Genomic DNA, 121,896 nt, shown 5'->3' on the forward strand with positions numbered 1-121,896 from the left:
AATATCTGCGCCAAACCCACTGACAGCTCCTCTCAGTGGTTGAGTGAATGAGGAGGTGAGGATGGCCTGATAAACTCTGGCAGACACCTCAGTGCATCAGCATGTTCTACAAACATACAATCCACATACTTAAAAACATCAACAAACTCACAGCCAGTCTAGCATTTTTTTCACTTCTTCCCTGACCCCAATATGCCTCACTTTGAACTTGCTACCAGGATAACGCTCAGTCTGCTGGTCAGTTCATCTGTCATTTTATGTAAACGTATTTTAGTCATTTTTCTCTGAATTAAAGTCCCGGATGGACAAATCCTATCATTTTAACCAGAAGGCTCACATTTGTAGCTTTGAGTGAATTGTGCCAATAATAATAAATTGTTTTATAATAGTACATCAAGAAGGCGTTTATGTCGTTTACTGATTATTGTATCTTTCTAACATCAAATAAAACTGCTATATTGGTTTATGCGTGGGAAAATTATTACTTTGGGGCCACAAGTTGGAAGAAATGAAATTGTGACCAAATCTTAACAGGGTACAAGATATTGAATTTGACTTTGGTGAGTATTGGGAACTTACAATAATCTCAAAGCAGCCCTGAGCCTATGCTGCCACATAGGCTCCCTGTAGGATCGATATTTTCAGTGCTGTTTTTCCACAACCAATTCAATCTATGCTGGAAATTGAAAGTATAGTTTTACTAGTGGTGAGTAGTTTAGACCATAACATAATATTGAATTAATATGTGACATGAAAAGCTTACAGGCTATCCACGGGATAGCCCCTGTGTTGTTCTCCAGGACTATTTTGATGGCCAACACACAGATTCACAATATGCCAAACCTTTAATGAGGTTTTAATGAAACCACAAGATTACTTTAAAGAAAAATAATGTCCTCTCCCTGAACTCTGTATGCCTTGCAAATATGTGAAGAAAGTCAGAAAGAACATCTTGATCTATACAGCCTACACCATCATCCTATACTGCTCTGGGAGGATTTAAGTCATAACAGTTCCCGCCCACTCTGTGGGATGTATTGTTGTGCTTTACGCATTCCAGATGAGACCATAGCTTATCCCCCCCCCCACCCCACCCCACACCCATTTGAGAGTTTCAAAACATCTGTTCTTTCGAGTTCCTCTAAGAAATGAATTTTACCCTTTAAAGACTAAAAGTAGGGTGTGGTCAAGAAAAATGATGCAGAGCTGTGAAGAAAAGTGATTCAGCTTTCCATTTTTAAAAAAACATTTATTTTATTCAATAAAAAATGGAAATGCATGACTGAAAATGCAAACTCAGGCAGTTTCCATGACCCCAAAACTGTGGTTCCGAATGTGCAGCCGGAAAAATTACATTAAATCCCATACTTGGTTATACGGAGCAGGCAAATGGTAAACGGCAGAGAAGAAAATATACATGGCAGCTTGGACGGAACTCCTCACTTTTTCGGGGTTGTGGGGGATGGGGTGGAAAGGCTTAATTGAAGCCAGGGCTTGTTTTTATATTTTTCCATTATAAAGTTACCCTTTCAAAACAATTACCTGGGCTCCCATTACACTGAGCCCACAATGCAGCTTCAGCCTTGTTAAATAAGCTCTGCTCCTGCAAGACAGTCTTTTTAATAACTTGTGTGCTGTACAAATACCACAAGTACAAACATATGTTCACTATATAAACAACAGCAGAGAGATGCAGGCTCGTGGAAAATAGTTCTGTATTTGAAGTTGCAAACAAAATCTCTTTTTTCTCTCGCTCTTTTTGCTCTTTCTTACACTCACACATGGAAAAACTACACATACAATGCAGCTGACAAGCCCGAAATGCCACTTTGGGGATACGGGGGTTTTCCACTGAGAATATTTAATTCTCTGAGGTCATGGTTAGGTTTGTAGATCTCAAGTCTGTAAAAACTACACACATGGTTGTGGGAGGAGGGAGTAGGCAGTGCTAGCCAACCTCTGAGGATCACCGTTGTGCAATGCATAACTTGAAACTTCATGGAAAACTGGAAAACTGTTCCGCTCGCACGATCACTTCCAGTAATTACAGTTAAATATCCTTCATTTTCATTAATGAATACAACTTCAGTGAAGTTCAATGTGAGAAGATCAGTGAAAGTTTAAAAATGACCCATGGATCGTTTTCAAGCAAAATTTCTGGTGACCAGGAAATTCCAAACAATGTGTACAGCTCTTTCCATTGACTAATTCATCCTCTGTGTGCGTGTGTGTGTCTGCTTGAGTCACTGTCTGGCTGGCTCTGCTCCTTAAGTGAGAACCGATGGGACAAGCTGGAGACGACAGGCAGCTGGAGCAACGTTACTACACATACACAAACACATACACGCAAACACACATGGCCACTCTGGTCACACCCAAGGCATTCCAAGCATGCAGGGCCAGGCGCTCACATAGCGGTCTCTAAATACGCCTGGGCCTCTGTGGGTGACTCACTTTCACTACGCACATGTGTGTGTACATGGCTCCACATGTGAAAGAGAGGGTCAGTGTTTGATAGTGTTCAAAATGGCAGCTCTGTGTGGAGTACTGTGTGAAAGAGTCTGAGTATTTCTGATGAACGGTTCAATTAACAGTGCGATCGAAAACAGTTGCAACACTGAGCCAAGTGTCTCCTCTTTCCCCACAGACATCCGTCCAGCCTAGGTCCAACAACAGTGTGACCTCACCCTGCCTCCACCCTGTATCCTGCTCCAACACTTCCTTGCTGGCCTAAAGCTGCAACACAGCTGGATCATGCACCAAGAGAATACATAAATATATATTTATATATATATATATATATTTTTTTTTTTAAAGGAGTGGGGGAGAGATTAATGATCCATTCCCTCCCTATCTGATCCACCCTGCTCTGATTCGCTTTATGACTCTCATCCATATAGCTCACCAAGTCGGTCAAACACCCACATAAGCATTCTTCCATTCCTAAATACACAGAGATATACAAGTCCCACTCACATAAAGATTGATGCGTTTGCTGTCAACACGAGATTTTTCCTGGGATGGCGGTGTGCGAAAGCCAGTGTTTCGCTTGAGATGAATCCTGAACAACTTCCTTTGAGCACTGCAGAGCGGTGCCAATCAAAGTAAACAGCTACAGATGGAGAGGGCGGAGGGAGCTTAAACCAGGCTTTACCATGCTAGCTACTCTGCCAGAAGGCAGTTGTTTGATACAGGAATTTTAGGAGATGGCCTCATGCTCAGCTGGATCTTTTGAGCTGAGAGCCAGACACGCCTCTACATCACATGCAAAGCGTCACGCTGAGGTGTTTATGTTTAAAATAAACACTGCCGATTTAAATTTCAAGGCTAAATCTTCCCAGAAAAATAAAGAAAAAAAGTCTCATGACAGATGTGAGAATGTTAAGGTTGTTTAAAAGATCAAATAATTGCACAGTGGTTTTTATCCAGCATTTACATTTATAGCATGAATGCCCGTAGGATCGTAGCGGATGTTTGCCACTGCTGCTTAAGGTTTTTGTGTGACTTCTGTAATTCAGCATAAGGCAGAAATTGTATATGTGTGAATTGAATGCGTGCAAGAGATGATGCACATTATTCCGGGATGCTGAACTCAGATAACATCCTCTTCCTGAGTCAGTATGATGCCTGTTTTGAATTCAAAGTCACATCTTTAATTGCTTTACCAAAGTAAAAAGTAACCCAAGCCTAATTCAATGATCAAATCATAAAAAAAAATAAAATAAACTCAAGTCAACCCAACCCAACAGAGAACACACTAGTACACACAATACATCTGTTTATGGGCTGTCAGCTCTGATTGGCCATGTGAACTTGGAGGAGGAGAGTTAAATCCTGGCCAGTAAGACGATAAAAAGATCCAGCATCTGTTGAAGTTTTCCCCCTCTCCTCTCCAGCTCAATCCTGAGGGGACCATGGCCAAAGGGAGTAGTGCATAAACTGGATGACGAAGTTGTTAAATGGAGGACCAACACCCAGTACAGTGTGTTTTAAAAATCATCTCTACACATGGAGCTCTGGGATTCTTCACCCTAGTGTTGTTTTCTATCTCCAGGCACGCCTTGATTTATAATGCTGCTGAGATTTGAGGAAAGCGAATGAGGCTTTAGGTTGCGGCAGTATTTCCACAAGCAAAAGTAGAGCTTGCGTATAAAGTCGCATGAAAACAGGAAGGTGATTGCTGTGACTGTAATGGAAAGTCTGTCTGGTTGCCCCTGCCAGTGCTGATATTAGTAAGAGCAGTATGAAATGAACAGTGGGCTCTGTGTTTTCTAACTACAGAAGCCTGAACACATCCCCATCCATCCGACCGAGTGATGTGAATGAGAATTAGTTTAAATATCTTTCATCTTAGCTGGGAAATCAAACATTTTTTGAAGCAATACCACAGCTATTGAGCTGCATATTTTTTTTCCACTTCATTGGCCGAAAAGGGAGAAAAAAAAAACATTAAACATCAAAATCTGCTCATGCAGACTTTAATTTTGAAGTACAGAGATTGATGTGACGGACTGGAATTACTTAGATGCTTATAAATGTGCTTTATGCGGGCTAATAAATATTCAAAATAACTTTAGATTGTTGAATAGAAGAGATGTTTAATGAATGAAATGTGGTGCATGAAAGGATCCATTTATTTCCAGATTAGCGTCAGGCATCAATCTCTGTCGGCCCTTCAGCTCTCTCTGCCCTCGCTGTGAAAGCTGGACAATTATTACTCATATTGTCAGGAGAAAAAAGAAGGGCCGGAAGGTCAAAGTTTAAAGTTGGACAACAGGAAGTGACCCTTTGTGTTCAATTTCCAGGTCAGTTTTTGCCCCACTGTGGACATGCTGTCGCTACCAAACAAGGGGTGCATTGTGTAGACACAGTGCCTCAGTAGAAATGGCGCCAAGTCTCACTGTGTGATCAACACCTGAAGGCTTGTTTTATCAGTCGTAGGTTCCCAGTATATATACATGTATATATTTAAATCTATTAACTTTACATTTAAAGAAGCTGATGAATTGCAAATGTGTGTTGTTTTGCCAATAACTGTCCAAAACTTTATGTGCAAAAGCTTTACATTTGACAGAGACCGAATGTGTGGGTGTCCGGAGGAGTGCAGGAGCCGAGGTATACAGAGTGCTCGCCTTCCTCCAGTTTCAACCAGCTGTAGATGACTGGCATTGGAAGGAAAGCGGCCTCTGGCAGAAATAAGTGTAGAGATCAGCAGAGCCTCCAGCTCTATCTATTGTGGTCATGGGTGCATGAGTGCAGACTAGGCCAGACCTCCTGGGGACACACTCGGCTGCAGGACCTGTGCTCTGCAGCAGAATGAGATGGGGTGAAGGCAGTACCACACAGACAGAAGCAAAGCATGGAAAATGAAGGGTTGAATCATATTTTTTTTTCATCCTGATGGCAAAAATTAGTCCTCCATGTTGAAGTTTAAGTACTACATGTTGGATGCAGAATAAAAATTTAACCACGTATCCTTGTGTTAAATTGTTCCAGTTATTTGATTGTCAACTGATTGCTATAACAGTTATAAAACATAGTGAACAAGTGAGCTACGTCTACAGTGATTTCAGCAAACGTGGTTCGGCTAAAGGGGAAAAACCACATTTTTACCATGAAGATTTGAGCCCAGTCCAAGGAGGCTGTGACAAAGTCTCCACATTTATAACGGAAACTGCTCATTGCACAACAACAGGAGGAGAACGAAAGAGACAGAAGCGGCTTCCTTTCAAATAACCTTTCCATATGGGGAAGCCATACCTACATTCTGAAAAACCTGCAAAAATCCATGAGTGGGAAAGCCACACAGATGTCTGGAGTATGGTTTAATTTTTCACAGTCCTCAGTTAAGGCATGTGAAGCTCTTTACAGCAAGAACACCAGAGACTTTTTGCATCCTCTGTACTCCTCCCCCCAGCACGTGTGTGTGGTCTCCTGCTGCTGGTCGTGGAGAGCCAGGTTTTAGAGGTCAAGAGGTCAGTACTGGGTACTGGAGTGTTTATGTTAGCAGCTCCTGTTAATGCCAATATCCCTAGTGCTCCATCTCGCTCTCCTGAAGGGACAACTCAGCTTAAAAAAAAAAAAAAAGTATTTATGATAATAAATAAGATTGCGATTCTATACATTTTTTTAAAAGCAGATCTTCTCAGCAGAGTTTAGCACACCCTTCTGTACATTGTGTATATATTTGCTCACAGATGTTCGTATCAAAGCATGGGAAAGGATGTCTGGATAGCATCCAGTTTTTTTTTTTTTCATTCTCGCTACCATCCACAAACACACAGTTGGGGCTTTTCAGCCCTGGCACTAGCCTTCCACTTGTGTTCCAGCAAACATCTCCACACACACTCTCTCTCACACACACACACACACACACACACCACAGTACAGCTATACTGGAGAAACGGCTGTTTGTTTATGACCCATTTAAAAAAAAAAAAAAGGAATTGCGAAATACTGCTGCAGATATGAAAAAAAATGTTGCATATGTAGCTTCTTGGGGAGTGGTCTGGATTTTTTGGGGGGAGGGGAATGTAGCAGAGACAGGCAAAGGACGGTATATGAGCAATTTTTTATTCTGTTCCTATTTTCCCCCACCTCCCCATTTTTTTTTGATTCCCCTCTCTCTTACTCCTTTAGCCACCCCCCACCTTCCCTTCCTCAATCCCCTTCACCAGCAGGTTGTTTAATACTTTCCAGATTTCAGCATGCCTTCAGCCTCCTGGAAGAGTTGCAAGTCTGCTGATGGAATTTGGCGGAAAAGGGCTGTGGGTCCAGGCCGAGGCTCCTAACCTAATAAACCTAAAGGCAATGAGCGCCTCCCATTGGTGGCCCAAGTAAGAAAATACAGCTTTCAAAGAAAGTTGAAAGCGAAGGGGAAATGACATTTGACAGCCTCCGAAGCAGATGAAAAGCTGCATAATGGGCGCTTGAGAGAGGATAACAGCTGCAAGGCAAGACTCAAATTACAATGATTTTCTATGGGGGAGGGAGGTGGCTTGAGCCCCCTGAACAAATCAGCAGTCTCCAGTGTGGGACAAACAATTGTGCTCACGTCCAAAAGATTACCCACAAGAAAACTCATTTGAATGTTTTCCTTTTGGACTTTGGTTTCTGAATGCATTTTTAAAAACAAGAGCAACATCAGCTAATACGTTCTTGGGTTTACAGTGCCACACAGGTATTTACAACCCTCAAAGTCAAACCAGCCCTTGTCCTGACACACCCATTTTTGCATGAGTTTCGAACAACCATTAGATGGCAGTAACTAACAGCTTTTCGGCTTACAGCAGGCAGCTGTATCGTAATAATAAAACAGATGGGAAACAAATTAAAGGAAAAAAACCTGAGCCCTTGACCCATACAGCAAGGGAAACTGGGGCTCCATTATACTGTGCGGACCTAAACCTGTCATCATTTAGGTGCATCTGTCCACTGTGAGAGAATGGTCTCTTCAAAAAGATCCACCTTTAACCTATGATGGAACATTTATATCCCAATGTGATTTGTCTATTTTAAGCTTAAAAAAAAAGGCTCTGATCCACGAGCCATAAAAGAGTTACTTACTGGCTCAATGAGTATCAAAATTATGCTAAACATATGTGATGGTGTGTACTGCAACTCCTTTTTTGGAAATGACTCTAGATAGAGTCACTATCATCATCATGAAAACGTCAAATGAGCGATTATCCGTCAACGTCCAGTAGAGCTCCAGGGTCTTGGGGAATCAGTGGCAAGGTACACTGAGGTAGTTCTTGGTGACCCCTAAACTTCATTCCAATGCGATTTTCCCTTTACTGTCACCCATTTATATAACCCAGTTATATGAAGTAATTCAAATTGAGATTTTCAGAATCAAATGCCAAAGTGGTGCACAGGGAAGATTTAGTCTCTCTCAAAGAAAAATCCTAACAATCTGAGAGAAGAATAATGACTTTATAAAGGCAGAGAAAAGAAGGATCAATACTGGTTTGTATTGACCACAACAATCAATATAAATGGGCTGCTTTACCACAAGTGTAAGAATAATGACTTTTTCTAGCCCTCTGGCAGATTGGACACTGGCATAATGTGACTATGAAAAACTCTAAGTGGAAAGAGATTAAACATTCCCTGAAGTGGAGATGAAAGAGTAGAATCGAAATGAGACACCAAAGAGAAGCAGAGCGCTGCTTTCTGAATGCAGTTTTAATGCAGAGGGATGCAGGATAACCTTGAACAGTCTGCAGCGAGCGTTAACAAAACAGCGCGCCGGACTTTGCCCGTGCTGCGAGGGGGCTCACCAGGGCAGGAAAAGCCAAAGCACTGCCTTTAAAATCAAAAGTGACAGAGCAGCTTTGAGTCAGCGATGATGAGCAGGATCCCGGTCTCAGGTGAGTAAAAAGCTCATCCATCCTCCAATCACCAAGGTAAGAGAAATTGCCCGTCTTCGCTATTTGTCAATGCAGCACTCCTCGGTGATAAACTTTCCCCCCTGAATCCATCTTTCACCCCTCTCACACCTGCACGATCTTTAAAAAAAACTAACCAAAACATTTTTTTAAACTAAGCCTTTAAGTTAAGATGCTTTTCTCCTCCACATGCACTGCTTTACTCAAAACTCTTTTTTTATTGTATATTTAAGAAAAGTGTACAACTAAGGCCAATAAGGTCTGAATTGCTTCCTTCCTTCCTCTGCTTGGAGAGATGGTGAATGGCAGGAAACATGAGGCACTCAAGGAATTCCTTTGTTAATGCTGCTGAGTGGATAGCACTTAACACACGCTGCTTTTTGATGTACTCACATAAAAACAAACAATCAAATATGAAACAGTGAAAGTATTCAAGCTTTTATTGAAAAATATAGGTTATTTTGAGCAGTACAGAAAAGAGGCTGTAAATATACAGTGGGGACAAAAATATGGTGTAATATCACACAGAAAACACAAACAACTTCTCATTCGCACCCAATTAACAGTTGGATATACTTGCGTGTATTTTGTAGTGCATGAGTGATATACATCCAGTTATGCAACCTCTTCAGTTTCAGGACATCACACCTTATAGCACTTATCTTAATTTGCATGCTGAAACTTACACAGTGAATACTGGTAGAGAGAAGGAAGTGAAATGTAAGTGGCAGACTCTCCCAAAAGCAAAGAGAGAGAAAAGAAGAAGGAAAAAAAAAAAATCATAATTTGGCACATCTGTCAGTTTCAGTTAAGGCAGTGAAGTCAATCAGCCCAACTAAGCCTCAATACTTTCTGGCCATGGCTTTTAATGATGCAAGAAAGGCAGTCGAGCTGCAACGACTATGCAACTTGCACAAAAATAGCAAGCTTTTCTTAATGCTCTTGCATCCATTGCTGGCTGTCTCTTTTCTTCCCCCCCCCCCCCCCCCAACGTTTATTTTTATTTTTAATTTTTTTTTAAATCCACTCTCCAGACATAACAAACACAGTAAAGATTTCTTTCTAACAAACGTAGAGAAAACAGCAGGTATTTAACACCAAATACTAGTAGTGTCTGATTTACTTGTGCCTCCTGGTACACGTAATTCATCCGTCACATATACACTAAAGCCCTACTCGTACGTAGTGGTGAAAATAGTTTACACATATAGGTAGTCCCCTTGAGTAATGAAAATCTTCTACACAGATCACTTGCACCGCTGCAGTTGCTCGGATGTAACGAAAAAAAGGAAGGAAGTGGTTATTCGGTTTCAACTCGAACTTGACACGACTAAAGGAAAGTCACTTTGTGTTAATTAATGGAGATTATCAGGAAAACTGCATCAGAAAAGATATAAAAGACAACTAAGAGTGGGCTACACTACTCCTCACACCTCCAGTTTGCTGTAGTAACACCTTGCTTTCTATTTAGTTCAGCCCAATGCATCTCCGTTAGCTCTACTTCCTTTTCTACAATTCACAGAGTCTATGTGAAGGAGACAATTTGGTGTTGGCTTTGAGGTCCAGCTTTACAGCAGGAAATTGTACCCTTTAAACAGTGTCACAAAGACCCTGAGATACATAAGTTATACTAAGGGAGAAAGAAATCTGATAGATCTATGGTACTGCTATAATATCTTCAGATGAAAGAGGCTCAGTGCAGGGCCTCACACACCAGTGACAACCACAGCTCCCTTTATTGTGACAAGACACCCACCAGTGATCCTGTTGTGACAGAGGCCTTCTGTTTAGCTCAGGCCTCATGACGTCCCACAGCCAGAGTGAAGAAAAGAGGCGAACCGAATGAAAAAAGCACATGTGACACATCAAGCGAGAGGGGAGAGAGAGGGAAAGAGAAAGGCTGAACTGAGTTTTACTTGTGGAAAGTGTTTTTCCTACAAAAGTTCCTTTCTAACCACTACTCCCTGCTTACTTCTGGAATGTTCCATATTCAGAAAGTGTGTTCCCTTCCATGTCAGTTCCCTCGGTGTTCAAAAGGGAGTCACAGATTGACAGAAAGGGAGTGGAGGGTAAGGCTCTCTGACAGACAGAGTTTGGGCACATCCTAAAGGAGCAGTCACTCTTTCTTTGTAGCCCTTTAAAGGAGGAACCCTCCATCTTCTTCAAAGGGCCATTCGCACAGTTCCTGACTACAGTATCGTCTTCCCATTTAACTGCAAATCCACACTGTCAAAGGACTTGCCAGTTGCGCATAAACCACTTCCACAGCTTATTCTTATTTTTTTTTCTTCCACCAGACTCTCATACATGAATCTCATCATCTTCATCCTCCAAGAAAGAGGAAAAGTTGCTCTCCTCCTCTGGTGGGGCACTGAAGGTGGCGCTATCTGTATCTCCTGCAAAGATCAGGCTGCTGGGTTTCTCATCCAGAGCAGCAGACCCAGAACTGGACATGGAGCAGCTGTCTAGGTGCTGCAAGTGTTTGGGGCGTATCTCAGGAGTGTACTCTGGAGTGTAAGGCCCTCCGTCCTCCTGCCTCAGATCAACAGAGCTGGCTAGATGCATAGATGCCTGGTGCTGCAGCTCTTCTGCTTCTTCATTTGCCTCCACATGCTCCTCATCTTTTTCACCCTCTACATAAACCTCTTCCTCACCATGGGCGCCAAGCAGTGGCGAGGTGCAGCCCTCGCTGCTCTTGCCCTCCTCGTAGCCAAGATCATCATCCTCCTTCTCCATCACACCCAGGATTTCACCCAGCATGGACGGACCCAGGTCAACGTGGAAAGACATAACCGACACTGCATGCTTCATTCCACCTCCGTACTGAATTGAGCTCTCTGGGAGCTCAGTCAGCTCACCAAAACTTTGCTCTTCCAGCTCTAAAGCGCGAGTAGCTGCAACTGCACCTCTCCCATCCAAGTCGCTGTGGAGCTTCAGCGGACTTGAAGACAAACTCTTTGCCACCATGCTGTCGCCTCCGTCTTCATCATTGAGAAAGGGAAGGGACATGGCATTTTTTACATAGGTGGGTGATCCTCCGGGGACCACCAGGGCGCTATCTTTCTGTTGGTCCACTCGGTTCACCGACTGAGAGCGCTTGCTGCTCCTAAAGGTGCGTGACAGGAGTCCAGGCCGAGGAGAGCGAGGAAAGGATGTGGACTCGGGAGGGGGTTCCCCTGAGCGTGTGCTGAGAAAGGAGGTGTCACCAAAAGCATCACCGCTGCGGCCTACATGCATGGTGTGGCGAAAGTCACCCAGGGGAGCACTGATCATCTCCCTGGTCAGGTCCATACGGGAGCGACGCTTTGTCTGGGAGGAGGACGACACTAGCTGTTTTAAGATCGGCATGGTGGCTGATCAGGGGTATTGTTGTGCACTAAGAGGTAGCTGGGTGGCAAAAAGATCACCTGAATCTTTGGGAAAGTCCTTCTTTGAAATCTTGGAATGAATATTGATGGTCCTTAAATCCAATCAGCCAGGGAACCTGGAAAAAAACACAATAAGTTAGAAACAGACATAATCGAATCAAAATTGTTTGTTTAGTCAAAAAAACAAAACAAAAAAAACCTTCAAAGTGTGTCCACTCACACAAATTGATTTCAAACAATAAATTGTAACTTGACTCAAAACCAGCAGAAAGCAAAAAGAAAGAATCTATATGGTCCAGCTAAAGTATAGATTTTAAATTATGTTGCCAAGAAAGTCAACATTCAGCCCTTTAATTCTAAGAAAAAAAAAAAAACAAAAAAAAAAAACAAAAAAAAAACATATGAAGGAATTCCAAATGTTGCCACTAATTGCAAGAGCTGAAGCTATCAATTATTGAGTCTATAATGACGAGCAAACTCTGTGAGATGAACTCTAAAATACGCTGCAGAAAAAAACCAAAAAAAAAAAAGTAGACCACCACAGGATTTTACTTAAACAGCGCTATAACTTGGAGGAAAACACCAACCACAGACCAACATGAATCAAGGCAAGATAACTGAGAGCTGCCACAGATTTCTTTTTTTTTTGCAAAGTATACTTCACTGCAAGACCGAAAACTATCTTCTACTGACAAAAGGACAATTATACATGCATCAAAAACAATGATACCCCTGTCATCTAACTATAGAGCTGGATTATTGCAACAAAGAAATCACAATGTATTCCCCATCTTAGGCAGTGGTGTTTAAGTCCCCGGAGGTTTATGACAGCTGACAAAATTGTGTTTCTACGTTACTGAGAGCTCAGACAGAGGAAACCCCGCCACAGGCAGCCAGCCAGACACCGCTGTTTCCTCAGGTGATGCACTGGAGGGCAGGAGCAGGGTGTCTCATTAACCATCAGTCCAATTATATAAAATACACATGAAAAGAGCACTCTCATGGTGGCCCACAAAGTGAAGTGCAAGCGGTTTCCACACAAAGACATCAAAAACACATGCACAGCTGACTTGTGGATGGAAAATCTCTGTGGTTGTGCATAAGCATGTCTTTTTTTTTTTTTTTTTTTTTTTTTTTTTTTAAATGACATCAGAAACAGCAGTATGCGACATTACGTGATGGCAGAGCTTCAGTTCATCCTTTGTCATTTTTTTTTTTTTTTTTTTTTTTAATAAATAGGACAGGGGGAATGAATGAGAGAGAGAGGGGGAGAGAAAGAAAGAAAACCCAAGGGGAGAAGAGACGGTGAGAAGGGGGGGGAAGAGAGACAAAAAAAAAAAAAAAAAACTCCTGGGTCACCTGTATGGAGAAAAAACAAACAAACAAACAAACAGAGGAGACAGCAAACAACAAAGAGCAACATAATAATAGAGAAAACAAAGCACCATCACAATAAACTAGCTAGTCATAGATATCAGTATTTACTAAGTAATAAACGATATTGTGCAGCACGCAAGATAGACAGCGCACAGTGTGCTTTGAGGCAGCAGCCAAGAAAGCTTTAGTCCGCGTCTGTGAATACCCATGTGTGCATACCTGTGTGGATCAGCATGCTTGCATTCCAAAGGTTTCTCCATGTAATGATCTGCTAGGGAGTGTGGGGGGGCCACAGCCCCGTCCTCCAGGGTGTGAAGCGGGTATGGAGGAGATCAAAACTCCAGACATCCAGAGGCCCCCAGAACACAAGAGACCATGGAAGACCAACAGAGGGGCAGCCGCGCCACTGTTCCAGTAAGAGCTGAGGAGAGTCCCAGATGAGGGCTCACTCAGCAGCCGCGGAGCAGAAGCCAGGGGGGGTTGCAGTGACGCGCCCGTGAGCTCCGCCGGCCCCCAGCTGCGCCTGAGTGACCGAGCCCTAGGCCGAGAGGCCGGGGGCACCCCACCTCCAAAGGGGCCCGAGCGAGCCCCAGGCCCCAGGCCCCGACAAGCGGCCGCCAAGGAGTGAGCCGGTGTGTACCCGGATGCCCACCCCCAGACACAAAGAACCACCAACACACCGACACCTGAGGGAGTCCGCCACCGGCAGGGGAAGTGGTGGTGGGTGGAGATAGGCCTCCAAACCTTGGAGGGCCTGAGGTGTCCCCAGAGAGGTGGCGTCTGATACCCAACCTGACATATAGACACAGACATACAGGCACACACAGACACAAACATCCATTCCCACCCTCATGCTCTCATATGCACTCACTCCACACTCAACCAACGTGGAGACAGACATAAAGAGACGCTGTACACTCAATCACACTCCCCAAGCGTACTCTACAAACCGGGTCTAGGTACCCTTGCCCCTGGAGGGGGGAATTGCACCCAGACCCAGGTGGTGTTACCCTTTTCCCTGCGGTGGGGAGAGGCAGACCACCCCGACTCCGCAGCAGCAGGGAGGCCCCACACCCCAGACCGCAGTCGGACGGCCAACTCCTCCTACTAGCCCCCCCGCTCCAGCAGGCCGCAGAGAATGGGGGTGGGAGAAGACTCCAAACCTCCCTCCACCCGCTCATTGTAGTGTTGATGCATATGTGTTCTAAGGTGCAATTAAAACCCAGGAGGGCATGGAGCTACCTGCCAAGGAGCAGCAGGTAAGCACATGGTCCCTCCTGCTAGCCCTCAATGACTAAGTGTATTTAAAATTGAGAGGTGGGCAACGACGTCAGGGGTGAGGTATACACCCTGATGGTGATTTGGACTCCGTGATTGTGCCCACCCCCAAGATCCTATATGTATGTGTAATGAGAGTGTGAATAATGTGAATGTCTAAGTTGTGGGATAAAATTGAGGCAGAGGCAGCCAGAAGGGGACAGGGGGGGGGGTAGCCTCCTCTGCACCCTGGTGACATACCCCCACTCCAAGGCCCTGCATGTGTGGGTGGTTGTGGAGGAGCGGGAAGAGGGAGGCAGCTGGAGATGGGGAGGGAAGGAAGGGAGGGGCAGGTAACCCCTCCCTGGGGCCAGCTCCCCCGCTGACCCCAGTAGGCACTCCCACCCTCCGCGACCCGCCAGGGAAGGGGGGCCCAGGCCCATCAGACCGGGGCCCAGTGCAGTAGCGCCCCCCGGCTCCACAGAGCCCTGGACAGTCCACCCAACCCCACCACAGAGAAAACTGCACCCACCCCACCAACCACACATCTTCCAGACTACATAAGACGGTAAACGCCCAGGCTGAGATCTTCCTCCACCTCTCCTGTATCTCCCCCTCCTGCAGAGAGTTCCTGAGAGAAGAAAGCTCCTGCCAGATGTGACCATCCCCCCCACCAGTTGAAGAGCCCCCCAGGCGGCTCGATGCACCGGCGGCACCCTGCTCCAGGGCCGGGCCCCCATGCACCCACCCGCCCACAACCCCGGCAACACACCAACCAGGACCCGAGCCCCCGAGGCCCGGCCCGGGCCCCCGCCCAGAGACGGAGCACCCCCAGAACCTCACGCCCATCCCGGACCCACCCAGGGGCAGCCAGGTTGCCAGGTCAGTAACCCACGTCCGTCAGCACAGACCCTCCCCTAGCCCCGCTGCACGCAGCCGCGAGGAAACAGTCACCTGAGAGCCAACAGAGCCCTCAACCGGACGTGACCGCTACCCCGGGTTGAGCCCCCCAAGGAAGATGCCTCCGGGGAACCCCCCGACGCCCTAAGCCTGTCCCTACCCCCTCACCAATCACAACAGTGAAGGCGGGACCAAACTATGACCCCCCCACCCCCACTAGGTGATGGAGCTGATAAAAGGGGCCCAGAGCAATTGATCTGATGTGGTGGCAGAGGCTGTGTCAAGACTAATGTAATCTAATAGATAATTTCTATATTGGTTAGAATTAAGATTATTTTTATTTTTCCAGTTCATGAGGACTGTTTTCTTGGCTATGCATAGGGCAGTGAAGATCATATGGGCTATATTCTTTTCTGAAGTGACATTATCTAAGCTGCCCAACAAACACACTAAGGGGGAAGTTGGAATGTTACATTTCAGACATTTTGATAAGTCTTCACATATCTCGCGCCAAAACTTTTGCACTGGTGGACAGAACCAAAGAGCGTGGATGTAATTGTCTGGTGTATTGCCTTGACAGTGTGAGCAGTTGTTGGAAGATGTAAAGCCCATCTTAAACATCCGATGACCTGTATAGTGCACTCTATGAAGTATTTTGTATTGTATTAATTGCAGACTGGGATTTTTAATTAATTTAAAAGTTTTTAAGCAAATCTGAGACCAGAAGTTTTGGTCTAGGTTGACTGATAAATCTGCTTCCCACTTTGCAGTAGGAAGGGATATTGATTCATCTAATTTAGAAAGTGTTCTGTATATTTTAGATAATAATTTGGGGGATTTAAGAGTAAGAAAATGTGCCGCACTTAGTGGTGTTTGTAATTCAACTTGACTGAGGTTAAATTTCTTTTTTACTATGGATTTAATTTGTTGATATTCTAAAAACCTTGTCTTGTTGATCCCATATTGTTCAACTAGTCTGTCAAATGGAATAAATTCTGTTCCCTCTAATATATGTTCTAAGTATTTAATTCCTTTACAACTCCATTCTGGGAAATTAATCATATTATTGTTTTGTAATATGTCAGGGTTATTCCAGATAGGTGTACGTTTGCATGGGATTAATGAAGACTCCGTTATTTTTAGAAACTCCCACCATGCTGTTAGAGAAAAACTGATGTTGATACTTTTAAAGCATTCATGTCTTTTGATGTTTGAGCTAATAAATGGTAGGTCTGAAATCTCTAGATCCTTGCATAGTGCCTGTTCAACATCTAGCCAGGGCTCAACTAAGAAGGTATGTTTTAACCATTCTGAGATGAACTGAAGCCTGTTGGCTAAGAAGTATTGGTGAAAATTAGGCAGATCTAATCCTCCTCTATCCTTGGTTCTTTGTAGCGTTTTTAAGCTAATACGCGGGGGTTTATCTTTCCAAAGGAATTTGGAAATATATGAATCCAGAGATCTGAACCAATCTTGTGATGGTTTGTTAGGGATCATCAAAAATAAGTAATTTATTTTTGGCAAGATCATCATTTTTATAGTGGCGACCCTTCCCATGAGTGATATGGGTAAAGATTTCCATCTAGTCAGATCGCCTTCTACTTTCTTTAGAAGTGGGATGTGGTTTAGTTTAGTTAAGTCTGAAAGCTTAGGAGAGACATTAATACCTAAATATTTAATATTTCCGGATTGCAGTGGGGCAGAGGAAGAATTATGGAAGGAGCAGTTAATGGGGAGAACTGTAGATTTTGGCCAGTTAATTGAATAATCTGAAACTCTTGAAAACCAGTTTATTAAAGTAATTACCTCAGAGAGGTTGGTTTGTGTGTTTTGCAGAAAAAGCAACACATCATCCGCATAGAGACTGATTTTATGTTCTATGTTCTTACATTTTATGCCCTTAATTGTTGTAGCCTGTCTAAATGCTGCTGCTAGAGGTTCGATAAAAATTGCAAAAAGTGAGGGGGAGAGTGGGCATCCCTGTCTGGTGCCCCTCAGGAGACAGAAGCTGGAGGATGTCTGGTCATTTGTTCTGATACGAGCCGTTGGGGAATTGTATAATATTCTTATCCAGTTTATGAAAGAGTTTCCAAAACCAAATTTGTGTAAAGTTGCGAATAAAAATTTCCAATTAACTCTGTCAAATGCTTTTTCTGCATCTAGAGATAATATTATGGCTTCGATGTTTTTATCGTATGAGTAGTCTATTAAATTAAGTAATCTACGAGTGTTTGTTGAGGAGTGCCGACCTTTTATGAAACCAGTTTGGTCAGGATGAATTAAGAGGGGGGTCATTTTCTCTAATCTCTTTGAGAGAGCTTTGCAGATTATTTTAAGGTCTACATTTAAAAGAGAAATTGGACGATAGCTTGAGGGAAATAAAGGGTCTTTGCCTGGTTTTAGCAGGAGACTAATGTTGGCAGAATTCATATTTGGTGGTAGTCTGCCCTTTTCCTCGATTTCCTGCAACATGCTGTGGAATACTGGTGCCAAAATTGTCCAGAATTCTTTGTAGAATTCTGCAGGGAAGCCGTCTGGACCTGGAGCCTTATTATTGGGCATACTTATCAGGGCTTCCTGGAGTTCACTTGGCGTCAGTGGCGAATCCAATTCCATTGCTTGACTGTCTAGTAATTTTGGAAGAGTTACGTTGTCAAGAAACAGATCAATTTCATTTTTAGATGGGTTTATTTGTGGTGAGTATAAAGTTTCATAGAAATCCCTAAAAATGTTGTTTATTCTTCCAGGATCATATATTGTGTTCCCCGATAAATCTTTAGCAGCACATATAGTTGTTTTTTCTTTATTTATTTTTAGCTGGTTAGCTAGAAATCGACCTGATTTGTTACTGTGTTCAAAATTCTGCAAGCGAAGTCTTTGTATAAGGAATTGTGTTTTTTTATTAATAATTTCATTTAATTCTAGTTTTGTTTTGCATATTTTGTTCAATGTTTCCTGATCTTGGTCGCACGCGTAGGCTTCTTCTAGTGATTTGATGTTTTTTTCTAATTCCTGAATATTTTTGTTTTCTTCTTTCTTTTTGTGTGATGAGAAAGAAATTATTTTACCTCTCATCACAGCTTTCCCTGCTTCCCATAGAACAGAAGCAGATATTCCGGGAGTGTCATTAAAGTCTAAATATGAAGTCCATTCCTTTTTAAAGTATTTAATAAAGTCTTCATCTTTAAGTAGTGATATATTAAATCTCCAGTTTTTACTTGGCGTAGTATTATTCTTGTGCATTAGTGTTAAAGATACAGGAGCATGATCGCTGACAGCTATAGGATGAATCTCAGTGTCTGAAATGTCACACAGCAGTGAGCTGCTGACCAAAAAATAATCCAGACGAGAGTAAGAGTGATGAACATGCGAGAAAAAAGTATATTCCTTACTGGTGGGGTGAAGAGAGCGCCATGCATCGCAAAGACCAAAGTCGTTCATATACTGTTTGATTATATTTGTGGACTGCCAATTACGCTGAGTTCCTGTTGTGTTGAGCCTATCCATTTCTTCATTTAGTCCAAGGTTGAGGTCACCGCCAAGAATGAGTGTGCAATCAAGGTGTTCAGAGAGTGCACTAAAAAAACCGTGGAAGAATGAGGGTTCATCAACATTTGGACCATATATACTAACAATACATAGTTTTTTGTTCAATATTGATAGTTTAATAATTAGAAATCTACCCTCTGGATCTATAACTGTATCGAGTACTGTAAAATTAACATTTTTATGTATTAAAATTGCTACTCCCCGTTGTCTAGAATTATAACCGGCTGCAAACACGTTAGGAAACTCAGGTGTTTTAAGTTCGTTTAAACCTGTGACAGGTTTGTGAGTTTCTTGCATAAGCATGTCTGAAGAAAAGGTTTACCTCGCCGGCTTGAGCGTGCGTCTCTCTAGCTTGCTCATAGTGCCGTTTTCTTTGTTTACTTAACCTAAGACAGGAAGAGGAACACTTAACCTTGACTTTAGCTTTCTTGTAAGAAAGCCCTTTAAAACATATTTAAGTCACTTCTGTTTATGCTGGAAGAGATTTTAGCTGTTTAAAGTGGCAGGCTTTTGCATGCATTGACCTCATTCTTCGGTCTCCACCCCCTGTCTTTGCCAGCTGAGTCTCTTCTCCGCTTCCTGTTAATGCCTTCACCTGCTTCGGTTTCCATAGAAACACCCTCCCTCGTGCAAGCGACAGCGTTTCCTGTCAGAGGCTACGGGCGGCTCCAGGCTTCAAATGCAACGTATGGCCTTCTGTCAGCCATAGCCTGTGCTCACTCACCTTGTGTTATTACTTTCTATTGGCCAAAATGGAAATCGATTAAAACTCAGAAATATTCCGGTGCTGTAGAAAAAAAACAACAACAAAAAAATAAATAAATAAATAAAGCAGGCAAGCTCGATAAACCAGAGGCCGAGTTGTGATGACAAAACGTTCCATGAACTCCAAATGATTTCAACAAGATACATAAACAAAGTCACTTTTTGCTGAAATGTGTTTATTTTTGTAGCTGCCTGTTCTGATTTGTTTCAGGGAAGGCCAAATATTCACACCCAGCCAAAATAACAGCCTTTTCTTTCCTGAATAGTTGCTCCTGGGTGGCACAAACACAGGAAAGAAAAAAACAAAACAAAACAACTACTGGATCAAAAAAGCGGAGATGGTGAAAACCTCCCTCCCACTCCTCTATATCACCCTCTAGGCCAGGATCAAGCTGAAAAGCTCTATGGTGCCCATCGCAGGGATATGGATACAGAAACTTGCTATAGACCACCAGACAGACTTCTCATTGTCAGCTCCAAACCACATCGTACCAGAAAAAACAAAAAACAAAAACCGCTGCAGTTCCACATTTACATCCAACCCAAGACCTTCTATATTTATGGCTTTGTCATATTTGCGGAAGTGCATGCACGCACGAGTAGGGGGTGGGGGAGTGGCAGATATAGATGGAGAGTGGAAAAGGGCCTGAGAAGGCAGCAGTTAGCGTGGGAACCGCTGGATCGCAGCACCAGGGGTGAAGGGGGGAGGATTGACTTTATAAACAAACTTTCACAACACTCATGATCTAACTGCAACAGGGCCCACTAAAATGCGGGACAGGAACGGGGATGAACAGCAAATGAAGCACATCTGCATTTTTTCAGTTTGACAGTACAGCTTCTTGAAAGCTAGAGCTGTCTAAACTGATGTGTATAGATTATGAGGTTGACTGACCTGCCTTGATGTGGTGTTTGTGAGCTGCTCGGTAAAAGCAGCAGTACATGCACGCACACATACTGCAGTAACCACGAGTACATTGGAATGTTTCCAAACAGTTGTGAGTGCTACTCCACTTCTTCAGTCATCTCATGTTGTTCTTTTTTATAAGCGGTATTATAACCCATTTTGCCAGATGTATTTAGGCTATGGAGTAGTTCTAAACCTGGAGGGGAAAAAAAAAAAAAAAAAAAAAAAAAAAAAGGAAATCTCTCAGTCAGGAAAAAAAGAGCAAAAGAAAAGAAAAAAAATCTGCTGTTTTACTTCTACTAAAGAGGTCAAAAAGGAGCGCGCTAAATGAAACAGTAACCTCACTAAACCTGCAGTCATTTCTTACAGCTATAAACAAATGCCACACTGGAGGAAGTGGGGAAAGAAAAATAGCTACGAGTTTAACCTACGAGTCAAAATTCACTGAGATAATTAACCCGCATTCAGTAAGTTTTTTACAGCAAACCTTAGACGAGCATAACTTCTCACTTCTTGTCAATATTCTCGCACCAAGCCAATCAATACCGAAACACAAGAGATCACTTGCAGACACATAAACCGAGTCTCAACCATGACTTATGGGCCATTTCCGGAACTAAGTATTGATGCGCCTTCTTTGTGCTCTGTGCATTCTGCTGTCTGGAAGACGGGAGGGGTTCAGACTCGCTGTGCACATCATTTGAAGTCACTGACCTGGACGGACAATCGAATGACCAGAGGGTGAACTGACATTAGGGGGAGGAAAAGCCACATGATGCACCCTAAATCTGTGTGGAAATTTAAAAAAAAAAAAAAAAAAAAAAAAAAGGGGGGGTGAAAACTGCTCTGCTTGAAAAATACTCCAATTATCAAGCAATCTGTAAACATTCTGATTGCTTGTGAAAACCCTAATTTATTCCCAAATGTTTAAGTGCGACACCACCAAGAGGTACACAGTTGCTCAGTAACAGGCTAGCACAGACTCTCACACACATACTCTACTAATTACGCAGACAAATGGCCTCCAGTAGATAGGTATCTGCCATGCAGCTCAGTTAGTGGGCCTGAATATCTCATTTAGGAAGGAGCAGCCAAAGGACAAACAGTGGAAATCACATTATCTCTCAATCAAACAAACGGGGGACAACAGACATCAAGCTGATGATGCCCTCTGAGATAAATACAGCAATGAGAAAACACACTGCTCTAATGAGAAATTACAAATAAAGCCCTTTTTCTTACGCTAAAGCCAAATTTAGCCGTTGCTTAAATCGCCCATTTGGGGCAATCAACTAGACGTGCCATTCGCTTGTGGTGTTGCAGCTTCAGACGTGTTGACCGAGAGGGTATCTTTGGTACGTTTACACCCTGCCACCCATTTCACCATGCAGATCCTATATAGCACGGAAGCTAAAACATTTCAGAACAGACACGATCACACTAAATAAGCCCTGATATGTTTTGTTTGTTTGTTTATATATTTAAAGAAAAACACCAATGGCTGAACAAAACAGGACAATTGGGCACATCACCAAGCACTCCGGGAAACTTCAGTGCACGACAGCCCCAAATGGACATGCAGTCAAATCAGGAAATCGCACACCCCAAGACAACCCATTTTCCAGAAAATGATGAATGTAGAGACATCAATAATCACAGAGAGTTTAACAAAACATCTCAACCATTCAATTCGTCTGAAAAATAACACAGGGACCAGAAGAAAAAATTGTTTCTGGGGGGTTTTTTGTTCTTTTTTCTGTGACCACAAATACCTCACAAGCTGCTGTTAGGAGATATGCTGTGTTAGTGTCACACCTCACGCAGTGGGGCACACCGTTCTGTAGGGATCAAAGAACAAGAGGTTTTTAGAGCCTTCCTGCTAATAAAAGTGCCTGTAGGTTTTGGAATTGGTATTCATGTTGCTGAGTACCAAATCCGTTTCTATCCTTAGATAGACAGTGAGGGGAATATTTGAGAGAAGCAGCAAGAACAAACTGACAAGAACTTTTAAGAGTGTTAAAAATATAACATTGCATTGATAAACCATCGTGTAAACCGAACAAAGCTCACGGGCCAGAATCCGCCCAACAATCCGCCCACTGGAAGGCTTTGCAAACTGAATAAATGCATAGATTTTGGACTTAATTGTATTTTCACAAGTTTTACAGCTTTTGTTTTGTATTGATAAAGACCTTCGTCATGACATCATTCAGTACATGTAAAAAATAAAATAAAAGTGTCATATAGTGCAATATCATATGTTTACGTTTCCTAATGTGCACAACAAGGAGAAGCACGTTTGGGAACAAGAGCTACAAATCGATGACATTTTGTTACCTAAAAAGAGAACGACCTCAAAAACCTCCAGCAAAGTGCAGCACTTTGCAAAATATGTGAGAAAACTCTTCCTGCTAAAGGTGGAAACAACAAACGAGTTACAGACTAGGACGGCACAGGAGGAGGAGATACTAGTAGCTGGCGATGTGCAAAAATAAACAAACTAATCAATCAAGCATCGCTAGCACTCGCTGGTTGCGCGCCGTACGACAGGAAGAGCAAATGATGAATGGAAATTACTTGGATGGATTAAATTATGCGGTAACATGATGGAAAAGCAGGGCTTTTAGCAAGAGGTAGAAAATATCTATTCATTTTTTTTTTTTTCATGTGACAATATTATGCAGGCTCTGGGTCAATGGACTTTAGGTTTTGTTATACTAAAGTTTTAAGCAGCTATTTTATACTTTTACTTAGAAGTTTAGCTTATATTTAATTTATGCTGTGTCATGACTGTTGCATGCTAATGATGCTGTCATTGCTGGCACCTTGTTTCGATTGAAAATTAGGAAGTGTGACAGTAGTGCCATTGAAAAATATTGGATGGAAAACATCTTTTATTTATATGTATACTTTTTTTCTTTATCATCATAAATATCCTCACAAATTTTCTTGAAATATCAGGATATATAGTGAGGTGACAGATCAATATACAATCCATGATCACTAAAACTAGCCTGAAGTGGGTTACGCTCTACCACAAATATTCATATTTGACATGTGGGGAATGTGCTAGCTAGGTTGCAGACTTGTGGCTTAGGTCTGTTTGCATGACAGACACCAGTGTGTGCCGGTTTCCTGCACAACTGTTTTGTTTTTGCTTATTTACACACATTTGTTCATTTTACGACAAAGCTAGTAGGCGTTTTCTCAACATAAGAGGTGAAAGCGGCTAGCGTGGAACTCTACCAACATTCACGAAGCAACACTTTAAAATTGAAAATGCCACTGTATTCACCATGCAGACTATTCAAGTTGGAGCTATTTACAAGTAAAGCAAATCATCCAGCTGGAAGGAAGAAAAGTGATGAAGACCAGGACAGAAGGTGACACCTCGGCAGTCACTGAAAGGGTTTGTGGCAGAAAACAGGCGTGCTCGACGTGCACCAGCTGAACTCAGATACCCAAGAGGGGATGACTTGTCTCTTTTACATTTACAGCCAACACAGCCTCCAGACATGACACAGCATCTCTTTCTCTCCGTCCTCTGCTGTGATCAAACTGACAGCTTCTATTACAGGCACAATCAGTGGATGGCAAACAATAATGCTGCATTGCGCTTCAAGAATGAAAAGTATTCTTTGGGTTAAACAAGGCTGATAAACATTATTTTCATGGATCTACAATGCCTTTTTATAGACAAACAATGTTATCCATCCCAGCTCTGCTATCATCTCTGATCAGAATAAAAAGTTACTATTACGCTACTGAAAATGGAGCCAATATGGCTGGACACCAACGTCATTTGTGTACTGGGCATGCTATCTAAATACAAACAGAGGGTGGGAGGCACAACATGCATTTAGAGGCATTTAGAGTGTCTCGGAATAATTACAGGGAATTGACGGAAAGCAGGTTCACGCTGGCAATATCAACGAGTGAGCATGCCAGAGGCAACCACTTAACATTAAGCCAAGAACATCCCAAAAGGACAGGCTGAGAACCTTCACAGACACTTAACATTAAGCTAATACCTTTCCAACTTTTTCCATCCTGTTCCAGCTGGATCTGCAAGATCAACGACCAGTCTTAAGTCATTAACAACTGTCCCCTTCTGTATGCACGAAGACATTTGAGCATTCTTAAAATGTGGATGCACACAGTTGCAAAAGCATAACTTAATTACCACTGAGACACATCGCTGAAAACCAGTCTCTTCAAAACAAGCAATTAGCCAAGAACTTCCCAAAAGGACAGGCTGGACATACATAGCTGCACATGATGGAGCCGTTTAATGAAGACACGTGTTGGAGGGTACATCCACAGGAAGGGCAGGGAGAAAATTAGGCAGTAAACCCTCCCATCCCTCCGGAAATCTTCTCAGCCTGCCCTTCCTGATCACTCATAACGTAAACAAGGCTTTTCTCCATAATACTGTGTTACAGACAAGCTAGTCAAACAAACAGCTCATATCTCCATCGACACCCTGTTTTAATAAGCCTGTAGGACATTGTGTGTGTAAAAGCAGACTCCAAATGCAATATGTATCAGTACATGGAGAGCGTCAGGTCCAGGTGACTTTAATCGTTTTCGAAAACGATCACAACCGGATCTTTACAACACCAGGTAGCTGAGTCACAACAGCTGTTGACAGCTCTGGCCTCAGGCCCAGCTGTCTGTGTGGTTGGTGTTTTAAGAGCTGCAGAAGATGAATGAGGTTCTATTTTGAACCATTTGGGAAGAAATCTGTTCTCCTTGATGGAAAGAAAACCAGAAAACATTTTAGAAATCAGAAAAGCAATAGGATTTGGAGACTCCTGTTTGAAAGTGCTGCAGTGCCATAACTATGAGGTCAGACAAGCAAAGGAAAGCACAGGCTGGTGGGACATGGACGAACTCGGTTTATTTTTTTTTATTTCTTATTTTAAATAAAATAAATATGCTTGTGTATCTATGGCATAATTGTAATGGACAATGAATGTCACACAAATGCTAAACAACAAATCAAATAGAGTGAAAGAGGACATCTCTGAAAGCATTTGGAGTTTAAACAGAAGTCCCTGTCATTGTCTTTTGGTACAATGACATCAACTCCATGCAATACGTGCATCCAGTAACAAGGAAACAGAACAAACATTTACCTCTTGCTAACAGGCCCCAGCATACAGTGCAACAAAGCAGCATGCAGGATAGGCCAAGAACACAATGCAGCCAAACAAAAGGCAAAAAAACCCAAACAGACACAGCATTCACACACTGTCATATGATAAACTCTCAGTATTTGATATTTGGACAAGGTAATAAAAAGGTAAGTGGCAGAAAACTAATGACAGTTGCCATATGTCAGAAGCCAAACTGGCTAAAATACATCTTTACTGTGTAAGTGTTGAAAGACAAGTTCAAATCCAAGGCTCTTCTCCAAAGTAACCCAGATATTCCCTACTACCATCCTCAGAGGAATTCTGGGAAAAGAAAAGAAAACACAAAAAAAAAAACAGTTTATACTGGTATTTCCTGGAATGTGAAGGGGCTGGACAGGACACACACAGCCTCAAATGAGCACACAAACTGCAAACATGGGTGCAAGACTATTTAGCCAGTAGCCACAAATAACTGAGTTTCCCTTCAGCATTACCGCAGATGTATTTTGGAATATCCACATTAAAAGTGAGCAACTTTGCTTGCTCTTGTAAACAAACTTATTAGCAGGTTGCTCTTCCCAGGATACGAGCCAACAAATCCTGTCTACACTGTGCCTTGCATAATAACAGGGTGCTTGGCACAGTGTCCAACAACACAAGAGGGAAGGATAACTTTCACCTTCGGGCACTAACCACCTCCTGCAGGCAATTAGACACCAACTTTGTAATTTAAAAGAAGAAGAAGAAGAAACTTGTGCTTGTGGTGCTTGTGCGGGCTGGTTTAAAATCCTGTCACTTTGTATAAAATACAAAGTAAATAGGCTAAAGAAAGCCTAAAACATGTAAATCTGGTCAACTATGCTTGCATGCTTGTAGTGTCATCAACCTGAATCCATCACACCACTTCAAGACAACCTCACATCTCATAAAAGGCCCTTGCACATTTTGAAAAAGGCAGGTCAAATTTCCTAAAAGCCACCGTAACGTCCTCACAAGCACAGACCTCTGATAACATCACCTCTTCAGACAATTGCTGTAAGTTCTTATCAGTGCAGGGTGATGGAGAGATAGCCCGCTGACCTGAGGCCCATTACCTCACACTACCAGTCAGTGACCTCATCAAGTGCCAGCCTTACCAGGAAAACTGTACAAAGACCTGGACAAAGTGAATGTGCACTCCAAGGAGGCAGAAACTGTATAACGTATCTTTCTTTCCCAGCCTTATCTGATCAAGTCAAAGCCACCTCCAACTTCGAGGAAATGTGCCAAATCACGCCCTTCTATCACCTTCCACTCACTCTAGAATTAGTTCCCAGAAGCAAGTCAAAGTGTTTTAAGAAAATATGAAGGACCCCCAATACGCACAGCCATCAAACACGTTACTGGCCTAATTATGAGAATTTTTGAAGTTTATCATGTGTTCTAAAAGTCAGGCCTATGGGAGTTGTCGTTTGTAGTAAAGTCAGGGGTTAAAACAAAAGGAAACATGGTGTATCCGCTTAAACCTGAAAACATCCCCAAATAAACTAACAAACAAAAAACACAAACTCAATTTGTTTCTGAGAGGACAAAATGGCTCGTTTCTTTCGACAACAGACACACAAAGAAATAAGCGCTAATTCCGCAGCATTTGATTCACTCTTGCGCTCACTGCCGATCAGCGAGATTGGATCATATACAATAAAGCGCTGATTCTGGGTGGGTCAATAGCAGGAGAACAATAATAGGCCAGCGGACTAGAAGCATGAGCAGCCCCGTGCGCGCAGGTGAACGGGCCGATAAAATGTCGGTTTAAAACGCGTCCTTGAAGTGCACACACAACCCAGAAGATCAGTTTTATGTTAAGTGCAAGTACAAATATTAAAGTACACACGCTTACCGAGCATCCCCATTCATAAAAGCCGGGTGCTGCTCCACTTTTAGGCCCCCAGCAGACCAACAATGGGGGTGCATTCATCAAACGAAACAAGCTGTGAGGCGCTCGGATTAGTTCTTTCTGCTCCAAACAACGCGGATCATGGACCCGTGAGTGTGGCGGTTTTTTTTAGAGAAATATTACAGCTGCTGTCACAACATCCTTACAAACGCTGCTGCTACTCTGAAGCGCATGAACTCACTACAACGCCTGCTGCGGTAGTGCGCTTGAACACGCCCTCTTTACATGGGTCCTTAAAGACACAGGGTGCCAGCATGGGGCCACTCAGACTGCCTTGACGCACTGACACAAAGGAAACCTCGAGGATAATTTATTAAATCTTTAATAATAAATATATAAATAGGTTAGCCAGTTTAAATACTTAATAATTAATGTACCAAGAAAATGTACTTGAAAGACCCAGGAACATATTAAGCCTTTTATTGATGCTATTATATACCAAGGTGTAATAAGCATTTATCAATAAGCAGTGTTGTGCATTCTTTAAAATGATTCTTCATATCCTTTCTAGTATTATACAATACTCATTTGCGTTTGCCTTATTAGATATTTTCGGAGAGCAAGAGTAGAGAATATCTTTGTTCATTTGTCAAAGGGGAAATGATGTCATCGTTTTAGTGCCTAGCATTGCATGTTTTAAGATTTAAGTATTAAATAAATCAGTAAAAATTGGCAAAGATAAATTTATACGGGACTGGTGTTTTCAGAGGGATTTGAAGGCGTGACATTGCCAAACTGCTTAAAGGTGAGCTTTGCCCTTCGTTTCTTTTACAGTTCCAATAAGGATGTTAGTCAGAATTATTACACGTCCACACATTTTTCTCTGACAACAGCAAAGACTGTATTGAGTTAACAAACCCTTTGATCTTGTGCATTGATCTTGTGGTTGATGAGCTGACATCGGTCAGTGTCCACTCATTAGTACCTTCTGTAATGCAAATAAGCAGAAATATGCACCCCAGGTTTTACCTCAGGAGAAAGGTATGCATAAATGGCTGATAATTACTAAAGGACACAAGTCATTCTACCCAATGACATGACTATTCGCTTTCGTACTTCACAAGGTATGTAGTGACGCAAGTCTGTCTCTCCACGCTGTTCTCTGAAACCACAATGTTCCATATTTAACTGCATGTCCTGGCGTCCTTTACAAATATTTGAAAGTTATTTCTGCCTTTGCTTTTTTCCGACGATCTGTCCCACCAGCTGATGAGAGAATATGGCTTTTTATGATGAGAGTAAACTTAAACTCCCTTGGTATTTAAGCCTTGTGGGAGTGTTGCTGACCCACTATTGATCATGTGCCTCATCACATGAGCCACATACCTGTGACCCAAACTGAAGAAGCTTCTCAGATAAGAGGTGAAACATCTTCAAGTAACTTAAAGAAGTCTAGTTGTTTTTCTTTCCAAGCTCCTTACATTACTGTGACCTGGATGGCTGAGAACATGGACAGACACTCTATAGTATCCCATCTTCTTGTAACAGCAGCCCGTGGTTTGAATTGAGTGCCACTAACAAGCCATATGTTCATTCTTGTCTTTTGTCCAGAGGTTACAGTGTCCATGTTTTTCAAAAAATAATTTCAAATTTCAATTTACCTGACCACAGAACAGTTTTCCACGTTGCCTCAGTCCATTTACACGAGCTTTGGCTCAGAGAAGATGGTGTTTCTGGATCATGCTCACATATGGCTTCTTCTTTGTGTGACAGAGCTCTAACCTGCATTTGTGGATGACACGTTGAATTGTGTTCAAAGACAGTGATTTCTCAAAGTGTTTTGAATTGGGTAAACTGCTGAACCTCAGCCCATCTTTACTTCTGTGAAACTGTTGCCAGTTAATCTAATTACTTGAAGCTAATATCATTGATAAAACAGTAATATGTCTCAGTTAAAACATTTTATATGAGTTCTGTTTTCTGTTGTAAATTATGGGTTTTTCTGATTTAGAAATCATCACATTCTGTTTTATTAACATTTCATGCTGTACTACTCTTCCTTTTCATTTGGAGTTGTATGAAGTGAGCTTTTTTAAGCAACTGCCAGGTGGATATAAAGGAGAAAAAATCATATTTTCTTTAATAATGGAGGTGATTTCCTTTTTTCTATCCATTTTCTGAACCTCTTATCGCACTTAGGATCGCAGCTCATACTGGGCTAAAGGGTCACATTGGACAGATTGCCAGCACAAGGCCAACGCAGAGAGACAGATAATAACACTCTCACATCCACACCTGCGGTGCGTTTAGAATCACCAGTTAACCTATCTTTGATCCTTGTCTAATGGAACATCAGAAAATGATTTTTTATCCAATATTGTCTGGGCTGCACTCCACCCCATTCTTTAGGTATTCTCGGTTGTTCTCGTTTCTGTCGTTTGACGTTAATTAAAATCATCTGGCTTTTTGCTCTCATTCTCAAACGTTCAATTTAAACTTTATAGTGTTAGCAGACTGGAGTAGGGTGGCTGTGAAGCTACTGGATGCAAGATGACCATTTAGCCATGTCACCGCTCCCCAAAATACATAACTTTGCCCAGTTTGAGATCAATTTAGCTGTTCACTACATATAAGGGCAAGTATAATGGCAAATGTTTATGCAGTTCTGCTTGATTGAACTAGTGCATAAAAATTTCTGCATACTGCAGAGAAATGTTGTGAAAAGAAAACAGTTGGGGGAGCATCTCCTCAGGTTTTTAACTGATCTGGCAGAAGAGGCTTGAGCTAAGTGTATGTAGAGGAAATGCACTATGTGTACTGTATCTATGAGTGAAATAAGATAAACTAGAAGACTTCTGGTTTAACAATAACTCTCCCCCACATTAAAACAGTTTGAAAGCTGTAACTTCTCATTTTTCTCTTTATCACACACCATAACTTGGCCCCCGCCAGTCAACCAGACAAGTTAACTGTGCTGCCAATGCGGTCTTATGAACTCCAACAAACACAGTCAGAAATAGGACAAATTTTGTTTAAGTCAGTCCCATGAGGAGACGTTTCACTGAAATGTAAAACTGTGCCAGATTTGCAGATCTATCTCTTTCCTGCTCTCTGTCCCCATCTGCGTGAGCGCCTCGCTTTCTGTCTCTGTCTCACTCTCTTTGGCTTGAATGTGTGTGAGCAGAAGATTTGTCTGTGATCTCCTTAGAGTGAAGAGCTCAGTCAAGTCGGAAGAATTACATATTTATATATAATATATCCATGGTGGAAAGATGTTTTCTGATTTCACCTTACCCCTAAACCTTTGAGCCTGATCCTTCTGTTCTTTGGTTAAGATCAGTGTTTTCTGGCCTGAAATAAAGGGATTACCTGTCCAACCATCCCTAAGATTTTCAGCATGCTTGCACTGGATCAGGTTCTTCTTCAAGTTCTTCCCAGTATCTCATGCTGTTTTGCATCCCAATTATGGTTTTGTTTAAGATTCAGGTCATTTGTACACTGTAGGATTAGGTGTCACTTAAAAATGACTTTGCATTCCAGATCATACAAAATGCTCTACTTAAGACTGTCTGTGCAAAATTAATTTCTACAGGTTTTAAAATGGTTTAGATTTCCTTTATAATGAGTTTGTTGCCAATTCTCTTTATGTCAGAATCATAAATCCTGTAATTATTTTCATCAGTGTTCCACCATTTCATTATGATTTATGAGGAAAAGGTCATTACAAAATAGAATGTTTTATTCTAAAGAGTTAGCATTAACATGGCTATTCTGCCTTTTTCTCTTTTTTAATGATGTACACAGAGATGTTCACACTGGAAATTGGACAGATTACATTTTTAGACCTTGAAGACTGAATGCTTTAGTGTGCACACTATAGGTCACACTCCAGCACAGCAATATCCATTCACCTTTTCTAAAGAGACAGCTTTGCAAAAATGTCCTAGAAAATTTCTCACTATAATATATGCCTATGGTACCATGAGCTGTAACACGAATCATGTATTCAGAAATTATATAAATGCAATCACACCTTGTAACATGAACAAAAAAAGTGACAATCCATTCTGACGGATTTCACACATCATTATACTTTTTTCTCCTGCCGCACATTATCATTTACTCTTTTGTATCTTTGTAAGTGACTGATTTCCTGTTTTCTTCCCAGTACATCAAGAAACACCCCAAAATTTGAGGTAGTTTTGAAAAGTAAAGGTTTTGTGCTATAGGTAAAATCTATTGCATTGTGAAACCCTTAGTGGATATGGATACTCTCCATTCTCTTTTAAACTAACCAAAATGAGTTATTATTTTCTTTCACTGACAGCTATTAATATATAATGATTCATATGCTTGTTAATAATACATGCATTGGATGCCCATACAAACCTGACAGCATCTCACAGATGGTGAAGATTTTTAAGCTGTACATCAATTATATGAATCTCCTACTCTAACCTATCCCAAATTTGCTGTATTGGATTGAGATCTGGTGACTATGGAGGTCATTTGAGTGCAGTGTAGCGTTCAAGAAACCAGTTTGAGATGAGCTTTCTGATATGGTGTGTAAACCTGGCTGTGCCCTTAAACAATGATCAATTGGTACAAAATGGCCCAAAATATGCCAAGTAAGTACCCCTCATTCCATGGAGCGATCAGGGCTCAAGAGTTGGGAGTTTGCCTTGTAATCGGAAGGTTGCCGGTTCGAGCCGCGGCTTGGACAGTCTCGGTCGTTGTGTCCTTGGGCAAGACGCTTCACCCGTTGCCTACTGGTGGTGGTCAGAGGGCCCGGTGGCGCCAGTGTCTGGCAGCCTTGCCTCTGTCAGTGCGCCCCAGGGTGGCTGTGGCTACAATGTAGCTTGCCATCACCAGTGTGTGGATGGCTGGATGTGTAAAGCGCTTTGGGGTCCTTAGGGACTAGTAAAGCGCTATATAAATACAGACCATTTTGCACCCGCCTAAGACAAAGGCAGGAGGCAGGATAGATCCATATTTATTGTTGTTTACACCAAATCCCGACCCTACCATTGGAACCTTCTATTTTAAACATGTCACCTCTCTTCCTCATTCTGATGCTTTCTTTGAACTTTAATCATGATCATATCTACATGCCTAAATACACTGAGTTGCTGCCATGTGACTGGCTGATTAGATGATCGAGTTCAATGAGAAGTTGAACAAGTGTACCTACTAAAGCGGCCGATAAGTGTATGTATCTAATGAACCAAGGGGATTTGTGCTTTTGGGTCTTAGTAATTTTCTGTGAATAACATTAAAGCAAACAAATACACATTATAAAGCTTGCCTTTGCTTGTATATCTACTGACATGAGCACACAATCAACATCCTCAGACTACTATAAAGGTGCCACAATGCTTTAATGTGATTCATAACATTTTCACTAGTGATGCTCTGAAAATATTGAGCTTGAAGCTGCTTGATATAAATATCTGGTAAACAAGATGAGACAAGTACATATAGTAAATACACAATGCATTTCCAACAATGATTAGGCAGAGTGAGAAACTTAAAGGCAGCTGAGGGCTACAGTGACCGCAAGTGCCTCTCTCCAACTCAGAGTCATTTTCTCACAACATTTTGTCCTTTGTTAGGCATCGCTTGTTCCATAAGAGTCAGTTTTTCCATTGTCCAGTCTCAGCAATGCAAGTGGTCCATACTCTATATGGTTCTAAGGTGGTTGTTTTCAATAAAGCTCTCATGTTAAACAATAATACAGGGGTTTGAAAACAAGGATTTCTTTTTCAGAACTTCAGGTCCTGTTCTCTCTTGTTTACATCGATGATCGTTCAAATGAATTTGCTAAAGCAACACAAAAACTTTCAAATGATTGTCTTTTCATAAAATACATATTACACAGATTGACCAACCGTACACACTCAGCACAATCATACATACACTCTTCACAGAGGAGAAAGCACTATTTAAGATGCCTGCAATGCTTAATATTGAGCAACAACTCTGTCGGTAAGACAGAACTAAAGATCAAAAAAAAGAAGAAGAAAAGGAGCAAAATACAAATAAACCAACAACAACAAAAATCAAAGTTTCGTCCTCAGGGTCCTGTTGTTATTGGAAGGAGAGCTGTGTGTCAAACAAAAGAGGAGAAGCCCGCGGTAGGTGCCTGAGCGGCACAGCCGAGGCTGCTGGGGGGCCGGTACAGGGTGCTGTGCTGGCTGGGGGGGTCGGAGGACAGCAGGGAGGGGGTGGGAGTCCGGCTTCCCTTAGGCCTGAAGAGGGTGCCCTGGCCTTGGCACTGGGGCTGTGGTGACTGGGCGCTCTGAGGGAGGAGAGGGGGAAGAGGGGGCAGGGGGGGTACGGGTGGTGGGTGTTGTCGTGACTCTTGCTCCACCAGGGGCTCGGGCTGGGAGTAGCCGTATGCCGGTGGACGAGTGACGCCCTTCTGTTGTCGCCGCCAGGAGTTGTAGTAGGTGGGGTCACTGATGTAGTGGTTAACAAAGGAGTGGGTCTTCTGCCGACTCTGATCCATTTCGTATTCGCTGTCGCTGCCCTGTCAGTCAACAGTTCAAAGTCACTTTGGCAAAAAATGAGGACAGTAAGCAGAACACGTGCTACGACGCTTACTACAGAGTATAATGACAGCTACATTTTCATGGTCTCAAATCAAGGCTAATTCTATTTCCAGTATTGTACAGCTGGTTGACAAACAACACAGTAGCTACTGAGTCACGGCACAGCAGGACATATCTATTGACAATGGGAAATCTATGAATCCATGTGCATTTCTATGGGCCAGATAATCACTTCTATTGAGAATCTTTGAGATGTAGAAGCTCACCGATAGCTGTATGGAGTACAAACATGATACATGTAAACAAGTGTGTCCTAGAATTAGAGAAAGATAATGTTTACAGAATTAATCTCCTTTTCTTGTAACACAAAACCATCAGGCAAAAGCTTGTCTGAGTGAATCCTCTTGTTATTCTGCTACATGTATTTGTTTAAAATAAAAAAATAGTAAAAGCCTCCCACAGAAAGCATTACACATTTGGCACATTTGTGTGCCTGATGAGCACTTGCTCATCTACTGCTCTATTGAGACACTGTAGCTCAACAGATGTTGAAGCACCATTTATTTGCACAAGTGTCAGGTAAACAGTGGGAGGCTACGCAGAGGAAAAGAATAACACCAGCCTGCGTCTCCTGGGAGATCTGTTTTTTCTCAAACTGGGATGAACAATGTTTTGCCTGTGCAGGTACCAGACAAATTGGCCAGGGAGACACAGCGCGGGTGTGGGAAGACAAATGTTCAGAATCTGCTACAATCGGCTTCTCTGCCAGTTGTAGGTACCATCCCTCATCACTTCAAGCCTCCCATCTCCTCACTGGGCCAAACTATTCTATGCACACACTCATCATATTGCGAGCTGAGACATGGAAGCCAAGATTAACAATTTCTATTTGACAAAAATTAATTAGTTGTGAAGATATTTGAGCACACGCGAGGCACGGGAACCGGCTGTGTATTCCCCTGCCATGAAAGAAATCAGTATTAAAAGATCCAGAAACGTCAGCCATCACTGCACGACGCTAACAGAGGGTATTTAATTTTGAGGTGATCCACTTGAGGCAGATATTGCTGCAGAATGTCATTAATTTATCGTCACAAATGCTGCTTCATAATTAGACAGCTGTCTTGCTTCTGCATCTAGCAAAGCGGTGACTGTGACAAGCTGAATTGAGTTTATCAAGAGGATAGTTGCCAAATGTAACAAAAGAACAGAAAGTTGAACCAGAGAAGTTTTTTTTTTTTAACTTTAAAAAGGTTACAGCTTTGCCCTGAGGATTTTCTCCGTGAGAAATTTAAACAGTTGAATTTGACTTTTTAATTTAAGTTCATTGCTTATTCCAGACGCAGGGTCGGGCATAGACTGTAAGCCTGGGTCAGCGCTTACCTGCGAGTCAGATATCTCCGAGGGTTTTTCAGTCAGACTGCTGCTTTCTGCTGGGATCAGGTCATTATACTTAGTGCTGACATCCTCATCTGAGTAGTGCAGACTTCCAGGACTTGGTCTTGGAGGAGAGCTGAATTTAAAAAAAAGAAATAAAATACATTAAGAAAAGTAGAGAGTTAAGAAGGAGAGTTATAAAAGCAAGAAGATGATAAAGAGCTAATGTTATATAAGAAAAAAGAAGTTTCTTTTGATCATAATTGCATTCTCCGAACTGATTTTCTTAAGCTCTCACTTTTTTTTTTCATTCGGGAGTAAAAAGCTGTGTCAATCCTGTGACTGACACCACAGAGACAACTAAAGAAAGCCACCAAAACAGTTCTAAAAATGAAGCTTCAGAAGCCACAGGGTGTTCAGTGGGAACAACATGAATAGATCCAGCACAGACTTATTGATTATGAAAAAAAATGATTCAGACAAGCACAGCATGGGTTATTTGTGCATTCCTGGAAGCCACTACATTAGGCAGGACAGAGATTAGAATTGATCTTATACTTTTGCTATTCTTTTCTAATCTTTCAAAGTGTTTGTGGAAGTTTGGCAGTGGACTTGTGCCAACCTCATGAACAGAATTTATGCAAAAAAGAAAAAAGATCATGAAGATCATGAAAGCACTCTGTGGCGATTAGAGCTGAATTAATACACAGAGCGACTCAATCAGAGTTTTAGACTTCCTGCAGAAAAGCTGGGTAACTAAGCGTGGACTTGAGCTTTGTGAGCATTAAGAAGTTCTCATACAGTATGAATGCAAGTCAAGTAAAAAAAGAACTCCTTAACTTCTTTCGGCTCCAGTCATTAAGTCCATGAAGTGAAGCAGAGAGAAACATCTGTGCAGACAATTATTTTTCTCCTTCTGCTGTAATGACTACTGCTGCGTTCAAGGTCTGCTGAGATTGAATTGGATGGTCTGAAAGCCAAAACTGGACCACTACCCTCGCATCACTGCGCTACATCAGTGGGCTCAGTATGCATCTCAGGCTAATACATTAAAAGAAGGGTTTGCTCAGTTGGTTTCAGAAAAAGAGACTAACGAATTGCATAAACTAGACACTGCATGAAAGTAAATGTTTAAATGATCTGAAATGGAAAATGTATGTGGGGGCAGAATAGACAAGCATAAAATGCTGTGATGTCAAGTGGAATATTAAGGCATAAAGAAGACAACCTTGACAACCTCTCCAAAAAAAAAAAGTTAATATGTACACACAGGCGCTAAATCACCGGGAATGCCAAGAACAGGCTTAGAAGACACAACATGACAACGGCCATGAAAAGGTTGACACAACAAAGGGATATCTCCTCTGGGTTAAAGGGGATGCCGTGAGGGGGTGGACTGTGGAAAAAAAAAAAAACTACATTAAGACAAGGTTGAACCAGACATAAAAAGGATGGAGCCATGTGAGTGTAGGGGAGGAGGGGCAATAGATTCTGAGCTTTGAATTATTTAGGAGCACTGTATTTATCCCCCTCGCCTTATCTGTCTAATTCATCCTTCTTTCCTTCACCCTTTCAAATATCCCACAGGGAGCTCTTCTGCTCTTCCTCCCTTAGTCTACAGATCATTAACAAACAGTACGGTACCAGTTTGGAGCTCTTCAAAGAGAGGGAGCTACTCAAGGCTCTTTGATCCCCTTGGCCTCCTTGGTCAAGGAGAAAATAACAGATTCCTCTGCCCTTTAGTGCACCCCTAACACATTCCACCACAATGTGCACAGTAATGTGCAAAAAAACAACATCTATTTTAGTGCTGTGACAAGAAGCAGACGCTGAAGCACCATCCCCCAAACACAACCAACTGACCATTCCTCCAGCCCTGACCTATGTCTACACACATGCTTATCATGCTGCAGCGTTTGGGAAATTCTATTTATCTCATGTTTGCATAATCATTACCAAAGACACAGCCTACCAAAGTCCTGCTGACATTATTCTGCGTCGTGATAGCCTGCGTAGCACTGCGTGTAAGAGAACCTCTGCACTCATGCCCAAAAATAAATAGTCGGTTCTGTCTCATAAGTCCTCTTTATGTTATTTCCTGCTGTCTTTTGGATTACCTGGAATAACAATTACATTTTTTGTTTACAAAGTCTGTTTCAGAACTCTGCATTTGGGTCTGCAGCCCGCGATCCATGACAGTCCTTGCCTAAAGCTTTGATGAACAGACAAAGAGGTTTTGAATGTTAATTAGCCAGTATTGTGCTGTCCCCCAATATGTATTTTTGCACCACTCAAACACTGAATGTCAATGAGAGGAGATGAAGGAGGCTCAAATCACCAGCTGGTGCCCTCAAGGTTCAGTTGTTTTCACTCGCAACTGTTGAACTGTTGTTAAGGGAAGAGGGGAACACACAACAACAAATACTAATTCTTGTATATATTGTAAGTAATACAAAAACACTTGAAAAGGAAACGTGACAAAACTGACAGAGCAATATATCTGAGAAATGGAATATCTGCTTGCAAGCTTTAAAAGCAGTGGCCAGCTGAATACCGTCAGTCATAATGCACACAGGAGGTATTTACGGTGATGCTGACTGACCGGGTATAGATGCCGTTTTTACGGCAAAAAGAGTTCTTCACAGAGAGGCGTCGGTTGTTCAGCTCCAGGGCTGGGAAGCGTCCCTCATCGAGCCGCACCATCTCTCCGTGCGTCAGAGGCAGCGACGTGCAGTTGGAGTGGTTGCCTGGACGGGGGTATGAGGATGACACTGTGTGGGTTGTGGAATGGAATAAATGAATCAAATCTAAAATACATTTCAATACCTTGGATTATTTTATCACTGTATTCGGAAAACACAATTTTTGACACACAAAAAAAGACTTGCACGGTCATTCTGTTAATGGTTTCTCCTTAATTTATATTTGCAAAACCTTGCTAAAGGTCAAAATGCTGTTTAAGTACAGGACAAGCTGAGGTAAATACCACTTAGTCAGGCCCAATGTTTAATACTGATTCCAGATAAAACAGCCTCCAGTTGGCAGTACAGGTTCACAGCTAGGAAAGCTGGGAAATGTTTGGGAGGGACTAAGAGGTCATCTTTGTGTCCTCACACACATACAGTCCTTGTCTGAGCTGGCCAACCCTGATAACCTTGGCACCATGCTGAACACTGGCTAAGCTAAAAAGTCAGTAGTAGGAGGCATTAGGAAGGCTTGCCCTGACTTTCACTTCTCCCCCAAACATTGCTCCCATCTGTTTAATGCGACTCTTGCGTGTCAGTCATAATGTATTAATAATAATACCAACAATACGGCTACTTACAATGATTAACTTCCTGTACCGTACCCTTGCGTTTAAAGAAAATAATTGACTTGTTGATACAGTGATACAGGAGCAACCTTTGCTGTTGTTAAATAATTACTCTCAGTCTATCTAATGACCTGAGCATTAAATCACTGCCAAGCCATTTATTCCAGTATTGATCCTTGCTGCAGTAAAATACGAACAATAATATTTATTCATCTGCCAATTTCTGCTGTTCACTGATAACATTAACCCTCATCTTTCCCCTGTCAGCCAAACAACGGAGGGAAATCAAGGCCATTTGTCTAACTGTGTGAGCCTTTTTGCTCCCGTTTAACAAGATAGACTTTGGATGCTGCAGTCATTAAAATGCAGCGCTCAGCAGACCTGTCTAAGAGGAAGACAAATTCCACTTGATTGCCTGGGTTGCAAACAGAGAGAGAGCCTGAGATATTAGCAGAGTTTAAGGTGTGTTTCATACCTGAGTCTGCTTTTTTGGTATACTTTTTACTCTGGCCTCGGATGATGAGAATGAAAATAAGGAGGAGGATAAAGATGAGTCCCACAAGAGCAATGACTACCAAGAACCACCACTCCTCATAGAAGGGAGACACTTTCTGGGCTGAAACCAAAATAATAGATATTAATATCTGATATTTAGCACAACACTGCGTAAGTCTTCATTTTATATTACAACCGACCTGATATGGAAGGGGACGGGGCACTGGGGGACCCGTAGCCATAGTCGTTGACGGCAATTACTCGAAAGTCGTAGGTGACCCCTTCTCGTAGCATGTCCATATTAAGCGTGTAGGATGTCACTTCTCTGGGAATGTCTTTGATGAGAATGTCCCACAATCCTTCATCTAAAGGCAAAATAAGAAAATCTGTGAATAAAATTAAAGTGTACGGTGGACAGATTAAAACTCAAACAACATGTATGTTTGTAATTGGCCCACCAGATGGTCTGGCCTCTATGACGTATCGCGTGATGGGTGCACGGCCTTGATCGCCACTTGTCCAATGCAGTGTGAGAGCTGTGCCATATCGAGAAATAAAGGGTTCTCCTGGAGGGCCTGGAGCTCCTGAGAAAACAAGAACGGTGGATAAAAAATGACAAGGGAGTCCTCAAAGGATTTGATTACTGACACTGTAATAAAGAAAAGCTATAGCATCCCACCTTCTCCGGGTCCAGTGGTGATGTTGGCCTCAACCTCGGGGCCGTAAGTGAGAGTTTTGGCCCGGATGCGAAAGTTGTATGTGACACCATCGGCCAGGTCTTTGATCTTCATCCACTGGGGAGCACTGCCCTTCACATCTACTGTCACTATCTTACTGACACCTGGAGTGCGAGGAGAGGAGTCTGTACAGGAAACACTAAGACTCTAGATACTGCTTTCTACAAGCGACAAAGAGCCAAGCTTTGTGCATAAGCGCAGACATACAGTCACACACAAGACCAGATAAACTCACTGTCAGAGACCAGGAAAATATATTTATTGCTTTATCTAGCTTAACTCTTGGTCGATTAGCAGATAGCCACAGGACCACAGCAGCTCAGCGTTCCACCTCTGCTCCCAATTACTCGACAATCTGGTTCAGGCAACTGCATTTAGCTGGCTGTTAACCATGTTGCTCTCACTGAGGGTAAAAACTGTACAACACTCCAACATATTTTATCAGCCATGCCATATATGTTACTGCAGGGCCTACACTCATCTGTAACAAATTAGAGCATAAGCTTAAGCAGCGCAGGTCAAAAAAAAGAGTATGGTTAAGAGGCTTGAGGTCGTAAATCACTGCGTGAGAAAAGCAAGCTGAGGAATGTCAAGCAATGGCAGAGTTGTTAGGTTCCAGGAGTTTCTCACCATCAACTGGAGTGCAGGGCTCATAAACCAGGCGGTAGCCCTCAATGATGCCGTTGGCCTGCTTCGGCTCTCCCCAGGACACGTTGACCGAAGTGGTGGTCAACTCGCTGAAGTGCACGTAGCTCGGAGCACTTGGCGCTTTTGTCAAAGAAAGTGGGAAAAGTTGAGATGTTAATATAACAGTCGTGAGATGAAACCATGTATACAATGAAGACTTGGTCACAACACTGCAAAGTACTGACCAAGAGATGTCGGTGAAGTAAATATGAATAGTTTTCTTTAAAAACATTTTTTATTAGTTACTTGTGCTTTTTCCTTCAAAGCTACACTGGCAACAAAAAGTTTTGGTTTTTGGATCAGCAAATCAGTGAAATCCATGGGCAGTGCTTAGTGTCTACAGCCAAGAAGAACATTTGCCAAATTCATAAAAGACAAGCTATGCAAATTAACACAGAAATTGAATACTAGGACAGTTCAGAAAAAAAATAAATAAAAAGAATAATCAGCAGAAATTAAATGTTGCATGTAATTCAAAAATTTGGGTACCGTGAAAGAGGACCAAACAAAGTCCTGCACAGCAGTATAGGCAACTAATTCCCCCAAACCCAAAAGAAGACACTGAAGTGACACTAAAATTCATTCTGTGACCTTGAACAACAGCTTTGAGAAATTTGAGTGCTGAACCAACCCAGATCCAGCTAAGTGTCAGGATTTAGACACAATTCTGCATAAAAATCACAAAAGCTTGTGTTGGCTCACTTCCCAGTACCCTGTTGTGTGAGGAGCCAAAATTCCTGCCTGTGTTTTTAAGTTCTCAGCACTTTGTACCCCTTGCCAATGTCACAGCCTTCAAGGGGGTGGGAGAGACGTGAGAAATATACACTGTAAACCATTCTCTGCAGAAATCGCAGAGGAGGGACTTTCACTAGCTCGTAAACACAGACATCTTTGTGCAGTTGTAGCCAAAAAATACTAATCTACATGTGTCCCCCCGCACTTTGTATTCTTTTCTCCCCTGCTGTCATTAGGCTGCTTCCCCCATGGCTTGTCCAGTAGGATGTGCCAAAAAGATCTCTAATACTACATCTCACAGGACAAAACTAAACTGTTCAGTGAGAATGTTTCCTGCTGAATAGGAGGGAAAGCTTTTATGTTATTTGTCTTAAAGCTATAGAAACACAATGAGTCAATATGAAAACACCTTTTGTATCGCTCTACTCTTCAAAAGCTTTGAAAACCATGTATCCACCGAGCGATGTGGTTAAATAATGAGCCGTCTCGTTGTGCAGATGACAGGGGGAGGGGGGATTAACGAAAGATAAAGAGGAATAAGATATATAGATCCAAAGACTGCAAAAAGCACGATGCTGCAAGATAAATCCCTCTGGTCTTTTGAAGGATCACTGTAATCTTTCTGTCCACGTCTGGATTTTGCGTGACTCACCTGCTTGCTGAGTGCGCCCTCTGGTGGGCAGGGAGCGGGGCCCATCCCCTGCAGCGTTGAAGGCTGCCACACTGATCATGTAGGTGGTGTATCCTGTTAGATTTTTAAGCTTCACCCCAAGCTCTGGCAGGAACAGGGTACGCAGGCGCTCTGTCTCATTTTGGAGCTGAAACTCCCAAAAATAGATCTGGAAAGAAAATGACAGAGTTTGGGATTCATAAGGTTTTCAATGAAAAAATATAAACATGGACATAAATACACATTATTGATACCTTGTAGCCCTGTATGTCTCCATTCTGGGCATCCAGAGGAGGTGGGTCCCAAGTAACATCCAGCTGTGTTGCTGTTGAGGACTGGACCACCACATTTTGCGGAGGGGCTGTTGGGACTAGATAAGGGCAGGATTTAAGTAATTGAGCTATTATGTGATATAACTGCTAAAAATTGAATAAAGATAAAGGGTAAGTAGTCTTGCAAACTTGCTGCACAGAGAGAAAAGAAACATACCCGCCTCTCCAACAAACACTTCCTGTGGTGCACTGCTAGGACCCTCCCCCACTGCATTATACACACTGAGACGAATCTCATAGCGTTTGTGTTTACTCAAATCTGCAAGCAGAGAACCCATAGCAGTATTTTAATAGAACAGTTAGGATGAAAGAGTAATAAGAAGTTACTCCGGTGAGAGACAGTCACAGTGATGCCCGTGGCAGAACAATGGAGTGTGAGAATTAAGAAGCATACTGATAAAAAGATGAGGTTCTTGTGGGGACGTGGAAGATTTGTCAGTGATTAAAAAGACAGAACGCATGCTGAAATAATGACAGGGAAGCTTGGAGAGATTAAAGTCATTTGCACACAGTAAGAAACCGCGGTGGTCCCTTAGTGGCTACAGATGAGTGGGAGGATGGAAGGCACACTTGCTGTAAATTAGTATACAAATGGCATATTTTGTGCAAATAAACTTTCACAGATGACATGCAAACAGATGGAGGGTAATGGAAGAGAGGGGCATAAAGAGAGATACGCGACTTACTATCGAGTTCATACTGGGTGAGCGAGGATTCACTCAAGTTCCTGACGCTGTAGGGAGCTGGAGTTTAAATAGGAAAATAGGGAGGAATAAAAGCGGGTTTAGAAAAATGGCAAAGAGCGCATTTCTGTTTATATTTTTTGGATCGCCTGCAGCATTCGGTGATGCTAAAGTGAAGGTATTTAAATAACAGGCAAAAGCTTTCAAAAAGTAGCTAACTCACCAGTAAGATCAGCCCAGTTGGTTGAGGGACTGTTGACTGTGCGGACAGTGAAGCTGCGTACTCTGTCATAGTGTAGCTCCCTGTACCTGACTCTGAACCCCAACAAGACTCCATTTATATGGTCCTCAGGAGGAGGCTAGGAGGAGAGGAAGTCTGCTTAATGTCCAACATTAATGATGGCCAATTAATATTAGTTTCTATTCTATTATCCTTTGCAAAATAAAAGAAAGGAAAAGCTTTTTCAAGCTACCAACCTACCTGCCATCTGACCAGTACAGAGGTGGTGGTGTGGGGTGTAACAGACAATATTGTTGGTGCTTTGTCTGGAGCTAGAAAAGATAAAAAACCAACAACATTGTGTTACCAGTTCAGCATAGCTGTGGAAAGCGATACGGCGTTCAAACAGTGTGGTGGAGAACAGCTCGACAGTAAATACACATACTGTTGACGTAAAGTATTCACTGCGATAATTCAAAGTCAAAGCTTAAATGTAAAGGCATGCTTTTGCAGTTAGAAACTCAATGGAAAAATCAATAGATAATGTCTCTGTGGTGCGTGCTGGGTTAGTCACAAATTCTTACCATCCTGTAGCGTAGTGATGGCTTCACTCTCCTCACAGTATTCACTGTCTCCAATGTCATTGGTGGCTTTAACACGGAACTGGTAAGAAGTAAATGGCTTTAACCTTGAGGGAGAGAAGAAGGCATGTATATGTCACACAGAGCTACTAACAATAATAAGGGTAATGCAGTTATTAAAGCAGACTTTTATGTTTACCTGTCCACTATATAGGAGTTTGTTTCATGACTGACTGATGCAGAGTGAACAGTCCAGTTGCTGTCTGGAAGCTCTCTGTACTGGACTGTATAGTAACGAACTGGGGACAAGCCATCGCTGCCTGGTTCCCATGACAACAGCACTCTACGAGCCTGGACTTCCTCTTGAGGCACTGTGGGACGGCTCGTGGGCTGGGGTCGAGCTAAAGGGCACAGACAGACACACACGGTCCCTCTCAGCCTTAATATTTAGAGGTGGATCATTTAAATAATACATTTTAGCTGCAGCATTTTACACTAACCTCTCTTCTCTGTTGTGACCACCAGAGCCTCAGCAGCCTCCCCCCAACCCTTGCGTGTTTGAGCAGTGAGCCGGAATACATAAACCATCTCTGGTTTCAGTCCTGCTGCTGTGTACTGTCGTGCACTGGGGCTCAGCACATCTACGGTGGCAGCATTGCTATTTGAAGAGTTTCTTCTGAATGTGATCTGATAAGCTAAGAAGACAAACTCATATCAAAATAAAGTCGTGCATAAAAAGGGATAAGCAAGAAGAACAAATTGGCTCCAGTGCAAAATCAAACCAGAGGAGATGGGGAAATTTGAAGGGAAATTCCACTCTTGGTCAAAAAAAATTTTTTTAATCATGGCTTAAGACTTAAGGCTCTTTTCCCCCCCTCATTTTTATGAAATTTAATTTGGGACACTCCAGAACTGAAGCTGAGCTGTAAGTTTTTATTTTTCTGTTTAATTTGTCTTTTTTATTTTAACTGATTTTCATCTTCTCGTATATTTTACTCATTTTACATCCCATTAATTTGTGTCTTTTTATTGCCTTCTATGTCTTTTATACCTTTGCTTAATGTCTTTAATATATCATTCACTGCCCTTTATAACTCCTACATATTGAAAGCTGTTATAAAAATAAAATTCCACTGCCTTGACCAGCCTTGACTTTCTCTCCCAATGCTATCAAAGTCTATAGTAGAAGTTCTGCTTATTGTAAACTCACCCAGTATAATTCCATTAGGCTGTGCAGGAGGTTGCCAGATAAGCCTAACAGAGGTGGTTCTGACTTCTGGGAACAAGATGCCAACTGGAGGGCCTGGTACTGTCACAGCAAATGAAAAATCATTAGGCAAGAATATCATACATAACAGAAATCCAGTGATTTAAGAAAAGCAAATGTATACATTTGAAAAAAGAACATTATTGATATTACATTTGTTTAGAGATGAAACATGAAGAGCTTCAGCTACAGCAGAAAGGTTAAAGTTGCTTGGAAAAGTTAATTTACCATCATCCAAAGTCCTCTCTAGAATGGACGGTGAGCTGCACCTTCCGTCTCCGATTCGTGTGAAGGCTAATACCTGGATCTCATAGAGCACATACTTGCCCAGACCAGTTAGCTGGACACTATGACTGGTGTTTCCCTCTACTGTCCAGAAATCTGGAGCTGTGTCTGAGTCCTTCTCCTTATAAACAACCTGAAAGATGCAGAATATTTTACATAATGACTTTAGGAGTATTAGCACTTAGAAGCACATTATTTATATGAATTTTACTCTGAAATCTGTTTCAATTTCAGACAAACAGTCAGAGCTGTTACCTTATAGCCCAAGATGAGTCCATTGCGGTCAGTCTCTTGGACCTCTCCCCACCGCACCAATATGCTGCTGGAGGTGGTGGCGAATGCTGAGACATTGGTGGGGCCGCTGGAGGGGACTGCAGCAGAAGATAAAGGAGGACATTTAAAAGACTTCAATGACATTTATGTGATTTATGTTGCCATAGGATATTTATTTTCTCACCAGACTCCCTTGTCCTGCAGTGGACTGGCTGACTCCATGGTCCAGAGCCAATACCGTTGATGGCCTGAACTCTGACCTCATACTCTGTCCATTCTTCCAAGTCCTCTATGGTGAACTCCCTCTCTAGGCGGTCCATTATGACGTGAGAAAGGACCCCCCCTTTAGTTCCGGCTTTGGCGTACTGGATGCGATACCCAACCAGATCTGGATTGCCATTGTACTCCCACTCTGGAAGAGGCTAAGATGATTTTTTGTTGTTGCTGTTTTTATATCCACAGTTCAAGCAAGATCAATAGAAATTTCATCATAATTGACAGTAGGTACAAAGTGTTGCCAGAACAAGAAGAATTCGTTTGAATTGCAGGGATTAGCTTAGATTTTAAAATGCGATAATGTTTTAAGAAAACTGTAGAACTTTAAATCAGGAACTACAGGTTCATATTTAGGCTACAAGTCTTGAAAAGCAATTAAAATGTAGTTGCTTAGCAGGGCATAAATATAGCTTTTCGGATTTTTAAAAATATATTATTACTGAAATGCAACAATATTCTTCCAATCAAATCAAATCAAATCACTTTTATTGTCACATCACATGTGCAGGTACATTGGTACAGCACATGTGAGTGAAATTCTTGTGTGCAAGCTTCACAAGCAACAGAGTTGTGCACTTTCACTTTCACTTAACTTTGTCTGTCAGTACTAATAAGATTAACATAGATCAATTATTTGAGAATAGTAGCTATCACCAGCACTTGCAAACAATTGATGTTTGCAAGTGCTTAAGTGCACTGAACATAAGGAGCTGTAGTTTTTAAATTAGCGCAGTCCTGATTCATAGATGCTTCTATGCCACAGCCATGAAGTGAGCCACAAAATTTTTACGACAGTTTAACACTCAGCTTGTGAAAGGAGGTCACGATCAGTGAGCTATGTCATCAATTTGTAGAGCCTATTACCCAGCTGACACCTATTTGCTGGTATATCTACCTTTTTTAATCCTTTTAAGGAGCTGCAGGAATGCCACGAGTCTCTGTGTCTCGGTGCTTAGTTGACACCGCGGTGACGCAAAGAGAACCTTGCTGACATAGAAATTAGCCATAACCAAGGACATAGTGCATGTGGCTTTCTGAACCATCGTAAATATCATCTCCTTTATTTATTCATCATATAAGAGAATCCAGAGAAGAGCAGCAAATTTGCAGAAGCAAAAAAAACAACATAAAAAAGGTTTCTAAACTAAGGCTTTTGAAAACAGGTTTATTTATTTTAAACTGTCAAAGTAATCATTTTATTGCAAACTTTTTATTATGTGATTTTTTCCCCACGATTTTTATGGGACCGTAAAATGTAAATGGATGGATGAATTTTTATGTCCTTCACCAAAATCAGATTTTTACAAAGCTTATCTTAATAATTTTAACAACCCAAGGGCATTTTCCCAATTCTGTCTTATCCCAACCATACTTTCCAACATTTCCAGAAGAAAAAAAAGTAATTTAAAAATAGCCTTTACATGGTGCATGCAAAAACATGCTAAAATCTACATATCCAAAATTGAGTCCTGACCTAATAATATCTGATGAAACTCAATAAACTTCAGACTAACTGAATTGGGACCAATGTGAAATGAAGGGTGGCTTACCACCCAGCGAAGCCACAGGCTGGTCTCACTAGCTGTGCGCAGGGTGACATTTGCTGGGGCGATGTCTGGAGGGGCCTGCAGGGTCTGGATCTTTCTGGACGGCTGACTTGGAGGACTTGTGCCCACGATGTTTACCTGACGCATTCGGAACCTGCAACAAAGGAAGCCAGATAACTGTGGATAACATTGTGGATAAACTGGTGTTGATCATGATACAGAGGATTAGAACTGATCTGTTACAGGTCTGATGAAATGGGGCTTTAATGATGTCCAAAAACAAAGTCGGTCAATGTAGCAAAAGGGAACAGGATCTTTTTATGAGCAGAGTTAAAGGCTAAAATAATTCCTAATCTAACATTAGACAGGAGAGACAGTTTCTGTGTGTGGAGGGTGCGCAGTGGTTTGATGCGTGTGCACTCACCTGTAGTAAGTATAAGGGTTCAGGTCCAGAACCTCCAGTGATCTAGCATCAGGTTCATTAGCCAGCTGGTGAACCATTAGCCACTCTTCATTCTCTCCAATTATACCAATCTAAAATGCATAGGGAAATGGAGTGGTATCAGCAGCTGAACAAATGAAACAAAAATGACAGTTCAACCTAAGCATGAAAATAAAGATAAATACAATAATCTTAAAATGTCTAACTAAATCATACCTGAGCTTCAACCTGCCAACGGGAAATGGATGTTTTGCCATCATAACCAGGTTTGAACTGGAGAGTGACAGAGCGGGGGCCGATGTTGGAGATGGCTAAATTGGTTGGAGGGCCAGGTAGCTCTGTAGTGAAGAATTGAATGAACACTTGAATAGTAGTAATTGAATTGTTCATAGAATTTAGAGGTTGCTGAACAGAAATCCGCTCAGTAAAATTACTATTCTAGTGTCTACCGAGTACTAATCGTTAAACTACTCAGTAAAGGCCTGACCTGGGGGTACACCAGAGGAAATAGTGGAAGCAGAGAGCTGGCCTTGGCCCTTGGAGGTCATGGCTGCCACCTGGATGGTGTAAGTAGTGAGAGGAGTGAGCCCCGTAACCTTGTACTCCTGAGTCAGGTTGGGCAAATAATGGGTTACTCTGGTATTTGTCCTGTTGAACTCCTCCCAGGAGATGCGATAACCTGAAAGTGGTGGGGAATTACCAAACAGTTACGCAGTAATTTCAGTTTTATGTCTTGGTGACTTAAAACAGTGGACAACGCAAAGGGACATAATCATGTTATATAGTCATCTTTAATGGTTACCTGTGAGAATACCATTTTTCTCTTGTGGCTCCTTCCAACTAACTTTTAGAGAGGTGTCCAATATGTCAGTGAAACTAAGGTGTCCCACTGCACCAGGGGCTATAAAAACATAATAAAAACAAATAGCGTATGAGTAGGACAACAGCCTGGCACATAATGATCTTTAAATACCAACATAACTTCCTGAACAGGGACACATACTATCCTCATGTGTGCGTAACCGCTGAGGCGGACTGCGGGGACCGTCTCCCGGGGTAGTGAAGCATAATACTGAAGTGTAGTATTCTGTGAACCTTTTAAGGCCTGCTATATAGCCAATGTGAACGCTGTCCTGAAAGTTGGGGCGCACTGTAACCACAGCGACTTCGTTGGGCCGACTTGGTTCCCAGGCCAAAAGCTGGAAATTGAATAACAGGAGATGTTATTGTGGACATTTTGGGTACCAAAGATTTTTTTTAGGATTTATCAAGTGAGTTAAAAAAAAAAAATCTGACTGATAGTGCTTGTATACTGTAACAACAATGCCCTTCTTGACCACCAGAGTGCACCAGTTTACAGAAAGGAGCTGCTCACCTTATATCCCTGGTTGATTCCATTGATAAACTGCGGGCTCGGGGCAGTCCAGGTAAAGCGCACAGTAGTGGAGTTGACAGCCTCGGCTTGTACATTTCCTGGTGGCACAGTGGGCACTGATCCAGAGGAAGTAAAAAAAAAAAACATTAAGAGGTGCAGGCAGAGTGAAAGATTAAGGTAGAGGGAGAGAGGGGCAGACAGATAAGCAAAGGAAGAGAGAAAAATGGGAATAGTGATGAGACATGGAAGGAAAAGCCTTCAAGAGGCGCTTTCAGACCAACCTCATTTAGAGCGTGAGAATCAGGCTCAGGGAATTTTTTATTTTTGCTCATTTGGGGAGGTAAGAACATGCCAATCACACCGGGTGTGAAAGCAGTTGCCTCAGGCAGCTTCCAGGTGAACCCTGCAGCAGTTTGTTTGAAGCGAGCATGCCACTCTGATGTAACACCGGAAAACAGTCAGGGAGTTGCACATTAATGAAGCTGACTGGCCGGTACTGGTCCTCCTGTCCTTGTGCATTTCTTAATTCTCTTGTATTGAAATTCAGAGCATAACCTGCTCTTCTGCTCTTCTGTCTTTAATGGCACGAATGATGGAAACATCCAATTAACGAGAGCTCAGCTAAACATGTTCACTGCTCGTGTTCACTAACAATGACACAGATGATGAAACCATTTTTACATTTTTTGCAAGTGAAGAGAAAAGGGAAATAAAATTGCGACATATGCTATACTTTCCAGGTTTCATAGTTTTGCTAATTCGCCACAGCACGGTTGTGCTTCTCCACACATTTGTTTAATTGCAGATGCAACGGATTCTGAGCTGGAATCGATCATTAACTGGCTAATTGATCAGACATTACACAAAATGTGTGCACAAATTTCCAAGGTTTTAAGATTAGTTGTGCCAGACAGATTCCCTCATTTCAAAATAAAAGTTTGTCGTTAGACAAAACAAAGCGTTCAAAGAGACAGCTTGTATTCATCTCAAAGACACATGTAGGGCTCATTACACAAATGAACAATATTTATACAAAGGGCTATGTATGGAAGAATGCAAAGAGGAAACTGAGGGAGAAATGAGAAAGCACTCGAAGAGCAGTGTTTCTTAAAATAAACAAAAGGCATGTGCTGCTGAAGCTGCGCAATTATAATCATAACTAAGACAGACACAAGAGCTCTGTGTATTTATTTCCATACTATAGGAACAAACTAAGAGCCTGCTCTCACTCTCTTTTACGCTACCTGACATTTAGACTTGAAAAGAGTGTAACAGACTAGTAATGCAAAAACCCGAGCGCCTGTAAAATCCAAAGAAGTCAAAAATAACTTCTGAATTTTCCTTGGATAACTGTTTCTTAGCAGGAAATGGAACATATGATGAAATGTGAACCCTCCCAGTTTTCTTATGGATGCTCAAGGGAATATTTATTGAGTATGGTGCAGAGATCTCTGTTCATGTAATGGATTTACCACGACAGGCATCCAGAGATATGTGTTAAGCCTGTCAGAGCTTTATATACAAGTTAAAGGAATTTAAAATCACATTCAACGTCAGCACAGTGCATCTGAATCAGAAGGCATTTGGTAAAGTATAGAAGGAAGATTTCTAGACATACTGTCATCTATGGATTGACCTTGACTGGCAGCAATGATGACATCTTTAAATCTTAAAGTAAAAACTCAGATTAACCTTTCAACACGCTAACACAAAAGCTGGAATCTACAAAAAGTCAGCATGTTACTGTGTTACAACGTCACGTTGGAAAAAAATATGAAGCCAGATTTCCGAAAGCTAAATATCTAAAAGCTTGTTCCCTTCAGATCTGCTGCCACAAAGGCAAAAACAGATTTTGCTAATTTGACTTTTATCCTCTGAAGATTTTGAACAGACAGGGAAACAAGAAGCCTAAGGTGTTGGAATCAGTAGGCGTGTCGAAATATGTAGCTGTATGACACCGGGGAAAGTTCACAATATGTGTTCTAATTACACTACTCAGCATGTACAATGAGAAAAGAAGCCAACCGAGACAGGTTCTCTCTGCAAAAATCAAAAGATATGTCACATATCTGACACTCATCATCACTCGATAGTTTATATGCAGAAACAATTAAATCTGTGCTGAGAAAAACAACCAAAGTCTTTGGGCTGTCAAAATAAAGGTTATACTTATGGAGACTGGGATGTCTGTAATCAGTTAACCTAATCTCACTAACTGCATGTCTTTGGATTGTAGGAGGAAGTTTAAGTCCCTGGAGACAACCTATGCAGACATGAGGAGAACAAGCAAACTACCCATAGAAACGTTGCCGATTCAAAACTACAACCCTCTTTGGACCTTGTTGTGAGGCAACAGTGCTAATCATAGCGCTGTTCCTGCTGCCACTACTGTATAACATATTATTATTATAATAAAAACCAACCAACCAACCAACCAGCCAACCAACAAACAAACAAACAAAAACATTCTAAAATAAAAAAAATAAGGACAAATGCAAAAATCTGGAAACTATGAAACTATGAAAGTCTGAACAACAGCATGCATTTTAATGGGGCACTCAGTAAAAAAGACACACATTTTCAAAGAAAAACATATATATTTAAAAGGTAGTAAGCATGTGTTATGCATAACCATACAGAGATATGTGATAAAAATAAGCAAGGACAAAATTAATGAATCTAGATAAATCTCAAACCCCAAACTAAAAGTTAAGTAAAAGCCTGGGCTGAAGTATATGATGACGCTTATGGGCTCATAGCTGTATACTGTGTTTATCGCAGCATTTATTAAGACTAAAAATAAGCAGCGTTGAAAGGAAAATAGCACTTACTTATGACTTGTCATGCCTTTTACAGACCTTTTTGCTGCTCTGTGCTGAATGCTGATTTATGATTCAAGATAGGAAACAGAAATAAAAAATGTAGTGGCTGTACTCTTTAAAATGTGTACACATCACCATTTCAGTGGTAAATAAAAAAAATGAAAACATGATTGCATGATTGATAACTCTTAATTTGACATTAAAGAAAGATAAATGTGTCAAGTTTCACGTTTCAAGCTTAATTTTAAGTAAAAAGGGAAACTTTGAAACCCACAGCGTGATGCCTGCAGACAACGATTAACTTGAGCCCTGCTTTTACTATAATATTGTCTGTTTGCTACTCTCACCTCCTTGCAGAGTCCACTCAGTGACTTTGTGGCTGTAGGTGCCCCGGCCTGCTCCATTGTACGCTGCCACCTCAATCTCGTAGTTGGTCCAGATGATGAGGTCCTCCAGGAGCAAACTTGTTTGGTCTGGGTTTGTGATGTTTTTCATCTGACAATCAACTGGAAGCCCAGACAGACAGTACCTGAGAGCAGAGTAATTGAAGGATAGAGAAAGACAGAAAGACAAGGACCGCACAGACCATTCAATTCAGTTCAGTTTTATTTATACAGCAACCAAATCACAACAACAGTCGCCTCAAGGCACTTTACATTGTAAAGACCTTACAATAATAGAGAGAAAACCCAAAAAATCAGACCACCCTGTGACCAAGCACTTGGTGACAGTGGAAATGAAAAAAAAAAAAACCTTTTAAAAGGAAGAAACCTCTGGCAGAGCCATGCTCAGAGAGGGACAGCCATCTGCTGTGACTAGTTGGGGGTGAGGAAAAAAGGAGATTAATAACTAATAATTAAACACAAAGTGTTATATAAACAAATAGAAAGTGAAAAGAGGTGAGAAGAAGAAGAAATACTGAATCCATAATGGAAACCCCACAGTAGCCTAGGCTTATTGGAAGCATTCAGGCTCATCTGATCCAGTCCTAAGTCTAATCTTAAAAAAAGAGAGGATGTCTCCTATATCCAAACTGGGAGCTGGTTCCACAGAAGAGGGGCCTGAAACATGAAGGCTCTCTCCCATTTTACTTTTAAATATCCACAAGTGTGTTAGGGAATATGAAGTAAACCAGCAGTCTGAGAGGGAAGTGGTTTTTCAAGGCGATATAGTTTTTAGAATAAGATGGGGCCTGACTATTCAAGACTTTATATGTGAAAAAAGGTTTTTAAATCAGATTCTGGATTTAGCAAGGACAACATGAAGACAAGCTAAAATGGGAGAAAAATGGTCTCTCTTTCTAGCCCTGTCAGTCCTCATGCTCCAGCATTCTGGATCAACCGAAGGCTTTCGGGGAGTAGACAGAACACAATAAACATATATTAGGATTTTACTGGCATTTTTTTGCCAATAGCGAGGGACTGAGAGCAGTAAGAGTACGAAAAAAAAAAATCATGCAGAGCAGTTATAAAATGGCTACAAAAAGAGAGGTGACAACAGATGGATGTAGAAGAAGGTATTTAATTTGCACCAATTATTCTACAGACACAATGAGCAAGAATGAAGCAAAATGGAAAGGGAGAAAAGGGACTGGCATAACAGTTATTATCGCATCTGAATGGCACAGGGCCAGACAGGCACCTATCCCTGGATAAAAAAAAAGAGAGAGAGAGAAACAGGCAGGTTGTCATGGTCTTTTTACCTGATGATGTAGCCCTGGAGTGGACCATTTTGATGACTCTCAGGGGGTGGCTGCCATTGGATCATGATGGACTGATTTGTGCGGCCACTTGCGATGACTGTCTGAGGGGGGGCGCTGGGAGGTTCTTCGGGGAGAGTTAGTCTGCAGCGAGGAGCAAGGAGAAAAGAAAGAATAAAGGAGAGGTAAAAGCAGAGACAAAGTGAAGCCGTGCATTAATTATCCTGGGTTTCTGCATATTTCTATTCCATTTCATCATAGACATCAAAACATAATAAAGACAGCTTTTTGTGTTTTTTTCAGAACACCATAAAGGAAAGTTGGGTTAAGTGTTGCTGTGTCTTTGTCCAAAACATATTCTCTATAATACTGTCCGCAGAGGGACAGCTTGCTGTGGCATGAAAAAAGATCAAAGAGGCCTTGGTAAAAAATGGAGCAGCACAATGGAGAGACAGGGCGAGTGAGCGAAAGATATAAAAGAACAAGAAAGAGAGATCCAGGCAGACTTTTCCCTTAAGTCAATTTAAGATGACATCTTGATTTCTTCCCAGTGCACCGGAGCACTGCTCTGGAGGAGATAAAGCAGAGTGTTTAGGATCAAAGAGGTGTGCCTCAGAAAAGCCCTGCACTCACTGACGCTCAGTCACCCTCCTGTGGTGCATTCTTGTCTGGGCAGATTCACACTGGAATTTGGCTCCGCGAAAGTGTGTGGTTTGAGGAGGGTCTTTCTGCAGTTAGAAAAAAACATCCAATGGGTTGTGTTGATGCGCGCAAGGTCAGACAGTAGTGTGCATAGGTGAATAGTGATGAGCTAAGAATGTGTGTGAGAGTGCGCGGAGGTGGGCCTGCATGTTTATGACAGCTTCTTCTTCCTAGTCAAGAAAATTCACTTGAGATTTGAGTCTGTGTTGAGCTCTGCCACTTTCAAGCCTCTCTGTATTTTACTCATGAAGTATGGCAAAGGAAGTTAATAGGAGGGAGCGAGACGAAGCTGGGTCAGCGCACCCATCAAGTCTTCACAAAGCGCAATTTCAGCTCATTCACAGTTTTATCTTGAAAAGGCCCATCCTGAAGCCGGCTCATCTCTCCCTCACTCCCAGAGGAATGAAGACCAAAAAGTGGACTTACAGGAAATAATCACAGGATTTTCTATTGAACTGCCAAGACGAGCGGGGAAGAACGGCTTGTTCCAGAACAGTAAAAGCCCTCCAAAGTGCAACGCTTGTCTCGCGGCCAGTGTACACATTAAAAAACACAGTCTACGAGCAATATTTTTAACATTCAGCAGATGCATAACAGCTAAGTGCAGCACCCACCGGTCAGTCTCTTTGCTGAACTGGCCTCTGCCCACGTCATTTACGGCACACAGGCGGAACTGGTATGAACGCGCCGGGATGAGGCCACCAACAGTAACCCCAGTAGACTCTGGCTCAATGTTGGCCAGCAGCACTGTCCAAGGCGCATCTGAGATAGAGAGGACACACATAAAGATAAAGCTGTGAGCAGTAGCTAGAGAATGATGAATGACCTTGTGAGGTCATTAAGACTCTTGAGAAAAAAAAAACCTCTCTCCACCACTTGCGAACTTAAATTTAAATTCATTGTTATTTCTGACTATCCCTGCACACCACTGTTTCATTTTTTCAGTAATAATAGTGCAGCTACTGATAAGAGACAAATAATTTATTTTGCATAAAGTCCCTCTAAATATCAAATTGCAATTCAATTATCCAAAACCCAGATCCCATCTGCATCCTCAGATTCATTTTCCTTATAATGAGTTGTCATCTACTCAGTTAGCCTGAGCTTCGATGAGAAATGGTTGAGCAATTTAGTCTCAGTGGGTGAAAACATTCCCACTTCTTTGATTTTATCAAGTGAAAGGAAGATAAGAGTATTGGACAGCAAAACAATTTGGTCTCCCTGTTCATTTGTAAGGAAACGCACAAGTGAGGCAATTGAGTTATACAGATTGAGGAATGTATGAGAGTGTGCAACTGCCAATTTTAGATACACAATTGAAATGTAATATAATAGGAGGGATTGCAAATTAGTGTTCCCTTTGAGAACAAACTAGCAATATCACTTTTGAAATTACTAATAAAACTATTACATTTGTGAGTTTGCATTAGGTGTGCATGGTTAAAGGTGATAGAGGTGCTTGGTGGAAAAACTCACTGTTTTCTGAGACCTCCAGGATGTAGCGGATAAGGGGGCTGTTGCCATCGAAGGCCTGGGCCCACGTTAGGTTGATGGCCCTCTTCTCAGTGGTACTCAGAACTGCTACTGGGTTTTCTGGAGCATGAGGTAACTGCCTGTACGTGTAAATGTGGGTGAGAGGGAACAAGTGATAAGAGAAATAGAATCAGACAAGAAGGCAGAAAATAACAGAGCTGAACAGTTAGAGTGAGAGCGAGGCATTGTAAATATTCGAGGGGTTTGATGGATTAGAGAGGAGAGCAGTGATAAACCACAACAGTGGAGGAAACATCCATCCATCATGTCCTGGTTGCATGTAAAAGAAAAAAAAAAAACACAGAGGAAAAAAACCAACTAAAAACAGCACGATAAGACTGGGGAGACATTGGGTAAATATGCAAACCTGACTCGGAGGTGGGCGCTGCGAGAGTCATTGCCACCCACCGAGGTCACCCTGCAGGTATATGTTCCAATGTCACCCGACCACGTTTGGGAGATGTGCAGGGTCCCGTCAGGATCCAGACGCAAACGCGGGGACGTGTTCACGTCAATCACAGTGCCGCTCTTCTCCCACACATGTCTGAAAGCACGTGCGTGACAACGTAACTATGTTACCCACGAAAAAACAGACACACGCATACGCAAACTTTAACACTTTACAGTTACAGCACATTTGTTTGCCCTTTATGAGTTCATGCGCCAAACACAGAAGGTGCTAGCAACAACGAAAAGCGCAACAAAGCTGGCAGCAAAGTGTTTGGATCAGAAAAATCTCTCTCTGTGTCACAACTTATCATCCGTGGATTTCGCTCCTCGTTATTTAACCCACCCACACATATGGACACCCCCCATTACATGCGCACATGCATGCAGACATGCAAATATTAGGAGCTCCCGTGATTAATAGCGACTATTCGCGCTCTGCAGCTAATCTCCTCTGTGTTGCGTTTAATTAAAGGCGCTGTCTGAAGTTATTACTCTGTTTACATATTCATCTGTTTACCCTGCAATCTGATCAATGTCGTAGGCCCACAGGTGACAGGCTCTCTAATCACTGGGCTCCATAGACATCATTTCACTCCCTCTGAGACAGATGCCTGTACACACACTCTGTCATGCTCAAGACTGTCTAAAGAATGAGGGAAGGCAATGGACTAATTCCTAAATCTGACTCCAAGCATTTCGAATGCTTCCCATAGGAAGTCTTCTAAGGGTGGATAAACACTATGAGATCTCATGCAGATTTCATAAACTAATTAAGTACAACACTGATGCCCAAGCTTGTTCGCAAGGCTGGGAGTGATTAAAAAATATGGGATGGCCTTGGCTCAGGTAGTAGAACAGGTTGTCTACAGTTCCCATTGTTGACATGATGTCTGTCAACTCCATAAGCCAAAGTGTCCTTGGGCAAGAAACTAAAATCCAAGGTGATCCTAAGGGCACGTTACTGGTAAGTGAACATATACTGCTCTTTTTGAAAAGTGCTACTTAATTGCACAACATTTACTTACATAAAAAGAATGAGGAGTAAGACCAACAAGAAAAGAGAGCATATTCCAAAAAATTACCTTACAGTGACACTGGGATCATGGGTTACACCACAGGTCATAACAGCCTTAGTCCCTTTGATGACACTCTGGTCTTGTGGCGGTTTAGTGATGCGGGTACGTGCTGTGAAAATGCCCAAAGGCTGTTATTCAGAGACTGTTTGATCAGTGAACTGAACAGAGATTACAGGAATTGGTCTCATCTTTCACTCAATATCTCTCTGAAATAGCATAAATTATATTCTATTTTCAGTGGGCAAAGTATTTTGCAAGGTTACAGAGACTTGTAATGTGAATTTAGTCACAAAAATGAGTTCACGTGCAAGTCCAACTGTCTTGACAATGACCTCTAGGAGAAAAAAAAGTATGTAATTCTTCTAGAATTTAACACGTCATGTATTTAATAATAACAATACCAAAAAAGACATTTTCTCCTTTTATTTTTTCTCATATTCCAAAGGTCTAGAGTAGGTCTCATCATTTTCAGCAAGTTATACAAGTGTTGAACAATGTAAAAAATAAAGAGAGAGATTAAAATAGAATAGCTTAAATAGCTTAGATCACACAGTCTTATGGTGTGCTCCAAAAAACTTCTATTCTGTTCTACAGAGGGTGTCCAGTTGCTGTTACGCTTACCCCAGACCAACAGGTCAGCTGAAGCCTCGTCAATGCCCCTCGAGTTACTGGCCATGCAGGTGTATGTTCCAGCGTCAGACAGGTGGGAGGGGCTGATTAGTAAGCTGCCCGATTCCAGCAGGGTGAACCTGGGCAGCTGGACCGATCCACTGGCCAAGACACGTTCACCTGCAGGGAAGGGTGGAAGTGATCGATGATATGGGAGAAAGGACGGGGAACAAAAAAAGGGGGGGTGTGTGGGGAAAGAACAAGAGAGATTAAAGTATTGGAGAAATGTCAGGGAAAACAAACAGAAGGGAAAGCAGCACAGCAACAGTAAAGAAATACAGCTTGTTTGGAGAAAATATATATTCTGGATCTTTTTCATAGCTCTTGTCTAACTGATGAGTCAAAATGCAGCATAATAATCTCCCCAATACCTCATGCTGTTAGCCCACGCACCTTTCTGCCAGGTGATGGCTGGCCGCGGGGCTCCCGAGGTTTCACAGTGTAGGATGACTGACATGCTGTCAATCACTGCACTGTCAGAGGGGCCAGCGGTTATGTTAGGAGCAATACCTGGATGGGGAGGGGTCAGGCACATGAGACACACGCACAGACACAGAGAAAAACGCATAGGTTCAAGCAAAATCAGGTAAGACAGAGGTGATAATGAGAGACATAAACAGCTTTCTCCCTAATAAAGCAGGTAGCAGCTGAGAGCTTAATGGACTTGACAAAAGGGGCAGCTGTCAAGTCTCATTCTCAGAGACAGCTCTGAGAATCTGACAAGGCGCCTCTGTCTCTCTGCTTCTCCTGCTCATTCTCTCATTCAAAAATAGGCAATAATTGCCCGAGCATCCAAGGCTGACAAATCTGTCACTGCAAAGAGATATATAGATAGATGGGTGTAGAAAGGGAAGACAGAGAGTGGGACAAGAGAGGATTAGGAAAGAGAAGAGAGGAAGGAGCTGAAAGACAAACAGAATGAATCAGCAGACGTGTGGATAACTTTGAAAAGAAATTTCAAGGGGGACATACTAGTAACGGCAAGGTAGGTGTTTGTCTGGATTTCTCCTGCTAGATTGCGAGCAAAGCACTGAAACATCCCTGTGTCATCTGGCAGGAGACCGTTGATCTGTAGACTGCCTCCTACCAACACCCTGTACCTGGGGATCTTCACCGGGCTGATGGGCACTGCATCTTTATACCACACTATCTCTGGCTGTGGTGTGCCTGCAGAGGGAGGAAAGGATTTACTTATTTTTTGTCTCTGGTCACTGTGACCCTGTAGTCCATTTTCTTTTCTTTTTTACTGCTTTTTTTAGTCTTTCACACATGCAGGAGCATAGTGGAAAAAAAACACCACAAACCTCGAGCCTGACAGGGGATATCCACTACCTTCTCCATTTCTGCGCTGATGTGACTCGGCGGCTCTTTTACAAACAGAGGATATTCTGTTCCGAAGAAGAAAAGTGATTGCTCGCTAATAGCCTTTAAAAACAGCTACAAAACTAATGCGTGCTTTTTATCATCACCGTCATCTGGCAATAGCGCATTTACACGACTTTATATAACAGTATTAGCGTTAATACTGAAATATAAACTTTGAATGGAGACTCTGAAAAGTATCTCAGCTTGAAGATTAGCACTGATCATTTAGGCTAAGCTGCTTTCTGTAGGGTCAAAATGTATGTTGTAACGTTGTTTACCAAGAACATGCAGGTAGGCCCCGGCCGTGACGGAGGGGACACTGCTGCTCCGAAGTGACGCTTCACACTCATAGTAGCCACTATCGCTAACTGCAGGCAAGCTGATGACCAATCTACGGCCAAAATCGCGAATCCCTGTATTGACCACTGCCCCGTCTTTTCTCCAAGTGATACTCATTTTGACAAGAGGCCTGAAAAAGAAAAAGATGAAAAAGAGAAAAAGAGAGCAAGAGACCGAGAGCGTGGTTTTTAATATAGATTTATATTCTGTTTCAAGGTTACAGAGCACTGGGGGAGCAATGGGATACATCTGTCATTCTGATTAAGTCTTTGAATTTGAGATAATAGTCAGATTTCAGAACCGGGATTGTGCAAGATTGGAAGAACAGAGTGAAGCCCTGAATCAAAGGGAAGAATGGAGGAGAGGTACAAAATGAGAGATGTGCAAAACACTTTTTATTATGTTCAAACAAAAGATTCATTTAAATCACAAAATATCAGATGCGGGGGTGGGAGAAGATGGTGGTGTTTTGATAATGTGTGAATGCCTGACTGTGTGTATTTGCAGTCTCCTCCTCAGGATCTGCATGTCTCTTTGTGAACATTTACCTTGCATTGGCAACACACTCCATGATAGCTTCGTTTCTCCCGACTGTTACACTGGTGTTCTTTGGGGGGATGATGATGGAGGGGGCAATGGGGTCTGCGGGTCCTCCCACATCTATCACACACACAGAAACGCACAAAAGTGAAAGAAATCTTTAAATTGCATGCCAGTCTCAGATTAAGCCTGTGCCTCTGCCTGATATAGCCAACTGAGCATGACTAGATCCTTCCACAGAGACTGACAATTTGTCACCATCACAACCAAGTAGCCAGCATGCTATCAACCAACTATTAACGCCCCTGTCTTTACTTTAGATCCTCTTTCTAGTGCACACGGCATTTACTGAGCATGGTGTTAGCCCAGGTGTTAAGAAGCCATTATGTAACATAATTGAGACAAACAGAAAAGGCGATTAAATGCGGCACCATCACTCACGGGTTTCACAGAGCCTCCAGCCAACCATCGATTCACTGCCCTCAATCAGTGATCTCTCTCTGAATCTGATCTCATTTTCCCCCCACCTCCCCGGAGTACGGGTATGGGCCTGTGAACTTGTATATGTCTGAGTGATTGGACATTTACAGTGTGCTGTGTGCATGCATCGCTTTGAAGTTTGTTTCCGGATGTCCGTGTGAGACCATCTCAGGTTAATAAGGGCTCTAATTAAGTTTTTATTATTGTTGTTGTTATTTTGCAGCACCTGATTATAAATCTCAACCTTTTCTTGCTCAGTCCTGTAGAATCTCTACAGTACTGTAGCAATGCTTCCTCTACAAACACTGACTAAAAATAGACCTGTGAGTTATTACCACTTTGACTCTACTCGCCATGTGATTACTGCATAGTTTCCTGATCATCAGTCAAATAAATACCTAAAAAAAAAAAAAAAAAAAAAAAAAATATATATATATATATATATATATATATATAAAACAAATTAAAATGCAGTATCCAAGTATCTTCAAATTCTTTCCAGAACATAACATGGAAGGAAACAACAAACAACACGAAATTAACATGCTGCTGACATTTCTTCAGAACGAATTAAACATTTCAAAAATAAACAATTAAAGTTAACGCCAAAGAATTCCCAAATATCCAAAGATTTTCTTCATGGCGGCACAGAGATTTAAAAACACACACACACACACACACACACACACACACACACACACACACACACACACACACACACACACAAAAGAGAAAGCAAAAATCATTTGTAGGACGCTTGACAGACGGAAATGAACAGATAGGAATGTTTTGCAGTCATCATCTCGGAAATTTGATGAGAGATCGAGATGAGCAGTTAAATGTTTTGCTCGTTTGAACCTTATTCAAAATTACTTTTATATTTCTAGGCAACAAATTACCTATTGATTAACTGGTAAATACATAGAATTGGTGGTACTGCATCAGTCTGAAGGCTTGGTATTATTAATTAAATCCTTTCATCAACGTATCAAGTATCATTTTGAGTACATTGTTGACATTATTAATAATCAGCATAATGAAGACCAATCAATCCATCTATAATAGCTGCCTTTTAGTCCCTAGAAAGCTAAAAAAAAAAACCACACAAAAAGAAATAAACATGCTACAATTATTTGCCTTTGTCCAAGAGCTTAGTGAGGAAAAATCGTAGTTACTTGGTTCTGCAGTTACTGGCTATACTTCTGTGAGATTACAGAATTTGGCAGATCCGTGTAAATTTTGCGACTAATTAACAAGCAAGACTTTGCGTAAGGTTTGATTGGCATAGGTTTCAGTCGACAAGTAAGTGTGAAAGTGAAAAATGAGAAGAAAGAAACTGATGGAAAAGAGTCACTCAAACAGCATTAATATTAATCTTCTACAAAGAAGATTTAAAGCTGAAAATCACCAAGATCACATATAATTTATGAATGATTTATTAAATAGAACTCTTGACAGAGTCATGCTGAAGCTGCTGAAAATGTGATGATTGGCATGTTGTGTGAAGTACTCGCCTTTACACAGAGTGGCTGTTAACACTTTAATTTCGATTTGAGTTTTACTAAATGTTTTACAAATCTGTGTAAACACGGAAATTGAACAGTTTTGTTTAATTAAGTGAAATGCCCCACATATTTGGCTGGAAATGTAGCCCGTGTTTGCCAACAACGCAGCAAAAAGTGGGATTCCATTTGACTTATCAAAGAACTCATTTAATTTTCCAGTAGACACGACTGGTTCCTCGGCACACGGTAATTAATGCATTGCAGTTCATGAACTCCCAGTGTTGAGGATACCTCAAGTGTGTAATGCAAAAATTTATGCGGTGACTTGCATAGCAAATTCTCACTACTAAGGGTGCCACCCTGTTTACATCTGTCTGTATCTAAAAACAACTGTAAATCCAAGTCAACTACAGAGCACTTCACAATCTAAGGAATATTAAAAAGGATGCCTGAATGTCTGCGTGCATGGAGCTTTATCTGACTCCAGTTCGCCTTTCACTATTACACCCAGCTCTGTCTCATTTGTATGCTCCCTTAGGAAGATGGTGCTCCCTCTACTGCATATTGTTTAGTCTTTTATCCAGAGAATTGCTACAACGAACAAATGCAGTTGTAAAATTAAATAAACTTATTGGCTTTCAGATGCAAACTACAACGGTGTTATCTGCAAGGTCAGACTGGGTGATATCCAGTGATATCTGATCCCCGGGGATTGCTGTACCGTGCGTGTTGAGCACTGAATTACAAATGCTGCATTAAAGATATGATGAGCAGATGCTGGCGCGAGAAGGAAGCTGCCATTAAAAGTGTGCAGAACAAAGAGTTTTTAATTTTCAATATTACAGTTAACATCCCACTGTTAACCCTATGGTGACTTTTATCATGTGGATACTATCATGTGGAATTCTGTCCAGATAGCTAGAAAAATACACTGAGTGACTCCTTTAATTGGGTCGTCGAGGTAGGCGAAGAAAGACTGATGTTGTTGAGATGAAAGTAAATAAGAGGCGCGAGCATTTGTGTGACTTTGTTTAGATAAGAAACGGTGACAGTAGGTGGGAGGATAAGGAAGCGGCAGGTTCAGTTAAACTACATAATCATTTGACTTAAAACCATGCTTCTGCCGCCAATGCCGAACTTTATTTGAAATTGTGCACATGTGGGTTTTATAATTGAGGCCGACCTTCTGCTTTGATTTGTGTGTTGATGTAGGCGTGTGTATGCTTAATCATTCCCTGTGTGCTCAGCGTCATTTTCAGAATTCATTTTTGGTTTTTTTGTTAGGAGGATTTCAACCAAAGTTGTACTCCATGGGGCCTTTCTGCCTTTTCACAGAGGTCCTGCTGGAGTTCCACCTAAAACATTGTAATTCGCTATTGAAGCCAGAGGTTGGAGTAGGCCTTGGAGAATAAGAGGACATCTATTATGCTGCAGGTAATGAGTATGATAAGCATGTATTTTTTAGAAAGAGAAATCGGGAAATAAAGAAAGCACCTGTCAGTAGAGGGCGCTATCTCTGTTTCTACTGTTTTTGGCTGAGCAACCTGTTGTGTTGCCACTGTGTTAAATAAAATGTGTATCTAAGTGATGCGCCAAGAGGAAATACACAAATTTAAAAAAAAAAAACACAACCCAAAACTACATTTTCATCTGCAACAACATGTTGACACAAACAACCTGCTGTGTCTTTACTCTGTGGGCGAAGAAGTCTGTTTCCTGTGTATACGCATGTACACATGTATGCGCACGTGTGAGTACTTACTCTCCACTGTGAGAGTGATGGGCTGACTGGTTTTGTTCTCCCCGTTTTTATCATTAACTGCCTGGGCATAATAACGTCCTGCGTCAGGGGCCACGGTGGACAGGATGACGAGCGTGTTGTCCAGGGCGATGGCACTGAGTATCCATGCAAATAAAAACACGCATTAGTTTTAAGGACAGTGCATTAGTGAATAATAATTCCTGCAACAATCACCCTAGTCTCAGAAAGCTACAAACTGCCTTTAGGTAGTGTGCAGCTGCACCAAATTAAGGCCACCAATTTGGCTTCCAATTAAAAGGTGCAAAGAGTGGTAGAAATTTCCAGTCCATTTCATTTCAGCCAACTGCTGTACATTGCAAAATTCATCCTCAAACAAACTCAAAACCGTACATTCGCACACATAAACACATTAACAAGCACACAGAAACACTCAAATCATTAAACCAGTGAGTAGTTGTTTCACACAGTCAATAAATCTGAAGGGTAAACTGACACACATACGCATACATATCACATAAATTACCACTGAAAAGAAGCGGAGAGAGACAATTTTATGAGCACTTCTCTCTACAATATACACAGTGTGTTTAGGAAATAACTCAGAACATGTCTTGCTTTTTATTATCTGCTTAATATATAAAGTACTTCATTAAAGGGTTCACTGTCATTTTAATTGTTATAGATCCCAGAGGGTTTCTACAGAAACACACTTGCGGCCAGTCTGAGTTTTGTCCATGGAAGCAGTTGCTTGGCTGGCTATTGACGCTGTTGAATATTTCTGTTAATAGTTTAAGACAGCTTGGTGCAACTAATGAACTTTGATTTCAACATATTTGAGGTATACAAGAGACATCAGGATTCATCTTTATGCAGTTCTTCCTGGTTGATGGAGATTTGAAAAGAAAGTTAAAAAGCAGTAAAGTAGTATGTAAGGTTTAGGCTCTCACGACCAATACTGATGTTGATATTTGGTTAAAAAGCCGTTGATTCAGACATATTTCCTTAACATTTGCTGGTTGTGACATCTATGCTTAGTAAGGACTCAAATAAGATGATATGATAATGCAGTTTAAAAAATAATGAGTTTTTATTGTTTCAAGTGGATTACTCATTTTTAGATGTCCCATTTTGGCTGGTTGTTGTATTTGTGGCGTTCCCTATTTTTTGAATGAGGGAAGCGAGCGTAAGAGGGAGAATACCTTCTGATTGACAAACTATGCAACATCATCAGTCATGGGTGTTTCTCTTCTTTACTTTTTAAATTTGTATATTTCTTTAAATTTGTATATTTCTTGGACTGAAATATAGGCAAATATCAAATATTGGCTCTATTTCACAATAAATCTAACAACCGCTCGAGTAGTTATTTATGCACTTAAAATGGATTTTTCTCACAGTAATTGCATTTGTAGTATTTATGACAATTTTCAGAAAATACACACACATATAAAAACCATGAATGTGTAAAAGGTGCAGTTTTCAAGTCCAATCTTTTCTGTCACTGCTGTGGCCCAGCACCCTCTTGAATGACTAAATGTAGGTTAGGCTGATGGTTTGGTGAAAATGAGAGCTGACGCCAAGCATGGGGCCAGATTAGGCTCATTGTATCTGCCAGCATCCACCTGATCGGTGCAGGATAAACAGACAGACTCCTGGACAATTAGGAGCTGAGGCTCTTACAGATTCAACAGACACTTAAAGAAACGCACATTGATACACAGACACACACCTGTGAATATCAATGTGGCCTGACACAAAGCGAGCAAACAAGCGGTAAATGTAGAGTATCCTGTCAGTGACTCACATTGTCACGGTGCAAAGTTTCACTGCTTTGCTTCTAATAAGATTCACCTCTAAACAACACGATAACTAGCTCTGGGATTGGTTGGACATTCATGGAAAGGACTGAGATTTTTCTTACAATATTCCTCAGTGCTTCTACTGCAACTTTTACAGCTGGACTCAGAAAGTACTTTCACCAAATCTATGCTTTAACCAACAACATGCAGCCCAGGGTAAATGTCTTCATGTCAGCTATGACATGATGGTGATCATAGATAAGGAGGTGCTTTCTGTGACATTATAGACAGCCTACATCTCTTTTCTGGATAACAGATATTAATTTCACAGTATTTATTAAGGAATATTGGATATTTCCACATAATTCAAAAAACAGAAACAGATAAATAAAGAAAAATTCACTACACAGACCGGCACTTGGAAATGTGTTTCCAATTGGAACTGTCCCTGTGTGAAATGTGTCCTCTGAACCTAATAACTGGTTGTGGCAGCAAGAACTGCAGTCAAGCATTTGTGATAACTGGCAATAAATCTTTGAGATCGCTGAGGAGGATTTTTGTCCTACTCTTCCTTGCAGAATTGTTTTAAATCCACAACAGTGGATGGTTTTCAAGCATGAACAGCCTGTTTAAGGTCATGCCAAAGCATCGAAATTTGACTGAAGTCTGGACTTTGATTGACATTTATTTTGTTTTTTGTAGCCATTCATAGGTGGGCCTCTTGTCCTGCTGCACTACCCAAGTGCGCTGGAGCTTAAGACGTTCTCCTTCAAGATTTTCTGGTAAAGAGCAGAATGCATAGTTTCATCAAGTAGGGAAAGGCCTTAAAGTCCAGGTCTTAAAGCTGCAAAGCAGCCTCAGACCACCACGCTGCCACCACTATGTTTGATTGCTGGTATGATGTTTGTTTAAAACTAGACATATCAGAACCCGAACCTTCCAGATAGTTCTGTATTGATAGTCCACAGAGTATTTTCCTAAAAATTATCAAGACATTTTTTGCAAATGTGAGACGGGCCTTTGTGTTTGTCAGCAACGGTTTTCATCTTGAAACTCTTAATGATGCCATTTTTGTCCACTGTTTTTTCTACTGTGGAATCATAAACACTAACCTTAAATTAGGCGAGTGAGGCCTGCAGTTCTTTAGATGTTGTTCTCGGTCTTTTTTTTGGGACCTCCTGGATGAGTTGTTGATGTGCTTTTGCAGTAATTTTGGTTGGCCTACCACTTCTAGGAAGGTTGACCACTGTTACAAATGTTCTCCAATTGTGGATAATGGCGATCACTGTGGTTTGCTGAAATCCCAAAGCCTTAGAAATGGTTTTATAACCCTTTCCAGAATGATGGCAGTTGGTGAACTGGTGGCATGGTGGTTTTTTGAGATCTTTTAACCTACTTCACTTTTACTTGATTTAGTAGGTCTGGCAGTAATCAGGCCTGCTTGTGGTTAGTGAATTATTGATTTAACAAGGGGGGGAAATACTTTTTCAGTTATGTTTGGATAGCCTTTTCCCCCTTAATAAATGAAATCATCATTTAAAAACTGTTTGAAATACATAAACATAACAAATGTCTGCAAGATATGCAAACACACACATACACACACACACACACACACACATAGACCCTTCAAGACAGAAATCTAACCAGGGGTGAGTGCTGTCAGTCAAACCTATCATCAATTGAGGCCTTTTGTCCAATTTTGTCTAATTGGTTCCTCTGCTGCCTGCTCTATCTCTACCCTTCAATCATTCTGCCTGCAAAGTCAATAGGGCCAATATAATAACCCGCTTTATCACTGAGAGGCGATTCAATGATGAACACAAGGCCTGTGCCAACATTCGTTCATCAACTATTCTGCTCAACTTCACTCATGGTGTGTGGGGGGATTGGAAAAAAAAAAATCTGTGAGCAGTATTGAACCTCTTAGAGTTCTCTGAAGTGAAAGATATTCTATTTCAACAGCTCTGCATTCATCTACAGCTCATATATGAGAGAACTTTCTGAGACAGGCACAGAAAAACACAAGTAAGATGCATAAATGCTTTGTCTAAACTAAAGCAATCAAATTGGGGTGAATGGAGGCTTACATGCGACTGCTGGAGGGAATCTTACGCCCATCTCTGAACCAGGTAATCTGGGGCCTGGGGAAACTGTGTATACGTGGTGCACGGATTAGAGCACCCTCGCCCTGGGACACAGTTTGAGACCTCTCACCTTCCACAAAACCCCCCATATCTAGGAGACATAAAAAGTGAGTTAACAAGAGGGAGACAGAGAAAAGATATTAGAACAGAAAATGCTGAAAATGCCTGCCAGCAAAAAGGATGGAAATAAACAATTGCCATTATTAGCATTAATGTTATGTACCTTTTTCAAAAGCTAAGCGCCTTAAAACAAAGTGACTCATCCACATAGTGTGCATGACGAGCTTTTCACAAAAACAGTGTCTTGCCCTTAATCTGCCAGAATGGAGGATGTATAGAAAGAATCCTTTACTCACAGGCAACCTGCACTTCAGTGCTGCACTGCATTATAGCACCAACTCGGTTTCTCACAATACAGCGGTAATGGCCAGCGTGCGATCGGTCCAGCGAGGGGATCAGGTACCTAATGGGCACACGCAACACAACTGCAATTAGTCATCATCAGCATGACAGACAGCAACATTTGTCATCTTGCTGCTATTATCACCCACACTCAAGATGCTAAATTAATTGACATGTTTCAGTGGGCACCTGAAACGGTGCCTTAATGACATTCCTCTTTGTAATAAGACATAAATGGTCTAAAAAAAGGAAAATAACAGCGCATCTTTGAAGTGTTATTTGCTGCTGATGTAATCCTGGACAGTGGATAGTAAACCAGAGAAGGAAGAATGAAATTTTAATGTAGAGCGCAGGTCCTGACTGGCAGGACTCACAAAACGCGATTCCTCCATCTTCAGCCTGATGAATCAAACAAGCACCAAGCGCATGTTCTGGCCATCCACAGCTCCGTCTCTCCCCCTTGATGTGCATTCATGTTAGATGGTGCATGTGAAATACTAGCAAAATAACCTAAGCAGTTACTCCCGTTTGCTACAGCCACTTAGGAGTGTAGCTTCCACCCCAGCCATGTTCCCCCCTGCACTGCAATTCGGGGGGTAAGGGGGGGTGGGGGGTCTGATTAAATGGATTCCAGTTCTCCTCTTTGATCAGGGCTGGTGAAGAATAACAAGCAGAGGGCTGGCCTGCAAGGCAGACCCAGAGACTAAGCCACGTGAGAGCGCAGCCAAATGCTTAGGAAAGACAAGGAGAGAAGAAAAAGATGAAGGGGAGAGAGAGGATGTGTGAAAGAAGGTAGGTATAACAGGCAGCGAAGGGATGGTGGGGAGGGGGGCAGCGATAGCAATCAGACACTACCACCTTAGCGTGTCTGTCCATGTCTAGGGTTTTGGTATGACTGTGAGTGGAGTCTAGGAAACTGTGCTAAAATTGGATTGAAAGTGACTTCCACTGTGGACTGCATCTGTCACCTGTTAACTCGCATGCAGGCATAATGCTACACAAGCATACTGTACATGTAGAAGTGGGCACACACGCACACATGCACAGAGGACTTGTTAGCGCAGGGTGAACACTTCTTTTACCACGCTGAGTTGTTCCAATAATTCAACATTGTGTTTAGAGGCTGAAATATGTAATACGAGGTGTCCAGAACATCTCCAAAATAAGTGAAAAAGCATACTACAGCTCACAGATCAAAGTGGCCCATCCACACCATATAAGCTGATAAAAAAGAATTTGCATTGTCTGATTTTATTACGGCAGTGATAGTTTCAGCAAACCGCAAGAGAGGGGAGAGTAAAGAATATTTATCTGCACACACCATCTCGGAATGTTGAATGCAGTGTGAGATACAAATCGGAATAAATTTGATAATCCCTTGAACACAAGATGCTATGTTTCAAGGGAGATATGCAGCCAAATCAGTCCTGAATAAATCCATAGAAATTAGTTTGGAATATGAATAAAAATGAGCAATTGTGCTATTAGTTACAATTAAATGCCTCTAAAATGTCCTCATGTAGTAAGATACTTAGGGTTAAGATAAGGGAAAAAAAGAATTATTGCAGGCAAGCAAGGTTGCATTCCTCACCTGTATTCCAAGGAGAAACGTGTAAGCTCAGTACCATTGTAGATCCATTTGAATTCCAGGGGCCAGCTGCCCTCAGCCATGCAAGTAAGTACTAAGCGATTTCCCTCCAGGTGAACCTGGGTTTGAGGAGGCTCCATCTTAAAATAAGGTGGGACATCATCTATTAGAAAAAGAAAGAGAAGAAGAAGAAGAAGGAAAACTGAGTCATACAAAACATAAAGGAAAAGATGAGTAAAAAGGAAGAAAAAGAAGGAAAAAGCGAAGCAGCTGAGTGAGGGTAGTAAAAATGGCAGTGATTCAGTAACCTCTGCGAGGAGACACAACACAATTTGAGCAATTCACAGGGAAAAAAAGAGGACTCAGAACAAGCTATTTCCATTTTTCTTCTGCACTGATTGGGAACTTGAAGGTCAACAGAAAAGCCTGCCAAAAAGCACACGGAATAAGTTGTTACCGCGAAAGCAGCTTACTCCTTTATTTCAAATTGAAATGTGCTGGCATAGAGGTAGAAGAGCAATTTGTGCAGCAGAAGAAGTGTAAATGAACACTTCCATACCTCTACATCAGTAAAAGGGAGACAGGCAAGAAGAGGGAGATGGAGGGAAGGGGGAAGTGGAATAGGCCAAAAGCAGATGGAGAAAAATACTGCGAAAAACAAGCATGCTAGAGGTGGAGAGAGTGAGAAATTAGGAAGCGTTGGGGGGTAGGGGTGATAGGGGCTGCTTTAGAAAACACAAAGTTTCCCCGTCTTAAAATCCTTTCTGTGACAGGATGAGTTATACTCTGTGCCTCCCTTCATTTATCTTTATAGTTCCCTAATGCAACCAGATTATACAGGCCTCATCCGCAACACTGCACACAGCCAGTACAGCCACAAAAAGACTTTAAGGTGATATGCAAGGTCCAGGGCTGAGCTTGGAGACAAAGTGCTTTCATTTGAGCTGATGAAAAAGGCATGATCAGACCTATTGATCTGTCTGCCTCACGAGCCATGGGCGACACTGAGCTGATTGTGCCAGTGTTTGTGGCGGGCTAATTAAAGTCTGTATTAATAGCTGCAGTATGCCGCTGTGGCCTGGAGCATGCCTGGTACTGTGTCTACTAGGTGAGTCACTCTCATGGCTGATTACTGGAGCCACCCTTGCTCTCCGCACCCATATGCAAGTTCACAGCCAAGATTTATGGCAGTAAATGCAGAGGATGGTGTGGCGGAACTGGGTGAACGTGAGGGCAGCCTTCGCTGGGCAGAGAAGGGGATACAGCAAATTGGACCTGATTGAAACAGAAAATAAAAGAACGACTATGCACCTTTGTGTTTCACGTCGGCAATCATGCTTGCCACAAATCACACACTATGCTTAGCTGCAGCTTAGTCCATTTTCTATCATACAAAAAGATCAAAACTTGCAATTTTTTTTCTTCTTTTTTTGATAAAACTACCTGGGTAATCCATTCTTTCTACCACCCTTACATGAACTTTTCAAAAACAAACACTGTTAAACCCAACAGCCACTTCAAACTGATCTTTGTCTGAGCCCAAATGGAGAAGCCGTCCCTATTTTTCCCCAGACACTAGCTGCTGAGTGGTGGCTTTGTTATAATTCTGTCCTCTAGTAAATGCATTTGTACTTGACACACACACACATATCTGCACATACACACACAGAAAATCCCAAAACATACACTTATGGCTGAATAAACACACACCCAACCACTTCCAGCTGGTTTGGGGTTTTGGTGGCTATGTGCACTTAGCGGTATGGCTCTATCAAAAAGCCACCATTAGAGACCTGCACATGAAAAAACCTAAACTCACACATCGATCGTCTGGGGCAATACATAATACCGACTTACTGTTGTGAAATTGTGGACTGCGGAATTGAGTGCCCTGTAATCACCACCGCAGTTACCTGTTTCAGCACCATTCATGCATTCACATTTTTTCTGCCTCATATGACACATTCACACAAGCTCTAATAATGACTCCCCGAACAGTGGTTATCTGTGGCACTTGTGACCAATTTCACATCTAGAGCAAAGTGTATATTTTCAGGACCAAAGCCAGCACGAACAGGAAATAAGTCTTGCATGACATAAGTGTGCAGAATTTCTGCTGCGTACCCCAAGAAATGATTGCTATCCACACAAGACCCAGCTGAAGTGATCTTCTTTTTGAGACTGTAAGAACTTAAATGACCTGTGACCGCCAACAGTTCTTAATGCTGACAGAAGACAAGGTCAGCTCCTCCGAAGACTGGCCTCTGGGATCTAATGAGTTTCCAGTGGAGAACCTCTTGTCGGATGCGGATTTCTCTCTCCCTCACTGTGCTTTCTGAACTTCACAGTGAAACACTGAGGACACACGCTGCTGATCCATGTTGGTGTCAGTGGTAGGCTCTGCATGTGTGGTGTCAATGGCAGGATTACATTTTCAAGTGTGTTTCTTTTTTTTTCATGGCAGAAAAATACACAAGTGTGAATAGATGCACTGTCATTGCATAAGTCAAAGTTAGGATAACTTTTTCTTTGCATGCGAAAATTGACACGCATGCTCTTACAGGAGCACAAAGTTCTGTCAATACAGAGTGTGCACATGTCAGGACTCAATGAAAAGTATTCTTCTTAATTTTTATTGTTTAGCAAGACAAATGTGCTTTGGCTTTGACATATCAGCACGATCTACTTCTCATCATCAGTCTAAATAGGTTCGTCTTGCCCAGCAATGAATACTAAAAAGAATACTTAGCAGCGAGTGTGGGTTTTCTGTTTGTTTTCACATTTGATAGGCACAATAGAGCTTTAAGATTTGGGGGTCAGTGTACCGCACCTGTGTATTATATCTTACAACACTCTGGTGTCACAGGTAATATTTCTCTTTGGGGTCATCTCTTTTTAAACCACTGTGGCCTTGTGGAGCAAATTCTACAGTATAATAGACTTGCACTAGGGCTGCCACGATTAGTCGACTAGTCACGATTACGTCGACTATCAAAATCGTCGACGACTAATTTAATAGTCGACGCGTCGTTTGAAGCTTTGTAAGATCACAAAAGACGCAGGAATCAGTAGTAGGATTTAAGAGTGTAATAACGGACTGAAACAGAAGATGGCAGCACTGCATGTCCAAGGATGCCAGCTGCCGTTAAACCCCGAAGAAGAAGAAACTGTGTCCCAGAATTCATAGCGCGGCCCATCGCGGCCCTGCTTAGTTTCCAACAATGGCGGCAGCTGGTTAGTTTTAATATTACTCTTATTATTCTTTCTGGGTCACAAAATAAACGTTTAACATATTTTCAGGCGAGAATGTAGCTGTGTAAACCTCAAATATCTGCTCAGTTTATCAAGACACCACATATTTTCAAAAGCACTCCGATGTTTTCTGAGACGTCTGTTACCCACTAGCTCGATAGCTAGGCGGGGGCTAGGCTAACTAGAGCCGTGAGAACACCGGACTCCCGGCAGATCGTTTTCAAACCCACCGCCGTCTTTTGCTACTCAGGTTAAACATGATATATGAGTCACTTAGATAACTTCAAAATGTTGTTTGGCTTTTTTCAGTGTTTTATTTGTTCCTGAGTAAATCGGTTTGGATGAGATTAAAGTTATAGTTTTTACACAGCTGAATAAACGTCAAGCAGACAGCTGATCATCAGAAGTGTGAGATGCTGGAGAATTTACTCCGGTGTCCTGTTATATTTTAGATAGCAAGGAGTTTATTAAACTCCACCGAAACACTCTGCAAATGTCATTAAAATTTAATAAACTATCATCTTGTCTTTATTTTTAGTTAGCACATACCTTAAACACTTAAAGCTGAAAGCTAATGATAGTTATATAAGAGCAGATGCTGCTGGTGCAATAAGCTGTATGCTGTATGTTCAATGGATGATGATCTGATTAGTCGACTAATCGCAAAAGTAATCGCTGACTAGTCGACTATCAAAATAATCGTTTGTGGCAGCCCTAACTTGCACACACATATTATATCCACTGCATTCAGAAAGTGTTCAGCTTTCTTATAGCTCAATGCTAAAATTTCTTCATGCCCAATCTGTTTTTTTATCACTCCACACAAATCACCCAGAAAGACAACGAGAACTTTAAAAGCGTTCTTAAAACATTAAAAGAAAAAGCACAGGAAACCATTATAGACCCCTTGCTATGACAAAGGATGTGAATTAGGTTTGGGTTTGGCATGTGCATAAAATTTAACTTCAATCTCTCATTTTTTTTGCTTGATTCTCTGTGCTTCAGTGAAAAATTCCAGGAGTGGCCTTCAAAAGACCTAAACATAAGACATCAGTAGAATATATGATATTTCCCAGAACTTGGCCAAGCTAAACTGAGTAATCAAGGAAGAACCCTCGGAGGAGAGGTGACAAAGAACCCCAACATCTACTTCTTAGGTCCAGTGTGAAGGTGGGAGAAACAACACTGCACTGATTTTGGGGTTTTGGTTTTTTTTATGGTAGTGTGAGGAGACAGATGAAGTCTCTTCTTGTTGAAAAACATAACAGCAAGCTTTGATGTTGCAAAAGATTACCTAAGGGAGTCTCAGGACGTGATAAACAAGATTCTCTGGTCAGATAAAACCAGAACTTTTTTAGCCTCAGTTCCTAACGTTACATTCTGAGGACACCAGACACATTACCGGCTAGGCTCATTACCTGCTTGATACCATCCCAACAGTGAAGAATAATGGGGGCAGCATCGTGTTGGTCATGGCTGATGAGACGCTATGGAAAACAAGTCAGTGTCCTTTATGCAAACCTGTTCCAGAGGATCGCAGAATATAAGTGTTTAAGGAAGCTGAAAAGTTCTTTTCTTCCAGAGACTGGAATTAACCAGAGAACAGTTCCCTTCCTATGAAGCATGAAGTGATAGTGCAGTGTTTGGCAGGTGCACAACATTGTTACCTGCAGGTTTCATGTCTAGATGGAAAGCTAGGGGAAATTCCTTATAGAGGAACAATTCTTACACCACTATGACCAGAGGTAAAAGCTAACTGAAGCAAGCAGGTCTATGGATGACCGAAAACTGGCATGGAAGGACCAGGAGGGCTTTTATAATGTGGCTGCTGTGCAGAGCAGCTGCCCCTAACAGTCAGTCTGCACCACCACAGCCCATTCACCACAGATATAAAAACACCTTATTCTAACCTGACAGCTGAGGTTGAATGGTGGCATGGCTCCAGCCGGGTCCCCCGCTGCATACACAGAATTTTAATGGCAGTGAGACAAAGACCACAGGCACTGGGGTAGCTTTATAAACCAAAGGCCATTGTGCTCCCCATTGCACCATGCTGGCATGCAATCACACAAACGGTGTTCACATTCAGCTTTTGTCTTATATTCATTCTCTAGCTTTTTTTTTTTGCCTAACCTTCTTACCCCAGCTCCACACCAGCAGCAGGGAGCTCTTCTGACCTCTGTTTAATCCTCAGCCACCTGCATTTGAGCCGACGTAACAGCATCCTAGCTGGCACTTGGCTCAAATGCATCTCTGATATTTAGCTATAGTGGTTAGCGGTGCCTGTTTCCTTTGAAGGTCCATTTGTATTCATTTCTCACTCTACCTTGGAAGCTCAACACAAATGCACTCATACTGTATATGTGTGTATAACTTCCCACCTTCAGTCCACCCATGGTGCATCATGTCATACTGGAAAATTTAGAGCTGTCATTTAGGCTCTTGAATTGGACCTTAAGATACGAAATGGGCCATGGTTACCCTCTGATGGGGGTTATGCAACTGTCATGGCTATGACCTTGGCCTAGTAATGGGATGGTGTAAGGGTGTGGGTTGCGGGGTTGATGGAGAGGGGTTAAAAGCATTTTGAAAGCTGATGAAGCTCTTCCCTTATGAATTCGCACATACAGAAGAACACTGACACACATGTATAATAGATCGTCTTAACATGGTGCTTCACGAGTTGAGATAAGAATGCTGGAGTGAGGATACAGAGCTCTTTAGAAGTCACATAAGCGCACACTAAAAAGTGTATATACCCCTCAGCGTCCCACCCCCACCATCACCACCACCCCGCCCACCTGCCCTTCGGAACATGGTTGGTTCTGAAGGTGAGGTTGCGTCACCGTGACAGCAGGTACCTTGTCGATTTACACTCTATCACCTAGTCGAGTCAGAAAGCAGACCGACACTAAAGGAAGAATTAAGCAAGCGATTGAGTGGGAGAATACAGAGAGAAGGAAGCGAGAGCGGCATTGAAACAGATGGTAAAAAGAAACACAGTGCTTAATGATAATGTCAAAGACACATTGAGAATTGGTGTAAAGAAATGATGAGATGAGGAAAGTGATAGTAGGGAGGAGAGCAATGAAAAGATTGAGGAGTGTGTCCTCCAACACAAGGCACCAAGGTGAAGTGACCCATTACAGTAGAAGTCAAGCAAGCACGCCAGACCTGAAACAGGAAGACGAGATGAAGAGCCTTCATTTAGGGAAATGGCCCATAGTTCAACATCTGTATGTGGTATTTGATAGGTTGATGTCCACCCACAACTCCTGCTTATGCTCTTTTGTTCGCAATCCAGAATGAACAAGCCCCCTATGAGATCTTATGCTGTGGAAATATAGAACCCGTGACATGCTATTTAAAGCTCATATACTCCTATAATTATGCTCTCTGCTTGGAGGAGGAAATGAAAAGGAACTATGGATTTTTCATGTTAAGTTGATCTGAATTTTTGAATTTTTTTTTCTTTTTGATGCAGCGCCTGCTTTGATGTTGCAGAAAGAGTCCTCAGGTTGCTACAGATGAAATGCTGCCTGCATCCCAGCTGTGTTTAGTGGATTGCCATGGGTTAATTGATGTGTAATTGATGTGATTAATTGAGGTGTAATGTACCGCGGTGACGTGTCTGGGATCCTACCCACTGCAGGGCCCGTGTGTGTGTGTGTGTGTTGAGGTGTGCCTGTGTGTCTACAGGAGGCTAGAGCAACACAATTAGAAGCAGTAGCATCCAGCCAACAAATGGAGATTTAATTAGGAGTGAAGACGGAGCGGGAGGCCAGTCAATGGGCAGCAGATTGAATTATCTGGACACACACTCCAGCCGGCAGCGTGGACAAATTCACAGTCACACACACACTCAAACGCACACACCCTTTCTGTTTGGAATTCTTCCCTGTTTGCCTCACTGCTCCGCTGAGTGCTTTCCTCTACCTCTCAGCTATGCTCTGCCTGTCTCACACTATCTTCCTCTTTTTGATTTCCTCCTCCTTTTTTCTCTTCCCATCTTAAGTTTCTTTTCTTTTTTTTCTCCCCCCTTTCCCCACAATAACAGTTTCCTTTCTGCATGTTGTGACTATCTCTCCGTCTCGGCAGCCTTGATCTCTCCCAGTACAGTCGTTTTCCTACTTTCTTTCCCTGGCCTCTCATCAGTTGTCATCTCTCACACACTCTTACTCTCCATGTCCCTTCCTTCTGAGCTCTCTGCCAAGATGTCTCTCCATCTTTTTATGTCTCTTTGCACCCCTCCTCACTCTGTATCCTCTATCCTTTAGTCCCACTCTCTCTCACTTTCCTTACCAGTGTTACTGAGTCACTAGCAGTATATTGTATGGCGTACCGAGGGACATGTCTGTGATATCCAGGAGCCTAATTAGCAAGTCCAGCTCCTGGCAGAGAACACGGCACGCAGAGGAGCATAGGCACAAGGCCCGGCATCAATTAATGAGACCTCGCACACCCACAACCACCATTACACACCCTCTGCAGCATTGAGTCTCTAGTCAGCTCAACCTTGTCCGATGAGCAGTAGAGGAAACCGCAGATGAACAACTGTAGCTAGATTTAAGAAAGTTGTGTCTTTAATCATGAAGGAATAGTCATAGCGCTGTACAAGATAAAGCTGGGAATCCTCCCTGACTTTGTGGCACTCAAACAAGATTTATGCACTGCAGCAGCGAGCTGTGAACATAGCCTTGCATCCAACAAATCAATGTATCATAGAAATGTACGCTAGACACAAGGCAATTTCTTCCTTTCAAAGGACAAAATGTATGAAACTGTTTTGGTCTTAAGGAAGTGAGGTTTGGAGAACTCTTTTGGGTTCAGTGCAATGGGAAATGATCCAGACTTCCCACCTGGTGTAGTGTGACTGACATCACAGTATTATTTCCCAGCTGTGACAGACAGCCTCTACAGTTTGGGGGAAGAAGTGAGCCTTTGTGCGCAAGATCACATACACGTATCGTTATGACTTTCCCTTTTTTTTCCTACCCACTAGAGAGAAGGCAGGTGGTTGTAGGTGGCAGAAATAGGTACACATTTTTACTTGATCTTTGTGAGATCTAATTGATATTTTTCAAAAATAAACCCAGAGAAATAGATAAATGCCAGTAAGTGAAACAAGGAGCAAATACAAGAAGAAAAAAAAGGACTGTAAGAGCATCACTGGGAACAGGAAGAGGGGTAGTCTTTTCTCGGGGAATGAGAAGGTTGAAAACAGGCCTAAGTGAATTGAAAAAAAGAAAGTAGGCTAATGGAATAAATAAATAAAATAAGCAAGTGCGTTGAAATGTGAATTCTACAGGGCCCCGGGTCATTAGAGTTAATACTGTGCATAATGCCATCTGCTGTGATTGTTTACACTAGGCTGGATAATTAGATCCTAATTAGTAGATGGTATGGTGGGGGAAACATTATTTCACACGCACTGAGACAGAGATAATCAGATCCACCTGCAATGCTGCCTTGCCTGTCCATCTTGGGACCCGTGGGCAGCTCAGCAAAGATGCAGCTATTAGACAAGTCTTGATTTAATTGCTTGATGCGTTAAACAAATCTGGGCCAGTTCCCCTCATCACTAACATACAGATAAACTTGTACGCTTTTGGACTCACTCTCTTAACAATCTGAAAACCTGTGTGGTACTTGTTCGCCTCTGTCCCTCACACTCCCGTGTGTACAGGTGTGTCCCTGTGCATAAAAATGTGTGCTCACATTTTCAACCTCGCGCGCTTGTGACAGTGTGTCTTTAAGATAAAGACACCAGAATTTTTATGAGGCTAAATGCGTGGACTCAAACTGCCATGTCCCATCCGTGCTTTTCTCCCCAACCAAACCCTTTGAACCTCTGAATGGGAGCGATGCAACTGGCATGCTAATAGTGTTTTGCTAAGTGCAAGGTATCACGGTGCCTGCCATTATAATATATGCGCGTGGAATAGCTGGTGATTGTGATTCTTATCAGTGTGGCAGAGTGCATGGGCGCCAAGCAGTGAACGGCAGGGGCTGGCAGTAAATGTTAATGGCAGAGAGCAGCTGACAGAAAAAAAGAATTATTATCTCCCTTCATTACATTTACACGGCCTGCCTGTCTGTCTCCCTTCCTTCCGCTGAGCCTAGGAGTGAACAGCAATCAGTGTTGGCAATGCTTTATTTACCTGTTTTGCAGAGAACAAACACCTTCTTTGGTGTGAATGCATAATCCACTCAGGGACTAGGAGTTTCTCACACTTACGATAGGTCAAACAGACTCGATTACTTGTGAGCAATAACGGGTCTTTGACGGGAAAGAGTCACAGATATTATATTAGAAGAGCCAGAGAGTGTATGGAAGGTGGAATACATGCTTGTTTTCATGTTTTCTAATTTTGGTAAGTCTGACGTGTACCAGATGCTCCCACGGGGTGCCCTGTGCTCCTACTAGGCAGTCTGTGGGAGCACAGAGCCCCTGTTCCTAATTGAGACCTCTGGAATGTAAGAGCTGACAGAACGGAGCTTGTCACATCACTCCCTGCCCAGAACACATTAAAGAGAGGCCCACGACCATTATTTTCTTCCAACATCCAAGCTGCTGTAGACCACCAAGTACTTCTCTGTGTGGTGTGACAGCTAACCCCTCCCCCCCAATTTTGAGTTCCTTCAGATGGCCACTCAAAACTGCCAGCCTCCATGCAGGTCACTCATCTGACCTTTGAGACATCAACACAGTTCTCTTCGCCGGTTCTTTTCTCTGAAGTGCACGCGCACCTCAAGCAGGAGCGAACACAGAGGAGAAACACAGCTCTGTGGCACTGTCTGAAGACAGGCAGCCAGCACTACGCCAGCAGGCAGACAAAGATCTGAACGCACTGACATTATGCTAATGGTAGCGTTTGGCTGGTTCTTACATGACTTCACACCACATTGCTCATCTCAATTACCCGATACAGTAACGGGTGCTGAGTGGGAAGCGTGCAACTTGAACAAAGCAGGAAAAATTCGCAGTCAGAAATACTAATTGTTTCGCGCTCTTCTTGACAATCCTTTAAACAATCCTTCTTAAAACTGCTGCGCATAACGTCCTATGTGAATACTATAAATGTGTGCGTGCTTGCGAGTGAAAATAATGAATAATGATTAAACGCTTAATTTTTACAGACCGCACAAGAAGATTAAAGGTGTGATTTTAATTGAGGTAATTTAAGGTAAGAAAGCGGAATATCTGTCCTCTAAATTTGATTACATACAGCATTTGTTACACACACACACACACATATCTTTGTACCTTACCACCCATCTCCTTCAAAAATGCCTGTCATCGCTTCTCCTCATGATTAATGCAACAAGCCAGCATTTCTACTTGAAAAGACTGTGTCATTTTGATCTATAAATTGCAATCTACCTCACAGGAAAACCATACCCCTTAATCAATAGCTTTTTTATAACACTCACAACATAACTACAGCTTTGAGCCCGGTGCCAACAATGCTATCTAATATATGAGGCTGATGATGTTTTTCTAATTATACACTTAAACCCGCACTCACAACATCGCTCCAAGTGCTGCAGTGATATTGGCAAGGATGTTTTCTTCCATTTTGGAAAACAGCAAAGATTAAGAACCAGAATCCAGCCTGTCCCATCCTAAACCTTTAACTCTCTGCACTGCAACATATCCAGTTCCCATGCAAAGGAATGTTGAGTGGAAAGGTGCTAGGAAGTTTTAAATTTCTGAAAGTAAAAACCAAGGTTAGCTCTATTTGTGGCACAGTCTTATACATATGCAAGTAGCACTTTATGTACAAAAAGGAATTACAACCACAGCAATTTTAGTCTTCACACAATGTCATGTATATCCTGAAGGTTATCGTTAGAAATTACATAAATTTAAATAGCAACACCATCTTTCATCAGGTTAATGTATTCAGTGAGCTTTTTTTTTTTCAACGCTGTGTTATTGAAATGTTCCCACCAGTGCTCTTAACACGCCAGTGTAAAAAAAATCATGTTGGCAATTCTCTGAACTTTCTCCGCCTCTAAGGACCTACAAAGTGGAGGGATTGACTGCTGTTGGCTGCAATAGCACACTGAAATATGTGCAGACGATCAAGCAGATATGGCATAATGTTACTGGCGCCCAAGCAAAGGCATGAGTGATTTGAAGGCTTAATGTGGCCCTCCACACCACACAGAGTTATAGCTTGTGATTTGCATCATAAACGTCTGTTAAATTTCCACTTTTGGGAATGAATATCGTTAAATGACAACCTGACAGGGAGCCAGATGGGGGAGGTAGGAGTGACACTTTTTTTGCATTCATATTTTCCACTCATGATGGGACCTAATTCCATATTACTACATCTATAAGCCGTGCATAAATACACATCAAATAGTGCATTTTTCAAACCTCATAATCCCTGGATAATCTTCATCTACAATATGAGCAGCACTAAATTGGAGAGAAGATTTGCAAATGAACATATTTACATCAGTCCCATTAGTGAGACACTGAGGAGATACTGCACAGAGATCTGCTGCTGCTTTGAAATGCCTGTAGGGACTTAAGAATTTTATTAGAAGCACTTTAACTTATCATGCCATGGTAAGTAATGCGCTTTAATACACATATAATGCTGTGGATTACAACTCTGGATATTAATAAATCATCAGTTTTTTTATTTAGTATTGCTCTTTTAACATATTGAGTAAATGAAGTGCTTTAATGAGTAGCATGGATTCAAGGACTTTTTGTGCTTCACTGCATGTGTGTCTGTGTGTGTGTGAGAGAGATGTGGCAGTAATACTAGAAGTGTTCACCTTCATTTGAGTTTTAGATCATATCTGCTCAGCCAATCACATGGACGCATTTGGACATGAAAACTGTAGACATGTTCAAGATGACCTGTTTAAGTTCAGACCGAGCATCATAATGAGGAACAAAGGTGATTTAAATTACTTTCAATATCGGATAGCTGTTAGTGGGCTGGCCTGAGCAGTTCAGAAACTGCTGATCTACTGGGATTTTCCCACACAGCCGTCTGAAGTGTTTATACAGAATAGTGTGAAAAAGAGAAAAAGGTATGCTGTGTTGGGGGTCCAACCCACTTTTAGCAAGGTGCACCTAATAAAGTGTCCAGTAAGTGTATAGAAGCTGTGACAGTGCGTGTATGTACATATCTTTCTATAAGGTGCTAATGTATATTTGAATTGCTGATCAGACTAAAGGGATGTGCAAGTAGTCGACAGCTCTTTAATGACAGACAGATCAAAGCCTATCATGCTCCGCTTTGAGATGAAAGGGATCATTAGCTGCGGGTCAACAAGTCATTATCAATGAGCAAGCTACCCATACTCTGCTTTGTGTGCACATGCGTGTGCATGTGTTCATGTGCCTTCAGATGCCCATCACAAACATCCATATTGCTCTCTGATCTCTGCACAGCATGTGGGAGGTTCACTGGTCTCTCCTGGGGCCCATTTCCCCACAGACAAATGCCGCTCCAGCAGTGAGAGCTAGCCTCATCTATTGTACCTCCTGCCTCCATCAACTCACTTTCCATCTATTACGACCCAACAGTCCGATCTTCATGGCTGAAGCTCATTGTAAAACCCTAGCCTTGCTGATTCAATAGGCTCTGGAGGGTTCTGACAATGACCAATTCACTCATGACTATTATTCATCACAAAACCTTTCCAGCTCTCCAATAAAATCCACCACCCACCTTTCCTACTCTGTTTGGTATGCTGTAACAATCCATCACTTCCAAATGTTCTGTTGCCCCTGTCGGATGTAGCATGCACACACAAACACACGTTTACACACGCACATAACTTTTCTCATACAACTCCACTGAACAAACTCTTTCTCACCTCAGAAATTGCTATTTTGGTGCAGGGCTATTCCTTCCCTCAGCAGTTTCACATAAATTCTTTCTTCCTTTACAAACATTCGCTCCTGGCTTCTTTCTATCATCCACCCTTCTCAACCGCAAACTGCTCTTTTCCACTGCCAACCCTGTCTCTCACCCTCCCTCTCACCTTCAGATGCCACCCATCCACTGCCTCTATGCCTGACTGCTTTGACAGGCCTAAGACTCAAGCGGGGGAGATTTGATCCCTTCCAGAAGTGAAGCTCTGGCAGTGGGGTCCACTCTCCAACCGCTGGACGTAGAGCCCTGAGCCACCAATTAAAAAGTCATGAAGGCTTTTAGGGCCATGCAGGACTGTATTTTGCCACTCTGCTGAGGATTGGCTGCCTGAAAATAGTCTTTGTGTTCCTGAGACAACAGTAGAATATGCAGGGGGTGGGGGTTGAGTAGATGCGGGTTAACAGAGCAGCAGTGCGTGGGCCACTTCGCTCTCCCTTGTGCTCTTAAGCAGCACTCTCCCGGCCCTTCATTTCCTCAGATTGGATGAAACACCCACTGTTTATATGTATGGTTCATCACGGACCCCTATATGAGCGCTGCATATAGGTTTCTAGTGGTGTGAGAGTACAATTGCCTTAACTCATGAGGGTCCCCACTTCCTTTCCATCACATCAACAACAGACTGAGCTACAAGAGGTTACATCCAAGGTTTATGCCTTATAACAACATACATTTTTTCTGATAGTAACTAGCGTACTATGGCATTCTTTTAAGATGAATAATATGCACAAAGAAAATGTAAGCTTGTATGTCTTCCAATCGTTTGTTTTAAAAATGAGCTCACAAATTAAGCAGGTGACCATTTGTGTCACACTTTTCCGCAAAAACCGGCTATATGCAACATTACACGTGTGAAACAAGATGTTAATGCACTGCGAAAAAACCAACTGGCCTTCCACAATTAGTTTAGTCTCACCAACAGCAACCATCCATACCACTGTCACAAACAGCAGCCAGCTGTTAATGGAATCAATAAAGCTTTGCAAATATTTACAGGACAAGAGAGCCTCAAGGCAATCAATTCCAATCTATAGAACGATGGAAGGTTCTTCTGTGGCTATGTTTCAGGTTAGAGAAATCAATAAAGTCAGCTTTGGATAAAAAACAGGAAAACAAAAATAAAGAAATAACACCTGTAGTTATGACTGTGCCCTTCAGTCTTCCACTCCTAGGTCCTGTTCTTCCTTTCATCATCCTGACCCTTGTGTTGGTTCTTCTTTATTCCTCCAAAGTTGTCCAAGTTTGACATCAGCGGGTGTGACTCCCAGCAGGTAGCGGGAGCCGCGGGGAGTGCACACAGTGAGGTATTGGGAGACAGCTTTTGAAGAAGGAAGCAGGTAGTGGATGTGACAGGCTGTTGAAAGCCAGGAAGATAACAGCATCTGCTTCCGGAAGTCTTAACAGGTAGAAAGTAAATTATAGGGTGGTGGCAGGATGTATTGGAGGGGTGAGAAGGCCAGGCGAATTCTCTGGATAATGGGATATAAAAACAATGTTGCTCGGTTTCTGCATACATTCACAGCCAACAAGGATGGCAGGCTGAGTGACAGAAGTGCAGAAACGCTGCAGAGAAGGAGAAAGAAGGGTATATTAAAAACAGATTGCTTCCATTTCTCTCCGGGGGCAGATTTTTTTATGCACAAGGTTGTAATCCCTACTTTATGTTCTGTAGTAACTAGCTCGATAAAATACATCAACCCAGCACATTAAAAGTGAATAAAATGGAGTATATAAAAGTGTGTCAGGGTGGCAGGAATCTATAGAAGTCAAAACCCCCAGGGTGATTGCTGATTTATTGATGCATTGATGCCTGCTAATACACTGACGAGTTCAGCAACTTCAACAAAATAGGCAATAATGTCAGGATTTCCTTTGCTAGGCATCCGGTTATCAAGTCTCATGCAGCTCCCTGATCTTCAGCCTAACGATCAGGTAGTTGGAGGCAAAGGATGAACTGATCATAAAGAGACTGTTTCCCTCTGATGCCACTCTGTTTTTACTCTCTCGCACACAACAATCCTCGAGAGAAGGAGGGAGGTTCACAGGGAGCTACGGCGTCTGCCAGCGGCCAGCAGCATCTGTTTAACAAATCCAACCTCCCTTTCCGGTAACATGCATGTGGGGAAAGTGAATGTACATTAAATAGCCACACAAAAACCCTCTGGTGGCCAGATTTAACATAAATGGATCATTCTCAGAGCAGCTGGAAGGCTGTACAAACAGTGCTTCTCAAGGGCATACTGTACAACAAGTGCACGGATAACAGTGGAGCAGCATGTGACTGTACATATTACAAAGCATCCCACTGCCCCAGGGCTTGAAAACCTGGTTGAATGCTTCATCACTTAAAGTGAATGCTTTACCGTGTGTATGCGAGTTACCGTACAGATAAATCAGGCAGATATGTGCATAAATCAAATGTTACCAACAGTTTATATTTTGCACTGTGTGTGTCAAGGAGATATGAATACTGCATGGTTCGCACTCTGAAAAATGACTGCATCCTCATCTGATAGATATTTCACAGCATGGCTCAATTAATCGGATTTTTCAACTGAGCTGCAAGAGAAATCCATAAAACAGATCAAACTGAAAATGCACCGGACAGAAAGCGCGTGTATGTGTGTGCACAGTCTGTTTGAGTAAGAGAGGAAAGCAGAGAGACACTGACCACACAAACTTGAGGGTCCACTTGGCAAAGCACATGTGGTTATGACTGCCAACTTGTGAGAAATGTCAATTACTTTCTCTACATCTGAAACTTTTATGAATGCTTCTAGGCTGTATCAAAGCCTTCCACCTCACCAGCTCGCTCAAAAATGTTTTCTCTCAGAGAAAATCAGCTTTAATTATTAAAAGCGTGGCTTCAAGTTTATTAGTGTTTTTCAGGACTTCCTTCAAAATGCCGTCCAAGGAGATGTCGTGCATATCAAAACGATTCTATTGATTCTAACCTCCTTTCTTTGTTGCAAACAGACAGACTGTCAAAATCCTCAGATCTCCTGCCTTCAGTCAAAGGCTTGTGATGCATTACAAAGACAACTGTTTGCAGACACACAAGTCATAATAATAAGGAATGATGCCAGTGATCAAAGCTTGGAAATAGCAGGTGGTCTTTTAGTTGGCCACACAGGGATTCCAATCTTTTGACCCCACCGTGACTTGACCCAGCCTCATAGCCTTCTCTACAGCAGAGAGCTGTATAGCTTTCCCAGCAATGCATCAGATAGACAGAGAAACAGACAGGCATGATCTTTCTACTTGTATAAGCAAGACTGTTTTAATCCCTTCAGGATCAAAGGCAGCTGCAAACCTTGCCTCCCTTTCATTAGGGTGTGACAGAAACCCTCCCTTTTATTCAGGACTGAACGGCCAGGTTTGATCAATCAATAGCAGTCCACTAACTTCGGCTTAAGTGGCCCTGGTCTAATCATTCCTTTCTGAAAAATGGAGGATGAGGTGGTGGGATCAGACACACTCCTGCACTGTTTCATCAAAACAGCCTCTGGTCTGGGAATGAGTCAAATTACACCATGCTTTGTTATGTTCTGTTTCAGCAGAAAATCTGCTGCCTGACAAGCAGAACCTAAGACTTTAAGTCCCATAACTCAAAAAAATGAAACTCAGAATTCTGGTGAAAGGACAGAATAGGGATCAGCCAGGCTGTTAGAGTGGCTAACAACTGGGCTGCTGTCTGACTTTGCTATTGTTACTCACTGGAGGAATGTAATCTTCTTAATCACAATCTAAACCTGCAGAACAATTGACCCATTTTCATATGCAGCTTCTTATCTCTCAATGCATGCCCATATCTCATTTAGAAGTGTTAGAAATCCCTTTTCAATCTAGGTGATCTCTTCTCACCAACCTGCCTCCACATTCCTCTAATCCACTCTGATATACTCTAATGCATATCAGCCAAACAGTGTCATGTTTATATACTGAGTAGCAGGTTCTGCTTTGCTATGCTATTCTGTCTATTCCTATCCGCACTCATCAGAAAAAAATGCAGGTTTTTCACTACTTTTTTCTATATACTTGTATTTAATTAAAGTGTAATATGTCATTCCTTTCATTGCTTACTCACTGGGTCCTTTTTTATACAAACGTGCCTAATACATTCCATAAATGTAAGCTAGACTTCACAGGATGTATTTCAAACTCTGAAAACAAATTCAAGTATTACAGAAGGCTGGAAATAGATTTAATTTCCAGTTTTAATTAAAGTTTAAATTTTGAAAAAATTGTGAGTTATTGTGATACGCACCAGAGTCATAGATTTAAACTCACTTTTGAAACAGGATTAAAAAGTCGCAATATAAAACAAAAAAAGAACGCAATAGCATTAATCTGGACGAACCACACACCCGCATTTGAACGCGATGAATGTGTGCATGTGTCTCAGTATAGTGCATATAACATAAATCAGTCATGATTTTTTGACAGGTTTCCAGTGGAGTGAGTTTGACATATTTTCTGCTCATATCGCACAAGGCAAAAAGCAAATGTCTAATGATTTTAGGTGCAAACAAGCAGCTGTGCTGAAATAGTAACCACATTGACATTTGAAGACATTTGAGGAGTATTTTGCTGACATCAAACACTTCCATGTACATATGTGCAAATGAGGTGATTTTAGACACAACAAATCTCCTGCTCATTCTTCTTCCTGGGGAAAACAATGACCTTTTGTCAAAGCAGCTGGCGTGTCTCAGTTAAACACACGGTGTCCTTTTGTTATGTTGCCCGATGCACTGGGTTATGGCTACTGGGTTATGGTCTGTCACTCCCAATGTGTCATTTTTCATTGTGCAGGGTTACTATTATAAAGAAGCGCATTGTAACAGCGATCAGTCTTTTTCTAAGCAAATCCTAGTTTTTAGTGACGAAGGAGTCCCGTAAACTCCCTAAAAAAGAACCCATTACTTTTAAATACCTAAACCGAATACTTTCTATGGCCCAAACTTAAACAGTCAGTGAAACTAAGTGAAAAGGAAATAAATCTGCTGGTGAAACAAAGCATAAAAAAAGAGACAAAGTGCAAAACAGAAGAATCCAAAGTGGACATCCAGTCCTGGTTGATAAACCAACAGGAGAGGTCTATAAAACATGATCATAATCATAAACATAATCTCTTGGTGTCTAATATTGCAGCGGCTGATGCATCAAGGTACCAAAGAGATGCAGGTGGCATCTAACAAAACAGCATTAAGTGACATCCCGGGAGAACAGTGCATTGACTGCTCCTACTAGAACCAGCTCAGTGTTCAAAGCAAATTAAAATCTCCAACCTTCATAAAAATTAAAAGACCTCCAAGCTTAGTTGGTCATCATTAACAATGCCTGTTTTTTTGTTGTGCAGTGTTTAGATTTGATTATTATAATAATTAATTAATTTCCATTGGTACTTGTTTATCTATTACTAAAAGTGTTATCATATATACAAGTCGACTATGTGTGCACAAGCCTGGTTTATATAATCCACGCATGTGTTTTTCAATCTGACAGCCGAAGAAGGGTGTTGCTGAAGGATTACCATAGTGGTGGCAGACCGTCTGGAGATCAAAAAACTGTCTTTTGCCTTGACTGGATGCCAGTCTGTCTCCCCCTTCTTTCCCAATACTCAATTTCTTTCCCCCTCTCCCTCTCTGCATTCCTTCTCAATGGAATGAAAGGGGACGGGCTCTCTTCAGCGTGAGCAACGGTGGCATTATTGTCAGCGTGAGCTGCCTATCGTTGTCATGCGTCTGGCTGGACCCCTCCTGTCGGGCTGTCACCACGGTGTGAAGATGAGACGTGAAAACTTTGGTAAATTTGTCGAGGGGGAAATAAAGCATGGCGGCCCACTGATCTGACACCCTTATCTTCATGGTATCAGTCCCCTCAGACATAGACAAGTCAGTCAGCTGAATCAAATGTAAGTAATACACACAGGCACACAGATACACACGCAAAATCAATATAAAGTACATCAAAGATTGCCCATCTACTAGTCCATATGAAATTAATATGACATAAGCAGCTGATGCCAAGTCAGGGAGTATCAGAGAGAAACAAAGCCTGCTGCAAAGAAAGCTCTGACCTACATGAAACTGCTTCGGCTATATAGTAGACTGGACAGTACCAGAAATAAACTTTCCTCTATTGCTTTCAGTATTGATCCAAGTTTAGAAATCTGTAAAACTGTCTGGAGGAAAAAGGGGGTTTCAAGAAATCATACCGTCTATAAAAATGCAGTTTCTAAAAAAAATCTGCTAACCATTCTGCATAGGTATGTATGTGTATATATATATATATATATATATATAAAACACCCAGCACGCCCCTGCGGGCGGTTTATCCTTCAAGCTCGGGTCCTCTACCAGAGGCCTGGGAGCTTGAGGGTCCTGCGCAGTATCTTAGCTGTTCCCAGGACTGCGCTCTTCTGGACAGAGATCTCCGATGTTGTTCCCGGGATCTGCTGGAGCCACTCGCCTAGCTTGGGAGTCACCGCACCTAGTGCTCCGATTACCACGGGGACCACCGTTACCTTCACCCTCCACATCCTCTCGAGCTCTTCTCTGAGCCCTTGGTATTTCTCCAGCTTCTCGTGTTCCTTCTTCCTGATATTGCTGTCATTCGGAACCGCTACATCGATCACTACGGCCATCTTCTTCTGTTTGTCTACCACCACTATGTCCGGTTGGTTAGCCACCACCATTTTGTCCGTCTGTATCTGGAAGTCCCACAGGATCTTAGCTCGGTCATTCTCCACCACCCTTGGGGGCATCTCCCATTTTGACCTCGGGACTTCCAGGTTATACTCGGCACAGATGTTCCTGTACACTATGCCGGCCACTTGGTTATGGCGTTGCATGTATGCCTTGCCTGCTAGCATCTTGCACCCTGCTGTTATGTGCTGGATTGTCTCTGGGGCATCTTTACACAGCCTGCACCTGGGGTCTTGCCTGGTGTGATAGACCCCAGCCTCTATGGATCTTGTGCTCAGAGCTTGTTCTTGTGCTGCCATGATTAGTGCCTCTGTGCTGTCTTTCAGTCCAGCTTTGTCCAGCCACTGGTAGGATTTCTGGATATCAGCCACCTCCTCTATCTGCCGGTGGTACATACCGTGCAGGGGCCTGTCCTTCCATGATGGTTCCTCGTCTCCCTCCTCTTTCTTGGGTTTCTGCTGCCTGAGGTATTCACTGAGCACTCGGTCAGTTGGGGCCATCTTCCTAATGTATTCTTGGATGTTCGTTGTCTCATCCTGGACTGTGGTGCTGACACTCACCAGTCCCCGGCCCCCTTCCTTCCGCTTAGCGTACAGCCTCAGGGTGCTGGATTTGGGGTGAAATCCAGAAGGCGGAAGGGGCTACATGAATAGGATGAGGGACCTATGGATATATATATATATATATATATATATATATATATATATATATATATATATATATATATATATATATATATATATCAGGCAGCAGAAACCCAAGAAAGAGGAGGGAGACGAGGAACCATCATGGAAGGACAGGCCCCTGCACGGTATGTACCACCGGCAGATAGAGGAGGTGGCTGATATCCAGAAATCCTACCAGTGGCTGGACAAAGCTGGACTGAAAGACAGCACAGAGGCACTAATCATGGCAGCACAAGAACAAGCTCTGAGCACAAGATCCATAGAGGCTGGGGTCTATCACACCAGGCAAGACCCCAGGTGCAGGCTGTGTAAAGATGCCCCAGAGACAATCCAGCACATAACAGCAGGGTGCAAGATGCTAGCAGGCAAGGCATACATGGAACGCCATAACCAAGTGGCCGGCATAGTGTACAGGAACATCTGTGCCGAGTATAACCTGGAAGTCCCGAGGTCAAAATGGGAGATGCCCCCAAGGGTGGTGGAGAATGACCGAGCGAAGATCCTGTGGGACTTCCAGATACAGACGGACAAAATGGTGGTGGCTAACCAACCAGACATAGTGGTGGTAGACAAACAGAAGAAGACGGCCGTAGTGATCGATGTAGCGGTTCCGAATGACAGCAATATCAGGAAGAAGGAACACGAGAAGCTGGAGAAATACCAAGGGCTCAGAGAAGAGCTCGAGAGGATGTGGAGGGTGAAGGTAACGGTGGTCCCCGTGGTAATCGGAGCACTAGGTGCGGTGACTCCCAAGCTAGGCGAGTGGCTCCAGCAGATCCCAGGAACAACATCGGAGATCTCTGTCCAGAAGAGCGCAGTCCTGGGAACAGCTAAGATACTGCGCAGGACCCTCAAGCTCCCAGGCCTCTGGTAGAGGACCCGAGCTTGAAGGATAAACCGCCCGCAGGGGCGTGCTGGGTGTTTGTTGTTTATATATATATATATATATATATATATATGTATAGCTGTTGTAAATAGGAGTGAAGCCACCAGCTGCTGACCTTTCCTAGGATCACAAAACTGCAGGGGGTGCCTTGGTTTACCTGGCTTACAGCTTGAAAACAGCTCATCAAAAGGTCTCTAATGGGTTACCTACCACCTGTGTGTGTTTGTGTGTGTTTGTCCATTTACTGATGTGTCTCTATTTATATACCAGGTCATAATGTGTGGAAGTATGTCTCCGCATGCATAATTCTGCTATGCATATGCTCATGTCATCTTTTGATTATAAGTCAAGAAGGAAAAGAAAATTACCTTTTTTGATCCACTAGAAAGTGGATGTGGGCTGTGCTGTGAAGGTCCTCAAAGTCAATGTGAGTTAGTAGACTTTAATAAATCTGAGTTTCACGCTCATCCTTTAATTTGTGATTACCAAGACTGTTCCCAGCACTTTTGCATTTCAACAACAAAACCACTCATTAAAAAGTTGCAAAGGTCAGATAAGGTCACAGTCTGTTCAGCATGGACTAAATAATTTTAAATAAAACTACATCTCATTTACAGTTCTGCTTTCATTAGGCAAAGCCATCTTAATATTTGACACCGTCTTTGCGAGACTTGCTATTAATTAGCTGTGAAAGTTTGTACTTGCTGCTGAAGTTTTATTGTTTTTAACCACTGGAACTGAGCAGTCATTCCAGCAATGAAAATCAAAATGAAATCAGAGAAAAGTGTCAGCATCCACTGGTACATGCAAACTGTTTCTAATTTTGGCTTAATTCTCCTTCAATGCTAAGGACGAAAGTACTGCAAGAGAGAGGAGTGCAATTAGGCTGAATAAATCCCCTTTCCCACAACCTACCCTACTTCTGAGAATTATTTTGTCCTTTTCCCCAGCAAAAGAATCCATTCCACCTCGTGACTCTTCTAGCAAACCTCCTCAAAATCTCTCATAATCATCAAGTGTTCCTTGACAGAGTGTCCCTGCGGCTGCTAAGGCTGTCCTGATAAAGGTGTGACTCACCTCAATAAGCCAGGTTACACTCTACAAGTAGCCACTTATCAATTACATCAAAATGAACCAAAGAAATCAGCTTGCTTTTAATTTTTATTTTCCACACTGTGAGAAGAGATAATGCATGAAGGGGGAAGAGAAGATAGGCAGGGAGGGAAAAAGAAGGATGTGATCACTGAGGAATAAAATCTCACTTGTGTTAAAACGTAAAACCCTCGCATGAGAGAGAACTCCATGAAGACTGGTGAAAACGGAGCATGGACGTGGGGTAAAACGGGTTGGGGGGGGGGGAATGTCTCGGCTGCTATTATAGCTCCCAGAAAGCAGGAACTCAATCAGCGGCCAGGCGAGAGGCCCATTGTGCTGGAGTGTAATGGGAACTGTGAGATTTTATTAAGAGAGAGCAATTGCATGTGCTCCTCATCAGGGTTTTCATTGTGACACTGGTGGTCACAATGACGTCTGGGAAAGATAGAAACAAGGTATTTACAGTCTTATATTCAGGAGAATAGACAGCTCCCAGAAATAGGGTTCCACTTTGACGTAAGGGGCTCTGTTACCTATAATTGTCATGGCATCCTCTTGTTAGGACTGTTTTCTTTTTTTTAATTCCTTTCCTATTCAGCTTAGTCTATTTTTCCTAAACTCTTTGTCTGTCTTAGTTCCACTCTTCTCTGTTTCTCAGTATTTCATTTCGATGCATTTTAATTTGTCTATCACTTTCCCGAATCCTCCTCTCTGCATTGTAGCAGAAGTATACTGCAGAAAGTCGACCTTAGCAAGTTGTGTCTTTACAGTAATTGCATGCATTGCAAGGCCCTATGTAGATGAGACAACTGGAAGGAGTGGAGAGAAAGGTGTGGGAGGACAGCACTGAGAGAAGGTGTGTCAGCTTGGCTAGTGATGGGTGGATGCTGTCAAAGCTGGGCTCTACAAAATCTGTTCATTCTCCCTTGGTGAGTATTGCCAGCTGGAAAAAGGGCATGTTGTTGACTAGCCTTTACTTGCATACAGCTTCATGGTTGGAATATAATGAATTTTCCGGCCATTCAATTATGAATTCCTTCAAATCCTAATATGCTCTTTGTTGAGAATTGTCAGACATTCAACAAACATGTGATTGATATTAAAAAATCCAATGCCTTGTGTTCTTTTAGATGATATTTCTGTTTGCTTTTGTGGCATTTTTTCAGTCTGAGCTTTTATGTACATACTTATATTACTCACAGTGGGTTTCACCAAATCGCTGGAGACAAGAGTTTCCTGTGTTTTGTGCTTTCAGGACTGGGCGCATTTGATACCGTGTGCTTGAACATGTCACCTGAATCATTTCTTTGCTATACATGACCAATTACTCTGAAGACTGGACTGTCTCCCCCCCATAAAGTCACTTTGCTTGTTCTAAAACACAGTAACGTGAGATTAGATAAATTGCTGCGGTTATCCGATCAACAAGCAATTTATTCTCGCTTTATAAAAAAAGATTATTCTAACATTGCTTTTGAGGTTAGACTTTGCAGGCAGTCATCTCATTTGACTGTGAGATGATATTCTATTAAATACCAAGCCTCACTCATCACTCTCTGTCCTTATCCTAGCGCTGTCCAAATGAATTCAAACCTACTCCTCCCTGGTCCCATGCAGCCACGACTGCCACTCCATCACGGCCAATCTGATAAAGGGATGAGAGAGGATATCATGTGTTCCTCACACAAATCCTGCCTGTAATCCGTACATTGTTGTTGTTCTGCTTCCCTCACTGTAATCTCCTTGCAAGTCCTTTCTGTCCACCAAATATAGTATATCAAACATCTCGGTCAGCCACAATTTGAGGGAGCTAAAAAAAGAGAAAGGAGACAGTTAACTGAAAAAACCCTTTATGAAGTACCAGGTTCCCCTCGCTGTATTGCTGATAGTGCCAGTATTTGGCATAATACTGCTACAAATGCTGGCCATCTGATAATGAGGCAGGGCAGAAGGGGGTGGGGGGTGGGATTACATTCCCCAACAGAGATAGGGACCAGCACAGGCCGTATGTGGTCCAGTCCCTCATAATCCCATTTGACCACAATTCATTTAAAGAGGAAGACAGCTAAAGAGTAGAAAGCAGAGTGAGTGATGGAAAGATGTGTTTGATATGAGTGGATCGCACGGTTACTTTAATAAACAGATTAACTCTCTACCTTAATTCCATCAACATAATCAGCAGTTCCGAACAAAGCGTGCCAAATGTTGTTTTCTCTATTACTTTTCTGCTCTTCCCCCCACAAAGGTGGCTTGATTTTACCAGTGCTATTCACCAGTGAGATTATTTCACTGTATAGCACGCTCCATCTGTTAAGGTCTGAGAATGCAAAGTGATTGCTGTCGCATACTATTTTTCTGATGTGACTGTATTTGTTGCAAGTGAGGTCTCAAAATGAGCCACCCGAAGCCTAGGTAAAGTTGCATGCACGCACACTCACAGATAGACGTTTGCTTCCAAATACACACCTGCAGAAGCACACATGAAAACACATTCTCCATCTTCAACTGGCCTTTATTTTTATCCTGATGGTGACAGTCTGGATTGTGTATGGCATCTAAGCCCATTAGCATCAATAATATGGTTTGACAAAGGGAACAAAAACCTGAAAATGGATACAGACACGGTGAGAAGCACAGTGAATTAGACTAACCCGTGAAAAGGCGCATTGCAGCACAGCCGACACGGACTGCAAACCTTTAGACATGAACCACAAGAACTGTTTCCGAAGCCTAAAATATGTAGAACCGTGGTTTAAGTTAGACATGTAATGCAATGAGTACACAGACATTAGTGTTTGGATTGGATCCTTGCCTGTGATTAACAAGGGAAGAGCCAGGTGTTGTAGAGCCTGAGGGTCAGTTTGGGGCTCTGCTGGCTGGTTGATAGTGGCAAAGCTCCACTGAACACTGTAAACTTGACTGTATGCCACAGGATTCAATTTACAAGCTGCTGGTTTAAGCTGGCACGAAGAACCACCCCGTTGTTTGCACCAGGACACGCTGTCTGTTTTGGAGGCTTTTTGTCCTGCAGTTAACTAGCACTCTAGCGGGAGAGAAACCGTAATGGTCGATTATGGCTGTGATAATGGCAGACTCTTTTGTGTGCTCACAATGGTAGAAAACCTGTCCTCACTGAGAGGAAGGAAAACAAATGAGGAAAAAAATAAACTCTCAGTTTGCAATCCTGCAAAGCCTGCTGCTTTTATGTGATGTGCTGACTGAGGGCTCAGTGCTCTCTGCCTCTGGATCTGGATTCCAGTCAAGGGGATCACGCATGCCCACACCCCACCAAACCTTGTCTCATCCATTTTCCTCTTTCCTCCACAAACACACATTTGTCACACATTTTCTCACTTACAAAGGTGTTCTTACAGGTACACCAGAGCACTGCTCTGTATTCCTGCTATATTCTATGATTTCAAATTCATAAAAGATGCTTCAGGCATTTTCTTGCATTTGAGCAAAAAAAAGAAAAAAGAAAAAAGAAAAAGAAAAAATGCTGATTGAATACATTAAATGAATATTCAGAGTTGACTGCTTAACTTTGAAGCACTGGATAAGTAAACAGTTTCAAAACCAGCATATGGTAAGTGAGCAGGTGCAATCACAGACTGTAAAGTAATCAGAATAGTCTTCAGGAACAAACACAAAGGCTGCTTGTTATTAGAGATTTTAGAGCAATTTATGTTGCGTATGTGAACATCAGTTTCTTATAATAACACACACTGCAGGATGTACCATAGAGAAGAAGATTATTATGCATTTGGCATGAGTTTTAAAAGGGCTAGAATAAAAATATCAACTAAAATCTTACTCAAAGAAAGCTAAAAGAGCGAGAGCGTTCACATGGTGAACGAACCCAAAGCAGAAAATTAAAGTTTAACACAGCAACTCTAATAAGCAAAGCAAATTCATGGCGTGTCAAACAACGGGTGCACACAATCAATCCTAAATCTGTTAGAGATTAGAACCCCTAGAGATAAAAGGGTTTGAAGAGGACCACATAGATTTTTCACAATCACAAGGAGTTCACAGGTGTCTGGGGTGAAGAACCATCTTTCACCGACAATGCTGAGATGACAGTCTCAGTTAGAGAACTGCAATGAGAGTTCAGCACAATTAATCTCTGCCTGGGGCCCTTTAGCAGCAACTACAGTGTCAAGCTGTTGATGAGGTTGTCCAGAGTGACCATGCTCTGTCTTCAGCTGATTAGTCAAGAGTGTTTACAAAGCCACCACAACTGTGGGCCGCCATTTGTCAGATGCCCTGTAATTAATCCATTTCCATGGGAGCCTGTTGGGAATCTGTAGGGATCACTAAGGAGGCCCTTGAAAGGCAATTATTAGACACACAAAAACTCAGCTCTGAGACACACACACACACACACACACACATGCTCGACAAAGAGATACAGACGTGTTTTGAGTGACACTGGACTCTGACGTGTTCCTAACCCTTTGACTCTGAGTAAGAGGTTTGATTAGAAAAAGACCACAGATCAGAGCCTGAAGCAGCTGCTGCTACAAAAGAGGCAGTTGGGAAAGTGATACAGAAGATGGAAAAAAAAATGCATTGTTGTCAGAACCATTTTAAGGCAAGATATGCAACAGCTACACTGGTAGCTTCATTAGCGTGTTAAAGTGACATTAAAGTGCTGTGAATGTTCCTCGAGGCTTTATTTAGAAATACCCACAACAGTGATGGAAAAAGCCATAGTACACAAGAAAGAATTGCCAAAAGCGTGAGACTGGACAAAAAGCGGGTGCCAAGACTTGCGTGCAGGACAAATGCGGAACATCATTTTTCATCATTCAACACACTTTAATTATAATCCCACATCTCTTACTAAACAAAATTAAGCTTTTTTTTTTTATTTTTTGATGAACACATAAAACTCAAAAAAGGCACAAGAGAAATATAATCACAATGTTCCTTGAATCTATCCATTATTGTGACTGCATGTGGTTCGCTCGTGTGATACATTAATATTACTAGGTTTGAACTACCTTGATTGCTGTTACCGGGGTGCTCATTCAGACATGAAGCCAACATATTCAGATGCCATCAGATTAACAGAAAAAGGAGTGCATGACTGAAAGGGGCTTAAGTAGGCTCATTTATCCAGACACTTTAAGGTCAGCTGGTCTTTTCGCCATGACAGATAATATTTGAGTATAAATGGCTGACATTTTCAGGAGGGTGTCTTGAAGATACCTTACAGAGGACTGCGATGATGGGAAAGGCAATTCACAAGCAGTATCTACAGGAGTGAAAAAGGCCCGTTGCCTAGAGAGACAGCAAAATGGTCAAGAATGTTTGAACCAATGTGAAGCTATGCCACGCTAATAGATATATCCTCTGATGATAGCATCAGTTGATTTATGCTTAATAATGGGGAAAACGTTTCTTCAATCACTCAGGTGTTTGAGACCATGCCTGAGTGCACAATGCTATCTCCTAGCCAAGCAGAGAAAACAGATGTCCACTGTCTCCCTATAGTGCAGTATCCAGCTCCCACGGGGCATGCACAAAGTCACCCAGTCACCCATCCATTAAAGAGAGGCAGCTGCCAGAGTGTAAGTGTCCAAAAACTCAGTAAGAGACAGATATAAACAAGCATGACAGTTGGTTTTGGGGATGCGAAGAACACTGATTGACAGAGCTCTGTCGGCCGGATTAGAGACGTTCATTTCGTCCTGAACTCAATTATATTTTACAAAGGCTGACATCCCCAGTTAATTGCAGCCTTTCCACATGAGGGAATTATTTGCACTTCTCAATTCCCTGGCCATGTGTACTCTGTTCCGCGTGTACAGGCTTCATCTAATATGTGGAAATATTGCAAATTAGATCAGTAAAAAAAAAAAAAAGTAAAAAAGAAAAAAAAGATGGGTAAAGAAAAAACTTAGGGAAGTGTCGAGGGGCAGAAAGCAGTGAAGTACTAGTACAAGTTCAAGAGAGACGCATCTGGGTGAGTCGTCTGCCTCAGTCTCTCAAGTGTGTCTGGATCTTAACTCTGAGACAGCTTAGTTCAGAGACAGATGTAGAGTGACAGCGCTGAGATGATCGACACGGTGATGAAGAGACGAGGAAGAGAGGAGAAAAAGGTTGTGCAGCGCCACTGGCTCCGCCGTAATGAAAATGTGAGTCTTGCCCAAGGAAGGATGTGACAGGAATCCCAGGCTGGATTTGTGCTGAGGAGGTAATGTCAGGGTGGTAATGTCAAGAAAGCCCACAGGCCCAGCACAGGAATTTCTGCATATGTGTGCCCAAATGCCTCCGTACCTGTGTGTACGTGTGTGTTTTTGCGCATCCAGGGTGTGGGAATACAGGAGAAAAAAAACTCCAGGGTGGTATATCCTGGATTAGCCAGCCATTTCTAACTTACCCTCACTGCTCTCAGCAGACATCCCATGGCTGACATGTGTCACCACACACAGCCAGATTATCAGGACTCTAATCCACCTCTGAGGCTGACTGGGTGGGTGAGAGGGCTTCAGAGGATCTGCCGCACCAAGAGTAATCCAGGACCTAGCATTTCAGGAGTGAAAGGGAGGGGGGACATGTTGTTGCTCCCCTTACTGTCACTGTCGATGTATGTTTGAGGTGCCATGTGGCCTTGGATTAGATTTGTTGCTCTTGCTGACATTTGGACAGACAGCTGTCAGCAAACCCAAAACACTATGGAGGCCTATGTATCTCTGCTGTCCTTGGGCTATCCCTGATTGCGGGGAAGCTAATCCTGTATCGATGTTTTCGCGGTCTCCTTTGTTACAATGGGTATCAATGACATCACACGTGCTGACATTGCCTCGCCAGCAAACAACACCATTGTTTGTCTGTGAAATACTGGGTCGAAAACATTTCCAAATGGGAGCAATGTACTGCCAATGATGTACCAGAGTAAACAAGTAGACAGGAAATATTTACTGATAATAATCTCATCAAACAGATGAATGAAGCTTTTCTGAGGAGTAAACATCTTTTGTGTGTTAGATTTGTGGAGATACGACATGGTATAATATATTCTGCAGCTATCCTCGGAGCGCAGCCTCATAGACTCCTGAAAAAAAACAAAACAAAACAAAAAAATGCTCCTTAAATGGTAAAATAATGATTCATGTTTACATTTAATGGTAATGAAGCTGAATGGAGGCACAATAAAAGTGCCTGGTCTGTTTAGCTCTTGTCACTTGACACTGATCCTTCATTTGGTCGCAGGGGCGTTGGTAAGTGGAGCTGCAGGAGTATATCAGTGTCACACTACACAACCGTGTGAGAAATTAAGAGGATGATATCATGCAAATGTATCTATAGTTTTTTGTTCCAGGCAGAAATGCATGCCACTTATTTTTCATGTTAAATATTGGACAAACTTGTCACTTCACATACAAACATAATCAAATGAATGTATGTATGAACAAAAAGTGTTTTTTATGAAACATTTTTCAATCTATTTTCTTAGTGTGTGGAAGTTTGTCTCATACGATTTATGTTTTTATTTATTTATTTAATTTAACTTGGGTATCACTAGTACTGAAATTAGCTTCCAGCAAACAACATGAACATTGATCGTTATCTTCCCAGTTTTCGAATCCTAATAAAACATTTGTGTAAGTAAAAATGTAAATAAATGTACGTATCCTTGGCTAAATAGTTACGCGGACAATACATATGACTTTGTACAAATAAATAACCTTGACTATTGTATACTGAGGGCTACTTGTGGATTCCCACATGTTTCAGTGCTGGGTCCTAAACTGTTTATAGCATATTGTTTAGAAATAACATGTTTAAATTGTTAAAATTCACTTTGTTTGCTGATGATGCTGGAAAAATCTTGGAAAAGCTTGTGAATAAAGTCAAACTGAAAGCCAAACTGAAAGTTTGGGACTGGTTTGACTTTCATAAATGATCAAATTTACCAAATTATTAACAAATTACAGCAAAAACAAATACTGAAAAGGAAGCAATAGAATAAAAAGTACAACAAAAAGGATCATCTTGAGCAGGATAAGTGATCATAAATTATGTTGGAAAGCTCAAATAAACAATGAAATATTGAAAAATGTCTAAGACTATTGTACTATTACATAGAATGAGATCATTGTTATTATTATTTTATTATCATAAAAAGAGATCTTAAATTTAAAAAATGATGAATGGCTCTGACAAGGAATTAAGATAGGAAAAATCTAATAATATCCAGGAGTAAGCAAATATGAAATTTAAGAATAATTATCACTGTTTATGAAACAACATTTTTTCCCTTTGTTTATTTATTTATTCTTAATTTGTCATTTCCTTTGTTCTCTGTTTTGATTAAATCTGTTCTTAAAAATATTGACATTTAGAATATGCAATATAAATAATAGAGGTGTAATAAAGAAAAGATTCAGCCCGCTCCTTTTCCATCAATAATTTCTGTTATTCTGTTTCATTATTATTATTTTGTTTTTCATCAGCATTTATTTTTATAGGGATTTGTGACTTAAAAAAAAATCTTTAGCATCCTTAATTGTAGCATTATTGTGCTGTAAAAACAAACAAAAAAAAAACCTGCTGTGATACCACATGGTGACTTTTTGTGGAATGAACTGCCTAAATGGCATCAAGTCTTAGCGAATAAAAAAACGCTACTGTTCACCACAGCTTTTAGCTTCACATGCTTGGTTTTGATAGAGTGTTACACTGGAAGCCCTTCCTGATAGAACCCCAAAGACAACTTTTATCTCCAGCTGGAATCAAACCTGCGATCTTTCACTTGCCCAGGTAACGTGTTAACCACCACACTATAAAATATTTATTTTTAGCATTTCGGATTATAGCTGTCTCTTCCAGTAGTTAAACTTGACTGAGAAATTGCAAACACCCTCTTACTCAAGGGAAGTCACAAATTGAGTTGGGCAGCAGGGCAGTGGGGCAGGTTAGGTGTGCGCCAAGGACAGGGACTCCCTGCTGCTGCAAGGCACTCCACTGATTAAGAGAAGCCAATCACTCTTAGTGTCAGGTCTGCTAAGGACACAGCCTTTCTCTCACCTCATAGAAGATGAGTGGCTTGCCAGAGCACCAACACCAGTTCATCCAACTCCCCATTAGTTGTAGCAAATCAGTGAAATTTGACCTCTGGAGACCCCTGACTCAATACTGCCAGCTTATTAAGCTTGGGCAGTTTCAGGTTAGACAATAGTGCTGTTGCTGTAATGATGTAAACAATTCATAGTGGTAATACTGTGAGACAATTATTTTGCAAGTTATTGTTCTGTCATTGTTTTGAGTGTGGGTGTTGCATTCCATCTGGGAGATAGGGAAGTCATTAACTCTGCACAGACCGTTTCCAATCACTGAATTGTTGGAAATTGCATAAAACTAGCATCCATGCAGCAATACTTATAACCTTCCTGCCCATATTTTGTTTAAGGTCAGATGTCATATAATAGAGCTCAAAGACTGTGTCCAGTGACTAACTTTCACACATGTAAGACAATTAAATGCAAAAGAGAAGAAAAATAACACCTGAAAACTACTTTTGCCGTGCCTCTGTGGTTACCGGGATGCATGAATGATGTGGAGACAATCATACTGTAGTCATGGCATGGCTGCAGTGGTGATGCAGGAGATGTAATGTATTCTATGTGTCCGGACTGAGCTGTTGCAATACTATCTTTATGGTTAAATGTGTCCCTGGAGACAGCAGTGCAGAGGTTAGAGCGCAGAAACACACACTGAAGACTGCCCACCTCTCTGCTTGAGGGCCTGGCCACCAACCTCACAGATTTTTTAATAGCACACTAAAATGCTGCGTAAAGACTAAATTGCTGCCCTCAATGGGCAACAGATGATGGAATTAAAGAGATTTAGAGCTGTGGGGGAAACAGGCTGCGGAATGAGGGAAGAGAGGAAAGAGGGCAGCAGAGCTCACCAAGGCAGCATCTGGCCCTTGTAGGGGCAACACAGCTCTCTGGGAAGTCTCTATGGAGCGAGAAAGGGTCTGACTGATAGCTCTTTCTAACACCCACTATGTGCACAGACTGGCACACACCTACTAGTAACACCTGCTGCACCCATATGGCGCTACAATATCACCTTATCACCTAAACAAAACTAGAACATGTGAGGCGTAAAAAAAAGTTCTTACCGTGAAATTGTGAGGGCATCGCACAAAAAAACACTCATTCCAACCCTACCCCTACTCAGGGTAACCATAGCAACCCATCACCTGTCGTCTCCTTGACAAGAATAAGCACAGAGCCAGGTCAGAGTGACACATTTTCTCTAACTCACAAACATGCAGGGTGATTTTTCATGTGCTGTGCAGTTACTCATAATCTCTCTTATTCCTACCAGAACATGAGCAGACACATACAGCCTACTCTATGCACACCAGATTTATCATCTGTCTTTTCTCATACCCTCCCTTTGTTCTCTGCTGTGCTCTCCACTCTCTGTTTGCCTCTCATTAACTAACACTTGTACTGTCACCGACATACACATAGACACGTGCACACAATGACACATTTCAGCATTACTACTCGTGCCAGAGGAAGCTGGTAAAAATGGCAACATTTATCCTGACCTGGCATATTCCGAGCCCAAGTGGAAATCTGGCCCACTATAAAGGGCCGGTGGGCTGCAGCGGCCTCTCTATTCACTGGAGACAAAACCTGGATCTGTTGCATGGTCTGGCTGGCTGGACTTATGAATAGATCCAACAATCCAGCAATGGCAGACCCCGTTAACCTTTTTACTGTGAGGTTCTGCCTTGACGTATATGTGCCATAGTTTGAAAGAGGTGACGCACGTGTTTTGTACTAGAGACAGGGTAGGTATTTAAGAAAAAATGAACCCACTGATGACAGCTTCGTGCTGCTTAATGTGCGCTCATGATATGGCCACACACAGTACAACAGCTGCAATATACTGAGCGACAAGTCAGGGAGAACTCCAGCAAAAATTTACTAACTGCAGCCTCATCCCTGACTACTCTCCCACACAAACTTGTGCTTTTATCTCATCCCAAGTGTGAAGGAAAGTTAAAAATAATTCAGAGTAGAAAGAGGGGGCTAGCAAACTGACACACTCCAACAAGCTCTGGTGTAAAGGATGAAGCGAAAGCACAGTGCTGTTGATATGTTAGGATGGGACAGGCTTTGTCCCAGGTGATAAGAGGGGGATGGGTCTCACCACCTTGGCTCTTATTTTCCCATTGCTTTCATCTTGCTGAACAGCGTAGACCCAGTGAGTCACCCAGTGAGCAAAACACAGCCAAAACCAATAGCCAGCAGATAGCATCTCTTACGCTAACAAGCTTTTCACTTGGGGATACCATCAGCTCCCTGGTTTTCTCGTACAGCTAATTAGGGATGGACTGAGAAGCAAACCTGCAGCTATCTATACACCCTGTTTTTTTATTCTCTGTTCTCTTAATCCTTTTCAAAAGTGATGCTTTTCTGTCTCCATCCTGCCCCTCTTTGTCTCACTCTCTTTCTGTCTCCCTCTCTTCCTCACATGCTCACTCTTCGAAGGATATCGCTCCCTCAATTCCATCCACACTTCATTCACTTTATATGCCCCTATCTAGCATCTTCCAATCCACTACCAACGCTGCCATCACTGCCACTATGTCCAGCCCAAGGCCACTACTGCCTCTTAATCCCATTAGACCAAACACAATCAATTATCCAGCCAGCCATAAGGATCTGAGAGCATTAAAAGGTTAGCTCAGGAGATTTAAAGCCATTGATGTCTATGACAGCAATGCACCCTACACCTCCTCCTTCAAGTACTCTCTGCTTACCAATGTAGTAGTGTGTGTGTGTGTGTGTGTGTGTGTGTGTACGCGTGTATGTATGTCAGCATGTGTTCATCAACATGACACCCTGGCACCACCATGCATCGCTAGCGGATCTTTAATCATGTCCCTGCAAGTCCTGGCAAATTACTGCCTTGTGATGGTAATCGATAAAGCGATAAACACAGCCGGGGACCGAAGCTGCTGGAGCGAAGAAATACCACTGCGGCCACTGGTTGAGGTTTTTTTCCCCCCTCTCATAATCTGATCCGTCTCTTGCAAAGAGTAAAAGAAAAAAAGTAAAGGAGAAAGATCCCCTTCTTCCAAGGGGACTCTTGTAGGTGAGAGAATAATGCACCCTGATACACTCTACTTGCATTAAGAGTTAGGAAAGTTATGAGATGCAGGTGTAGGTCAATTTAATGCAGGCAGGTAGAGTGACATAATCATATTGTAATCTGTAGACTCATCTCACCTCCCTCCATATGTCCCAAACTCAATGCCCCAGTGCTGCTCCATTCATCGCTTGATCTAATTCTCCTTCTCCCTCGCCTTTATCTTTCCCATACACTCTTCTCCTACGCTCTCTCCTCACTGACTTGTTCCTTCTCAGGCGAGAAAATTAAATATGATCATTCCTCTTCAAAGGCTCCACTATTAGCCACATAATGAATATTCAGTTAATGTAGCAGAGAGGAGAGTGTGTGAGGAACAGAAATAAGTGACAGCAAAAGGTAAATCTCTTCAGATGGTGCCACAGCACAACTACTAAAATCTCTTGAATGCACATAGCATTCCATACATGACTTTATAGCCAATAAATTTAAAGCACAAATTAATACATGTATCTTATTGCCATGAACAGACAGCTCTGTGGCATTTAACGGTGTGATTGTACATCTACATCATCAGAATCTAATACATCACTTATGGCTTAATAACATTTTGAATGATGAATCACTGATTATGGTGCTATTATGAAAGACTTCCTCAAATCACGTGTCCCTGAAGCAATCTCCACTGAAAAATGATTTTTCAGTGACCCGGTTTGTAGAGTACGCTTGGGGAGTGTGATCGTGTGTACAGCGTCTCTTTATGTCTGTCTCCACGTTGGTTGAGTGTGGAGTGAGTGCATATGAGAGCATGAGGGTGGGAATGGATGTTTGTGTCTGTGTGTGCCTGTATGTCTGTGTCTATATGTCAGGTTGGGTATCAGACGCCACCTCTCTGGGGACACCTCAGGCCCTCCAAGGTTTGGAGGCCTATCTCCACCCACCACCACTTCCCCTGCCGGTGGCGGACTCCCTCAGGTGTCGGTGTGTTGGTGGTTCTTTGTGTCTGGGGGTGGGCGTCCGGGTACACACCGGCTCACTCCTTGGCGGCCGCTTGTCGGGGCCTGGGGCCTGGGGCTCGCTCGGGCCCCTTTGGAGGTGGGGTGCCCCCGGCCTCTCGGCCTGGGGCTCGGTCACTCAGGCACAGCTGGGGGCCGGCGGAGCTCACGGGCGCGTCACTGCAACTCCCCCTGACTTCTGCTCCGCGGCTGCTGGGCGAGCCCTCATCTGGGACTCTCCTCAGCTCTTACTGGAACAGTGGCGCAGCTGCCCCTCTGTTGGTCTTCCATGGTCTCTTGTGTTCTGGGGGCCTCTGGATGTCTGGAGTTTTGATCTCCTCCATACCCGCTTCACACCCTGGAGGACGGGGCTGTGGCCCCCCCACACTCCCTAGCAGATCATTACATGGAGAAACCTTTGGAATGCAAGCATGCTGATCCACACAGGTATGCACACATGGGTATTCACAGACGCGGACTAAAGCTTTCTTGGCTGCTGCCTCAAAGCACACTGTGCGCTGTCTGTCTTGCGTGCTGCACAATATCATTTATTACTTAGTAAATACTGATATCTATGACTAGCTAGTTTATTGTGATGGTGCTTTGTTTTCTCTATTATTATGTTGCTCTTTGTTGTTTGCTGTCTCCTCTGTTTGTTTTTTTTGTTTGTTTTTTTTTTTTCTCCATACAGGTGACCCAGGAGTTCTTTTTTTTTTTCTCTCTCTTCCCCCCCCTTCTCACCGTCTCTTCTCCCCTTTGGTTTTCTTTCTTTCTCTCCCCCTCTCTCTCTCATTCATTCCCCCTGTCCTATTTATTAAAAAAAAAAAAAAAAAAAAAAAAATGACAAAGGATGAACTGAAGCTCTGCCATCACGTAATGTCGCATACTGCTGTTTCTGATGTCATTTTTAAAAAAAAAAAAAAAAAAAAAAAAAAAAAGATTTTTCTATGGCTTGCGAGGAACCGAAGCACTTGTGGCTCCACCTTAAACTCCCCATGCTAAGAACTTGTCCGCTTGTGTTCCAGATGCAGCTGCCAAGCACCTTCTCCACTGGGATTCAAATGTGTTTCCTCATGCAGACACGATAGCCACTTTCCAATTTCAACTTCATCCTAAAGCACCAATTTCTACTGCCGTGCTGGTGATTGAAATATGAAACCCTGCATATATACAGGCCATTACAGAGAATACAAGGCTCCAGCTGCTGTCTATCCGCCCAGGGAAGCGAGAGGAGAAGAAACAACAGGGATCAGCTACGACCGGAACACATTTCTATTTATTTATTATTCAATAAGGCTGAATTGGCCCCTGACCCCCAGTAGCAGCTCACGCCAAACTACCCTCAGAAGAAAATCGCAGCATTGCTGAATCGAGAGGAAATCAAACAGAATCCCTGGGGCTCAGTGGTATGAGAGTTCAAATCTGACAGAATTTGATGAGTCTCCCTTTTGAGTAATTCCTTTTTTGCTGTTTTTGATTTATGTGAACATGTTTCAGAAGCACAAACATTCACTTTCTAGGGCAGTACCATCAACACAGACATGCCGACATAGAAATAACAAGTAAATAAGTGAGTCGCCCCAATAAGCAGAGTCGTTGTAGGCATCCTAAGTGATGAGCATTTCTCTAAGATTGGTTTTGCATCTGCTCTTTTCTTCGCTCTCTTTACAACCCTGCAAACCAATGTGTGTGGTTTTTTTTCTGGGACAACAGATATTGTTTTTTTTCTTCTTTCTGTTATGATCCTCCAATTTTCAGCAGAAAGAATGTGATGAAAAAGAACTTCTAACCTTATTTCAGCTGATGAGAGAGAAACAGAAAGAAGTAACTGTTGCTCAAGAGCAAAAAGGAATGAACTGAGTAGCACAACACCTAAAACATACAGCAGAAAATATTTGGGGAATGAATGTAGAAGGGTGAGCAAATGCTGCAATTACACTGTTGTTTGCAGCTCCCAAGGTTGTTTTGGCTGTTAATTAGTTCAACTTGATGGCTTGCATCCATTGGTGCAGTCTAACCCAGTTAAGTCAGTTGCTCAATGAGTTTTTTCTGGGCCTTAAATACTGAACCACTTCTCTACAGGAACCTGGCCCAAGGTTAGCACCATGGTGTCAGTCATGCCCAGTGTCCGACACTGAAAGCCTGCCATGCTCCTCAAGTGCTTGCCGAAGAACACTCACCAAGGTTACGTCTGTCAATGGCAATGAATATCCTACTTATCTCAATCAAAGTCCTTCACAAATCTTTGAGGAATCGGTTCTGCCTGTGCTTCAAAAATGGAAAAAAATAAGGACATTAACTCTTATTGATGAGGGGGAAACAGTCACGCTGTTGCATCTAAATTGAACAGCTTGACAGATAACATCTTGAATTATTAAGCCGCAACCAATCAAATAAACATCTTCAATTAATCAATTAAAATAGTTGCCAACCAAGTGAAACAGATGAAAGCATTTGCATATCCTTGTTTGTCATACCTCTCATCTGTGTAAAGGGAAGCACACACTATTCAGTTTCTCTTATGTGTTTAGGATGGGAAGACTGACAGACAGAGCTTTTGATAGTGATGAAAAGAAAAATAAAATACATTTCATACTGAGAATTAAAAAAAAATCTGCTTCAAGCAGCTGCAGCAAAAAAGCCAAGTGCAGAACTGAAAGCCTTTCTCCTTGCTTTATATACTGGATGCAATATGGTTCATTATTAATGGGCATGTACGGTAATGACTGTGCTTAAATGCCAAACCACAGAGAGATAAATTAACATATCTTCATGTCCCCAAAGTCAATCTCAAAGAAATGAATCGTGCAGTAATGACAATAAATTGCTGCACTTTGTTTCCACAGGATATAATCTATAAGTTGGTTGACAGGCAATGTAAATGTGTTGTTTGTGCAGCATAAATCACAAGCTAACAATGCAACACCTGTGGATTTTCAAAAGTAAAAGAAATCCTCTTTCAAGCCTCCCAACTGCTCAATATTTCACACATAATATTAACCGATCTTTTGTGCAGTGACATCGTGCACAAATGGAGGCATAAGCTATGATGGATGCTGTGATAATTATAATTTCAGTGATATAACAGCGAGGTAGAGAGATGCTTGATACATGGGTTTGTTTGCATCCAGTGAGTAAACACTATCGTGAAATAACAATGAAATGACAAGCGTGTCTTTCTTAAATGTTGGAGCCTTTTTAAGTATGATCATGCCGGGGCATTCACCTGTGTGTGTGTGTGTGTGTGTGTGGCTGTTTGTCTGATCCCTGCAACATCTTCCATCTCCAGGGGCACCGGTTCCCTCTCTCATCAACCATGCCCAGCCAATGTGACTGTCACTCCCAATCTGCAATGAGAGGGGAGCCTGTGCCTATTTTTATAAATGTATTCATATTCATTAGTCCTGAGTGTCATTCATAGCAGCAGTTCTATGCGGTGCGTAACCATCAGAGGCTGGAGGAGCCTGCCTCCTCTCATCGCACAAATTAATAACACAGGCAATCACTGCAAAGGTGCCTACTGTCAAACAACAATGGCTACTGATTTCCATCACCTATGCACACTTCCTCACTTCCAGATGACACAAAAAAAAACCACTCAGTGGTTTTCCCTCAGGGAATCACACCAAAAAATGCTATTGTAAAAGCCTTTGAAATATGAAATCATTAATTTAAGTGAGAATTAATTACAGCCTTTTTTTCCCCTTGACCCACCGCAATATTCTGCGTCATGACATCTTTGTGGCAGCCGGTTAATTGTGCAGAATAACTGTGTGAACGCTGGCTGCTAATGAGAGCAATTAGGCATTAGGCTCGCACAAAACTTCAAACGCTTGCTCAAAGACTCCACACTTTGGCTTGATTGGCTTGTATGCGCCACATAGGGCACATGATGAGCGCATGATCCTTCGCTGCACTAGCTGGGAAAATCGGCTCTCCCGGTTAGACCGACACGACTGTACTTTTTGAAATAAAATAAAGTTTACATGAAGACTCATTTGCGGATGCTCTTCTGTATGCCGCCCATGCATTTTTTTCTTGCACCATTATGGGCACTGTGCATTCCTAAGTGATGGAAGTGGGCTGCTTCTCACAGCCTTGCCATGTTTTTTTCATGGCCATTGTTTCTGCTCCACCTTGCTTTAAATCAACAGCACAATGCACCCCCCCCCCCCCCCCCCCCACACCCATCCCCCCACACCCCCCATTACTCCACTGTACTTCACTCTGGACAACATAAATAAAACAGGCTTTCAATGATGCAGCGAGGAACGCCACATTGGGCTCTGAGCAGTGGTGTGATTAAAGCTTTTAAACACCGCCACCCTTTGAGTTTGCATATGTCAGCTCTGCAGTCTGTTTGCAAGAAGGCTGGTAGGGTAAATGTTCCCTCTGTAGTTTCCCTTATCATGTCTTTTTTTTCCTTTTTCCCTATTTCTCACTAATGCAGTAAGGCCAAGACTAGGTCCACTTTAACATACACAGTAATAAAGCAACATTCAGTAATAAAATTGGAACATCAAGAGCAAAGCCCACAAAGGAACATAAAAGCAGAAAGGTACTTGCTGTGCAACAGTGATGGATACGGTTCTAGCAGCTCTACATCCTGTACTCATGTATCATGCAAACCTATTGTTACACTACCTTTGTTCCTTTCTGTTTCTTTGCTTGACAATTAAGTTGCAGCTTTCCTCCCCTAACAGAGCAAGCATATTCATTCTAAAGCATCTGGAGATTGGTGTAACAAAGACTAAGAGAACACATTTTTGACTGGTCATTTCTTCTCACAATTTGCTCACTGTAATCTAATAATGACAACCCCTTGAGTGATCACAGAAATGGAAATCAAGACTACTTACTGAATTCCATGTTGGCCAGAGCAACTTCATTTAACTGATACAATCCAGCTGACTTCCCCATTTTTGTAGGTGCCACAGGCAAGGAGCATGTCCAGTATTGTTACAATAAAATATGTGCTCAAACATTTTTTTCACCGAATGAGGAAGTTATTCTTTGAAAGCACACCCACCCCACCACCACTTACAAATTCAAACAGCTTGACCAGCAGTTTGACAAAAGATTTGGGGACAGTGATGTGGAAATGTAGCCCGAGGCCTCCACGTGTACAATCTACTCACTAAGAGGGACAACAATAGCCAGCCCTTCTTTTGTTGCTGCAGTAATGCTTTCGGTTAATTCGGGCATCACAAATCAGTTTTGAGCTATCATATGTGTCGTATGTGATGCAAATCTGATTTGGCTTTACTCTCTTGAGTGAAGCTCTGTCTCAGCCCATAGTGCATACAAGAGGTTGCAGAGTCTCCAGTGTAGAGACAGACGTCCAATTTTGTCAGAAGACCTGCTGGTGCAGTACAGTGCATGTCCCCAATAGGGCACACTGGGGCCCATTTGTTTAGCTACTTCACTCTGGCTTTGAGACAAGAGGAGACAGTGACCGAGGCATCTGGGATATGGTAGTCCCCTGCAGAATTAAACAGGCTGCGTCTCAAGCCCCAGTGACAGGAAATCTCACTCAGATCACAAAAGGCAGCACTGATTGCGTCTGACATGTGCATCCTTTTCCTTCAGATGCAATGTCTTTGTTTTGTCTGGATTACTTGCGTGTAGGCATTTGTATTTTAGTGTAGCCTCTTTCTGTTTGTGTGTTTATGTCTACGGATGTGCATGTGCATGCATGTGCAAGAGTCCATTCAGCCTGCTCCTCATCTAAAATTGAAACCGTGACCTTTTCATAAATATTAGCTGTCTGTGAGAGTACGCAAAACCTAAAGAGTGTGTAAAAGGGTGATTCCAAATTAAAAAATTAGACTCATGGGGGATAACCAGAAATTGGTTGTGTCTAATCAGCCGAGTAAAGTGCTGAAATACAACAGTAAATGTATAAAAAGGCTGGCAGTAGGAGAAGTGGAAGGGTTACTGTTTGGGCTCAAACTGGGCACACTAATCCCTTTGATCCCCCCATTTTACTGTCAGCTGTTTCCTAGCTACCGTCGGATCTGCACAGAATTTAGGATTTGTGCTACTGTACACCACAGCAATCTCTGCCCCACTGATGCAGCGCTCTCCTTTCTTTCCTCCATCAATACCCCACCCAGCATCAACATCCTTAGTAATATTCATTTCTCTCTCTGTTCCTCTTTCTCCTCCACCTCACTGCAGCTGGCAGTGACTGCGACATGGCAATGAGACAGGTTAAATTGGAAAGTATTTTGCACAGAGGACCATCAGAACATGACGCCTCACACTGAAAAAGCTGATTCTGATTTTGTCTATTCACACGAGACACCATGGCTGTGCCCCACTTTCATTAGTTGTGCCGAAAGTAGCATTCAAATACTGGTCTTTTGAGAAAGCTCTATTTAGCGATAATGAAACAATCTACATGTATTTGTGTCAATGCATGTGTTTGAATAAGGAAATGTGTTTGGTTATTAGCATACTTGCACACTTTTGCCGTGTGCATGCTTGTGCATCTGCTAACATGCATTAAAGCAATAAAGACACTTTATTGGATTCCTCTTTCAAGCTGCCTTTGAAATTAAAATAAATAGGCAAATGTATCTACGCAGGATCTCTTTCATCCTTGTCAGTATTGGTTGCTTTTAGAGGTGCAGTGCACCACAGACTTCCCACTTAACCTCTGAGGAGCTCTCCCAAACTGATCCTAAATCATTCCAGGCAGAAACACATGGCCAACTCGATTTGCGTATTGGCAGATTCATGCTTCATTGTCAAACACTGGCTCTCCATGGCTCTGCGCCCATTAATCCTGTAAGCATGTAAAAGAATGAATACCACAAGTTTCTCAATTTGCCAATTTCAATAGGAGCTGCCAGACTGTATTGATTTTGTATGTACGGTACACTTGCATAATTTGTATCATTCACACAGTCAAACTCTCAGGCCACCTTTTTTTCCGGAGGCTTTGTTCATTGTGTGTATTTTGATTAAGTACTGTAAGGTTTTACCAGGCATTGCTTGCCTTGGCAGATAAATGAAAAAGCAATGATCAAGGACATGGTCAAACACAATATCACTTAATACATTCAGGAAAAATGGCAGAAAAAACATATTTATCCAGGACTTGATCACGTTGAAGTTTGTATTTTAGGTGTGACTATATCTACCTACATGCAACCTTCCTTAAAAGGAGTAAACAGCATTTGTCTCAGCTTTCATCTGAAGTTGAACCCCTTCTTATGCTTTTAGTCTTGCACCTGAAGCGCTTTTGTGGCTTGTACTGAGGGGCCAAGAAAAGAGAATCCAGATGTGACACAAGCCATAGAGAAGAAGCCAGCAGTACCACTGTCAGTGCCTGTCACCATCACACTTCTTATGAGACACTCTGCTGATGTCACAGGCAAGGACGCCGATCAAAGATATATGTACATTAAAGTGCCGTCATACTACAATGACAACCTGCTCCACTCTGCCATGCCTACCAGCTCAGAATTCCTTATCAGCAAACACAAAAGCTCTGCTGGATGTGATGGTAGGTATGAGTTTCTGTAGATTTATCTCAGTTGATGCCTTTGGCTGTTCCATGCTTTAACATCTGCAATGATACCCCTGATGCAAGAGAGATACTCTCTAGCACACCATTTGTTTTTTAGTGAAGGTGGAGTACTGTCAAGCCATGACATGAGAGGGGGGGGAGGGGGGAGGACCTGATGTTGAGCTCCCTACTATCTTGGAGAAGTGCAAAATGGCAGGTGTAAGAAAAAAAGAAAAATCAGCCACAAAGTGAAATCCCATGTGTCAAAGAACGGGACAATGGCGAATGAGGAGCAGCTCTGGCCCTAATCAATAATGAGCACAAGGCATGAAGATACATTTTCTCAGCCCACCAGTGGGTCTGGTAAGACTGCTGCGAAGCAGAGCAGCAAACTCAGCCCTGCGATTGGGGAACACTGAGACTCCTTCTTTACAGACAAAACCTTGCCTTGGACTAGTCTGCCCAACCAGTTCAATTCACTTTTATTTATATAGCCCCAAGTCACAAAAGCAGCTGCCTCAAAGCACTTCATATTGCAAAGTAAAGACCCTACAATAATACAAAGAAAATTCCAACAATCAAATGACACCCCCCAACTCCTTGTCGACAGTGGGAAAGAAAAACTCCCTTTTAACAGGAAAAACCTCCAGCAGAGTCAGACTCAGGGAGGGGAAGCCATTTGCCCCTCCGGAAAAGAGCCAGAGATTAATAATAACTAATGATTAAATGCAAAGTGGTGTATAAACACAGAGAGTGGGAAAAGGTGAGTGAAAAAGAAACACTCAATGCATCATGGGAATCCCCCAATAATCTAGACCTACTGTAGTGTAACTTAGGGAGGATACGCTTTATCAAAAACAAAAACGTAGTAGCGCCTAATCTTAAAAGCTACCAACTGACCCTGCATTCATACATGGTCGAAGCAAGAAGCAAGAAGAATAAAAGGAAAGGTGCCTATATCACCTGAAAAACACAGCTTTCATTGGAAACAAAAAAATGCACTGGAAGCAAAGACAGGAATATACACACTCTTTCGGACCTCTTTAGCTTCATATGTTGAGGAGCTTGTTGTTCAGCAGACTCTGGGTGTCTGTACCAAGTTTAACAGCAATATCGGCGTGCCTATTCATGTCATCACTTACTGCAGGGACTCACAGCTGGTAGTAGCGCCGTTATTGGCTTGGTTTGAAGTCAGGACAAGAATGGAGCAGAATGTCAAGATGTGAAGTCGTTCATGTGAACGGACACAGAAAATAGATACTTGTACCGCCAGTTGTTTTTATGAGGACAGGAGGAAAAAAATGTACCCGCCACCCCCGCCTCGCCACAGTTTTTTTCCTCCATTTCTCTATGTCTTTGTCTCTTTTGCCATTTTATTCACAACACAAGAATACACTCACCAGTCCCCAGGAGGGGCACGCTGGATGAGAGCAGAGATTCAGTGAGCACATTATGCTGTAAAAAGCATTGTTTCTCACCATGGTTTTCCTTGAGTTGCCTTTGTGTTGTTTAAATGTTTACATGGAACAGCTTGGGGGCTTGAAGGCAGATGTATGGTCCAAGAATAGTCGGTAAGTACAATCTCTCTTTTCCCTGGACAAAAGTATTGACACAATTTTAAAGGCTTTCATATGGCTCCTTACAATAATACTTTGATGAAGACGCATGCACAACATCCTGCTGCCTTTTCAAAATGATATTACACAAATTAACCAAAAAGTGCCCCTTCACATTCCCCTCCCTTTAGCATTCAAGGTCACATCCTCTTTGAGCTTACGTCCCAGCTCAGGGCCTTTTTTGAGACATTTTTTGTTGTTGTTGTTGATAGTTGAGGTGCCTTTCAGCCTTGTGTCAAATTGATTAGACGTTTAGCCAGGAGAATTAATATGTGAAGAATTTGCCTGTTTTCCCCTGCAGCACTCCACCCTCCAAGTCTCATTTGTAAACAAGGAGACATGGAAGTGAAACTACTCTCAGCTATGTGATTAAAATGGGCCCCAAAAGAAGAGCTTGCCTCCAGATCAATGCCGTTATTATTGAAAAATTTAATTTGAGTACCCTATACCTTGCCCAAACTGTATTTTTGACTCAGTAAGACAAGAAGGACTCTCTGTGGGTAACGAATCAATCTGGATAACACAATTTTGTTGAGTGAAGATCCCACAGGTTCTTCCACATCTTGTATTCTCAGGCTCACACTAAGTCCCAAACATTCACAAAGCAAAAAAAAGCAAAAAAACCCAAAAACCTTCATTCTTCATAGAAAGTATTGATTTCTGCTATGCTGATAGGCAGACATCAGCATAGCACACACATGGAAGGAGATAAGACTATTTCCTGCATGCAAATAGCCATTTCCATAGCCCTTTGGGCAAATGGCAATTACTGGGCAAGGGGCGAATGCCAAAACCCTGCAGTACAAGTTAATTTGATTACATTTCCTTTATGAACTATAAACACAGTTTTGCTGCTCGACTGAGCCAATTAAAGGCTTCCTGAAGCTAAAAAGCGTTGACAGCACAACAGCCCCATTGTTCTTCAACAATAAACTTGATTGTAATCATTTGTCACACTTAAACCCATTTGAGGCATTTGTATTTCCTTTTTTTCTTTTTTGGGGGAAAATATTACCCTTAATTTAGAAGGAAAAAAGTCTGTCTTTTTCATTCAGTCATTCGAAAGCACCATTTCAGCCCCCCCCCCCCCCCCCCCCCCCAGTTAAGCTGTGATATGTTCTATCTTGGAGGATAAAGCCTCCTGTGGCAACAGAAACAAAAAGCACCCCCACCCAAAAAAACAAAAAACAAAAAACAGAGATGAAGGCAAGAAAAAAAAGGCAGCTGTTTGATTTGGAAGTCGTAAGGCTGCCGCCACATTTCACCTGAGGCTGTGCAAGCCACTAGCAGGTCTCTCCTGGCATGAGCCAAATTGAGAAGTAAACAAGCATTTAGTCCAAATTTCAGCAGCTGTTAGCTCTCAGGAGCAGTCAACATGTTTAATTAACTGCATTTCACCAAACAGGGAGATACATATGTCATAAATATGTACACTGTGCAATTATGCAATGGCAGCTGAGAAGTTACAGCACTCCCAAATCACCAAGCCACATATAGGACTCCCAACACAATCCAAAGAGCTTCAGGTTTTGGAATATGCTGTGATTTTGTCACCGATAGATCTCATGATCTATTGTCATATCACAAAATCAGATGCCAGAGGCCAATGTCGAAACAATGGGACTATGCAGGTCTACTGTTATGGAGCTACATGCGAAACAGATTGAGCTTTCTATTATTTGTGATGGAGGGTTGTATGTGTGGGTGCAGACGAACAGGTCTGTCATCCGTCTTTGTGGGAAGATGACTTTGATTCCATTAAAACTGTATTATATTTCTCTTGATGGAGTTGTGTAATCTTGTACATATAGATTTTTGTATCTTTCTGTGGATGCACTTTGCATGCATGCATGCGTAGTTGTGTGTCACTGATGTAGATGAATTATGATCTGGTGCCCGCATTAGAGCAGGGAGTTTTAATCACACGAGGATTCAGAGTGTTTTAAACAAACGCTTTTTTTGTAAGCATGGTGGATTATCATAAGATTTAAAGATTTGGAAATGGCTGACAGCTGTCAAGCTGCATAATAACGTACGTCCAGAAAATTATAGCAGCTGCCGGTTGGCAGAATGTCAATGCTGCTATCTAGATTAAAGCTCAATAGACAGGAACATGAGCACCACTAAGCATACACACGCACACACACACTTTTACAAATGCACGACAAGATGCACATAAAAAACACAATCACTTGCAAGAAAGATTTCAGCAGAAGGGGCTTTGAGGAGAAAATGAGGAGATACAGAGGGGAAGACAAAAACTCACATCAATTTACTTGGTATTTTGATGAGGGGCTCTAAATGAGTCTTAAAATGGCTTGCTGAGAGCAGCCTGTAGAAAGGTTCCCCCATGGATCTATCATGTATCCTCTTGTGCACTGAAGCAACCAGCTTTTATAACACAGCTGGAGCCTTGCTAGGAACTTGCTGAAAAACAAGTTCACACCACCTATGGCTCCCTGGGGAAAAGCACGTGCATCTATGTCACCTAATTTATGACATCCTCAGAGGTTCTCCCCTCTCAGGGAATGACTACAGCATGTCTAACTTTATCCAGAGGCACTGTTGCACTGCCACTCATTTGCAAACAAGGATTCCCCATGAGGAGGAGATCTGCTTCCAGCTTCAGAAAAACAAGACCTCTCTGGATGCTGAGATGACCCCCTGCAAAGACTGCGACTGCATCTTCACTAAAGAACCAAAAGCAGCAATTGTGCGCAATAGAGGAGGCCCTTCTCAATTGAAAGAGTAGGCAGACTGAAGAGTGAATCTCTCACCAATGCTAATGCACACCCGGGAACATTCAAGGGGCCAGAATACCAACAGCAAAGATGAGAAAAAGGTCCATTTGGGGAGAAAAGGTATGGCCCTGTCAAGTAGCCTAGAAGCGCTCAACAGATCCTCACAGACTCCAGGCATGTTAGTTTGAGAAAAGGATGCTAATAACTGTTAGAGGAACTGTGCTCTGCATAATAAGAGACGCCTGAGACTCTTTTCAGATAAGGTTGGAAGCACTTTAGAGCAATGCGACCTGTTCAAAGACAAACAAGCAAAGGGATTATGCTGCTTTTAGCACTTTGATTCACTGAGCATTGTGATTATAAGATGGCGCGCGCATAGGAGAGCCACTTCTCATATGAACTAACTTCCAAAACAAGACTTTCTTCATCCTTTGGGATCTATAGAAGTAAATTCTTCACGGCTCTGTATGTCAAACATTAATCTTTCTGCGAGACCTGCTGTCCAAAAAAAGATCCTGTGTTTGAATTCCAACAGTAAGGTTAAACACGATTCAATACAAATATACTCAGATTACTAATGAAATTCAAAGTCAAGTGAGCCCACAAAGTACATTTTATTATTTAGAAACTTATCTTCCGTTCTTGTGATAACTGGCTTTTCCATTTGTGAAATTAGAAAGCAAGGTGGAAATGCTCTCTCTGATTTTCTGTCTTTATTTAGTTTTTACTATAGATCTCATTATCTTCTCACTGGCCAAGAGGACATCCACGAACAGATGTAAAGTGAGAAGTCATACCAGTTCACAGTAATTGTTTAATTAGTGCAGATATAGTCTCCCTGCCTCCTTACATCTTTAACTGTGCAAGGAAGAAATGAACACCACATATTTTGTAATGGATTCATTTTGCGTCAAGCCCGTTACTTTCACACACTCTCTAAGTGGGAGACTACAAAGGACCAAAAGAGGCATAGCACAGCAGCACAGCCTTCAAACAAAGGCCTTGCATTACTGTCCCATAGCCATATTCATGCACGTTAATAACAGCATCTGCTGAACTACCTATAGGCGGATGGGGAAGATCAAGCTTCAGCAACGGTGAAATGTTCTGAGGTTTTCAGGACCGATTGATTTTATGAGGCTTAATCTTATAAATAATACATTGTAAAGCAGTTATAGCATGGAATACAACACGTTATGACATGAATATTAAGTCAGACACCTGGTGTTTTTCAGCTATTATGACACAAAGACAAAACATATCTACATTACACTCTAAATATTAGCGACTTTTTTATTCTTTCTTTTTCTTTTTGAGAAGCCAGGCGGTTCTCCTTGAGCGTTTGGAGCAGTCGAGTGGCCCCGTGGTCACAGTGGGGGTACGTTGTGGAGAAGAAACCCCGACAGTTTACGCGTTGTCTGAAGCAATTAATTTAACGAGTGACGAATTGAAGTGTGGTTGTCCTGTAACAAATGTGACTTTTTCAACTGAAAACGCACACAGTTTTGCCACAGTTTTTGTTTGACTGACATTAGTCACATACCTACATCTCCCACAGACTTTCCTGCGCGCTTCTTTGCTTTTATTAACAGCAGCAGTCCGGTGTGAATAAAAACCACTGACTTGCGCGTCTTACCTTGCGCCTTGGCGCCGAGGACACAAGTCGTCAGCAGCAGAACCCAGCAGGACACCCACACCGGTTCAGTCCGTCCAGCTGTAGTCATGGTCCGCAGTGGTACCGTCGAGCTCCCGGTGCGGTTTCCCCGTCTCCACGCTGGGAACATGTTGCTCCGTGGGCACACACTCCCGGGAAGAGTCCTGTTTGCCGTTGGTCCTGTGCGTCAGAATGCTCCTCACTGGTGATGAGGTTGAGTGACTGGAGGAGAACGGGGAGACTTCGTCAGAGAGCACCAGGCGTGCATCAGATAGGCACGCGGTAGTATGAAAAGCCTGTGGACAAGTCCCGCATGAGCAAGGCGGAGTCAGTCCAATTGAATTTGCTCGGCTGTCAAGTGTGCGAGACAGAGTATTGACATCATCTTCTTACTGCTCCGAATAGCCTCTGAATATATCACAGAGAGCAGTGAAATAAATAACAGGGAATGACGGGACTGACGAAACTGCACACAGCCTCCCAAGTTCTTGTGATACAATGGACAGTTTTTAGCCCCTCCTAACTAAAATAAACAAACAACAACAACATAAAAAAACAGGTATTTGTTTATTTGTTTTCTAAACAGCCTCAATTCTCACTACAGCTGTCCTTAAGCAAGGCACTTTAGCGACCGGTGGCAGGCAGTAAGGTTTCACACTAACTCGCTTGTACGTGTGCTTTTGTGTATGAGCTGTTGACAGTGGGAATAGACTAAATATAGGTTAACAAGATTTCTTTGCATCTTAAACACTGAAAAGAAAAAAAGACCCATATGCTGCTCAGAGTTTGCCATTAAGGAAGGCCTCTGACAGGACAGTCATTTTTTAAATGAATTGCCCATCACATAGACTATAGCAGTGCACCCAACCCGAGCCAAGTATTGCCAGGCCAAGTGCTCTGTGCGCTATTGCCACCTTGCGGCAAAAAGCGGTAGGGGATTTCTATTTGGACAGCTATGATTGATTGTTGACACATTAAAACCTAAAGCACGGATTACAAAACTACCTGATGGCAACTAAAGCTTTTTCCAAATAGCTCTGTTTGGATGTTTTCTTTTTTACTGCCAAGCAGGAAGAATAAACTGGGTCACAGTCTAAAAGTGGTATGGGTGCCGCTCAGTAAATCTCTTTACTTTGCATTGGTCCCAGTTAAATCTGGCTTGATGGTGAGGTTAAAAGCAGCCAAGGCGTTAAAGAATAGCACAAGAAATAGCTAACAAAAACACCTGAGCAATTAATTAAATGTGATTCAGGAATTAGTCTGAGATCAAAAAGAATGGCAGGCTGTTGCCATCTGTGAATTCTCAGCCCACCAGAATGCTTCCTCCATCACCAGACAAAGGATTAAAGGCAAGTTTGAGTACACAGAAATGGTGGGCACTTTTGGAAACAGAGAAGAGTACATATGGGCTGTGATATCAGCTTTTGTTGTCCTTGCTCCTTTTGAACTCACTGAAAAATGCATGCAGGTCAAGGTAAGCTTTAAAGAGCTGTCACAATATATCTGTATGTGTCCCATTAGATTTTGTGAGTTTTGAAGACCAGCACTAATACTCACTAACTGAAAATCCCAGCTACGGTGAGCTAAGTAAAGCCCGCTGCTGCTTTTCAAAGAGCCCAGCTGAAGTGTAAACAGAGGTGGTACTCTCTGCTTTATATAGTCTTGCTGTGAATCTGCTTCACTGTCCTTTATTCTAATGCTTCTAAAATTCTCTATTTCCCCCCCGTATGTAATACCATGTCTCATTGCTACCACAGGCTCATTTTGTGTCATCCATTGCTCCCTCCCTTTATTTCCTCTCTCCTCCGCTGCCACCCCATGCACCAACCCCCTCCTGATAATGATGTGCTGATTATGAGGCTCTTAGACCAGCAGATTGCTCTCCAGTCTCATTCGCATACAGTGGAAAATTGCTGCTGTCTTGGAGCCCCCACCCTGCTGTGCGTATCAGGCAGGTTGACATTAGCAAGCTGCTGGGAACAGTGCTCAGGCACGAGGGCAGGTGCTCTATCTCCATCTCTATAACTGTTCTGCAGCAGACGAAACAGAGACTGCCTGATGCTACAAGCCACGCTGGGGGGGCCACCACAGGCTGGTGTCAAACAATAAGGTATTGTGTAGTTGACATTTATACATAACACATACTGAGAATAGCTACTTTCACTTGCCAAGTGACACGTGGTGTATAACAGTGTTTCACAAAACATAGAACACAAACATCTTAAAACTGCATTTAACTCTTTAATTTGTTAAATAAAAGTAATTCTGTTAGGACAAGTAAAATTAATGTCAACCTGAATATACCTTTAGATACACCTTTCTAATTCCAGGGCGACCCCCTTTTGTCCCCTTTAGCTTCGACAAGGTACTGGAAACCTTTCTGAAATTTTGGACAATAGCGACATGATTGCGTCACACAATCGCTGCAAATTTGTTGGCTCCACATCTATGATACTA

The 121,896-nt window shown here is 42.2% G+C and overlaps 2 protein-coding genes and 1 long non-coding RNA gene across 10 annotated transcripts; 1 reads left to right on the forward strand and 2 right to left on the reverse strand.

Moving 5' to 3' along the window:
• Positions 1 to 8,815: 8,815 nt before the first annotated feature.
• Positions 8,816 to 27,816, reverse strand: cdc42ep4a (CDC42 effector protein (Rho GTPase binding) 4a). The gene is made up of 2 exons (XM_082531278.1): positions 27,531 to 27,816; positions 8,816 to 11,874 (listed from the first exon to the last, which is right to left on the reverse strand). The coding sequence occupies exon 2, from the start codon at positions 11,736 to 11,738 to the stop codon at positions 10,692 to 10,694; it is 1,047 nt and encodes a 348-aa protein (XP_082387404.1). The 5' UTR covers positions 11,739 to 11,874; positions 27,531 to 27,816; the 3' UTR covers positions 8,816 to 10,691.
• Positions 12,871 to 106,760, forward strand: LOC309705450. Its single transcript, XR_014276552.1, has 2 exons — positions 12,871 to 13,222; positions 106,311 to 106,760. It is a non-coding gene; the product is annotated as an uncharacterized lncRNA (long non-coding RNA).
• On the reverse strand, positions 32,909 to 119,905 carry LOC309705447 (protein sidekick-2-like). 8 transcript variants are annotated; one of them, XM_082531275.1, is made up of 45 exons: positions 119,422 to 119,905; positions 70,255 to 70,414; positions 68,618 to 68,724; positions 68,205 to 68,352; positions 64,316 to 64,449; positions 60,577 to 60,688; positions 59,968 to 60,158; positions 59,629 to 59,712; positions 59,297 to 59,491; positions 58,718 to 58,834; positions 58,277 to 58,444; positions 57,662 to 57,764; positions 56,497 to 56,673; positions 56,073 to 56,209; positions 55,211 to 55,358; positions 53,898 to 54,038; positions 52,543 to 52,724; positions 49,374 to 49,489; positions 49,002 to 49,197; positions 48,801 to 48,899; positions 48,486 to 48,677; positions 48,215 to 48,336; positions 47,981 to 48,090; positions 47,560 to 47,710; positions 45,918 to 46,155; positions 45,716 to 45,831; positions 45,404 to 45,593; positions 45,119 to 45,217; positions 44,409 to 44,603; positions 44,108 to 44,309; positions 43,912 to 44,015; positions 43,589 to 43,659; positions 43,331 to 43,466; positions 43,111 to 43,167; positions 42,582 to 42,683; positions 42,347 to 42,462; positions 42,075 to 42,261; positions 40,631 to 40,768; positions 39,943 to 40,104; positions 39,722 to 39,847; positions 39,464 to 39,628; positions 39,244 to 39,384; positions 38,058 to 38,202; positions 35,462 to 35,591; positions 32,909 to 34,056 (listed from the first exon to the last, which is right to left on the reverse strand). In XM_082531275.1, the coding sequence occupies exons 1-45, from the start codon at positions 119,567 to 119,569 to the stop codon at positions 33,637 to 33,639; spliced, it is 6,678 nt and encodes a 2,225-aa protein (XP_082387401.1). In that variant the 5' UTR covers positions 119,570 to 119,905; the 3' UTR covers positions 32,909 to 33,636. The 8 variants fall into 8 exon arrangements, with proteins under 8 accessions (XP_082387401.1, XP_082387400.1, XP_082387398.1 ...); XM_082531274.1 differs by having other exon boundaries at positions 39,943 to 40,125; XM_082531272.1 differs by having other exon boundaries at positions 38,058 to 38,226; positions 39,943 to 40,125.
• Between the last annotated feature and the right edge of the window lie 1,991 nt (positions 119,906 to 121,896).

Source organism: Aulonocara stuartgranti, assembly GCF_965226115.1.
Source record: "Aulonocara stuartgranti genome assembly, chromosome: 4".
NCBI classification, from domain to species: domain Eukaryota; kingdom Metazoa; phylum Chordata; class Actinopteri; order Cichliformes; family Cichlidae; genus Aulonocara; species Aulonocara stuartgranti.

Bases quoted from the DNA above. Each gene is read 5' to 3' on its own strand.
- cdc42ep4a (XM_082531278.1), bottom strand. From the start codon at position 11,738: ATGCCGATCTTAAAACAGCTAGTGTCGTCCTCCTCCCAGACAAAGCGT.
- LOC309705447 (XM_082531269.1), bottom strand. From the start codon at position 119,569: ATGTTCCCAGCGTGGAGACGGGGAAACCGCACCGGGAGCTCGACGGTA. The intron at 57,765-58,276 runs GTAAGCGTAACA...GCATTTTCACAG, and splicing joins AGCTGACCTGTTGGTCTGGG to CACGTACCCGCATCACTAAA. The intron at 48,091-48,214 runs GTATGATTTAGT...TATGCATTTTAG, and splicing joins GTTGGCAGGTTGAAGCTCAG to ATTGGTATAATTGGAGAGAA.